The 144179-nt window shown below is 35.6% G+C and overlaps 6 protein-coding genes and 1 long non-coding RNA gene across 15 annotated transcripts in view; 3 read left to right on the top strand and 4 right to left on the bottom strand.

Annotated features, from left to right (window-relative positions):
- LOC131630985 (uncharacterized) overlaps positions 1-10686 on the bottom strand; it is a 15463-nt gene extending 4777 nt beyond the window's left edge. For both annotated transcript variants that reach the window (XM_058901749.1, XM_058901757.1), the window contains exons 1-3: positions 10348-10686; positions 9966-10152; positions 9463-9535 (exon numbers count right to left, since the gene is read on the bottom strand). In XM_058901749.1, coding sequence (XP_058757732.1) covers positions 9463-9535; positions 9966-10152; positions 10348-10614 — 527 coding nt within the window. In that variant the 5' untranslated portion in view covers positions 10615-10686. The remainder of the gene's footprint in view (positions 1-9462; positions 9536-9965; positions 10153-10347) is intronic.
- Positions 10687-41200: 30514 nt separating this feature from the next.
- LOC131661314 (uncharacterized) lies at positions 41201-42759 on the top strand. The gene is made up of 7 exons (XM_058930851.1): positions 41201-41326; positions 41434-41581; positions 41650-41807; positions 41901-42021; positions 42131-42358; positions 42450-42506; positions 42586-42759. Exons 1-7 carry the CDS (start codon positions 41319-41321, stop codon positions 42757-42759), a joined length of 894 nt encoding a protein of 297 aa, XP_058786834.1. The 5' UTR covers positions 41201-41318.
- A 1636-nt stretch (positions 42760-44395) lies between these two features.
- Positions 44396-50120, top strand: LOC131661242 (uncharacterized). Its single transcript, XM_058930740.1, has 10 exons — positions 44396-45068; positions 45160-45246; positions 45339-45780; positions 45864-46837; positions 46950-47765; positions 47897-48118; positions 48258-48476; positions 48576-48989; positions 49200-49433; positions 49543-50120. Exons 1-10 carry the CDS (start codon positions 44396-44398, stop codon positions 50118-50120), a joined length of 4659 nt encoding a protein of 1552 aa, XP_058786723.1.
- Positions 50121-71111: 20991 nt separating this feature from the next.
- LOC131661166 (probable N-acetyltransferase HLS1) lies at positions 71112-72824 on the top strand. Its single transcript, XM_058930635.1, has 3 exons — positions 71112-71288; positions 71416-71546; positions 71860-72824. Exons 1-3 carry the CDS (start codon positions 71112-71114, stop codon positions 72755-72757), a joined length of 1206 nt encoding a protein of 401 aa, XP_058786618.1. The 3' UTR covers positions 72758-72824.
- Positions 72825-88483: 15659 nt separating this feature from the next.
- LOC131630978 (protein high chlorophyll fluorescent 107) lies at positions 88484-92068 on the bottom strand. Its single transcript, XM_058901741.1, has 8 exons — positions 91400-92068; positions 91141-91284; positions 90587-90892; positions 90415-90474; positions 90051-90296; positions 89561-89671; positions 89283-89459; positions 88484-89208 (listed from the first exon to the last, which is right to left on the bottom strand). The coding sequence occupies exons 1-8, from the start codon at positions 91934-91936 to the stop codon at positions 88825-88827; spliced, it is 1965 nt and encodes a 654-aa protein (XP_058757724.1). The 5' UTR covers positions 91937-92068; the 3' UTR covers positions 88484-88824.
- Positions 92069-92221: 153 nt separating this feature from the next.
- Positions 92222-100621, bottom strand: LOC131630968 (FIP1[III]-like protein). 3 transcript variants are annotated; one of them, XM_058901714.1, is made up of 8 exons: positions 100014-100620; positions 99714-99841; positions 99317-99443; positions 98295-98366; positions 98056-98157; positions 97781-97971; positions 95365-97093; positions 92268-93262 (listed from the first exon to the last, which is right to left on the bottom strand). In XM_058901714.1, exons 1-8 carry the CDS (start codon positions 100401-100403, stop codon positions 92678-92680), a joined length of 3324 nt encoding a protein of 1107 aa, XP_058757697.1. In that variant the 5' UTR covers positions 100404-100620; the 3' UTR covers positions 92268-92677. The 3 variants fall into 3 exon arrangements, 2 of the variants coding, with proteins under 2 accessions (XP_058757705.1, XP_058757697.1); XR_009292568.1 differs by having other exon boundaries at positions 93149-93262; positions 94833-97093; positions 100014-100621; XM_058901722.1 differs by lacking the exon at positions 98295-98366 and having other exon boundaries at positions 92222-93262; positions 100014-100621.
- Positions 100622-108220: 7599 nt separating this feature from the next.
- Positions 108221-112487, bottom strand: LOC131630947 (uncharacterized). Of its 6 annotated transcripts, none has more exons than XR_009292565.1 (5): positions 112083-112487; positions 111635-111733; positions 111438-111556; positions 111178-111306; positions 108221-109137 (listed from the first exon to the last, which is right to left on the bottom strand). It is a non-coding gene; the product is annotated as an uncharacterized LOC131630947 (long non-coding RNA). The 6 variants fall into 6 exon arrangements; XR_009292563.1 differs by lacking the exon at positions 108221-109137 and adding an exon at positions 109146-110629; XR_009292562.1 differs by lacking the exon at positions 108221-109137 and adding an exon at positions 109147-110589.
- Between the last annotated feature and the right edge of the window lie 31692 nt (positions 112488-144179).

Here is a 144179-nt window from a genome sequence, read left to right as displayed (position 1 = left end):
ATTTTAATTCAATGTACAAAATATAATATAATATAATAATAATAAAATTATTCATATTTATTTAAATAGGCCGGTCTCATAGACTTTTTATATAGCCTGTGGCCTAACCTTTTTAGCTAAATAGGCTTATAAAAAAGCTTAGGCATTTTCTATTTAAATAAAAAGCTTGGCCTGAGCTAGGCCTATATAGGCTGGGCCATAGGCCACTGTTAGTCGGCCTGGCATTTCTTCGTAGGACCAAAAAAAGATTTCGACGTGGTCATGTAACATTTGAATTAGCCTCCCCTTATACTCTCTTCCAGGTTTGCGCCTATCTTGACTTCTTTTCTATCTTCTTCAGTACCAAGATTCACAACCTCGACCAATTCTTTGTGCGGCAGTATGGCCTTTTCTTCTTGTTGTACTAGTCTGGCAAGTTCTTCAGGCAATTCTCACAATCTTCCTCACCTTTGTCCTCAGCTTGGTAGATAAGATTTTCGAAGTCATAATGAGCAATAGCAGAATTGTTATCAACGGGATCCAGAGTGGATGTGGATCTGCAATTTGTTACGTGGGTGTATGTAAGAACACATAACTATTTGAAAGCGGAAAAAAAGTAAAAGAAAGACAAAGAGGGCATAATTTGAATGCAAAACGCCCAACTATTTATTGAATGAAACATGCGATGAAATGACAACCCTAACAAACGAACCGTTGTGCCCCGGGAAAAACACAAGGTTTTAAAATCTTATTGTTCAAAATTACATAACCAAAACTGAATTGAAATAAAACAAAAGAAAGCAATTACTCCCGACTAAAGGAGATTGGTATAAAGTCTCTAACCATCCAGTTGTTGAGTCCATCGCCGATAGAAAGGAAAATACAATTGTCAATGTCGCAGTCGCTATCAGCATCTTCTACAGCATTGATTCCTTTACTAATGAAGTGGTACATTGGTCCTCCAGCACGGGCATTACGAGCAGTTTTCAGAGTCCCTGAAGTGAAACCCAAACCAAATTTGTTAGATTTGTAAGGAATGTCAGGAAGCTGACCCCAAATAGTACACCCACCTTCTTCAACAGTAGCTTGGGCATCCTTCAGAGAAGACATTTTTAACGGAACCCTGGGAACTTCAGGAGAGATAGCAGCAGGAGTGATAGTTTTAGCAGTGGCAATTGTCGAGGGAACCTTCTCAAAAGTCTGACACGGAGTTTCAATGAATTCGCCGTCCATCTCAACATATCTGAAGGAATTCAGATGACTAACCATATATTCTTCTTCACCATGAATTGTAATAATTTTCTCATTCACAGGATACTTCAGCATTTGGTGCAGAGTGGAAGTGACAGCACCTGCCCCATGAATCCATGGACGTCCCAGTAGGTAAAGAATAAGCCGGACGAATATCAATCACATAGAAAGTGGATTCAAAGACTTGCGAGCCCACCTTAATCGGGATATCAACCTCTCAATGTATCATCCTTTTAGAACCACCAAAAGCTCTTACCACAATGTTACTGGGTTTCAGAACGAACCCTTCACCGTCAAGTCTGTCTAGAGCCACTTTAGGTAAAACATTCAAAGATGAAACAGTATCAACAAACACATGAGCCAAAGTAGTGCCCTGGCACTCAATAGAGACTCAATAGAGATGTTCAAGGCCGTGTTATGATTTCTCCCCGCGGGAGTTAAGACAGTATCAGAAAAGCCTAACCCATTGTATGAGATCAGACTAAAAACATAATTTTTAAACTGATCAGCAAAAGTTTCTTGTGGCACATGAGCAGCTTTCAGAAATTTTATCATAACATTAGCATGCACTTCAAAAGATAGCAACAGAGTCACCATAGCATAGAGAAAGTTTGCCCCAATTGCTCAATGACATTGTAATCACTCTTTCGGATAATCTTCAGCATCTCCTCCATCTATTGTTTAGAGGCTTCCGGAGCAGCTTTTTTTGGTGCATCGATCCGGGCAAGATCAGTCATTTTTTCTTTGCCTTGGTTTAGTAGCAGTGGTACCACTTGCAGTAGGGACAGTCTTCTGAGAGATTTCAGGGGAGAAAACCCTTCTACTGCAATTATCTTACTAGTCCCAACAATATTGCCGATATTAGGGTTAGCAGTTTCATCATTCAACTATACTTGCTTGACACACCAAGAATGTAGACATCAGCACCATAATTCCAGGGGCTTTGTAAGAGGAATACGGAACTGGACCAGGCGTAGTGATGATCATAGGAGTCACTCTAGGCTCGGCAGTAATCTTTACCAGACCTTTGGAAGTAATCTTCAAGGGAGCTTTGGTGCCAGTAACCATGGATACATCTTCAGGTCTTTGGCCAAACTTTCACACAAATCCTCTACGGAAGGAATCTTCTCAAACAGGTATGGTTATCTATTAGACATTGGATGCCTTCTTTCAAATTCAAACAACCATTAGACTGGGATGAGCAGTAGTAACAATTTTCAATGCAACCCCGGAAATAAACTGGCTCGCAACTGATTCTTCTTAACGATCATCAGAGGAGTAGTCAGCTCATTCACCGAAGAAATATAAAGAGTATCACCAATAGCATTAACACCCCTATCATGATTGGGCATAGATGCAGTAATCACGTTGGGAGTCTTAGGAGGACCAAATTTAATTTCTTTAGCATCAATCATATCTTGGACCTTATTCTTCAGTGTCCAACAATTGTTTGTGTCATGCCCAGGACTGTTGGAATGATAGGCAAATTGTGCATTTGGATTGAACTTAGAAGAGGAGGTGTTGATGTTCTGAGGAGGATCCCTTACAGTAATCAATTCAGCTTTTAACAGACGCTACAATACCTGAGTCAGTGGCATGTCGATCTTTGTGAACTGCCTTCTTGGCGCATCCTGTCTACGTTGATTATTCTGTTGTTGAGCATGTGCAGGATTAGATATCATCACAGCCCCCACAGTCTGACGGCCCTCAGTTTTACTATGACTTTTCTGACCATACACAACATTGGTTTCTCTTTTCCCGTTGAACGGCTTCTTCACAACACTTAAAGAGGCAGCCACTTGGATTTTTCCACTTTTAACTCCAGCTTCCACACGCGCTCCGTTCAATATTAACTCAGTGAATCCAGCTGAAGAGCTTTCAATCAGATGATTAAAGAATGGCCTTGTCAAAGTGTCCATAAACATGTCAACCAGTTCACTGTCAGATAAAGGAGGTTGGACTCTTCCAGCTAAGTCTCTCCACTTTTGTGCATACTCTTTGAACCCTTCATTAGAACCCAAGGACATACTTTGGAGTTGCATGCGAGTTGATGCGAGGTCAGCATTGTATTGGTACTGCTTGTAAAAGGCAGCAGCCAGATCTTCCCAAGTGTGGATGTTGGTTCCCTCCAGCTGATAGAATCATTCTAACTGTGTCCCTAACAAGCTTTCTTAGAAGAAATGCACCCACAACTTTTTGTCAGCAATATTGGGTTGGATCTTCCGAACATAAGATCTCAAATGCAATTTTGGACAAGAAATGCCTTGCAAACACAGGAACCTTGAACTTAGGGGGAATGACAACCCCTGGGACCAAGCCCATGTCTTCAAAATCTAGCCCATGTACCCTTTGGTGTTCCATGGCTGTACCATGGCACTCAAACGATCTTCGAGTAGTCTATTCTTCTCATCAGCAGGTGGGTACTGTTCATCCGCTTAGTCTTCCTCTTCTTCATCAGATGCTTGAACACCGTCGTCATCAACATTGTTTTATTGTCATTGTTGACGCTTCCTTCTGGGATTTCCAGATCCGTAACTGACCTGACCGGACCTTTGAATCTTCTCCCCATGTTGAGAATATCAGCTGACTTCTGGACTTTTTCTTGTCCGTCTTAGCAATGAGTTCCTTAAGCTCCTCTTGCCCCTTGGTCAGAGGAGATTTTGTTAGGATATAGTTTGCATTTCAGCACTCCTATATTTTGATGTAACTAATGAATTATGGACTTATGGTCTCACAAATTGATTATTTATGTCAGTTTCCTTTTTTATATATGTGTTAAAATCCCCTTAGTTCTTTGAAAACATTGCATTTTCACTCGCATACCATTCATAACATTACATAACAGGTATTTCAGAGATCGGTTTTCTCATTATCTCGCTGTTTATTTCAGCAGAGGAATCGCTTTCGAACAAACTGTCAAAGATCTCCAGGCTCAGAACGTTCAGTTTCAGCAGATGTTCATCAATCTAGCCAAGGGGCAAGAGAAGCTTAACGAACTCATTGCTAAGAAGGACAAGAAAAAGTCCAAGAAGTCAGCTGGTATTCTCAACATGGGGAGAAGATTCAGAGGTCCGGTTAGGTCAGTTAAGGATCTGGAAATCCCAGAAGGAAGCGTCAACAATGACAATGAAAATAACGCTGATGAGGACAATGTTCAGGCATCTGATGGAGAAGAGGAAGGCTACGCGGATGAACAGTACCCACCTGCTGATGAGAAGTATAGACTACTCGAAGATCGTTTGAGTGTTATGGAACACCAAAGGGTACTTAGGCTAGATTTTGAAGACATGGGCTTGGTCTCAGGGGTTGTCATTCCCCCCAAGTTCAAGGTTCATGTGTTTGCAAAGTACGACGCCATTTCTTGTCCCAAACTGCATTTGAGATCCTATGTTTGAAAGATCAAACCCTTAACAGTTGACAAAAAGTTGTGGGTGCATTTCTTCCAAGAAAGCTTGTCATGGACACAGTTGGAACCGTTCTATCAGCTGGAGGGAACCAACATCCACACTTGAGAAGATCTGGCTGCTGCCTTCTACAAGCAGTACCAATACAATGCTGACCTCGCATCAACTCGCATGCAACTCCAAAGTATGTCCTTGGGTTCCAATGAAGGGTTCAAAGAGTATGCACAAAAGTGGAGAGACTTAGCTGGAAGAGTTCAACCTCCTTTATCTGACAATGAACTGGTTGAAATGTTTATGGACACTTTGACAAGGCCATTCTTTAATCATCTGATTGAAAGCTCTTTAGCTGGATTCACTGAGTTAATATTGAACGGAGCGCGTGTGGAAGCTGGAGTTAAAAGTGGAAAAATCCAAGTGGCTGCCTCTTTAAGTGTTGTGAAGAAGCCGTTCAACGGGAAAAGAGAAACCAATGTTGTGTATGGTCAGAAAAGTCATAGTAAAACTGAGGGCCGTCAGACTGTGGGGGCTGTGATGATATCTAATCCTGCACATGCTCAACAACAGAATAATCAACGTAGACAGGATGCGCCAAGAAGGCAGTTCACAAAGATCGACATGCCACTGACTCAGGTATTGTAGCGTCTGTTAAAAGCTGAATTGATTACTGTAAGGGATCCTCCTCAGAACATCAACAACTCCTCTTCTAAGTTCAATCCAAATGCACAATTTGCCTATCATTCCAACAGTCCTGGGCATGACACAAACAATTGCTGGACACTGAAGAATAAGGTCCAAGATATGATTGATGCTAAAGAAATTAAATTTGGTCCTCCTAAGACTCCCAACGTGATTACTGCATCTATGCCCAATCATGATAGGGGTGTTAATGCTATTGGTGATACTCTTTATATTTCTTCGGTGAATGAGCTGACTACTCCTCTGATGATCGTTAAGAAGAATCAGTTGCGAGCCAGTTTATTTCCGGGGTTGCATTGAAAATTGTTACTACTGCTCATCCCAGTCTAATGGTTGTTTGAATTTGAAAGAAGGCATCCAATGTCTAATAGATAACCATACCTGTTTGAGAAGATTCCTTCCGTAGAGGATTTGTGTGAAAGTTTGGCCAAAGACCTGAAGATGTATCCATGGTTACTGGCACCAAAGCTCCCTTGAAGATTACTTCCAAAGGTCTGGTAAAGATTACTGCCGAGCCTAGAGTGACTCCTATGATCATCACTACGCCTGGTCCAGTTCCGTATTCCTCTTACAAAGCCCCTGGAATTATGGTGCTGATGTCTACATTCTTGGTGTGTCAAGCAAGTATAGTTGAATGATGAAACTGCTAACCCTAATATCGGCAATATTGTTGGGACTAGTAAGATAATTGCAGTAGAAGGGTTTTCTCCCCTGAAATCTCTCAGAAGACTGTCCCTACTGCAAGTGGTACCACTGCTACTAAACCAAGGCAAAGAAAAAATGACTGATCTTGCCCGGATCGATGCACCAAAAAAAGCTGATCCGGAAGCCTCTAAACAAGAGATGAAGGAGATGCTGAAGATTATCCGAAAGAGTGATTACAATGTCATTGAGCAATTGGGGCAAACTTCCTCTAAGCCATGGTGACTATGTTGCTATCTTTTGAAGTGCATGCTAATGTTATGATAAAATTTCTGAAAGCTGCTCATGTGCCACAAGAAACTTTTGCTGATCAGTTTAAAAATTATGTTTTTAGTCTGATCTCATACAATGGGTTAGGCTTTTCTGATACTGTCTTAACTTCCGCGGGGAGAAATCATAACACGGCCTTGAACATCTCTATTGAGTCTCTATTGAGTGCCAGGGCACTACTTTGGCTCATGTGTTGGTTGATACTGTTTCATCTTTGAATGTTTTACCTAAAGTGGCTCTAGACAGACTTGACGGTGAAGGGTTCGTTCTGAAACCCAGTAACATTGTGGTAAGAGCTTTTGGTGGTTCTAAAAAGCTCGACAGTATGTGCCAAGAAGACAGTTCACAAAGATCGACATGCCACTGACTCAGGTATTGCAGCATCTGTTAAAAGCTGAATTGATTACTGTAAGGGATCCTCCTCAGAACATCAACACCTCCTCTCCTAAGTACAATCCAAATGCACGATTTGCCTATCATTCCAACAGTCCTGGACATGACACAAAAAATTGTTGGGCACGGAAGAATAAGGTCCAAGATATGTTCGATACTAAAGAAATTGAATTTGATCCTCCCAGACTCTCAACGTGATTACTGCACCTATACCTAATCATGACAGGGGTGTTAATGTTATTGGTGATACTCTCTATATTTCTTCGGTGAATGAGCTGACTACTCCTCTGATGATTGTTAAGAAGAATCTGCTGCGAGCCGATTTATTTTCGGGTTGCATTGAAAATTGTTACTACTGCTCGTCATAGTCTAATGGTTGTGTGAATTTGAAAGAAGGCATCCAACGTCTGATAGACAACCATACTATCCTGTTTGAGAAGATTCCTTTTATAGAGGGTTTGTGTGAAAGTCTGGCCTAAGACTTGAAGATTGAAGATGTATCCAAGGTTACTGGCACCAAAGCTTCCTTGAAGATTACTTCCAAAGGTTCTGTAAAGATTAATGCCGAGCCTAGAGTGGCTCCTCTGATCATCACTACGCCTGGTCCAGTTCTGTATTCCTCTGACAAAGCTATCCCCTGGATTTATGGTGCTGATGTCTACATTCGTGGTGTTAAGCAAGTATCGTTTAATGATGAAACTGCTAAGCCTAATATCGACAATATTGTTGGGACTGATAAGATTACTCGCAGTGGAAGGGTTTTCTCCCCTGAAATCTCTCTGAAAACTATCCTTACTGCAAGAGGTACCCCCGCTACTGAATCAACTGCTGAGGTCCGGGGCAAAGAAAAAATGACTGATCCTGCCCGGACTGAAGCACAAAAAAAGCTGTTGCGAAAGCCTCCAAATAAGAGTGATTACAACATCGTTGAGCAATTGGGGCAGACTTCCTCTAAGATATCCATGCTGACTCTGTTGCTATCTTCTGAAGTGCATGCTAATGCTCTGATAAAATTTCTGAAAGCTACTCATGAGCCACAAGAAACTTCGGCTGATCAGTTTGAAAATTGTGTTGCTAGTCTGATCTCCGGTAATGGGTTAGGCTTTTCTAATGCCGACTTAACTCCCGCAGGGAGAAATCATAACAGGGCCCTTGAACGTCTCTATTGAGTGTCTATTGATTGTCGGGGCACTACTTTGACTCATGTGTTGGTTGATACTGATTCGTCTTTGAATGTTCTACCTAAAGTGGCTCTAGACAGACTCGACGGTGAGAGTTCGTGCTGAAACCAAGTAACATTGTGGTAAGAGCTTTTGATGGTTCTAAAAGGATGGTACATGGAGAGGTTGATATCCCGATTAAGGTGGGCTCGCAAGTCTTTGAATCCACTTTCTATGTGATGGATATTCGTCCGACTTATTCTTGCCTACTGGGACGTCCATGGATTCATGGAGGAGGTGCTGCCACTTCCTGTCACTTCCACTCTGCACCAAATGCTGAAGTATCCTGTGAATGGGAAAATTATTACAATTCATGATGAAGAAGAATACATGGTTAGTAATCTGAATTCCTTCAGATATGTTGAGATGGACGGCAAATTCATTGAAACTCCGTGTCAGACTTTTGAGAAGGTTCCCTCGACAATTTCCACTGTTAAAACTAACACTCCTGCTGCTATCTCTCCAAAAGTTCCCAGGGTTACATTAAAAATGTCTTCTCTAAAGGATGACCAGACTACTGTTGAAGAAGGTGGGTGTACTATTTGGGGTCAGCTTCCTGACATTCCTTACAAATCTAACAAATTTGGTTTGGGTTTCACTTCAGCGACTCTGAAAACTGCTCGTCATGCCCGTGCTGGAGGACCAATAAGGGAGTCAATGCTATGGAAGATGCTGATAGATGGACTCAACAACTGGATGGCTAGAGACTTTATACCAATCTCCTTTATGGTTATGTAATTTTGAACAATAAGACTTTAAAACCTTGTGTTTTACCCGGGGCACAACGGTTCGTTTGTTAAGGTTGTCATTTCATCGCATGTTTCATTCAATAAATAGTTGTACATTTGGTATTCAAATTTTGCTCTCATTATCTTTCTTTTACTTTTTTCCGCTTTCAAATAGCTATGTGTTCGTACACACACCCACGTAATAAATTGCAGATCCACGTCCACTCTGGATCCCGTTGATAACAATTATGTTAATGTTCGTTATGACTTCGAAAATCTGATCTACCAAGCCGAAGACTAAGATGAGAAAGATTGTGAAGTGTCTGGAGAACTTGCCAGACTAGTACAACAAGAAGAAAAGGCCATACAGCCGCACCGAGTACTGTTTTTGAGTTAGGTATCATATTCTGATCACAAAATAGCATGCCACGGAATGGCCAAGGCTTGCTAGGTAGGGCTAGGTTCAAAATGTGTGGGGATTGTGGGATTGAGTCCAATTTTCATGGAATCGCAGTTTTGTGGGTGAATATTTGGAATAGGTAATGGTGCATTACGTGGGTTGATAGGTGAGGGTGAGTTGGAAGAGGAGATAGAAGGTGAGGGTACATATATTTGTCCATTAGAATGTCTCCTAAGTAATAAAGAATGCACTCAACAAAATGAAGTACTTAATTGTAAGTATTTATAGGTTTCCATTTTTTCACCAGCAATAGAAACAAGCCATGTGCAGTTGGAAGAACAAAATATTTTACTCTTTTAATTATCAAACTACAAATTGAATTTCACTTTGAGAGATTGAACAATGCATACAGCACTTACCTACGGTGAAGGTAGAGATCTATGATATTAGAGCTCCAATAATCCCCTAATGTAAGCATGTGGATGTTTGTGCCTAAAGTAAAAAAGAAGCAGTTTACAATCATTAGTGCTGACCGCTACAGAAGCATAGTAAAAAGATTATACGCAATAAAGGATAGAGGAGAAAAGGTTAGATCAAGCAAAGCTTTGCTTAAAAATCGATTGTCTGTGAAAAAAGTTCAAGGTTCAAGTCTAGTCTATCATAGGCTTTTCTTAGGTATAACTAAGAACATACACACAGGTGATAATGTCAAATAAACATTCAACTGATTTACTTTTTCTGCTTATTTTGCTACACCTGAGTAAACATCAATACTCAAAAGGGTCACGTTTCTCATATGCGAAAAACGCCACCACAGTTTGATTAGAATAAACCAATTGCAATGTAGGACATTCATATTATTTTTCACATTAGATCCATAAAATAAACAACAATCAGAAATGATAAAATGATTCTAACGTACCTGGAAGTACATAAGCATCGATAATAACAGCTTCCAAAACACTGTTCAAAGCAATGAATTTTTTCTCGTAAATGGAGTCAATCGTAACAGTATTTGGAAGCTTCGTCCTTCTATTATTTTTCTTAAGACTGTTAATCAATTCCAGTCTCTTCTTCGGCACAGCAACCCTGCGTTGCTCACTCCATGCCTTCACAAACAAAATCAACAATAAAAAACCTAATTAAACTCAAAACAGCATCACAGTAACAGCAAAATTAACCCTAACTCTAAAATTGATTAATCAAACCCTAATTTATGCATTTCATAGTTCATGCGTACAGTGAACAACATCATAATCATCTATAGAAGCAACTTCAGAAATTGATGAACGGCATTTATCTACCTGAGAGAGTTCAGAGAGCAAAATCGCGGGAGTGACACCGCTTGAATAAGCAATACAAGTTTTGAGAATGTGAGATACGATCCAGCTCCAGCCATATCCAGATGAATCGATATCGTCTCGATTTGAATCGTCTTCGAGCGATAATAGCTCCGATCTTGCTAGATCGACGAAATTGAGAAAAGGATCTTCCTCCTCCTTCGATTTATCGTCTCGGGGTTGATCTACGTCCATTTGGGAATCTTCAACTATCTCTGTATTGGCTTCCATTACCGATTCGCTGAGTTTCAGACGGAGAAGGAAACGCGAATTTGGGAGAGGGTGTTTGGCGGTTTTTTGCAATCGAATGAAAATGTTGGAAATAGGTATTTAACTTTTTGGCGGGAAATAATGGGTTGGGCTAACAATAACATGGACATTTGTGACCCAAATATCCGAGAAATTAACCTATCATCCCCACAGTTCTATGTCACCCCCAAACTGTATGAAAAACTAAAATATTTAAATTAAAAATTTCACCATACTAAAATATTTAAATTAAAAATTTCAGCATTTCACAAAATTTACAGGAGATTATCAAAAAATTTAAATTTCATGGGCAATACTAGAAATTTCACGAAATAGTAAGAATTTCTGACATAAATTCACTAAAAATTTAGGAATTTCCGATATTTCTTATCAAAAATTTTAAAATTCAAAGTACTTTTTAATGCAACTGTACCAGAAATTTTGAAATCTCCAGTAGTTTTTTTTTTTTTGAAAACATATCGGAAATTTTAGAATTCCTGGTAGTTCTCTTTCTTTTTTTTGAAAAATACCAAAAATTTTGAAATTTCCGCTAGTTTGTTTTTAACTAATTTTTTTGCCTTATTTATTTGTTTCAGCAAGGACAAGGAGTACAGACGATTCCGTTGTGGGCAAGTTTATTGATAGAGGGATGAAACAGAAGCTTCCCAACTATGGGCAAGAAGACATCCTCCAACTGTTTCTTAACCGAAACGGATGGCTGAGCATATGCAATTCCGTGCAACTCGACGTATGACTGCTAGAGTTGCTACTACGGAGGAGGTACATGTAAATGTGCATGTGGTTGAGCATGTACCTATGGAGGAGTCAATTGTGCTTGTACCCAATGTTGTAGGAGGCAGTTAAGGAGGTACCAACTGTGGATTAACCATCAGTTCCGATGTGGAGGAGCAAGTACTCGTTGTGGAGGCGCCTGCGGCGGTTGATGAGGTGTCTCCTGCTGATACAGACACCACGACACGTGAGTCTACATAGCCATCAATTCACACTGATGGAGCCTTTCCTAGAGGACCTACTAACAGGTTTATGCTCACTGGATATACTGACCATGTCGCATTTTATATATGGTAGGCCGAGGTATATGTGTTATATTTTTTATTGCAAATTATTCATTATGGCTCGATTGACTATCTGGAAGTTTATTGATTATTTTTAATTTTGTTTCTAATAGGAGCGTCTGACGCTGAAGGTCGCATCCCATGGTTCGAAGTTAAAAAACTTCTCGAAGGGGGAGATTCCTGAGCAGGTCAGGCATATTATTACTGACTAGTCTGTTAGAGTTCGCCGAGTGCTCATTTACCATGCAAGACGCATCCCTCCTGTCATCTTTTGTTTAGTGGTGGCACCGTGAGATATCATCCTTTCATCTTCCATTTGGGAAGATGACTATCACATGGGATTATGTCTATTTGTTGTTTCATATTCCCATCGCCGGTACATTATTCACTGGTCCTCATATTAACCAAGGGACGGCGCTGGCACAGGATGTAGAGGATTTAGAGGTTGATGCGGGTATGGTTTTTCAGCAATTTGTCTTTAACAGAGGCTTACACCTTTGAATGTCTTGGATGAGGGAGAGGTACGATGAGCTTGTGGCGGCATAGAGGTATGAGGCTGCCGCTAGGGCGTACAAGTTACATCTAATGACATGTACTCTCTTTACGGACAAGTCAGGTGTTTATAAAGATGTTTGCTACCTTTGGCTGTTTAGTAACTTATACACTTAAATCTGGGCTTGGGGGTGGCGGCGTTGGCCATGCTATACACGACACGTTGAGTTGCTTCCCAGCCTGAGACCAGACAACTAGCTGGTTATTTGAACCTATTGCATGTATACTAACATTTCTTTATTGATTTTTACTTTGCTATTTAAGTTTATTAATTATTGGTTGGATGTCATATTAATCATTTTTTATTTGTTCAGTGCTGGATATTAGAGTATTTCCCCCCGCAACTATGATGGGAGACTACAATGTGTCCTAGCGAGTGCTCTACTTGCGATGAGATAGAAGGGAAGGCAAGTGGTTTGTGGTGGTTTTATGTAGTACAAAAGGAGGCTTAATGTTTTGATAGTAGACGATGTTGTCTGGACACCGTACTCTGCGCACCGTCCTTATCGCCCATTTGACGATGAATCATTGTATTAAGGGCATATGAGATGGGAGAACCATGTGGCTAGACACCTGCCTGAGAGGTGTATGTGATAGTTTGGTTTTGTCCAGGGCATCCCTCGTCCAATACATGAGGCTCCAACTAGTGGGATTGACAGAGGATTTTAGAGCAACATTATCAGCTTTGCCCGTGAGATTATAGCTAGCGTAGTTTCGGTACAGTATCCTTCAAGTGCGAGGATGGTTACTTGAAGTGGTATCACATTATATCACACCCTCACCTCATACCACCGACTACAGGGTCTTCTGATGTTCCGGGGACTTCTGGTGCTAGGGTTTCTGATGCTGAGGTATGGGCCAACGATGTGTCGCCACCACCACCTCCATCTCTCGCAGGGGACCAAGATAACCGCCTCTAGTTGATTTTTGTTCTTGCATATAACCTCACGAGTTTGGTAAACCCGAATGGTGAGGTTTTTATAGGATTATCTAGGATAGTCGACATAGTCTGTGGGAGCCTATGTATGTGTATTATATTTTGCCTATGTATATGTATATTTTGTAACACATACTTCTTATCACCGTACTTATTTATTGCATAATATTTTCGGAATTACATGATTCAAATATGAATAAAGCATAAAACAGTACAACAAACATAAATTAAAAAACACTAAACATAAACACCTAGATACTGCTAGATGATTTTGGATATTTCAACATTTTCATTATGTCATCGGTGGATCTTGTTATATGCGCATCCAACTTGATCAGACCTTTAGTTATCCTACAATGAAATGATTTCCACATGGCTTTGACATCTGCGTCAGTCTCCAACTCAATCAAGTTGTATTTCACCCTTTCATTACTATCAATCCAATCTTCGTGAAACTCAATCTTCCTCACCCTTCTGTTATCAGTATCAGGCACCAATCAATAACTATCAATAAGGAACTGAATAATGAAGATAGACACAAGATCGAGAATAATTATCCTAAAAAAGATCTTCAGGCTAATTATAAGAAAAATTCAATTACCTCGGCTCACAACAAGATCAAAGTAACTTAACAAAACACCAAAACTGGCCATCGCAATAACGATGAAGGTGATGAAGTCCAAACTGCGCAAAAAAAAATGATAACAAAAGCTATCAGGGATATGATGCCCAGCAGAATAAGCAATAATTGTCAAAATAAGAAAATGATGAACCTGTATGGAAAGGAGCATGAAATAGAAAATAACATCCACTTCATAGACCTGCAAACACACAAGCAAAACAACAAATTTCAAACAAGTTATTCAAGAAATGGATTCTAGATGGTCTATGGGAATTAACATCGATAGTCCCAGCCATCATTAAGTGTCACTAACAACACCATAGATTTTAATTACAATCAAACAAAAGGAGGATATAGGAAAACATAAAAATAAAAAACCCTGATAGTATTAGCTTACCTCAATATAATAATGGTCAGTATCTTCATACTAAGCTTATGAAGAATCAACAATGGGAACCCTTTGAACCAGGCTGAATTAAGGGCAATGTGGATGCATGTTTAGACATGCGAGACAAATGGGGTTTAGGAGTTGTCTTCCAAAATTACAAAGGAGAGATCATGGAAGCTTGCACCTGGATTATGGATGGTGGCGATGATCCAAAAGCAGCAAAAGTAATGGCTCTGAGTAAAGCGATAAATGTAGCTTGAGATTGTTGTTTTAGAGAAGTGATTTTCAAAACGGACAATATAGGGATTACAAACATGTTTAAGGAAGTGGAAGACCAAATAACGGTTACGGGTTGTATCATTGGTAACTCAAAGAAGAATATATTAAAGCTCGGGAAGGCAAGGGTTTGTTTTACACTAAGAATGTCAAATGTAGCAGTGCGCATTCTAGCAAAACAAGCAAAAACTTTTAGGGCATTTATTTTTCCACCTCTATACCTTCTCACAAACCCTTGATGAATACTCAAAAATATCCATATAGTTCAGAGATGTATCTCTGGATGCACCCATTTTCCACAAAATTGAACGCGAATGAGTGAGTCACCCCTATTATACATAATTTTATTCTGGAGTTGCATCTTCGAAAGTGTATTTGGTATATTTCACATATGCATCTTTGAATACATCTCATAGTATCCTAAATACATATGTTTAAATAGCTAAAAATGCACTTAGGAGTATTTTCTGAGATGCATCTCCGGACTAATATCTGGCATAAATGGGATGACTGTTTGATTTACGAAGAATGAGGTGATTTAAGGTGCGTCTGAAGATACTTCTCTAAAAACACCTGAGAACAATTTCGACTTTTCAAAGGTGTGAGCCACATCCTAAGGGTGGGAAAATAAATTTCTAAATTTTTAACAACCGGGTTTGGATAGAGGAAACTTCAATATGTATTCTAGCCTAGTCTAATTTGGACATGAGGCCCATCTAGGGGTGGCCAACGGGCATGCCCGTCCCGTTTAGGCCCGCCCCGCAAAAGCCCGCAAAAATGGGGCGGAGCGAACATAGTTAAGGATGCAAACCTAAAATCTTGACCCATCTCGCGCTAAAAGTGAGGGCGGGCCCATGGGCACCACTCTTTTTAGGCCTAAAAATACAAAAAATCATGTAAATGCATGTGCCTGCAAAAGCCCACATGAAAAAGGGATCGAGTGGTCACATTAAAGGGTGAAAACCTAAATCCTTGACCCGTCACGCACTAAAGTGCAGACAAAACGGATATGCCCAACGGATCGGACTCATTTTGCTACCGGCAAACCCATCTAATCCATCATGTTCTTTTTAAAAAAAATAAGTTGCATAAAAAATTATCAATGCTTATAAGTCAATTTTAAAAAGATTTTTTTTAAGTCATGGCAACTTGCTATTTACTTTTACTCATAGATAAACTAGTTTTTGATTGAAACACAACACTTGTGAGTAAATTCTTACAATTATGTAACAATGTTATATAAAAAATTTACACTCTTACATAAGTAAAATTATAAAAATCATGGCTTAATTTATGAACTTTTTGAAAAATTATGCCCTGAATATTTTTATTAAAAATGGCATTTGCTAAAATTGTATTTTAATATAAGAGTGACAATGTTCTTATAAGTAAAACTTAAAATATGGATCGCAACACTAAAACCATCTAAAATTCAGTCAAAATCATATCCTATACCATACATTCCACAATTGAAATCAAAATTTTGAAATAACTTCTAAAGTTTTTCCAAATGCCAAACACTCTTGAAACATTCACATTGAGTCAAAGACTCACACATAAAAGTGAGAGAGACACCACATATTTACCAAAAATTTTAAGGCATTGAATATATGAGTCCTCTCACTTATAAAAATATTCACCTTTCACTCTTTCAATAAATTTGAGACTTACAATTCACATTTGTTTCTTAACACAAACCTCATATATAGTAAATAAGAGAATCATTAGGTGATATCTAAGGAGAACATAATACTCTACTGATGACAAGCGTTGATCTATCTAATCAATAAAAATAATATGGAGAAAATTCTAAGCATACAAACAATAAAAAATTATTTTCTATCTTGTGGTCATCATATCAAATTTTACATTTATGCCGTGAACATTTTTACTAAAAAGAACATTTGACAAAATATGTTGTGTTTTAAGAGAGACAATATTCTTATTAGTAAAACTTATAAAATCAAAAACTGAAATCGCAACACCAAAACCCTCCAAAATTCGGTGGAAGTGATAGTCCATTCCATATATTCTCCAATTGAAATCCAAATTTTGAGAATAACTTCTAATTTTTTTAAAATGCCAAACACTAATTACAATATTTATCTAAGCAAAATAAAGTTACAATAAATTAATATATACATCTTATTCAATATTACTCCTTTTTGAAGTTCATATTGTGTCAATTAGTATAAAGGAGTACATTGTGTCATATACAAAATATTGTACTCATTTGTTTTTACTTTTACTAGTATGAAACAATCAAATAATCATTTGACCTTTCTTTCTTTTACCAATCTCTATTCACTTTGACACCCCTCTACTGGTTTTTAGTACTTAAAACGAAAAGGAAAAATAATAATTACAGGCTAGATGCCACAACTACAGAAAAAAAAATATTTTTAGTTATGCATGCAGAGCCACATATAGTAGACATACTAGACACAAGAAACAGAATATATTTGCAGTGTTTGTCTTTAAAGCAGCCTGTGATTGGAGCAGCATGCAGTTTGAAATAGACAACTCATGAATTGGAACGGTGAATTATTCAGTTGGCAATGATACAGTATAGTCGTTTAGTTCATACTTCATATGGTGATCTCTGCAACGAACTGACGCTAAAAGGACACAGAATAATCATATGTTCATTGACTAACTCAAGATCGACTAGTTGTGATTTAACTATATTCATTACTTCTTCGTTACCACCTTCTCATCACATGCCAACTACGTCGTTACTTTGTTCAATAATCGTTGCCAACTTACGGTTCTCCTAAGGGTCACGTTTAATGTAACTCAACCACATATTCAATTCAACTACTGCCAGCTCAATACTCTTTTAGCATATATTAATTTCACATCGTCAAGTTTAAGGTTAAACCTATTTGTTAAGAGTTTCACATCGGAGGATATATGGCCTGAATATGTGTTTATAAGTAGGGGTAATTCTCATCCTACAAGCCGGTTTGTAGGGTTGAATATTAATTAGGTTCAACCACATTTTTTAACATGGTATCAGAGCTTCGTTTAAGATCCGGTGGACCACCTATTATGGTTTCCGCTATCGGGTCACCCACCGTTTATTTCCACGCTCCAGTTGTCTAGTCTTGGACGTGAGGGTGTGCGTTAAGAGCCCCACATCAAACAATATATGACCTGAACATGTGCTTATAAGTGGGGACAATTCTCATCTTACAAGCCGATTTTGTAGGGTTGAGTTAGGGCAAACCACATTTCTTAACACCATTGTTGAAAAATCCAAACGGATAAAGGATGTATAAATCCTGTAATTCTTGGATTTATACATCTTTTTAAAACCTCCAAATTATTTGCGAAGCAACGACTATATAGAGTCTAAAGATTCGGGAAGGATATGATCTTCAATAACATAATCACCAATCTAGAGGATTATTTTGATGTGCTCGTTACTAGGTTCTTATGACCACTTGATAATTTTTCTTACATACGGTAAATATACTACCAGTCTTTATGTGATTACTGCTACACTTTTGTTTCATTCCCAAAAGAGACAAAGTATAGAGGAAGGAACTCAAAACAACTATTTGTATGTGAAAGGGGGTCAAGATTGTTGGCGTAACAAGGGTGATGGAGGTTCTAGAAAAGAAGATGTATAAATCCAAGAATCGTAACAAGGGTGATGGGCACTGTAAAAGAGACTGTCCAAACAGAAAACATGGATCATCTAGCTATGCAATTATGGTTCAAACCGTTTATCATAGCATTGAAGCAAAAATGCAAAAATACGTGGATTTTTTTACTCTGGTTGTTCTTACCACATGACACTGCATCGAGAATGGTTCACTACATTCAAGTCAAGTAATTTTAGATTTGTTTATCTTGGTGATGATAAAGCAAGTAGTGTCATTAGAATGGTACACATTATAATTTCTATGTAATATGGTGACATGATAATATTGAACGATGTCAAATATATTCCAAAATTGAGGAAAAAATTGATTTCTCCAATTACTCTACCGACAAATGGTTTCTCGCACAAGTCTGATGGTGATAGCGACAATATGAACCTTCGCAAGAATGCATTGATTATGATAAAAGCGAGGAGGATTTCATGTAACATCTATAAACTATTGGGAAACATTGATGTGCATGATGTTGCAGCAGTTAAGTCTGATAATGATGCAACAAAATTATGACATATGAGTCTGCGTCATTTTAGTGAGCGTGGGATACTGGAACTTCATAACAGAAATCTATTGAAGGGCGTTTGTAGTTGCAAGATGGATTTGAGCAAGTATTGGGTACTTGGAAAATAATGTATTATTCGGTTCAAGACTAGAAAGCACAAAACTGAAAGAATTTCAGAATATGTGCATTCATATGTGTGAGGGCCTACCGAAGAGGGTTCCATGGGTGGTTCCACGTATTTTGTGACTTTCACAAATGATTTTTCTCACAAGGTTTGAGTGTATTTCATGAAGCAAAAATAAGAATTCTTTACCAAATTCAAGTCGTGGAAGGAAGAGGTAGATAATTAAACAGGTAGAAAAACCAAGTATTTGCGGGCAAATAATGGGACAGAGTACACTGATTCGAATTTCAAGAGGTTATGTGAAGAGCATGGTATTCAGTAACATTTCTCAGTTTGTAAGACACCACAACAAAATGGTATTGCCAGAGATAATGAATAGGTTTCTAACTAAAATGGTAAGATGTCTCTTGTTAAATGTCAGACTATTAAAAGGTTTCTAAGTATAAGTAGTCAGCATGACATGCTATCTTATGAACATGTCACCATATGCTTCATTGGAGGGGAATGTTGTAGAGGATCTATGGACACATAATCTTATTGAACTTGACGATTTAAGGATTTTTAGGTGCCTAACTTATGTGCATATATCTAGTGAAAATTGATCCAAACTTGATCCAAAGTTGAACAAATGTGTCTTCCTCGATTACGTAAAAGGTGTGAAGGTGTTTAAGTTATGGGATCCAATTAAAAAGAAAATGGTAATAAGGAGAAATGTTGTTTTTTAATGTGTCGGCATATATGTTGCAATATATGTGCCAGCATCTAAAGGAGAAATTTCCAACAAACAGATAATTTGGGTGGATGTTGATTTGCCACTAGTGAATAATATGCAGGTAGTGCCCAAGCCACTAGATGAACCAAACTCTGATACTGAAATCGACTACAGGCCTACAATTTTAGGTGGAGTACAAGATTATATTCTTCTATGTGACAGAGAGCAATATTCAATGCAACCACCAGAAAGATACGGGTATGAAGTCTTTTCAACCTATGTATTTCTTACTAACTCTAGCGACTTTTTCACCTTTCGAGAGGCTATAGTTAGACAAGATAAAGGAGATGCTCTATGTATTAGACTATATAGATGTGCATATTCACATTCTTTAGCGCGTTGGAAGAAATCAACCATTGGAAGCCAACATCATCCGGAACGATAAATTAGCCCTTTAGACATAAGACTAGGCATTTCACAACTTCAAGTAAGGTTTGGGTTCATGCATTTTTATCCCCCGATGATTTGTTTAATTACCAATTGTTAGGAATCCCCCATTACTGGAATATGGTCATAACTTGTGACCATATTTTCCGGTATCCTAAACCATATAATCATCACCTTATATTCGAATTGGTTGTTCCAAAACTTATGAACCATATGGTATTTAAACCTAAAAAAGATTCCTTTCAATGTAATGATAATCACACCAACTACACTTCCCTTTTGGGGTTATAGGTCCTATGAACATTAAGAACTAAGGTTGACTAGAGCAACAAAGTTTGGTTGGGCTATTCGATCTTGAACTTTTACATATATATGTGTTTCTAGAGTCTCTATTCTAAGTGACACATATTTTAATCCGAAGAGATTAATCTTAATGACCCATTTCATTATTTGACCATGCAATATAGCTCTATTGAATAAATACTTGACTATGTCAATCTTACACACGAATAAAACATATTTAGGTAATAAATAATATTCAAGTTTGGTAAAATTATAAAATAAAGATAAAAATAACTTCTCGATACATGTATATCTCAAATAAACGACTCACCTTTATTCCATCTTTGATATCTCATGTAAGAAAGAAGTAATCTCAAATATATTCAAGCTTCAACATCATTTAAGATTTTTCTATAGTAGTATACCTTCATCTATTCCATCATTGGTATCTCATGCTAGAAAGAAACTAATTGACTCACCTTTAAAAATAATGTAAAATTTGAGTGATTAACATGACACTGGTGGTACGAGTACAAAAGGGTTTGCTAAACCATCTTTGATATAATCATAGGCCTCTTATAAATCTTTCAATATGAGCAGTGGTGCGAAAGCTTTCTAGTCAAATTTAATATGATCCTCCCCAGGAAATTGATTTTTCTAAAAAAAAACTATGAAATTCCTTCTTAATGTGAGGACTTAGCCTTCCACATGGATTTGAATCTGTTCTTGTCCATTTCAATCCCTCAAATATGTACCAAGAAACCTATAAAATTATTAGCATATACTCCAAATGCACATTTGTTTGGATTCATATTTAACCAACTCCCCCTCATCCTCTCAAAGGCTTGCTTTAATTCCAAAAAAGAGAATTGGAATATATTGGAGTTGACCACCACACCGTTATTATAAAACTCCACACTCCATCCAATTGTATAATGGAAGATGGTATTCATGACCCTTTGACAACTGAAATCATTCTTATCGATTTCTTCATCGGCTACAAATATTTGGTTATAGCTAGAACATCCATCCACAAATTTTAGAATTACATGACTAGTAACCATATTGACTAGCATGTTAGCTATTTTCATTCTATACTTTTCTTTTGGAGTGGTCAATTTCAAGTTTCTATAGTCGATAGAAACTATAATGTGATCATACTTATTCAATACAATAACTATGTTAAATAAACATTTAGTGTATTTAGGTATTGAAATCAAATATTCTTTAATAACCCTATCTACTTCTCCTTAGTGGATTACTAACATGTGTGAATGCACTTGCCTTTTAGATGTTTTGCATGATGTCAAAACTAGGATTGATTTAGATTTTCTATACATTGAACGGTATCTATGAGTATATGTGTGCACCCTTGCATTAGAAATAATCAGGAATCTTATAAAGCATCTAGAACAAATTTGGAATGGTTGCCATTTGGTACAATGCATGAAAAATCACATTTTCACCAAAATCACTTGTATGTGTTGACACATACGTGTTTGGTGTCGACACATGTACTGTTGTTTTAAAGAAACAACTCTATGTTTTCCTGTGTCGACTCATCCCTCTTCATGTATCAACACATGCTCCATAAACCAGTCTATATGTCGACACATATGTGTTTCGTGTCAGCTAATGTGCTATTGTTTTTAAGCAAAAACTCTCATGTTTCTTTGTGTCGACCCAAACACCTTATATAGGTCGACCTGTGCAATTTCATGAGTCGACTCATGACATGCTACAAGTCGACACATGCATCAATGTCTATCATTATGTGTAGATACACAACTTGCATGTGTCAACACATACTGAAGTCAATTCCAAAAACTAGTTTTATGTTGAATTCTAAGTCTTTTCTTTTGTATACAAGTCTCACGCCTATATATATATATATATATATATATATATATATATATATATCATACATGCATCCTTTTCAAATAAATGAAATTATAAACACATCTAAGATTGATCATCATATTTAACCTCACATCTATGCATACACACAAACAATATACACATAATCATTCATTGTTTGGGTGCCATGTAGACTTGGTCGATAACGTTTAATTTAGGTTGGTTATAACCTAAGGTTGGGTTGAGAATCATAGGGGATTTCATTGGAAAAACTGTAAGAGTTTTTACTCCAAGATCAAAGTGTGGATTTGGAGGTTTTCAACAAAATTTAAGCAATTAGATTCGATCTAGTGAAGAGATTTGAAGAATGGGTGGTTCTTGCAAAGGAGTAGCGTGATACATTGAATCAATTGGTAATATTGGGTGACAACAACTTGCAATTTGGATTCGATCGAGTGAAAACATTGAAGAGTGGTGGTTTCTTGCAAAGTAGAAGTGTGAGATGGTGAATCAATTGGTATTTGTTGGGTGCTTGATCAAACTTATATCAAGGGAACAGAAGTGCAAGGATCAACATCAACCATAGGGTTTGTAGGGTTGGATTGCTTCACATCTCTTGTAAATAATTTTTTGCATAGCAAGATTGATATCTCAATTCCAAATTAGAATTATAGGCAGAGGAAACGACATTGAGGACGATCGGTGAAGTGCCTAACCAATTCCTCGTGTCCTTTCTTTATATCTCTTTATCTCTTGAATTTAAATTTTCATTATCAAATTGTTAAACATATTGATTAGGCAATTAATTTGCAGTAAATTTTAGGTAATTGTTTTTGATCATTTTTGAGTTGTTGAGAGCCTTGAAATTACTTTGATTGTAAGAGGATTTGAACATCAATAAACTTGAAATAAATTTCTGAAAAAACCAATTGCACACCAAGTGTTTGATAATTTGACACTCTATCATTTTGTATTCTTAATTGGTTGGAAATTGATTGGATTGTGTCTACTTGAACTGTTAATTGGAGAATTCAATTATTAACATTTATTGTCTCATTGTCATACCATACACGGTTGCGCATACCCGAGTTCCAATAACTTGTTTTGTTTAGACGACTTTCGATCTAAACGTGAAACTTCAGCTAGCCAAAGTTTAAGCGCTTTTCAAATACCTTAAAAGTTTTAATTTTTAATCAGGGGACATATTCACACCCCTCTAGATAAGTTCTCATCGTCTAACAAATGGCAGCAAGAGCTCTGGTTAATTCCTTGCTTCAAACACTTATTAGATATTAACAACCAACCCTAAAGGGGCGTATAATAGAACTCCTATTTTTACTGGTGAAAACTATGGTTATCGGAAAGCTTGTATGTCCATTCATATAAATTCATATGATAAAGGTGCATGGGACGCTATTGTGAACGGTCCAACTTAAGTTACTGTGACCAGTAATAATGGTGCTATCATACCTAAACCAGAAGCACAATGGGATGACAATGATTATAAGAAGCGGGTTTACGATTGGAAAGCACACAATATTCTCATATTCGCTCTCGGTGTTGATGAATATTATCATGTTTCCCATTATGAAACCTCTAAAGCTATGTGGGACGCATTACAAGTTTCCCATGAGAGAACTAATGAGGTCAAACAAACTAGAATTAACACATTGAATCAAGAGTTTAAGGTCTGTCGCATGAAGCATGGTGAAACCATTTCCGATATGAAAAAGAGGTTCACTCATCTCATTAACCGTTTAAATTCACTTGGTAATTTGATTTCCAATGAAATTGCTACTTTGGAGAGTAGAATAGAAAACACAAAACCAATTGTTTGTCCCTAACAGTCATGGTGGGAATGGTAGACAACAAGTATAAGTAGGATTGTCCTTACGCCATCCTATTAGAGTAGTGGTCATAATGTACTATATACATTTATACTCATCATCTCACGCAAGCCAAACTTGATCTTCCATGTCTTCAGAGGCTTCTGATGTATGTTGATTGAAGCATGTTATAAAAGGATTTGAACCTGAGTCTTCTTAATATAATCTTTAGAGTCTTCAGAACTTGTTCAGAAGAACCTAGTCTTCAGAGTCTTTAACACTTGGTCTTCAAAAGTGATGTCTTTAAATCTTCAGAACTTGGGACAACAGAAGCAAAACTTCAGAAGAACTTCAAAGTTTCCTTGAAAAGTCACGATCAAAAGCTCTTCTACTAACGTTCCTTAGAATCGTTGCACAAGTAGCATTCCAGAATCTTGACTTATTTTGTAACACAACAAAGGTATTCTTCCAGAGTGTTGAGTTCAGAACCTGATGACGTCACACGCCTTCTTTCCAGAGTCAGAATATGTTTTGAAAAATCTACACACTAGACATAAACCATTAGGTAACAGTTATTCTTTAAGATAACTGTAGCAACCTGCCCTAAAAATTAAGCTTTTAGAGTCGCCACCTATTCTGAAGGGCGAATAGGAAACCCTACGCAGTATAAAGATCTGAGTAAGTTATTATAATCAGGTCGAGGGAAGGTGTTAGGCACCCTCAACCCTTTCCTATGGCTTTGAATCTAAGGTAAAGTTTATGGCTAAAAGATTAAGGTTAATAGCTAAAGAAGTGAAAAGGGAAAAATTGAGATTTTAAGTGAATTGAGATTTTAGGGAGGTGGACTCGCCTTGGTTATCCAAGTGCCTACGTATCTCCTTAGGGAGAATCAGAGTCAACGTAGTTCGGGCACAGAATTGTACGCCTTAGAATTAGATTATGGAGGTTGTTTGAATGGTTTGAAGGCTTTTTGAATGGCCTTATCGCAGTTGTTGAAATACGAAGTTCAAAGGTATTTTGAATTACCTTGTCGTAGTTGTGAACATCGCAGTGTTTGAAGGGATGTAAATCCGTGGTATCGTGGTTTAGTGTATTTTGAATGTTTTGGGCGTACAACCCTGGTTTGATATGGCACCGTTAGATGCGATGACTAATAGATTTGGTCAGTATAGCTAACGGATTATGGGGCATTGCTGGTTACTCAGATCGATAGGTTGATCGTCGCGGGCAGCAAATTAAAATGTATTTTAATTTTATGTATTTTTTATCTCTCGTCTAATGCGACCAATAGATTTAGTCGGTTCGAGGAGAGAATTAATTAAAAATTAATTAAATTAATATTATTCTTTTATCTCTCGTCTAATGCGACTAATAGCTTTATTCGGGTCGAGGAGAGAATTATTCAAGAATTAATTAAATTAATATTTCTGCCCAATGGCAGTGGGACTGGGCAAATCCTAATGCAGGATAACTTTTCTAGGGTTTGCGTGATATTTTAATAATTAATTAAAATTGACTAAATCGAATAATCGAAAGAATCGGGAAAATAAATCCTCAAATCTATATAGCCCTAATCCTATTTTAATTATATTCTAATCCTAATTAAATAAATAAATTAAACATAATTTATATTTAACTAAACAATAAAAATAGAAAAAAAGAAATATATAAAAAACCTGGTTTGAATCCTGTGTTTATTAGCCTTGAAGGTGCATGATAAACCTCCAGCCTTGCATGCGTTAGATATGGATTATTGGAGATCCTGTGCTGATAATTGAGGGTGCGCCATATTCCTTCCTTGGCTGGAGAGCGTATGATCAAGTGGTAAACAATTGTTGAAAAAGAATGTCGTAGGAGGGACTAGAACCCCTGCCCTCATAGACAATGGCGCTCACTCTTACCATGTGTGCTGCTTGCTTTTGTTGTTAACAACATACCCCAGTTACTTAATATATGAAAAAAACAAAGTGAAAATTAGGAATTCAAACCAGAACACACGCCCTCCCCTGATTCGTTTCCTTCATTTTTCCACTTCCAGTCAACAGCGGGCCCCACCATCTGTCTGCACATCCAATCAAAAGGAGAGAGAGAGAGAGTCTTCATTGTTGACCCCCCAATTGCAGTCCAGCGCGCGCGAATCAAAGGTTTCACATTTTGAATAGGCCAGTAGCCAGTTGCCACACGTGGATCACCGGCCGGACCCAGTCAGCGACGCCGGAGATGAATCTGGTTGCCTTCTCCGATTTGCCAAAATCCAACCTGCAAAAAACCACGCGAATAAAAGACATAGGAAGACCTTACCCCCCTAATTCGAGGGCTGCGGATCGATTGGTGGCCTCCGTTGACTCTGAAAATGCTTGTTTCGACGGGTTCGAAGGTGACAGGTCGTTGCACCCCTTCCATGGCATAGCACGATGTAGGTCGTAAAACTCACATGTAACACGCTACGTCTTCCCTTAACAACGTCCTGAACATGAACCAACACACCAAACAGGTAAACAATGCATATATAATAATAAACGAATTCAGGATTTTTACCCCAACCGGCAAAGTCTGATCCCCCCGTTATGAGATGCTCCACGATGATGTAAAGGGATGGATTGGTTCCTGGAACACTCAGGAGTCTGAATTGAGACTTGGAACGAATTGAGAGCCGCTGTCCAGGGATTTTCTCTATGCCCTAGTTCTTTGAGTTTTTTTTGTAAATCTTGAACCCTAACCTTTGCATCCTTTTCGTCCCCCCCTCTCTTGTGATGTGTTCAACATATATATGTGATAGGATTAGGGTTAAAATCTTAAGAAATAATCAATCCATTAGTTGCATAAAAATTGAAAGAAGATTTTCCATCAAATCTTTCTAATTTTAAACCCCATTCTATTTTATGCATATTTCCATTTAATCTTGATCATTGGATTGATTTTGGATTGGTTGAATATTTGGAACATGAATCATACAAATTTATCTCATAAAAATGTGATTTTATTTTGATTAAAGTTGATTTTAAATGAATAAAATCAAATAGAAATCATAAATAAAATTCATATGATTAATGGGCCTTTCTTGAGCTTGGGATCACGTGGAGGATTGAAATTTATTGGCCCATTAGTCAAAATAATCAAGCTTGCTCACTTTGCATCTCATGCATTTCCTCAAAATCGCCTAACTTGTACAACCTGTATCTTGCTCAATTTTTGACGTATGAAGGTATTCTTGGACTTTTTGGAAAGGTTAAGGAGTCCTCTAAATGACCTCTTTGGTTTCATCTCAACTGAAGCTTCCATGCTCAAGTTATGAGCTTTGACTTTTCGGAGGACCTATAATCTCTTATACCATATCTCCCAAATGATGCATTTCTGGCCTTGGCTTGTGAGAGACAAAGTTGTAGAGAATCAAATTTCCTTCAAAATAGGCTTTGGTTGGGAAACTTTTGATGCTCCATGTGAAAGTTATGACCAGTCAAAGTTGAGTTGACTTTCTCCTATAAAAACCCTAATTTGAACCTTTGCATGTGTTCATTTCTGAGTTTTTATTGATGGATCATGATCAACCTTTGATAAAATGATGGATATAACCTCACGTACTTGATGTTGACCAAAAATCTTGAAGTTTGACTGTATTTTGACTATGGTTGACTTTTAGGTCAGCATAGTCGATTATTGATCCTCTGAGCCATTGAATGCGCAATCCTTGGAATTGGAGCTTGACTTTTGACCTGGATATGCTTTTATACACATGTGACACCTTGAGATCCATTTGATGCCTCAAAGATTCCAAGTCCTTTGTTAAACTGCAAACCCTAATCTTGAGATCCTCGATTAGGAGGTTGTTGCTTGAGAGGAACCCTTGAGCCTTGAGCCCTTGAAGATGAAATGATATGGGCAAATTCTGGGGTATGACAATAACATGTAAAGTTATCATCAAAACTCAAGACCAGATGCAATACCAATCTTGTTCTTACATGTTTATAAGTATCGGGAAACCCGCTAGTTGGATGACGGTTTGAGGTTTTGGCGAAGGTGTAAGAGATATGAGTTTTACGTTGTGCAAATGTATGTGCATGTATGTGGAGGTATGGAAATGCATGGGTATGCAAAAAGTTTTTATTTATTTATTTTTTCTTCAAGGTATGCTAAAAGTTTTCTTATGAAGATGCAATGTATGTGTCACATGCGAGTTTGGGATAGTGACAGGCATAAGAAAACACATAAGAGTTTAAGAATAGTGAAAGATATAAGAACACCTTATTTAGGAAGGATCCATATGACATGTCAGTTATAAATCTTTAATACCCAATCCCCTCGCGTGTAGGCCCTAGGATTGTTTTTAAAAAGGGTCCTAAAGTTATGGATTATACCCAAAGTCTCACCGCAACGAGGGGCGAGCCCTACCATGACGAACCTTTTGGATGAATATCGTCTAGGTGGGACCCTCGTACCAAACCTCGAGATGTACATCTCACTGATCAATACAATACAGTTACCATTCCTTAATAGGTAAAGCGAATTCTAGACAAAGGTTCACAGAGTATCGAATCATATCCAGATTATCAATACAATAAGGAGCTAGCCCTACCATATTAAGAAGAGTCTGGATATATCTATTCTGAGTGGTGTCTTCATACCAACCATCAAGATGTACATCCCACTGATCAATATTAACAAGTACCATTTTTTCTCAAGCTCTAGTGTAGAGCTTCACACAAACAACATTCCCCAATCTACGAATGAATATATATGATAAGATAAATGATGAAATAAAAAATAAAGAAATAATAAATAAAGTGAAAGCGGGAAATAAAGGATCAAACAAAATAAACAAAATGAACCCTAAGTTAACTAAGCTGGTTCTAACCCTAATGTCCCCAGTATAGTCGTCAACTATCGCTACACAAAAATTAACTGAGCGTCTAAGCGCTCGAAACATACACAGAGTCGCCGTCAAATTTTATTTATTTCTAAAGAAAGTGGTAATAACGACAAAACTCTAAGAAAGGAGGGTAAGATGGTCATCGCAATCAAGTACGGGTTTTTGGGCTGGTTATACGAGGGGAAGGTATTAGCACCCATACACATACATTATACTCAACGGTAACCATTTAGTTAACTAAATTGGAATATGTGCCTAAATGTTTGTTTCATCTTAATGCTTGTCTTTTTAATATTTACAAAAGGGACAAAAGAGGAGAAAAATTAATTTTTAATTATTGTGATCGCCAAGATTTTTAAACGTTGTGCCTACGTATTTTCTGGTGCAATAGGAAATTCAAAGCCTCGTAGTTCGTGGTAGAAAATGAGTGTTTATTAGGTTGTTTGAAATTGATGAAACTGTTTCAACGTATAGGGGCAGATAAAGATTGATTTGAAAAGGTTTCGACACATCAAAACAAAAATAGATTATTCGAAAAGGTTTAGAAAACGGGGACAGAAAAAGATTATTTGGGTGTGTTGAGATTAATTTTAAGTGTTTTAAATTTGAATCATCGAATAATATGGCGTACTCCGACCAATTGGTTACTAGAGCTAAGTGTGGATGTTCATCCACCCCGTCCAATTATTTTTAAAAAAATTGATTAATTTGATTGAGAAAAATATTTTTGACTATGTACAAAATTATATATTTGTTGATGTTGAGAAATATATCGACCTAAAAAGAGTTGAGGTTTATTTACAACGATGTGAAAATGTTACATTAATTAGAAAACCTAACAAATATGTACACGTTTGATGTTGATCTTTTTGTTAATTCCTAATTAATTAAATTACATATTTTTTTTTTGTATTTTTGAATAATGATTAAAATAAACTAACTAAACAAATATTTTTTTTTGGAGAATAGATATTTTTTTTTTTGGAATCAAAGCATTACTTTATATTACCAAAACAGTGATTACAATCTGATCCGAAGATCCAGGAATCAACAAATACCACTAGTTAACTATACACACTAACATGTAGGGGTGGCAAACGGGCATGCCCGCCCCATTTAGGCCCGACCCGCAAAAGCCCGCGAAAAAACGGGGCGGGGCGGGACAGACTTTTTTAAGAGTGCGGGTCTAAAACCTTGCCCCGCCCCGCAAAAAAGTGAGGGCGGGGCGGGGGAAGCCCGCGGGCATTAGGCTTTTTAGGCCTAAAAATAGTAAAATTCTATGAAAAACAAATGCCCGCAAAAGCCCACAAAAAACGGGGCGGGGCGGGCACATTAAAGAGAGCGGGCCTAAAACCTTGCCCCACCCGCGAAAAAGTGCGGGTAAAACGGGCTTTCCCCGCGGGCCGGGCCTGTTTTGCCACCCCTACTAACATGTATATTTAACTTCCTTATGTCACTACACCTAGTTTTAACAATAGAAATAATGTTATCAACAATATTTGAATCAATACTACAACCATTAAAAATGCCATTGTTTCTATGATGCAAAATATCGTATATAGTCTTAGCAAGCGCCATTTTCACCATCTTCCACTGCAACGCTTTCCTCTTGGTAACTTGAATCAACCATTCAATTTAATGCTCCCATCGCAAAGGTACATGGTGCAACTTCAACCACCTAATAATATCAGTCCAAATTTTCTTCGTGTGGTTGCATTCAAAGAATAAATGTTGTATGTCCTCCTCCTTGTTACAGAAGCAACACACCACATCAGTTATGATCCCAAAACGAGACAGTATTGCTTTCGTTGGTAACCTATCCATCAACACCATCCACATAGTGGAACAACCTTTAGGCCAAGCGAAATTGTCCAACAAGATACGTTTCCAGCTCTTGTGGTTATAGTCACCACATAGAGCTTTGTACATATCTCCCGTGTTATATTTTCTTGTCAAAATAGCTTTGTTCCAGTAGGCCATAATTACCAAAGTCTCCTTATGCTTGATAATCTTCCGCAAGATCCACGAACTTGAAGAGGTACAATGCCAATTCAGAACACCTTGCCCTTTGAAATAAAAAGTATCCAGCCAGCGTATCCATAACCGGTCCGCTTTCGTATGAATATTCCATAAAAGTTTCCCAAGGGCAGCCTTATTCCACTATTGTAAATTCACAATATTCAGACTCCCCGCATCTTTTGGTTTATAAACATTCTCCCACGCGATCGGAGCTCTTCTAGTGCAGTCTGTACCGCTCCATAAAAAGATGCAACAAATAGCCTCAACACGCTTCAGCACCTTATTAGGGACAGGTATCACCTGCAACCAATAAGCAGTAATAGCAAACAGAACACTCCTAATTAATTAGCATCTACCGACATAGCTAAGGAGGCGGGCAGACCAATGTCGAACACGAGCAATGACTTTTTCAATAAGTGGCTGATAGTGAGTAATAATGATCTTCCTGCTTGCTAACGGGACTCCAAGATACTTGAAAGGGAATTCACCAATCTGATATCCAGTCTCTTCCATAATCTCTTGCTGCACGACATGATGCACATCACCAAAATAAAGCTTTCATTTGGCAGGGTGGGCTCTAAGGCCAGTGGCTAAGGAAACTTCTCTAAACGTTCTCATCATTGTGATAACCGACAAAGCATCTCCTCTAGTGAACATAATCAAGTCATCTGCAAAACAAATATTAGTTAGACAAAGTTTTTTACATCGGGGGTGAAATTTTAAGTCCAGGTCATGCTGCAGGGCGGGCAAAATTTTGTGTAAGTATTCCATCACCAAAACAAAAAGCAGTGGAGAGAGTGGATCTCCCTGCCTGAGGCATCGTTTTGCTTTAAGCAAATTTGTAACATGGCCATTGATTCAGTATCTATAATACAGTGAACTGACTTTATCGAAATGTCACGGTAAGCAAGAGTCGCCACCGACTTTTATTTTATCCAAATTAACAGAAAGGCTAAAAGAACAGGAAAAAACCTTTTTAAAGAAAACCGAGTTCGGGGATAATTTATGCAAAGGGAAGGTGTAAGGCACCTTTTGCATCCATGGTTATCCATGGGCTCTTAATTGCTTTGCTCTTTGAAACCAAAAATTTAGAAATGTAGAAGAAGAATAAACAAGGACTTTAGCTCGTAAAATGAGCGTAGCCTTATTGAAGGTTTATGAAAAAGTGTAAGAAAAAGATTTTTAAACCAGAGCAAAGCAATTAGGGGCAAATTACCTGGTTAGATGAAAAATGTTCTTTTAGCCTTTCAGGGCTATCCATACCATAAGAGGGTAAGGAAGTCCTTTTCATTTGGAGGTTGAAAGGTCGTCGAATTATCGTTCGCCATAAGACTGTCCCATGCCATAGAGGGGCAGGTAGTCTAAGGGAAGGATCAGAATAGCCTTTCGTTTAGGCAACCAAAGGATACCTCAGCACTTCGTAGGCAACTTCGAGGGACGAGATCATATTTAGCGAATCGAAGGCAACATCATTAGGGACCTATGATCTTGAGAATGAACTGAGGGCAACATTGCTGAGGTATCCTCATATTCGAGGGACTTGGCTATTCTGCATTTAAAACACAAGGCAATAGGCAACAGGCAACAAGAAGGGTACCATAAAAGGTGCGTGGGTGCAACAATCACGTGATCAGATTCAATTATATTATCTTGTAATTAGGTGATTCTAATTCAGTTCAGGGTTATCACTCCCTAGGATTACTAACCACACAATAATAATATGACAGGTTTAAGTGCCTTCAAGGCCACACAATACAACCTCGAAGCAGATACATAATACCATGGGGATGGGGAAAAAGGAATAATAGAAACAACAATAGGTCTGACGCAAGTAATAATTAAAGATAGAAAAATAAATTAGGTTAGGTTTTAGGGTTACCGACTAGTCGAGCTTTGACGGTTGGCTAACCCTGAAAATTGGGGAAAAGAAAAATAAATACAAAGGGGTGAGTGTATGGCTAGTTCATAAAAATAAAACCATAATTTTTAAATCAGAAAAGCAAAAATAAATATTTAAATTCAAGGCAAAAAATAAATATTTAAATTAAGGCAAAACATAAATAAATAAGAATGGAGTCAGGGACTTAGCTTTGATCTGATATGGTTCGTAGTCGGAGGAAACCCTGATGCTAACCCTGAAAATTAGGCACAAAAGAAGAGGAATGTTAGTGCATCATAGTTCCACAAAATTACAAACCTTAATCCTGAACCTAAAAGGGTTATTTAAGAAAACTTATTGTGACCCAAAAGGTTTATATGGCTTAAAAAATGCGTTAGGGGATAACACCTACCCGAGGGTTCTAGGGTTTATAAATGAATCGAGGTTAACAAACCTCAAAATTAATTAATAATTTTCAATTAATTAATTAATTAAAAGTGTATAGAAAAATAACAATTTTTATTGTTTAAAAACTATTATTTTTAATATTGTAAAAAAAAACGAATCTTCGATTAAATAAATAGTTATATGAAATTATTATAATAATAAAAAAGAAATGTTTAAATAAAATAAATTAAATAAAATAAATTAAATAAAATAAGAAAAGGAAATAAATAAAAGGTTTATGTAATTAATAAAAAAAGCAAAGAAACTTAGCTCTGTGATTAGGTGTGGTGTTCTTGTGAAGGTCTTTGGTGCACTAGCATATCCACCTGCGTTGGATCCTGGGAGAGAGAGATCTAATGGTGATGATTGGAGGGAGTATGATGGTCTGGTGCTGGGCGTGAACACTGGATCCGTGATTGAGAAGTAATAATTTAAGTAAAAAGAAACACCCTATGCAGGGATCGAACCAGGGATCACACAGTTACAAATCTCAATGGCTTGCCATCTGTACCAAATTCGCTTGCTGTTATTGGATCAAACAAAAACCAATAAATAAGTAAATAAACACTGAATGGAAAAGTCAAAAAATATTCAGAGTGGGACCCCCTTTGTTGTACGCGCGGCCAATCAAAGAAGAGAGAGGATTTCTGTTTGTTGACTGGCCATCTGGGCGATGCCACGCGTGGATGAAAGAGTCTTCAACACTGTTCCATCTTCTTCTTCGTTTGGCTTTAAAATTGGCTACAGGTTGCTTCGTTTTTGCTGCGGATTGGCTACGATTATTTCGTAGCAACAACCTGTAAATTGGCAACCTGCAAAAAAGACGATCTGAACGAAAAACAAAGTGCCTAGATTACATAAATGGCCTATGGCGGATTCAACGGTGGCTTTGGTTCATCCTGAAACGGACTGTATACGGAGATTCGAACTTGAAGAGCTCGGTGCCCTAGCAACGGTGTCTTATCATTCCTGCATTAAACCTCGATTATAAAGCGTCAAATTGACTCTAAGCAATGTAGTAAACATATAGGCATGCATAGGGACAATTTAAATGGCGTGGAGAGAAAGCATAAGATCAAAGAAACATTACCAATGGTGTAACCGTGGGGGGTTCGTTCTAACGTGTCAGTAGCCTCATGGACCTTGGGGAATCGTCCCTTGCACTTCCAGGAAGAAGATTCAACGTTGAAAATCGGCTGCCACTTACTTTGAAGGGAAATTATTCAAGCCCTAGTTTTAAGAAGAATCTTGCAACGTGAACCCTAATGCCCTTTCTCCAAAAAAATCCCCTTTTCGTTCTGGACGTGCTCATGTATATATAAGGGCTAGCATTAGGTCAGAAATTTTTGGAGAGAATCAAAAAAATTGGATCAAGAATATTTGATTTGAAAGAGTAAATATTTGATTGAGAACTTGCTATTTTTGTCCCATGAAGTCCACGTGATTGAGAGCTTTGGCTTGGAGATTTGATTTTGGTTAAAAAGAATAAACCTAAACCATATCTTTTGGTATTTTATTGTAATATATTTTGATTTATATTGAATAAAAAATAAATAATAAATGAAATAAAAGATCATGGCCATGCACCAACGAAATTTGGCCTTCTAAAGGATGTTATTTGGGTCTTTGCATGATTAAAAATAAATCCCTTTAATTTGTTTCATCATGTTTGAAACCCAAAACTTAAGCCCGTTGATCCAAAAAGTCCACTTTGTCCACATTAGCTTTTGCGCATTTCACCAAGATTGACCAACTTTAGCAGACCATAACTCCCTCAACATTTATCGTATGGAGATGATATAGGACTTTTTGGAAAGCCCAAGATGTCCTCTACAATCCACTTTGGAACATATTTTTCATTTGAGGATTTTATCTTGATGATATTGCTCCTGACAAAAAAACAGCTTTTTGGAAGCTTCTAGAAGGACCTGTAATGTTTTGGCTTATATCTCTTATGTGGAAGCATTTCTTGACCTTGGGCCCAACATCAAAGTTGTAGGGAATTGAATTTCCTTGAGAAAGAGATTTGGTTGGGGAATTTCTGATAAAGTATAAGAGAGATATGATCAGTCAAAGTTGGGTTGACTTTTAGTTAAAAACCCTAAATTAGTAACTTGGGATTTTGATGATTTCTGAGCTCTCCTTGATGAATCATGATCAAACCTTGATCAAATGATGAATGTGACTTAGAAATAAGGATGTTGACCAAAAAATCAGGAGTTTTGACTGTGGTTTGACCATAGTTGACTTTTAGGTCAAATTGGTCGACTGTTGACCATTTGAACTGTAGACTGAGCAATCTTATGAATCAGAGCTTGAAACTTGGCATGAGGGTCCTTTGAGGTATATGAGAAACCAAAGGTTCTATTTAAGGTCTTAGAACTTGATTTTACTTTGAAAAGATCAAAACCCTAGTTTGAGGGAATTGTTGTTTAGGAGAGTGCGCATCCAGTCAAGTATTGAGACTTTGATATTCAAGTGAGTTTAAGTATGAAAATATGGTGGGAAAATTTTGGGGTATGACAGTATCCATAGGAGACCGTGCTAACACATTCCATTATCCAACCAATGAACTTGACAGGAAAGTTCAGCTCCTTCATTATAGTTTCCCATGCAATCCACTCGACCGTATCATACGCCTTTTGGATATCCATTTGGATAACACAACGAGGAGATATATGCTTACGGTTGTATTCACGCAGAAGCTCATACGCCATTAAGATATTATCATGGATAGCTCTACCAGGAATAAAAGCTGATTGGCTAGGATCAATAACCTATGAGATTACTTTACTCAACCGGATTGTGAGAATCTTAGATAGGATTTTGTAGACAGTAGTGCAACAAGTGATTGGCCGTAAATCTTTAATACTGTTAGCAGTATGAGTCTTAGGAATTAAGGTTACCACTGCACAATCGATAGCATCATAAATCTTATGATGATCAAAGAAATCTTGGACTGCTAAGATCAAATCATGTTTCACAATGTCCCAGGCACACTTAATTTTTTTTGCAGTGAACCCATCAAGGCCTGGAGATTTAGTATCACCAATACTAGTTAAAGCCTTCCAAACTTCATCTTTTGTAAAAGGATGAGTCAGAGTTTTTTTGCTGAGAATAGATAACTTTATTATTCCACAAAACAATTAGGTACAAAATCGATTTGCTTGGATCCAGGCAACAAGATACACAAAGCTACTAAGATTAAAAAACAACCATAGAATGCAAATTACATAACATTAAGGTTTTCTATGTTGATATGATGCTTAAGGCTTTTTTTTATGCTACACTTTATGGCCACAATGTACTTTATCTGCTTCACTAAGTCCTCACCCATTTGCTTCTTATTGAAAATGTGCTCGTTTCTTGCTTTCCGAATCAGGTAGACAGTTTTTGCAACAACATTTTTCAGGAGTAATCTCTTCCATCCCTTTTTGCTAATTTCCCTCATAATCCAATCCTTTTCAATGCTCCATTTTTTACTTTCCTTTTGTATCCAATCAAACTCAAGATTTCTTCCCAAATCAATTTAGTGTTTCTGCACTCAAAGTATAAGTGATCTATCATTTCTTCATCTTGACAGAAACTGCAAACTTTATCAGCCAATACTCCAAATTATCTATCTTTGGTGAGAATTCTCCCTGTGAAAACAAGCCACAAGTGGAACTTAGCTCGAGGTCTGGCACTATTATGGAAAAAAGTTTTCTTTCATGCAACCTAATCGGTGTGTCCTTTGATTTTGTACCTCCCCTGTGGTATGAAATTTTTCATTCATCATGTTTTTTCCTAATTCTGGTCAGCTACAATCATGTCTATACTTTTTATCATCTGCTTTAGAATCCATGAGCAGTCTGTTGGTATATTCCACTGCACAATATCTCTCCCTTTTATGTAATAGGAATCCATCCATTTCACCTATAACTTATCTTTCTTGGCTTGTAAATTCCACAAGAGTTTAAGCATATAAGCCTGGCTCCGCTCCTTTAAAGAGACAATATCGAGGCCTCCGACATTTCTTGGGTCACATACTTTATCCAAAGCAATTGGAGCCTTTCTACTTCCATCTATTTTCCATTCCACAAGAACATTCTACAGATAGCCTCTACTTGTTGAATAATCTTTTTTGACAAAGGGAAAACCTGTATCCAGTAAGCAGTCACTGAAAAGATCACATTCTTCATAAGTTGACTTCTACCTACAAAACTTAATAATTTAGCAGTCTAATGATTGACTCTAGCCACAATCTTATCTATCAGAGGTTGACATTAGTTTATGCTCAATTTTCTGCTTGAAAGAGGGACTCCAAGATATTTGAATGGTAATGAACCTCCAAAGTATACTTTGCACTTCTTGGGATTAGCATGCATCCCTGTAGAATCAGAAAAAAATTTAAACACCTTCATCATCTGCTTCATAGATTGTTCGTCTCCTCTAGAAAACAACATCAGATCATCTACAAAGCATATTTTGGTGATTTTCAACCTGGCACATTTAGGGTGGAACTTATACTCAAGATTATTGTACAACTTAGCCACGCACTTGTGCAAGTATTCCATAATCAAAACAAACAGCAAAGGGATATGAGATCCCCCTGTCTGAGACCCATCTTTTCTTTCAGAATCCTACTAGTTTGTCCATTTACCGAGTATCTGTATGATACAGTGCTAATACAAAGCATTACTCAAGAAATAAATTTTCTAGGGAAATTCCTTTCCTGCATAATCCGCTCTAAGGCTTTCCAATCCACAGTATCGTATGCTTTGTGAACATCCATTTTCACTGTACATCTAGGAGATAAGTGCTTCCTGTTATACCCCTTAATCAACTCATGTGCAGTGAGAATATTATCCTGAATGTTCCTGCCAAGTACAAAGGCAGACTAACTATCATCAACAATTTCTCCAATTACTTTGCCCAGCTTTTTAGTAAGAATCTTGGAGATAAATTTGAAAAGAGTTGAGCAGCAGGCTATTGGTCTGAGGTCTTTTATTGTCTTGGCCTCCTTTGTTTTAGGGATTAATGTGACCAAGGAACAATTTATATCTGCAAACATTCTTTTCTGGATGAAGAAATCTTGAATAGCCTGCACCACATCTGTCTTAGTAACCCGCCAGCTTCTTTTAAAAACTTTGGCACTGTATCCATCTTCACCCGGGGCCTTGTGATCATCAATACTAAATGAATGTTAAAATAAGCTAAATATATTAAATTAATTAAATGGATTAAATAAAATAAAAAAATAAATTAAATAAACTAAATCAAATAAATTCAATAAAAGGAATTAACTAAGGATGTGCTTGGAATAGATGAAATAAGGGAGAGAAAAGTTAAGAAAAAAATTTGAATTTTGTGTGTTTGGTTTAAGAGAGAGGTCGAAGAGAGTGATAAAGTTGTGAGCCCGATGCCAAATTTCAATCTCTTCACAATAGAGAAGAAAGTGGGAGGAGAAGGATTTTCTCACGAAAATGACGTTGCGCCTTTTTTTTTACCCTCCCCCTCTAATTTAAAGCTTGCATGCCTATCCACTAAACCACTTTTATTTCTTGTCTAATACATGCAATGCATTTGTAAATGATAAATATAAGCAACAAATATTTATTACATTAGTAGCAAATATCCTTTTATATAGTAATGTTAAGTTTTGTTTAAAATGTTAATAATTGTCTTTTAAATTTTGTTTAAAATGATATACAATAATTTGTTTTGTTCTAAATATATAATAATATACAATGATTTATATAATTTATATATTAAATAGTTTGAAACATTTTAATTATTATTTAACTATATTATTTTATTAATAAAAATTATAATATTTAATATTTAATACACTAATTCAATAGTTAAAATATTATAAAATAATTATTTAATATATGATTATTGAAATTTTTAATAGTTGAGATATTAAATAATTAAAATATTTAATAAATAGTTGAAATAATTATTAACCTATTTAAGAAATATTTGAAATATTTAATAAATAAAGTATTTAACGTTAATATTTATTAACTATTAAAATATTATTATGTATATACTTAATTATGTCTAAAATGTTAAATATTTGAATTATTTATTTTAATTTATTAAATTGAAGACTAGTAAATATTAAATCTTTTGAAACATTACATAGTGAAAATAATATAGGGACTAAAAAAAATATAGGGACTAAATTCAAAAATTCTCTAACTTACAAAAATCAATGAACTATTTAAACTTATTTTTATTTGAGAATAATATTTATACACTGTCAGTGTAAAGTTATTTTACACATTCAACCAATAAAAAATCAACAAAATGCCATGTCATTAAAAAAATTTAAAATAAAAGTGGGGTGTAATTGGATGCATGATCGTGATTGATTGACATTGTAAAACTATTTATACTGTTAGTGCATGACTTCTTTTCTCTTTTTATTTATGTTTTGACATATTTTATATTGATCTATTTTATTACTATCATATTTGTTTTACTAAATATGCATTATAACTATAAGTGTGGCTTTTTTATAAAATATTTATGGAACTGATAAAATTATTTATTTCATAACAATTATAAAAATTTAAAATTATTTAAAAGCCATTTACAAAATTCATTGTATCCCCTAATAAAAATATATTTATAACTGTGGCTTTCTAGCTATGAATTACTAAATAATATAAAAAATGTAAAATAGAAATAATATTTATTAAATTTAGATTTAGCATTTAAAAATTAATTAATCAATACTATACTAAGAAAACTAAAGCCTCAGTTAATTACATTCTAATCCCATAATTATCCATGGATTAATCTCATTTTAAGGATAAAAGTGTCATTACAAATATATTTAGTCTGTCATTAATTTATTAAGTATTTTCATTAATTATTTTGGATGCTTTTACGTTATTTATGCAGCAGACATAATCATCATACAAGCTGCTACCATTTGGTCCAATATCCTATGCCTTCCATGCGCCAACTTTTAACCTTTCCAACTTCTGAATTCAATTTTTAACAACTTCCAATGAATCCTTCCAAATATTGGCCATTCGGATTCTTATACTTGCTATATATCAATGTCATCCGTATAGACCCTCCCAAACATATTTCTTTCTCCAACTCAAACCCTAAAAAAAATCGATTTTCTTTCTTTTCATCTTCAATGTCTCGCAGAACCGATTTCATACGTGATGTTGATGATTATAAAGAAACATGGCGCCTTGCTGTTCGTATCAACGATCTCTGGACTATCGTAAATAGTAAAGGTGTCGAGCATCTTGAGATGGTTTTGATTGATTCAAAGGTTGAATCGTTTTTTTGTGGGTCTTTGTATAGCAAGGGTTTCTTATTGATCTTCTGTATATTTTTTTTTCGCTATCAGCTTATCTAATATTGTTCTGTTTGTTGTTTTTTTATTTAGGGAGATCGTATTCAAGCCTTGGTTCGTGGTGACCATACTTCGAAGTGGAAGCAACTGCTGAAAGAGGATATGACCTGCGTCATTAATAATGGGAATGTTTATGAAAATGATTTCCAGTGGAAGCTGTGCGATCATCCCAAAAAATTTGTTTTCTTAAGCGGTACAACTGTTAAACCAGTTGACCTTAACAATATACCATCTGAGAAATATTTCTTTAAAGATTTCGCCGACATACTCGCGGGGGGATGTAACATGGACAGACTTCAAGGTATGTCAAAGATATTGTGTTTGAATATATATTTTGAGTTGCTTAATACTTATTAAATATCTGTAATAATTTATTGTTACAATCTTTTCATATTCAGATATCATAGGTGTGGTTGATGAGATTGAAAACTGCCAATCCAAGACAGGAGGAAAAAAGATTGTCATTTCTTTTAAACTCAAAGATTTGAGGTATATTTCGATAATACTGTCATACAGTATTCTTATTTTGTCTGCTGATTACACATTTTGATGGCTATTTATAATTTGTAGTGGGAACATTGTAACTTGCACGTTGTGGTACACTTACGGAACCAGGTTTTTAAATTACTATAATGACGATTCAAAATGTGGAGCAATAGTCATTGTTCTAACTCATGCAATCATTAAGGATTCTCAGGGTAAAATAGAGTGATCTGTTTATAATCAGAAATCATGAATGGATTTTTAATAAACTTATTAACTTTTTCTTTTTTGCAGTCTCTAATGGCCGGAGTGGCTCAAAACTGTTTATCAATGACGATATTGCTGTTATCAATGAATTCATGTCAAAGTATATCACAAATATTGTATTTTGTGTTTTTTATATTAATTGTTCTGTTAAATAAGAATTTTACAACGTTTGATTCATTGATTCATGGTAATTGTGTTATTTTGTAGGCTGTCTGAATCTCAGAGGAATGAAAGACCATTGCAATCCACTCAGACGATGTCTTCTTGGTCTGGGTCAACCCAATACACAACTATTGATAAGTTTGTTTATAATGCCAAATGTATGTCGCTAGCTGAAGTGGCAAAGTTAAAACAGGTATAAGTCTGAGACCTTTTTTACATAATTATGGTACATGGATTAGTGAATAAAATTTTTGTTTGCAGGAATCTGTGTGTGTAACTGTGGCTACTACTTTGAAATTTGCTGTTTCCAAATATGGATGGTTCTACTATGGATGCACCGGCTGCACTTTGAAGGCTTCCAATCCAGATAATCCGTTTAAATGTGGATGTGGTGAAAATGTTGTGAAACCTGTACCAAGGTGCTTTAAATACGATGTTTAGGTTTTTCAGATATTTTTTCATTTTTATTTACTAACTGCTTATTAAATAAATTTTATTACCTCAAATGTTAGGTACAAGGTTGAGATTCATGTAATTGATGGAGAATCCAAGTTCCGCTTTGTATTTTGGGATACTGATTGCTTTAATATCATTGGAAAAACAGCCGACGATATGCGCAAATCCATGATAGAGGTTTTTAGTTCTGAATAAGATTTTACCTTACGTGATTATAATACATGTTTTAATATTTTAATTCCGCATCTAAATCTGGCATAATCTATTTTCTATGATATGTTTACAGAATGGTGAAGATGATCCTATGGTATATCCAGACGAACTTGACGTACTTTTGAAAAAGAGATTTGCTTTTAGAGTTAAAGTGCAGCCAAACTTCAATCAAGGATCCGTTCAGAAACTTTTAACAGATGCATCTTCTGTTGATCAGATTTTAGAAAACTACATCAAACAGCAAGATGAGCAAAGTAAAGACATTGTAGTCAATGAACCAAAAACACCAACAGATACCTTGGTAGACACTGCTATATTTTATTTAAGTTTTTCCATAACTGTTCGGCTATTATCAAATTTAATTCCTAATTTCTCCATTGCTGTTTCTTCAGAATTTCAACATTGCTGGAAAGGATCCAAGAAAGGAAGATACCATTGATTTCTCAGCTGTAAGTACATATCAAACTCCTCAATCATTTAGCTAAACATTGCATTTTTAGAGTTTAATACATTTTTATTATCCTGTAGCATTCACTTTCGGCATGTGGAGAGAATGAACCCGAAATTAACAGTACGGTCACCCCAACAAAGGCGAAGTCAACAAATGCACCAGACGGTGAAAATGAATGTGAGTTTGTCGGAGCTACACAGTACTCGGGTACCAAACCCCTAAAAAAAGTGAAGATAGAAGGAACCAACTGATATGTTGGTGATTAAAAAAGCACTAACTTTAAGCAGAATCTTCATTTTCAATTTCATGTTTTAAATTTTTGCTTAATATTTGGATAATCATATTTGGTTGTAGAAGTATGTTCCTTTTCAAACTTGGTATTCCATAAGACCATCCCATTTTGGATAATATACGCTTATCAAGGTTTTACAATATTGCTTCTATTATTTACAAATACCGTGATTATTTTCAAATGTTGATACGTCATATATCGCCTGAAAAAAATATTCAAATCACGTTGGACAATATGCTTTATTAACACATGCACGTATGAAAACTGATAGGAGATTTTGAGTGTCTTTTTAATATAATTTAATTCTGTTACAAGATTATTGTCATATTCTTTTGATCTTATTATCAAACACTTTTTTGCAGCAAATTAATATAATATGAGAAGCTACCTTTATACCTGACTTTTCGTATTAATTTATATGTAAAATAACCCTAAAAGCGCAATCAAATGATAATTATTAATATGTAGTTTATGTTTTGTGCTATACGCAACTTTGGAGTGTCTTTTACAATATGCTTTATTAACACATGCATGTAAGAATATTGATAGGAGATTTTGAGTGTCTTCTTAATATATTTTAATTCTGTTACAACAATATACTCATGAAGGTAGTTTATAAACTCAAATAATAATTTTTCCATGAATGTTTTTGGGTTTAGAATAATAATTACCATATATAAGAATACATTAACAAGTCGCTTTTATAAATATACAGTAACATGTCGCATATATAAAAACACACTATCAAATATGATTGTCGAAACAAATATTTTTTTTAGGATATTTATTAATATGTAGTTTATGTTTTGTGCTATACGCAACTTTGGAGTGTCTTTTACAATATGCTTTATTAACACATGCATGTAAGAATATTGATAGGAGATTTTGAGTGTCTTCTTAATATATTTTAATTCTGTTACAACAATATACTCATGAATTTATTTTATAAACTCAAATAATAATTTTTCCATGAATGTTTTTGGGTTTAGAATAATAATTACCATATATAAGAATACATTAACAAGTCGCTTTTATAAATATACAGTAACATGTCGCATATATAAAAACACACTATCAAATATGATTATCGAAACAAATATTTTATTGAGGAGCTACCTTTTAACGTGACTTTTAATATTAATTTATATGTAAATTTCCCTAAAAGCGCAAAAATGTAGTATATGTTTTGTGCTATGCGCAACTTTTGGTATACCCATGTAACTAAAATGTCAAATAATATATATACTTAAGAGAATAAGGTATTATACATCTTAATAAAATAATGTGTTCACCTACTTCATAACTATTCGTATTCCTTTGTTTTATAATGTAGCAAAAATAAATTAAATAGCTGTCAGTGATGTCATATAGGGTTATATAGGATTGATTTTAATAATTGCAAGCTAAAACTATTGTGTTACGTATTAATAATGACATTTCGTTTTTCCATGCTAGCTATTCATTGATGGCGTGCATATTTTGTTAAAGCATGCTCTTCCCCTTAATGATTTCGTTAACATAAAATGAATCTTGAGTAACAACATGCCATCTAAATATTACACTTAGAATACTGCAGATGCTCATAAACATATTAAATGGAGTTTGGTAATCGATCTGTGGATTTTAATATGGATGATGAGAGTTGTATATTTTTACGTCAGATCAACAAAATGAAAGCTGCTAAGGCAAGGTTTAATAGAATGAATGTCCTCAGGCAGAAGAAGGCAAAGCGGTTGAAGAGAGCAAACAAAGAGAACGAGTGTTTCTTCTCTCCATCTTCCGTCCAACAATCTTCGTCGTTCCGAACACCTTTATCAACAATAACTATGAATACCATCAACATTTCCTCATCATATTCACCTAACCACTTTCAACCATCTTCTTCAAGTCCCCAACCTTCAAACAGATTGGGTCTGAATCTAACAAACAAAGATAATGACTTTTTCTTCTCTCCAATTTCCGTCAAACAATCTTCCTCCTTCCGAACACCGTTATCAACCATAACAATGAATACCATCAACGTTACTGAGTCATCTTCACCTAACACATGTCAACCATCTTCTTCAAGAACTCAACCTTCAACTGTTGGGATTTTAAAATCTCGGAGACCCATCACATATCGTACGAACGGGTTGGGTTTGAATTTGACAAAAAAATTTAACAGCACCGTCAGTGGTTCAAATGATCATCCTGAGGTTTCTGCAACTCCTGTCCCGGCCACGGACAATAGCAATTTATTTTCGGATTCTGATGACAATAGTACAGAAAGTATATGAATATTAAGTACTTCTATCATTCATAACCCCTTATCAGATTGTAATTAACAAATAACATGCAATTTTTTTTATTTATGCTTCAGGTTTTGAAACGGACTCCGATATTGAATACCCGGATGAATGTAATAACATCTCTACAGACATGCATTCTGCATCGACTTCTTCAAATGGTAATGCATTCCCCTGTGCATGTTAAACTCATTATTATAGGAGGTAATACTACAATAAAAATATTATACTCAAATACTTTTTATTTTTATAGGATACTACGATGTAGGAGACGCTGATTCTGTATGTCAACAATGCGGTGCGCAAATGTGGTATCTTGAAAGAAATGAAAAACATCGGAATAGATCTATTCCAAAATTTTCAATGTGTTGTCGAAATGGCAAGATTCAACTTCCATTTCTCAAGATGCCACCTAAATATCTGCAACATCTCCTATTTGACAGTGATACGGTTCAGTCTCGCAATTTCCAGCAAAACATTCGAATGTATAACATGGTGTTTGCATTCACATCTCCTGGTACTAAGATGGATAACCGTTTTAACAATGGAGGTGGTCCTCCTACTTTCCGTATTCAAGGGCAGGCCTGTCATAGAATTGGTAGTATGTTACCCATGCCGGGACAGACTCCAAAATTTGCCCAGCTATATATTTACGACACTGAACATGAAATACAACACAGGATTAATGGGATGAGGTATTTATTTGCCAATTATTTTTTGTCACGTCCATATTTGTTTGTTGAGATGTTTTCATATTTTTTTTAATTTTATTATGTAGAACAAAAACTGGCGTTGACATTGATATTGTTACAAAATTATCTCAAATGTTGTACGAACACAACGTACATGCTCAGTCTTTCCAAATGGCAAGAGATATTTTGTCTCAACGAAGCGTAACAGATTTGAAATTGAGACTTATTTCAGACAGAAAAACTGATGGACGTATTTATAATCAGCCAACTGTTTCCGAAGTTGCCGCATTGATAGTTGGTGATGTCGATACAGCTGAAAAAAGAGATATCATAATGCACAAACAGTCGGGCGATCTTCAAAGAATTGATGAGTATCATAGTTCTTATCTTGGATATCAATATCCATTGCTTTTTCCATATGGCGAGGATGGATATAGGCCAAATGTGAAACATCGGGATCACGGTCACGTGGTACGTTCCACCACACCAAACAGTCGTGTTGAATTGGAATACGATGATGTTTCATGGGAAGAAGCTACAAAGAGAAACAGGCTAACGATAAGAGAATGGATGGCATTCCGAATACAATCAAGACAGAACGAGGCACCGACACTGTTAAGAGCTCGAAGGCTATTCCAACAATTTTTAGTTGATGGTTATACAATGTTGGAATCGGAGAGACTTAGATGGCTTCGTAAAAATCAATCCAAATTAAGGGTTGGAAAATATCACAATTTGAATGAGTTAAATTCAAACAGTGTGACACAAGGCTCAAGCACCGGAAAAAGAGTTGTTTTACCGTCTTCATATGTTGGCAGTCGTAGATATATGGATCAACTGTATTTTGACGGAATGGCAATTTGCAGCTATGTTGGTTTTCCTGACCTATTTATTACATTTACATGTAATCCAAACTGGCCGGAGATACAACGTTACGTAAGACAATCAAACTTGAAGCCGGCCGATCGTCCAGACATTATTTGTCGAGTATTTAAGATGAAGTTTGATGAGTTATTGTCCGATCTAACCAAGAAATCTGTCATGGGCAAGGTCCTTGCCTGTAAGTACATTTGTTTTCCTTCATTCTTCCAAACTTAGAATTTTCATTTTAAAATGGTTCACATATTTATATGCTGCAATTTAATTGGAAATATATGACATTTCATTAACAGATATGTATACCATTGAATTTCAAAAGAGGGGTTTGCCACATGCTCACATAATAATTTTTCTTCATCCGACCAGCAAGTATCCAAATGCAGAGGATATTGATAAAATAATTTCAGCCGAAATACCTGACGAGAATTCTGATCACGAGCTCTATAACTTGGTAAAGTCACATATGATACACGGTCCATGCGGAAGACTTAACCTAAATGCTCCGTGTACAAGGGATGGTAAATGTTCCAAGTATTTTCCAAAGGAGTTCCGTCCTCAAACAATAGTCGATCAAGATGGCTTCCCTGTTTATCGAAGAAGAGACAATGGTCACACTGTGTTAAAGAATGGAATTCGGTTTGATAACCGTCACGTTGTACCATACAATTCAGGATTATTAAAGAAGTTTCGAGGTCACATAAATATGGAGTGGTGCAATCAAAGTTCTTCGATAAAGTATCTGTTTAAATACATCAACAAAGGTTACGACAGAATCACTGCTGCCGTTATTAGGAATGATGAGGTGAGCCAAAATGCCCAAAAAAATGTTGACGAGATTAAACAATATCTTGATTGCAGATATGTTTCTCCTTGCGAAGCATGTTGGAGAATATTCTCTTTTCCCATACATGGAAGAAAACCCGCGGTTGAGAGGTTATTTTTTCACTGCGAAGGAGAGAATTCTGTGTTTTACAGAGACATGGATCGCTTAGATACCGTGTTGGAAAAGCCAAGTGTCACAGAATCAATGTTTACTGCTTGGTTTGAGGCAAACAAAAAATATCCTGAAGCCAAGGAGTTAACATACAGCAAGTTTAATTTGTTGGAAAGTTTGTTTATGTAAAAAAAACAAGGGAATGGAAACCGCGGAAAAAGGGTTATACAATTGGTAGATTGGTATGGGTTCCTCCAAGCTCGGGTGAGTTGTACTATCTCAGAATGATGTTAACGCATGTAAAAGGTCCACATAGTTACGAAGACATAAAAATAGTTAACAACAAGAGATGTAATTCTTTCCGCGATGCTTGCTTTGCTATGGGATTTATTGGCGACGATAGGGAGTACATCGCTGCCATTGAAGAGGCAAGTCATTGGGGATCTGGGCATTATTTGAGGTTACTTTTTGTTCATATGCTACTATCAAGCAGCTTGAATAGACCAACACATGTTTGGAAAAAACATGGCAATTATTATCGGACGGCATATTATATGAACAACGTAGAATCGCAAACAATAGAGGTTAGTATTCATCAATACTATATAAAAAGAATATACAGCGCATGCCACCCATAACGCTATTGAATTTTTTTTTTTTTTTGCAGAGATGATTTTGTCAAATGAAGAATTGGTCAATTTGACATTGGTAGAAGTTGAAAAATTACTTCAAAAGAACAGGAAGAGTTTATCCGATTTTGTGGGAATGCCACAGCCAAATGGATATGTTGTTCAGCAATTAGGCAACAGGTTGATTTATGATGAACGTAACTACGACATCATAGAACAACGTCAAGAATACAATACATTATATCAACATCTCACAGGTATTTGTGCATTTCATAAATTTCAGTTTTATCTGTTACAAATTTACGTATCTTATTTGTTGAAAACCGTAATATATAATTTATTACGATTATAATTAGATGAACAAAGAACTGTTTTTAAAACTATTATCGGCGCTGTCAATAACGAAAGAGGAGGTGTCTTTTTTCTGTACGGCTATGGCGGCACGGGAAAGACGTACATTTGGAGGACATTGGCGTCTTGCATTCGTTCGAGAAAACAGATTTGCTTGACTGTTGCTTCATCTGGTATAGCTTCTCTCTTGCTACCAGGAGGTAGAACAGCACATTCAATGTTCAAAATTCCAATCCCAACATTGGAGGAATCCATATGTGACATCCCAAAGAATACTGAACGAGCCGAGTTGCTTCGGTCAGCCAAGTTAATTATCTGGGACGAAGCTCCAATGGCTAACAAGTACTGTTTTGAAGCACTGGATAAAACCCTTAAGGACCTTATGTCAGACACAAAGCCTTCCAAGTCTATATTTGGTGGTAAAGTTGTTGTTTTTTGCGGGGATTTTCGTCAGATCCTTCCTGTTATTCCAAGGGGCAGCCGTTCTGACATCATTCACGCGAGCATCAACTCTTCATACATATGGGATCACTGCAAAGTTCTCAGACTAACAAAAAACATGCGTTTGTTGCAATCCACCACACCTTCAAGTTCAACAGAATTATAAGAGTTTTCAAAATGGACTTTAGATGTTGGAGATGGAAAACTGGCTGAACCGAATGATGGATATGCAGATATTGACATACCAAAGGACATGTTGATATCCAATTTTGATGAACCGATAAAGGCAATTATAGATTCGACCTATCCTGACTTTCTGCAGAATTACAAAGATCCCCAATACCTTCAATGTAGAGCAATATTGGCTGGAACTTTAGAGACAGTTGATGTCGTAAATCGTTATGCGCTAGATATGATTCCAGGTAATTATAATATACGCTGTTGGAAAATTTTTATCAATTAAATCTTTGTACTGCTAAATTATATTTTTACATTCTGATACAATCTTTTGCCTTGATTGTAATTATGTAGGAGATGAAAAGATTTATTTGAGCTCCGACTCAGTTGATCAAATGGACGCTGATGCTTCCGATTCTTTTGATGCTTTGACAACGGAATTTTTGAACACCCTGACGGCATCCGGTCTTCCACAACACAGCATTAGACTTAAAGTTGGCACCCCTATAATGCTCCTGAGAAACATCGATCAATCTGAAGGGTTGTGCAACGGTACAAGACTCATTGTTACAAAATTGGCCGACCATGTTATAGAGGCAAGGATTATCTCCGGTAAAAATATAGGAAGTTCATTTTATCTTCCAAGAATGGATATCTCTCCAACACAATCACCCTGGCCTTTTAAATTAACAAGAAGGCAATTTCCAATCATTGTGTCCTACGCAATGACGATTAACAAGTCGCAAGGTCAGTCGTTAGACTATGTTGGGTTGTATCTGCCAAGGAATGTCTTCAGCCACGGTCAGTTGTACGTTGCAATATCAAGAGTGAAAAGCAAAAACGGTCTCAAGATACTAATCCACAACAAAGACAATGAAGCGGCAGACACTACCACCAACGTGGTATTCAAAGAAGTATTTGAAAATGTCTAATTATAATCCATTTAATTAGTATCATTTTGTAATCCAGTGTTTGTTCAAATTGTCACGTGGATGATTGTTGTAGTGTTGGTATTAAATTACAAATACTGAACCTGATAAATGCATAGTCTGAATTTTTTGGGTAGATTCAAAAGCCCAACACACGGTTCCTTTCATATTGTAAAAAAAGTTGCCATCTATTTTAAAGTTACCATATTCCAAAAAGGGTTAAGAATTAATATAATCTCTAAATCCAAAAGAGAAGCCTACATATATCACACACACACCATTTGAAATTATAAAACAGACCTAACAACTTAAAGTTAACAACTTTCTAATTCTTTTAAAATTAATACAATAGTTATATATATATTATATATCCAGCACCCATTCATATAAAAATACTACTATAATTACCAATTAAAAAAAAAGTACTGATACCATCCTGCATGGTTATCCATAATTTGTTTACAGCAAAACAAAATTAAACTTCCTTAAAAAGCCAAAATAGTTCACAGAATTATAAAACAACACATAATATATCAGCAACACATTCTTTAGTAATTCCCACGGACAACGCAGACCAGAATTTCTTCGACAGGTGGGTACCTAATGGTGAAATGCAAAACATCACCTTTCTTGAAAGTCCTGCTCTTCCCAAACTCATACCACCCCCTGCAAAGAAACATTTCATTCTTATCTTCTCTCTTCTTGAGCACACAATTGTATGCCTTGCGTCTGTCCGTGTCATACAGCCCAATTGTGTCCTTGCCTTTCAATTCACACGCAGTTATGACCTCAGCAGGAATTTGCTACAATTCAGTATAAATTACAGACATTAGCAAATGGAATACTTTCGGTCACTTATTGTCTTATTAAGAACTTACAAGAACTTGCTTGCCCATTGATGGTGGGTTTTTAACCTCCATAATCCAACTTTTTTCATTTTGAATTACAACCGAATCATCATTATGCCTGTATTTCAAATAAACAGTTAAAACTATTATATAATTAACCAAATCTAATACTAAAACGGAATATACATTTACAAATACGACACTTCTACATATTTTTAAACATATAACATAAATTAATTTAACTTACCCTTCCGTATCTGATGATATTGAAACGTGGTCATCTTCAACCTCTTCCATAACCTCTTTTCCCTTCCTGTATGAATCCCTTTCTTTTGCAATGTTACTTGGTCCTTCTTGGTTGTTTTTGCTCTTAGACGGCTTATTAAATTCTTTGCCATACCCCTCTTCACTGCATCCAGAAGAAACACAATAAACCATTCTTTCTAACATTTTAACTACAAACACAGCCTTATTATCATTATTTATCACGCGCTTATTATCATCTTTAAATTACATGTATTAAATCCTTTCCTGCTATCAGGATACTACTAACACGCAAATAATAAATATCTAAATACCAAATAGCAAGTCTATTGTATCTAAACATTTAAACTATAATCACACTACTTTTATCATTCTTTATTACTTACTGATTATCACATTGCATCTTAGAGACATCCAACATTCATCCAGAAACGAATCGAAACATTAACGGACATAATTTTTAAAACAATAGACAGGCCAAGCAATTAATATCTATGTAACATATATAGTGTATACATTTTACCTTTCAGAATCTGAAGACAATACAATCACATTTTGTTGGGCTTCTCTTCTCGACATTCTTTTCCTTTTCCCAGCACCAACAACTACATGTTCTTCAGTTCTTGCTTCAGTGTTTGCAGAATGCTTTCTGTACACCCCAGATTTGCTTGATTGCCATGCTGCCTTCCATTCTACTGAAGTGCGACTGTTCGCAAGACCAGCCATTATTGCCTTAAAATCATTTTTGCGTCTCCAAAGGCATCCCTTCCATTTTTTCCGGTTATTCCTCTCCCAAACTTTCCTCCATTCCACTACAACATGAATCAGTTCCAACACCCTGCGAATCCCAGCCTCCCTCCTCAGTCTTTCCCAATTGTTCTCCATTCCAAGTTGCTCGATAGTCCTAAAAATTGCAACAACAAAAATTATAGCGGAAAAAAACAACAACAATGAACATGCAACTTACATTTCTTCAGATTTAACAAAATCTACATATTTAATAGACAATCCAAGCATTCAAGCTAAATGATATTTACATCTCTTCAGAAAAAACAACATCTACATATTTATTATACGATTTATACATTCAGTATACATGCAACTCACCGATCGGGAATGTCATATGGCGGAGAGTACGTCATTGCCAAGCGAAAGTTTCTTTGCTGTGTCGACCAACTGTTCCTCACCAGTACGAAACCCTAACGTCTTTTGGAGAAGTAATGTTTCTTCACTTAGGATCCCAACTTCTCTATCTATACTTCTTGAACCAAACGACGATAATTTAATATAATAGTTAAGGAAACAAATGTATCTGAAAGGTTACTTTAATTCAAATGTAATACAATTGGTTAATATAGGAAGTCCGAGCGCACGTTTCCAATCAAATCTAAATGCTTATTTTTGGATACTCAACAGTTTTTTGGTTATAATAGACCAAGTCATGACCATTTTTCAACAACTTCCTATATATGATAATTGGCACACACTTAAATGTTGGGCCGTGCAACATGTCCACACATATTGTAATCAATATATAATAGATGCACTAACTATTTATAAAGGACAGCATTGTAACAAAATTATAGTTTTCATATTTACATTAAAAAAACCACATTAAAGATAGATGTCACTATATTTATCCATAACATACAAAAAACACATATAATGTGCAGACAAACAAATACTATATTCGTATTTTATGAAAAATATATTTCAAACTAATATTCTATCAACAAAATATGAAATTTATATTTCTCAATAATATTATAACAAAACCCATCATGTTGGCCCTTAACATGTTGGAAATTTTAATTGGGACGCGACATAAATTTTTTAAATTTTAATTTCTTTTGATATATTTTTTAACGTTTAAGATTACTTAATATGACTTACATATTTAAGGAAAAAAATTGTTATGTCTTGATTTTCAACAATTAAGGCCTACAAATTTTTTATTTTATTCAGCTATTAAACTTTTTTAAAAGGTAAATTATTACCGATTTCTTTTACAGTTCCCTTTTATCAGTCCCATAATTTAATACAATCAGGATATTTATCAACAACCATTATCGAAAACAATGTACATTATAGAAAGAAGTTTGCTTCATAAACTTAGTACACCGATTTTAAAATATTTTATTAAATTCATTGGATGTTTTATCATTTTATTACACAAATAAAACTGCCTCCAAATGATTAAATTATAGATTATATCCTTTTTCTATTTGTCAGTGTTAAACAACACATATCAAGTTTCTGTTTGTAATGGTAGAATGGTTGAAATAAAATCCAACATTATTACACAAAGATTAAACTCATGTTATACAGGTTTTTACAATTACAAAAACATTTGATTGTATCATTCGGAATTATAAAAAACAGCACTTTACAAAGTCCCCATCCTAACGCCTTTCCACGATTAAATGCACATAAGGAGAAAACCGCAACATGCTCCAGACTAAAGTATCGCCATTGCAAAGTTTGATACTCTTAGCTAATTCATACCAGCCCTGAGCCATGTACCTTTCATAAGTGCTTGGGACTCCTTTCCTCCTCGCCTTATGAAGCCTGCAGTTGAACACATTTCGAGTCGCCGCGTCTACAACTTTAATTTCATCCTGATATACTCGGAGGCATTTCTTAGCTATGTCCTTTGGAAAATGCTGCATAAATACACATATATTTTAGCTTACATTTCATATTGTTCCTATATTAAATGAATACGAATCACATTAGATTGTGTTATCTTACCATCACATTTTTTGCACTTTTTTTGCCGTTTGTAATACGAGTTTTCCAAGTGAATTTCTTTGCGCCATTCGACAACTCCTCTCTAATATCAGTAGACGCCTTCCCTTTCCCTTTCTTTGATTGATTTCCCTTTCTCAATATATGCGGATTGACTTTTCCCCGTGATGAAACTGCCCGAACTGACTTTTTTTCCTTTTCTTTAATTCCTACACTTCGTTCACCACACAAATTTTTCTTTGAAACCATCCCTGGATCCCCATTAACACTGTCAATCGTTTTATCCTCAATCGTTTCTTCCATTGGCTCCTCCTTTACATCCAGAATCACAACATTTTCATGAGTTGAAGGTTGAGGAACTGCAGTGGCGGATGTCGTAGCCATTTGATCAAACCGATGTACTTTCCCATGTTCTTTTGCTCTTTGCGCTTTCTTCGAAGCTTTTTTTGCCTTATCTGCATTGTACCCCGTTTCAGCAACCAACCCATCTATCAACCTCCATGCCCCTTCGTCGCTAACAACCAAAAACAATCATAACAATAGTTAAATATTTGTCTTATAAATTTAACGAAATTATTAAGCCATTTGAATTACTCAATAAAAATTATCTTGATACGAACAATTTCAAGATTACTGATGATTCACAGGAAATGATGTTGAACAATCACCAAATATTCAGAATATGAACAAACAAATATGTAAAACGATCCTTAATAGAAACACAGACTTAATACAAAAAAAAATGCATACCCAACAGTAGTAAAAACCCAAGAATCACTAATCGAACCTGATGTAATCTGTTTTTGCAAATTCAGTTTGAAATACACATAAACCCTAACGACTCTTGGTACGTATTTATTTAACATACACCCATGGTTTTAAATTGCGGTTGCGACTGCGGATGCGGTTGCGGTTGCGGATGTTGCGATTGCGGTCATTGCGCTTGTTGCGATGCGCATTGCGGCCGTTGCGGCGTGAATTTTTAAAAGGAAGTGATTGAAATATTATATTGAAAAACACTTAATGTTATGTTTTTTCATTATATAAGAAGTAAATTGAGTTTTAGACTTCTAATATATTGATTTTTGATGAAAATACTTAAAAAAACATGATTAAAATTGTTCGATGGGGTTCCTAATGCATCCGGAAGCGAGACTTTAAAATCACACCACAATTGCGGTCCGATGCGGTTGCGGAGGCAACCGCATCCGCAATATTGCGGGTGCAATTGCGGTTGCGGACCGCAATTTAAAACCATGCATACACCTACATACTTAGAGAATATTCAAAAAAACTTCACAGAAAAAACACGACACAACCGACAATGTTTCGTCACCCCCACATCTATAATAGCCATAAGAGGGCATATATCCTAGTTAATCTTTAAAAAGTTGATTTCAGAAAAATTTTCAATTGCAGATAAATTTTCGCCTTTACCAAACACATGCATCTCAACCCATTTAGAAACAATAATGCTTCAACACTGAAACTTGAAATAATAACAATCATATTTACATTCTTAAAGTAACGATAAAAAGCAGTACCTGATTTCTACGCCGTCTTCGTCTGATATACATCCATGGACAGTTTTCCTTCCTCCGGTCATCTTCTCTACCATGCAGGAAATCTGGAATTACCGTACTGTTCAGAAAGCTCGCGCGTTTGGTTTGTCGAGGGTGCTTTTGTTTTCAATAAAAAATGAATTTATAACCTGTCTCTCTGCTTCCTCATAATGTTGGCAATTTACAGCTATTAATTTCCAATGGGCCAAGATAATTGTTGGGTTGCCCTGACCAAGAAAATTCCCAATAGCCCAAGAAATGTAGAAGCGATTGACTAATATGTTTATTTAACAAACACAATTAATAATTAACATATTCTTTTTTAAAATAACCCACTCATCATATTAAAACTAATAATTTTTTTTTATATAACAGAATTACCAATATATTAATTTGTTATTATTATTTACATCTTATTTACCACAATTAAATACACATTAAAATAATTTTAACATACAAAATATGTGGAATATATTTTTTAAGCAATGCATCATAATATATTCCCATTTCATATCATGTATATTTAATTTATTATATCAAATCCACACAATTTCAAAACATTTATTTGGGCATCAGAATTCAACTGTTTAAAGTTTTTCAAATAGACAATGATTGTCACATGTATATTTTATTGCAAATCTACTATTAACAATTGTATTGAACTAATAATATTTTGAAAAAAAATTACATAGACTTAACAAAATCAAAGCCCAACATAAACAAATTTATATAATAATTTAAATATTGTACATCCCCAGGACTTTAGTCATATATATTCCCCTACTAACTTCACATATCTTCCATAAATAAGTAAAATATAAAGCATACCAAATCAATAACAAATTGTATCTGTAAAACAATGACTGATACAGAACTAGAAAATAAGAGCAATTGCATAACAGATTATCATAACATTAAATTTGCATAAGTTCTTATCAATCCATAGCAAATTAATAACCAAACAAAAATTCTGAACATTAAATAAAACAAGTTCTTAAAATTACATTCAAATTAAGAATGCAAAATTACTAAAACAAGGTAAATGATTAAACCAAAAAATATTGTTCTTCAAAAAGTCCTCATCAATGCATCCACACTAACCATTAAGACATCAACAAATCACCATCGTCTAAACCTGCATTTTACATACATAACAGTGTTAAAAAAATTCCAGAAACATACGGATTACAATGCAAAGCATTCAATATCAATGTTATACAACATTATATGTCAACAAATACAATCCTAACCATTGTTTTCAGTTTCTTCACCAACTCTGTCCAGATCTTCCATTCACTGTCATCCATAATACAAGCATTTTATGATTCTAAAACCCAAAAAATATAATCTAACATATTTTCAAACTTTTCGTAAAACTTTGAACAATAAAGTTATACCTTTCATTTTCAAAGCGTATCCAACCAACACACACTCCATCTGATATCTCTACCATTCTGGGTTTCATATCCAATCCCACACTGCCCATAACATCAGCTACAAACTGAACATCTTCAACAACAGCAAACCTAATTCCAGATCTGATTCTTTCATGACGAAGCATCCAATTGATTGCAACCATCTCATTCTGCCACACCCCTCCGATGTTCCTCACCTTGCTATCACTCTCCCACATGCATGCAACATTGTCCCGTACATAAACAGCCAAATCAGTGCACGCCTTCGTAACCCGCTCTTTCTTCATCTTCGCCCTCATGCGCAGTAGTTTAGATCTTTCTCTAATCTTCCTTTTAATGGCGAATCGCTGTAAACGATCTTCAACCATAATAAATTTTAAATTTCTGGATGATAAAGAACAAGGTTAAATCAAAATCAAACTCTTAAAAAATATGAAAGAAATATTTTGGATTTAGAAGAAAAGAATCCACAACCTGCATGCTTTCTTAACCTGGGAGAAGGTACCCATTTTCGTTCAACAGATGCAGTGGATTTCGCTTCTGAGATTAAAACCTAATTTCAAGTTCCTCTCATCCACTTATATACTGAAACGTTCCAACCTCTTTAGTCTTCTTTTCCCAAAGTACATCTTCACATACATTATCATTACTTAGTAGGGAAACGTGCAAAAAACGTGGGAAACTGGTATACTGGCTTTTTAGATGACCACATTAAAATTATATTAAATTCTTCAAATGAATAATTAATATCGTTTTATCAATATACACATCACTCTGTTAATTTTGAAAAAATTTAATACATTGAATTATTTAAATTGGGTCTTCACTTTATTTTTTTCAAAATTGAATTCGATTTATTTTTAATTACATTAACTGAATTTTTTTTTCACAATTCCTTTACTACTTAATTTAATATTAATTATCTTCATTCATTGCTTTTTTTGTCTTCTATATTTTTCGCCAAAAAAAATTAATATATTCCCTTTTTTGATATATTTTTGACAAGCTAAAATTTATTATGCTAAAATAAATTGATTTCTAAACAAATATATATTTTTTTTTATACATCATTATTTAAATATCAGAATGAATTTTCATACACAATATAATAATTAATGAATTTATATGTGGTACATTTTAAAACAATTTACATAATAATATTATTATTGGTTAGATATATTATTACGCGACCCATGCGAACCCAGGGGTAATGGATACTTATGGTATATTTTAAACAATAACGTACGAGTGCAGACACAATGGTATCTAACTACCTAATTATATGAATTTCATATTAAATGAAACTAATTTTTATACGCATTTATTTTATTATTATATATATTGAATTTGCGTGACCCGTGCGAACGCACGGGTCCTTTACTAGTAAAATTTGAAAAAACAAATATTTAATCCACAAAATTAATAAATTAATTTAATTTAACCAAGATTATTTATGTCTTTTCATAAAATAAGACATTTCTATTTCTTCTATTTCACTCTTCTTTCTTTTATATCAAACAATACATTAAATCTACTTTATTTCTCATTTATTTCTCTCTTTTCATACTCATTCTCTCTTTTCAACTTCTTTTCTCAACCAATCACATCTTAAGTGAACTAGAGGGGGTTGCAAGAGACACACGGGGTTAAGAGTTAGCTCCACAAGGTCCAAGTCCAACAGTATGAGACCTCATTAATTTAACCATAATCAAAATAAAACCTAATTAAATTATATAATAATAATAATAATAATAATAATAATAATAATAATAATAATAATAATAATAATAATATATAAAATAAAAAGAGGACAAACAAAAAAATAGAACAAGTCAATACGTTGGGGAGGAGGAATAATGAAAATATGGAGAGTTTGGATGAAGTTGAAGAAGGTGTGGGGTTTGTTTATGGAGGAATGAATTTGGAGTTGAAGACTTATATGGTGGTAATAAAGTGATATTAAAGTGGTGGTTATAAGTTGGAGATTGGATTTAAATTTGAAGGTTTGAGTTGTTGTTTTGTGAAATTTGTTTATGGTTTTGTGGAAGGTTTATGTTTGGTGTGTAGAGAGTTTAATGAGATTATTGAATTTCTGGAAAAAAAAGAAGATATGGTGATATATGGTTTGATATTGGGATGGTTTGGTGGTTAATGTATGAAGAAAGTGAGATTGAGGTAAAGAAACATGGAAGGGAGATGGTTAGGGGTGTAGGTTTTTGTGGTCTAAGTTTTGTTTGATCTTTGTGCATATTTTGTTATTTTTGGAGATGATTCAGGGTTTAGAAAAAAATAACACAATAGTATAAAAAAATAAGAATAGTAAGTGGTGAGATTAATAATAACGAAAAAGATGATACACTAATAATAATAATAATAATAATAATAATAATAATAATAATAATAATAATAATAATAATAATAATAATAATAATAATAATAATAATAATAATAATAATAATAATAATAATAATAATAATAATAATACTAATAATTAAATAATAGAGTGATAGAAATAAAAAAAGTGGAGATGATATAATATAATAATAATATTAATAATAATAAAAATAATAAAAGATAATAAGTAATTAAAAATAATATAAAGAAATAATGATGAGAGAATAATAATATTAAGGGTGCGTTTGATTTATAAAAGAATATGTACTGGACAGAACTATATTGTACATATGATTAAGGGTGCGTTTGGTTTAAGGATTCAAAAGAAATTCTCAAGAGTAAGTTACTCGAGAAAAAAAATAAGGAATTTTGATTTCAGGGTATTGTAAAGAAAATATATTTGTTATGTTATTTGATATTTCAAGATAAATTAGTGGTTGTATTTTTTAATTAAAAAATCTTGTGAAATTCCATGAGAATGAACATTTCCACCTTTATATATGAGAATAAAATCATTGGAATTATAGAAGTTATTGAAAAATATTTTATTCCTTAGAAACTTTACATATGCCAAGGAATAAATTTTCTTCAAACTCTTTACAAATACGTGTATAACAGTTTTCTAAAAATTATTTATAGGAACTTACTTCTTAAACTTGAAACAACCACTCGCTAAGTTATAAGACAACTATTTGTAATATATCGTGTTTGATTACTGCTACACAGAACAAATAATTTTGTATTGTCCGTTGTTTGATATATTAATTAATGCACTAGACAAAATCATTCAAAATTTACTAAAATGTCATTTGTAATATTTAACTTTTGATACCACACTATGTAAAATCACAAAAACATATTAAAACAAAATCATTAAAAATTATATCATAAATTCATGTCGTTTGATACAATTAAAAGCAAATCATAAAAAATACATAAAATTAACACCCGAAAAATAAACTAAATAAATATACGAATCAAGTCTAATATTGATTGAATTAAAAAAAACTTAAATAAAACATAAATTATAAATGAAACTTGTCAAATAATATGGCAAAATAACATCACCAAATTTTCTAACTTTTTTCACATTCTCATAATCTTTCTCACAAAAGACATTCTTTGAGAACCTTCAAACTCCCAAAAGAACTTTTTGTATTGCTGGTGCCTGGTTATGAGAAAATTTAATCACCAAGTCAATTTCCTATTCATCAATTAATCCTAATTTCTTAACCTCTTCAACCAAGTCAGCTTTTGAAGGATCTGGAACTTTAGCTACAATTTTAGCAAAATAATTAAGTAGTAACAACTTCCATTTTACTATTAAAACTCTCCAAAATTTAGTGGCTAATTGATCACGTTGAGGTCGTTTAAGAGATGATCCAAGAATAACATTTTCATCTGAAGTTGGTGGATTGTCATGTTTAAGGTTGTCAGAATCGAATTTCCACCTTGACTCGTTTTACCTAGGTATAATCGAAACGTAAAATCGAATCGTAAAATCATAGAGTTTAGCTCATATTAAAATTATATTAAATTTATATATACGACATATTTATATATATATATATATATATATATATATATATATATATATATATATATATATATATATATACTTATAGAATATTCTAAATGCATTAATTATTTAAAATTTTAACTTAATAATAAATCAAAAATATACTATATCATCATAATAATGTGTAATATTTACAAAATTGTATCAAATTATATAAATTGTCCACTAAATCATAAAAAGTAACATCCAAAATATTATAAAAAAATAATAGTTTCATAAGTTTTTCAAGTTCAAAAAAACAAATCTTTTCATCTTCATCTTTAACTTAATCAAAAGTTCAATCCTTCTACAACATCTGCTTCATTAGAGCATTCATATTCGACTTGATTAAATTCATCTCCAAATGTTAAAGATTCTTTAATATTATAACCAAGATATGAATGTGAATAAAATTAAAAATCCATAGAGAAAATTTTATGAGCCAAAATATAAAATGTGATTTATAAATTTTGACCAAAAAAAAGTAAAATCAGGTCAAAGAGTAAAATCCAACGATTTTACATGTTTTTACACGATTTTACATGATTTTACACGATTTCACCGATTTCAGAATAATTTAATTCACTTAAAATCGTTCCAGAATACGATTTTACATAAGAAGGTTTTTACCTGCGATTTAACACGAAATGCTGACCTAGAAACGTGAAATGTAGAGAGTTTAGGTTTTAAATCGAGATTTTAACAACCTTAACTCATCATTATCACCAACTTGATTCTCATTTGTTTCATTTTTATCACCATCATCAGCCCTACGACCATTTACACGATCTTTGCCAAAAATACCTTGCAATCTCTCAAACTCTTTATTGACATGATTGTCAACTTTGAGATGTTTTTATAAGGAAAAAATAAATTTTTAAATGAGTATAATTATTTATAACAAAACAACACAATGGACAAACTATATATTAGATACCTCCAAATATTGAGATGAGACTTGTCTGCTATCGCATCTAAACGTTTTTTACTGATGAGAATCACTTCTACTAGTAATAGATTCTAAAGCATTCATATGTGATTCATACCTAGCTAAAGCTTTTTCATTCAAATATATCCTCTCATAATTATCACTTAAAATAAAATTCAAGAAAAAAAAATCAGCAACATACATGACCAAAATTTGGATGTACATCCTCCAATTAAGAAGATAATGAAAATTTTGTTCATCGTATATTTCAAATACATATAAAAAACAATTAAAAAAATAACACCATAAAAAATTAATTGAATTAAAAAAATTATTTCAAATTGTTCTACAAAAAATTAATTTTTAATTCTTAAATTAACTCACACATGAGAATTTATAAATTTAAGATAAACAAAGCAAATGCTATTGTTAGTGAAGAATAAGTATTATGTGATGAATGACTAATGTTTATTATTATTATTAATATTATTATTATTATTATTATCATTATTATTATTATATAAACATGAAGACAAAATATGACAAAAATATGCATGAAAATCAATACAGTAAAGCTATCAAACTCAAAACCACACAACCATTTTCTTTTTATGTATATCATATTCATAATAATACATAGTAGAAAAAGAAAGAAAAGTAATACCTTAACTAAGGAATTGAAAAAGTGGTGACGTGAAAAAAAACTTTTGTCGATTATGTCTTATAGATTTGTGAGAGGCGATAGGTTTTGAGAGGCACTAGGTTTTGAGTAAGGATTCACTTCATTTCTTATACTCCATTTCTTTTTCATTATTATATAGTTTTGTGTGTATATTACACGTATTTCTAAAACATGTGACACATATTTATTATTTATTTAATTTTATTTAATTTTATCCTTACTCGTTTTGAGGTCGTATATCATCCACCGAGTATATGAAAGAAGAAAGGATAGACTAATACTTTTCATTTATTTATGCGCGAGATAAATTTTTGTTTTGTGGTTAAGCGAGTTAAAAAAATTAGATAGTTATCCGATCCCTCATTATTTTATTTGTGTTATCCTTTATTTATTTTTTAAATCAAATGCTGGACAAATATATTTTTGTCTTGTCCAGTCTCTCATTTTTAGCAAATCAAACGCATCTTAAATAATAAAAATGGGTGGAAAAATAAAAAAATGGAATTAATACTAGGTGAGAAAGAAAAAGAGGTTTTGTATTTGACCTAAAAACTTTGACTTTGGAGAAAGGTTATGTATATCTCATGACATTTTGGTGTGTAAATTGGTGTGAGGGTTTTGTGGTTTTGACTCAAAACACATGGTTGACTAAGACTTAGAAGAAAAAAAAGGGATTTTCAATAGTAAAATTTGGGTGTGTGTGTGTGTGTGAGAGAGAGAGAGAGAGAGAGAGGTTTTTTTGATGGAAATTGTTGGTAGTAGTTTGGTAGTGTAAAGTTGTCTAGAAATTGGTGTGATTGTCTCTATTTATAATGCAATAAAATTAGGTTAAAAGATAAAAGGAAAAAGATTGATCAAATAATTCTTGAATGACAGAATCATACATCAGATATTATCTGATTTTTCTTGATCAATAAGATGATAAATTTTGACTAATCAGAAGCCATTGTGACAAAACACGATCAATCAAAAGTAAGTATACCAAAATTCGACCAATCAAAAAACGAGTGCACACGAAAACGACCTTTCCCTAGAGACAAGGGACAAATGATGCACAATTGTTGGGACATATGTTCCCACATGTGTCCTTCTTCACATAAAATAGCTTGAACATACCTTGTTGTTTTGCATAATGCAGCCAATCCAAAAGGAACAACTATCATTCCTACCTAAGATAGAGTTTTCAGGATTTGTACTCAGCGGCGCAGATTTGGAAGACACTTATATATGCCCATGACCTCGGGTAAAGCTAGGAAGGAGAAACTTTCAAATGCTTAAGGATGGTCACTTAAAACTCAAAAAAAGGAAGCCGAAGTCCTATTCTTGTAAACAGGCACTCATATAACGGGATTATGCAGTCATCAAAAAACTACATAACGGGATTATGCACTCCTATAATACCAGAAAAACCAACCACTCTTAGGGATCTCCGACTACAATGCCAACATCGCTAAGGGCGTCCTCAGTGCCCAGAGCCGAGGGAGTGCCTTCTACTTTTGCTTCCACCTAGTCATACATCGGCGCATCCAACTATTTTTTAAGATTTACATGTTGTAACACCTCAGTGTTGCCAGAGTCTCGACCTTCAGTCCGCGGACAGACTTGAATGAAACCTTTAGTGCATTCCCTCTTTTGCAAATTGGCCTGTATATCTTCTTTAGATAAGAAACAGGGGCATAAGTACCTCAGTGCAACTTTTTCTTCCACCAACATTTGATCTGGGGGCGTCTAACGACCCAGAAAAAGAAGTTTCTTCCTTCGAGGAATTCCTAGTTAGCCTTTCTGAGTCAGAATTGTCAGATATGTATATAATTTATGATCCTATGTAATCACTACTAAGAGAAAGGTGTGGAGAATCATGGGATGACCTAGATAAAGTTCTCACTTCAGAATCGCTCACTAAATCAACTGCATTATTGCTCATCCTAACTAGAAAATAAGAAATGTTAAAGTTAAAGCTTTAGTTAGAAGGGTACATGGTTATGGGAGATTGGTGAAACAGGAGAAAAGGAAAAAGGCACAAACTTTAAAGGAAGCACTGAATTGCTCCTATTGAATCTCTCAAGAAAGAAGAGACAAAGACATTTTTTTCGAAAATTAAATGTAAGCTTGAAGGCTAAAAAGTTGCGAAAACTTCCAAATGCTCAACTCACTATATTTATAAGCAATGACATCTGAAGATTAAGATCATATATGGAAACAAATCACAAGATCCACAACTAAATTTCCACTAGGGATGTGCATGGGTTAATAACCAAACCAAATTAAACCATTTATATAGTTTGGATCTTAAAACCATTTCTTTAAAACCGGTTTATTTTTTTAAAACCGGTTTACATGTGGATCGGTTCAGTTTTAAACCGGTTTTTCATAAAAAAATCAGTTTTAAAAAAACTAGTTTAAAACCGGTTTTTTTCAAAACCTTTTGTTTTAAAGAACCAGTTTTAAAAAAACGGTTTCTCTCGAAACCAATTTTTTAAAAATAACCAGTTTAAAAAAAGTCTAGTAAAAAAATTCAATTTTAAAATCAGTTTAATTATTTTATTATTTTTAATAAAAATGTTAAATGAAAAATTATTTTTCAACATCACAAAGAAATATAGGATAATTAAATAAGTATGTTTGAATTTTACTCCTTATATCTCTAATTGTAAATATTATCTAATTATAAAAATTATTAAAAAAATTCATAAAACTACTTAACATGTACACTGTGTGCAACTGATAAGAGCACCACTAAATTTTGCCAAATATCCATTAACTGCCGGAGCAACTTGGAATAGATCTTCCAATACATTTCATGATTCAACAAACATATGTATAAGAAAATTACTGTAGCACTGCAGTTCATTTTGATTTAGAAAAGTTAATCATTAAACATAGAAATGTGAATCTAAGTATAAAAATTTTAGGCAGTAAAATTAAAATTATATTTTAAACTCATAACTCATTAATATGTTATTAGAGAAATTTAACATTCATATGAACTATGGAAAAAAACAAACATAAATTTAATACATAATGAAATGTGGGTATCTAATAACTAAACCATATTATTACCGGTTTATATTTGGATAACAAAATGGATACCCGCTTTTATATTTTAGTATTTGAATTGGGTTTTAAAAAGTGGAATAGTTTGGATACCAATTTGGTTAAGGATAACCGGTTTTTATGCACACCCCTAATTTCCACTAATGGATACATGCCAAACTTGAGTGCACGCAAGTACTCTCTATAAAATTCTTCATTCCTAACTAGTCACGTCAATACACGTGCCAAGAAAGGGTGACAAAGCGTTTCAATGATGGAACCGAATTAAATGCGCCTATTCCCTATTACTTTTTCAAAATTGAGCCCAAGCGTTCCAGTTCTAGCCTATATCGGACCAGGACATGGAGGTCGGTCAATGATACTTAAGGCTTCCTCGGGCCTCTTCAATGCCCGATAAAGCCTTGATGGCAATTGTTTTAGACCGACCGAATTCCTAAATGACTAAGGCCTAATCCATCTCAAATCCACTCTACTCGACTCAAAGTATAAAACACTCCACATGCAAAGAGCAAGGTATAATTTCTGATCTCCACTTTCATTATATTCACATTGAATCTTAAATTGACTTAAGCGTTAGAATGCTAACCAAATAGTTCCACCTCGCACCACCGTAAAGGAGATTGGAGCCACAGTACAAGATCATCGATTCTCCAACTGTCTTCATTTGTTATTCCTTCGTAGAGGTAAAACATCTATTTCTAGTTCCTAAGCAGAATATTATTATTATTATTATTATTATTATTATTATTATTATTATTATTATTATTATTATTAGGTTTAAATGCACTTTTAGTCTCCCTATATTGACATTTTTAACTTTTTAGTCCCTAAACTAAAAAAAGCCAATTATTAGGTCCCCATTTTTAAATAACATGAATTTTTGAAGGTCCCTTATCACTTAACAATATTTTTAATGATATGGCAGTCTCATTAGTTTGACCAAGTTTAAAATTTTTTTGCCACATCATTAATTTTCATTTTTAATCAAAACAAAGTAAATAAAAAATAATTAAAATTGTATATTAAAATTAAAATTAAAAACAAACCTATATGTTCTAATATTCCTTCATCTTCTTCCCCCAATTTACAGCCAAACCCAGAAACCCAAAAATACTACATTCATCACCTGCAAGTTACGACCATTGATGTAATTAGTTTGATTTGAAACTTGAGTATTGGATATGAGTACAATCTTGACGATGAGCACCAAACTCAAATAGAAAGAATAAGAATTCTGGGATGTCTCTTTGGTGTGGGGCCAAAGGGTTAGTTTCAATATTGTATCAATACAACTAGTTCATGTCTTTTTTTTGGAAATAATTATGAACTCTGCCATTATCATATTTGATAGTATGTAGAAAATTGCATTTCTGGTTCCTGAGCACCGCATTAAATACTCAAATACAGTAGAGTTTGTCATGGCCAAATCATTAGTGTGTCAGTTTTTAACATTATTTCGAACCTGAGTTGTGGTTAACTTGTTTAATTTTGGTGAGGAATGTTAGCTTGGTAGCGTGCTTTTCCAAAAGATCTAAACTGAAGTTTCACTCATGTGCAGCAAGAAGCACTGGTGCTCAATGCTTCCAGGCGTTTTAGATATACGTTGGACTTGAAAGGGGAAGAAGAAAAACAGCAAAAGAAGAACAATTAGAGCCCACTGGTGCTTAATGATTCCAGGCGTTTTAACCACCTTTTACTATTCTAGTCAGCAATTAATTGAGAATGTTATGAAGATATTCTAGTCAGCAATTTATTATTACTATTATTGTTATTATCATTGTTATTATTATTATTAGCATTTTTATTGTTGTTATTATTATTATTACTATTATTATTATTAGCATTATTATTATTATTGTTATTATTATTACTATTATTATTAGCATTATTATTATTATTGTTATTTTTATTACTATTTATTATTATTATTATTATTATTATTATTATTATTATTATCTGCTTCTGATGACTACCGACAGAAGAATGTCAATCATGACATCTACATCCTTACTAAATTAAGATTTATTATAAATGTAAATATATATATATATATATGTTAAAGTTTCTATATTGTAATGTACATGCATTCTCTTAAAACTTATCTTTTTCCATTCTCCTAAACTAGAATTAATAGTGTTGGATATACTAGTCTTACTTTATGATATGAATTTTACAGGGGCTTACTTTTTAAGTGACAAAGCTCCTATTTTGTGGTGCAATGTAGCATGTTGGCATTGCCAACCAACCTCACCATTAAACATCATGTTATTTTTTATCTTTCAAACCAATCTTGAATAAGACTATAATATCATCTTAAAAGAGAATTTCTTCACCCACCTCCTAACCTTCTTGCTCACCCCTGGTGAATTTACAACACTACCCCTTGTTTCGGAAGTTCATTTCTGAAAAGGTACTTTTTTTTTGAAAAAAAGGTGTTTTCGGAAATGAACTTCCGAAAACGTGTTTTTTTTAATATAAAATATTGATTTCGGAGATGCATCTCCGAAATAAAGTTACATTTTCAGAAAATGTGGTGTTTCGGAAGTTCATCTCCGAACTCACCCCCCTTGGAGGAATTCGGAAATGCACTTCCGAAAAAAGGTCTGGACAGAAGAAAAATAACAAACAAGAACGATTCGCTTTATTTAATCGGATGAAGACGATGGAGGAGACGCTGCAACAGGTTAGAAAGTCATGATCCTCTAGAAATCCATACCACATTGCAACTTACCAACATAATAAACAACAACAAAAAACTTATGAGCAAACTATACTTACATCATAGTGGTGTAGATCCTTATCAGCCACTCGCAACTGAAAATGATTAGCACGAACTTGAATTTTCCTTCCCAATTTTTCTTCCCAATTTTCCTTCTGAGACGACGGAGCCGACTCTAGAGTAGCCTTCTGTTTAACTTCGGCAGTCAGGCTCTCGATGGAGATCAGAGCCGAACTCAAGGAAGCAACCGGCGCTGCGACAGATGGAACAAACGGCGCTGAAACAGATGGACGAACAACCGGAGCTGCAACAACAGACGGAGGAGAGGTAACCGGGGCCGGAGCATATGACGGAGGAGGTGGATGTCCGGAGGAAGAAGGATTGGAGGTACGTCCACCGCGAGAGCCACGGCCACCACCACCACGGCCTGATCCTGCAGCATTGATGGATGATTGTTGAGAATGTGCAGGAGATGGTTGACTCCGGCGATTTTCGGGATGATTTCCTCCACCGCGGCGAGACATTGTGATGAAAGCAGTAACAAGAGATAGAAAACGTTAAAGCAAAGAAGAAGACTTAGGATCGAAAATGATTTGGGATATTTTGAAAGAAAAATGGGTGAGAAGCTTTTAAATAGGAAAGTGTTTTAGAAGTTAACCGTCTGAGAGTGGTGGGGAGAAGGAAAAGGGAACTTCGAAATTTCAAAAGGTTTTTTATTCTTTTAAATAGGGCGTGGCTGTGGAGCTTCCCAATTTTTGTTACGTAGGCTTTTAAGTAGGAAAGTGTTACCGCATTTCTTAGAAGGTAACTGTCTTAGAAGGCTTACGTAGGCACATGTGTCCACATTTCTTACCTGGTCAGGGGACGTCATTACAAAAAAATCAAACAAAGGGGTGCGCTGGGAAAGTCAAAGTTCTATGTTTATAATCCAGAAGATGGATAGTGTTCGCGGCGATGAAATCCAAGAATCTACATATTGAAATTAGAACAATCCAAAAACTAAGATGATAAATCCAATACAAAAACACTGTGCGATACAATCCGAAATCAGAACAAAACAAAACAAAACACGTCAAACAAAACAAAAACACGTTATTCTGCCCGACGAGCGTTACAAAATACACATCAAACAAAATAAAAACACGTTATTCTTCCCGACGAGCGAACTCCTCCGAATGAAGATAATTATATCAATCCTCATCCCACTCAGTATCAGAACCATCAGCGTTGATCACGCCTGAAGACTGAGTCTGCACGTCCGAGCCATGGACCCCCAGGGGACGAGAAGCAGACCCAGTCAAAACCTTCTTCTTCTCCTTCACCTCTTTCACCTCCTTCTTTGAAGAACCCTTTCTTCCCTTAGCGCCACCCATTCCTGCGTAAAAATGAAGAAAGAAAGGTCCATGAGACCTCCTTTTATAAAAGAAGAAAGGGACACAAACTTCAAAGAAACAGGCACAATAAACAAATGCGTTAAAAATAAAGTACTTGCAAATTAAAACGGACACTCCCTACCCTCTCTAGAAGACGCAGTCCTGCGTGCTGGTTGATTGTCTGACATGTTCCTGTAAACAATTGAAATCGATTAATATGCGAGACAAAATAAAAAACAAAAAAATTTGAACTTCTGATACATTTCGGAAGTTCATTTCCGAAAACTGGGATGGAGGTGTTTTCGGAAATGAACTTCCGAAACACCCCTGCGATGGAGTTTTCTGCAACTTCCATGGCAGAGCCCTAAACCAAACTTCAAACCAAATCAAAATGCTTCTAAACAACCTAAATACTACTAACAACCTAACCATATATCATTTATGCAATTAAAACCCTAAATAACATGCATTTGAATAATAGATCTAAAAATTTCAAAACTTACAAAGTGTTAGGATTGAGGGCTTTTGAATGTTGTTTAGCAGTGTGATTGGAGCCTTGATGCAGCTTTGGAATTCTGTTTGCACAAATTTTCGCCTTTGCCACTTTTTGTTTTGATTTAGGGTAAATGATTGGGGGAGGGGGAGTGTTTTGATAAATCTGCAGAAATCGCAGTATTTCGGAAGTGAACTTCCGAAGTAATGTTTTCGGAAATGAACTTCCGAAATAAGTCAATTTTTTCAAAAAAATACACTTTCGGAAATGAACTTCCGAAGCAGGGGTATTTTGGAATTTTCGCTGGGGATGACCCCCCATAGGGAAGTGGCTAAAGAAATTTTCTCTTAAAATTGTGATCGAGCCTATAAATTCCGACACCGACACTAAATTCTTTTTAGTGTCAATTCTTTGACTTTTAGTGTTTAATAAAGACCGACATTAACAACTGATTTTCTAGTAGTATTTAACTCATTGTTGCAAAATCGATTTAGGTAAAAATTACCTCTCCTTATAGATACGTATATTTATGTCACAAAATATATGTAAGATTCTTAACCATAATCAATCATCAACATCTGTCTCTCTGCGTGTAAAACTCTATAGTGGCAAAGGTAGTAATAGTATATGTACTTGACTATCTCTTGTGTTTTTTGTTTTTCTGTTATTTAAAAAAAATTGTCCCAATGAAAGCGATTGTAACAAACATTGTCAGCCTTTTACTAGTAGAAACTAGCATTGTTATCCTACTTTCAACAAACACATCAAGTTATGTGTTGTGAAATACTACAAAATGAATTGTTTTCCACCATATATAAGGACACAATATGAGTTATTCAAGAAGGTCCAATCTCAGGAGAATTATTTCTATTCCCACTTGCCATTTCCCACCTTAACCTTATATATCCATTATAGTACATAATCACTAGCTAGCTAGCTTCATTTTAGGGAGAAGAATGGCTGAAAACAAGGTTGTTATAAGAGAGTTTGATGAAGATAGAGATGTTAAAGTTGTTGGAAAGCTTGAAAGAAACTGTGAGATTGGAACTACTAAAAAGGGTTTCTCCATTTTCACCAACATGATCACTGACCCTTTATCTAGGATTAGGTTTTATCCCATTCGTGTTATGTTGGTGTGTAATAACTATAGTATTTTTCATTTTTCTCTCATTTTCAATAATAGTAATTCAAATCCACATTCACATTATCAAATGCATTCTACTTCTAGTTATATTTGATGATTCATAATGGTGTGTGCAGGTTGCTGAGCTGGTTGAATGCAGGGAGCTTGTTGGAGTTGTTAGAGGATGCATTAAAAGTGTGCAAACTTCTTCTGGATCACTCTTCAAGATGGGTTGCATACTAGGCCTTAGAGTCTCTCCGACACACAGGTAATAATCACGGTTTTAAATTGCAGTTGCACTCACACAGAGACACAGTTAAATCATAGTTAAATATAGTCTCATATAATATTTGTCACAGTTAAACTGTAGTTAAATAAGACATATAATTGCTTTTGTTATAGTTGAACCGAAGCTTAAACCTGCACACACCTCAAAAAACTTAAGACGACTCTGCATGAAATACAAATTATAGTTGCAAAGAGATTATGTCGTGCAGACCGCCATTTAAAACCATATGCCCTATTTCTTTAAGCTAAAAAGAATGTGATAATCATGTTGAATTGAAACTGAATGATTGCAGGAGAAAGGGGGTTGGACTAAAACTTGTAACCTCAATTGAAGAATGGATGCTAAGAAATGGTGCTGATTATGCATTCCTAGCCACAGAAAAGAACAACACTGCCTCAAAAAACCTATTCACCAACAAATGCAACTATGTCAATCTCAGTTCACTCATCATATTTCTCCACCCAACTACTTTCCCTATAACAAACCACATTTCCAAGAACATCAAAATAGACAAAATAAATATAGACCAAGCAATTTCCATATACACAAGACTCTTGAAAACCAAAGATTTGTATCCATTAGATATGGACATTATTCTCAAAGAGAAACTAAGTTTAGGAACTTGGGTTACTTATTACAAAGATCAAGACTTCAAACTCAACAGCACCGACGATATTGTTACCGATAAAATCGCAACAAACTCATCATGGATCATTTTTAGTTTATGGAACACTTGTGAACCTGATGATAACAACAATAATAACAAGGTTCAAGATGCTAAAACAAAACTATCTCAACCACTTAGGTTTCTTCATGCTACATTAAATCATGCAAAGGACAAAATATGTCCATGTCTGAAAATGCTGAGGAATGAGTCATTAATGTGTAATAGTTTTGGGTTTCTTTTTCTCTATGGACTTCATGGAGAAGGAGAGAATCTAGAAGGGCTAATGGAATCAGTATGGAGGTTCACATCAAGATTAGGAGAAAAGCTAAAGGAATGTAGAGTTGTGATAACTGAATTAGGGTTTGGTGATCCACTTGTAAACCATGTTCCTCAAATTGATTCTATGACTTGTGTTGATGATATGTGGTACACAAAAAGACTTGGAAATCAAAGTGATGATGAAGTGGTGGAGATGATGAAGAAGCAACTGGGGAATGTGTTTGTTGATCCTAGAGATTTTTAGCTAGGTTTAATAAAGTGGTGATGAGAATTAATGTGTTTTTTTCCTTGATGGTGAGAATTTTTGTAATAAGTATAAGTAGTACTTGTTCATGTCTTTTCAAATTTTGGAATCATTGAGGAATCATCATGATGATGATAATAAATTTATATTTATAATATATTTTCTTGCTCAAGCTGAACTTAGTTACTAGTATAAGACAAGATAATGTATGAGGATCCAGCTGGTTATGGAAAGCTAGTGAATATATATATATATATATATATATATATATATATATATATATATATATATATATATATATATATATATATATATATATATATATATATATATATATATATATATATATATATTCTCTTAACTGCAGGAATGAATGACAGTATTTCACAGTGGTGTCATAAGCATTATGGCATGGCATCATGCACGCCGACAGAAATTCCTAGTTACTACCATTATTATTTTTTTCACTTTGAATATTATAGTGCATTATATATTTATTATAAGTAGATAAAACTATAAATTGTTGGAAAACGGAAGTTTAGGGTAAGATCTTTTTGGAGAAATATTGATAAGGAGAGAATATTTAGAGAAAGAGCATTGTTATTCCTACACTAAAAGTTCTACACCGTATACCTACACCATCAAAAATACAACATGCATAGGTGATGAGAGTCCTTTGGTCTTTGAAAGTTACCGATGTAGGAGTGACAAAACGAATTCGGCCTGCGGGAAAAGTCCGTTTTGTCCGTATTTTTTTGCGGGGCGGGACAATGTTTTATGTTCGCTCTCTTTAATGTGTCCGCTCCATTCTGTCCTGTTTTTTTGTGGGCTTTTGCGGTCATGAGCTTTTTCATACAATTTTACTATTTTTAAGCTTAAAAAGTTCAATGCTCGCGGGCCTTTCCCGCTCCGCCCTCACTTTTTTGAAGGGCGGGATAAAGTTTTAGACCCACACTCTCAAATATTGATAAGAATAGAATATTTAGAGAAACGAAGAATTAATATTAATTTATTAAAACTAGGGGTGGCAAAACGGGTTCGGCCTGCGGGGAAAGTTTGGTTTGCCCGCACTTTTTTGCGAGGCGGGGCAATATTTTAGGCCCGCTCTCTTTAATGTGTCCACCCCACCCCGTCATGTTTTTTTGCGGGTTTTTGCGGTCATGAGCTTTTTCATACAATTTTACTATTTTTAAGCTTAAAAAGTACAATGGTCGCGGGCCTTCCCCGACCCGCCCTCACTTTTTTGAAGGGCGGGATAAAGTTTAAGACCCGCACTCTCAAATATTGATAAGGAGAGAATATTTAGAGAAAAGAAGAATTAGTATTAATCTATTAAAACTAGGGGGTGGCAAAACGAGTTCGGTCCGCAGGGAAAATCCGTTTTGCCGCACTTTTTCACGGGGTAGGACAATGTTTTAGGCCCACTCTCTTTAATGTGCTCGCGCCACCCCGCCCCATTTTTTGTGAGCTTTTGCGGTCATGAGTTTTTTCATACAATTTTACTATTTTTAGACCTAAAAAGTTCAATGCCCGCGGGCCTTCCCCTTCCCGCCCTCACTTTTTTGAAGATTAAGGTAAGAATTTAGACCAGCAATCTCAAATATGTCCGTCCTGCCTTTTTTTGTGAGCTTTTGCGGGGCGGGTCTAAACAGGGCGGGCAAGCCCATTTGCCACCCTTAATTAAAACTTTGGAGAAACTTGTCATGTTTATAATAGGAGTTTTATACGTGGTAGAAAATATAAGTGTTAGTAAGATTTAAAACCATAAGTGATGAATAAAAAGGAAATGTCTTTCGAGATTATAGAAACTATAAATTAGTTTAGAGGCAGAGTTAGTGGTTATAATGCGACAATGAGTGTGGGTTCGGTAGGTAGTCCATTTTGTCGGAGATCAGGTCAGATTTTCTCGAATTAGATGTATTGAGCTTCGTTGTTCTTTGGTTCGTGGATATATTCATTAATGGATGGATCCATTCATTAATGGGTGGAGTTTTTGGTTTGTTGTGGATTGATTGGTTTCAACAATTATAAATATGTACCTCCATCATTCTTGTTTTCACAATCTTCCAAATTTTAGAGCTGAAGACAGGGAGAAGGGTTTGAAAATCCTAGTGGTAATCTTAGAGAGACAATGGTAAATCCTAAGACTGTATTTTTAAAATTTGAGAAATCGTTGGAGTTATCTAAGAGGGGTTGAGAAACACCTCTAAACACCTTGAATTTGTGTGATTTATATATGGAGAATTGAAATGATTGAAAATACTTGAGTAAAAAATAGTATTTGTTCTTAGGAACTTGAGTGACTATTTTTTTGGTAACTCATTTGTAATATTTTGTAACAACTCTTGAAATTATAGTGAATTGCAAAGTCGCTATCTACCCTAGAGTAGATCGTTTGATCGAATGAGATAAATAAGCTATTATGTACCTTATCTTTTATCTTCTTCTGCCAAGTTAAGTTGACATCTTATTGTACAAAGAGTTATTTTTCCTAAAGGTCGTTTATCTTGGTTGTCATTGTTCCTTGTCCCTACACATTAAATTTCTTGGTGTGATTAAACCTTTCAATTTCACAAAAAGTGGCACCCACTATGGAGAAAAGAGATTTTGTTTATAAGTGAGTATCATGGATTCTAAATGGAAAATCGAAAGATTTTTTGGAGACATCCATTTTGGATAGTGGAAAGTGAATATGCAAGCAATCTTAATTCATGAAAGATGTATTGAAGCATTGAATGGTGAGACTCGATGCCTGTATGCCTAACGAAAGCAGAGAAGACCGAGATGGTGGATTAGACTAAAAGTGTCATTATCTTGATTCTCAGGGATAAAGTTTTAATGGAATTCGCTAGGGAGAAGACTACGTCTTCAATGTAGACAAAACTTGAATCATTGTATATGACAAAGTCCTTGTCTCACAGGCTATGTCTAAAACAACAACTATACTCATTTCAAATGATAGAGAACAAATCCCTAGTGGAGAAGTTGAGATAATTTCTTAAGATCATTGATGATCTAGAGAATATTGAGGTGAAGATTGACGATGAGGACAAGAATCTACTCTCATTGAACTCATTACCTAGATCCTTTTAGAACTTTAGGGACGTTCGCTTTATTGTAAGGAATGTAACATTACTTTGAATGAAGTCTAGGAAGCTATGAGATCCAAAGAATTTTAAAAGGTGAAATATTTGAATATTGATGATAATGGTGAAGGCTTGTGTGTCATAAGAGGAAAGACTGAGCGTAAAGGGATGCCTGAATCAAAAAGGTTTGACAAGTCAGAGTTAAAATGCTTTATTTGTCAAAAAATCGGTTACTTCATGACGAATTATCTCGGGATGGGGGGAATGGTGATTTTGTTCAGATTGCAATTGCCTTATATGAGGATAGTCATGTCAATGTTGGTACACTAGTGATGTTGAGTTTGGAGATTGAAGTGAGATATGTCAGGGACTATGATTGTTCTTATCACATGTGTCCAAGAAAATAATACATTTAGATTTTGAAGTAGGTGGAATGTGTAGTAGTTGACAATAAGGCTTACAATGTTCATGATATTGGTACGGTCAGTCATAAAATATTCGATGATCGTAACTTTCTTTTTCTGCTCCAAATGTCTATTAAAATACGCTATCCATATGCATGTTTGATGATATAGGGTATTGAACTAGAGTTGAACATGGGGAGTTGAATATTTTATATGGTAAAGTTATAATAGTAAAAGGGTCTAAAATATATGGCTTATATAAATATAGAAGCTCCTAATGTTGTTGCTCATTCATTCTCGACAAGTGAATACATTCATGAAAAGAACAAGCTATATATTGGATTTGAGGTCAAGGCATGTTGGATGCTTAAAGGTTGGTTCGAAGCACTATAATGAGTTTTGCATAAGACAAAAGGATAAAAATGCATTTCACCGTTGAGTGGTCATGTAGTTTATGGGGTAAGGCTGGTGCTAAAACAACTTACTTGATTGGAAGATATTCATTTACATGAATAGACTTCCAAACATATATGGAGTTTTAAAGTAGGAAGATTGTAACCTAATGTGTTTTCAAGGTCATCAAAACTTTATTTAGTGGTCAAATCAAGACAATTCAACTTGATGGTGAAGGTGTATATTATGTCTTCAATGGTTATGCAATAGTTAGGAAGGGTTATGAGTTGTTGGAAGTGGAGCATGGAGGACTGAAGTTCATTAATCGCAGATGTATTACTTTTAGAGAGTCATGTCGATGGAAGAATAGTAAAGGCCTAGGGATGAAGATTTTCGAAAATATGGATAAAAAAAGAGTCAATTTGAAGTAGAAGTTCCTATTATGGATACTAGTAGTAGTGATGGAATTGTTACAGAGGCCTTTTATTATCATTTAACTCGTGATAAGGTAAGGAGGAAGATTGTACTATCTTAGAAGGATAGTTATGCAAGCCTTTAGTGTTGCTTTAAATATGACCGAAGGTTGCAAAATATAGAAACAAAGACCTTTATTGAGGCACTCGAAAGCTTGTGGAGTCAAAGTTGGTTGAAAAACCATACTTGTGGGCTTGTTGGAATACTAAACCAAGAAAAGATAGTGGAAAATAAGTGGATGCGAGAGCCAAGATCAAGCTTCAATCAAGGGTTGAACTTGATACAAATTGTTTGATAGTTTTGAAATGACACAAAACAACAAAGTGGTGGATGTATAAACTGTCATCATCGTGATTTCAAGTCAAGGTGAAGATTGTTGAAGAATGCCTTAAAACCTTAAGTGATGAAGAGAAATGAAACATTTTTTGAGATTATAGAAACCATAAATCAGCCTAAAGGCCAAGCCAGTGGCGACGTTATGACAGTGGGTCTGGGTTCGGCGGGAGGTTTGATCCGTCGTAGCTCGGGTCCGGTTTCTTTTGGTTTACCTGTATTGTCTTTCAATTTTTTTGTCAGTGAATATGTTTGTTAATGGGTGGATTTGTTCTTTAATGGGTTAGGTTTTGGGCTTGTTATGGATCCATTGGGTTTCTGTATTAATAAACATGTATCTCTATCATTCTTGTCTTCACAGCCTTAAGAACTTTAGAGTTGAAGATAGAGAGACAAGAGTTTGAGAATCCTAGTGGTAATCTTATAGAGACAAGGGTAAATTTCAAAGAATATGTTCTTGGAATTGGGAAATTCTTGGAGATATCTAAGGAGAATGAGAAACACTTCTAAACACATTGTGTTTGTGTGATTCATATATATAGAGATTTGAAGAGATTAGGAAACATATGGGGAGAAAATAGTGTTTTTTTTCTTGGGAACTTGGATGAATATTTTCTCGTAACTTATTTGTAATCTTTTGTAACAACTCTTGGAAGTATAGCGAATTAGAGAGCTACTTTCTCTCCTAGAGTAGATCGTTTGATCGAAATGAGTAAACAAATTAATGTGTTTTTTGTCTTTTATATTCTTCTGCCAAGTTAAATTGTTGCCTTATTGCATGAAGACTTATTTTTTGTGAAGGCTATTTATTTTATTTGTCATTGTTTTTTGTCTCTACACATTAATTTTTTTTTTTGTGATAGAACCTTTTAATTTCATAACAATAAGAAAAAACAGTTTAAGTTATGTTAATCAATTAATAGTTTTAAAAATTATTAGTATTTAATTAAATTACAAACTAATTTTAAAAATACTTTCAAAGACTATAGAGTATGCATTAACTATTAAAATTATTGGTCTTGCTTCATTTCACTCGTAACGTGTGTAGTATACACAAAAATCCATGAATCATTTGGCTGGCCAAGTTGTGTAAATGATCCCTATAATTATGTTGTAATGATTCTTAAATAAATAAATTTTAAATGTATACTAAATGCACAATAAATATATTTACATATTTTATATCTATAGTCAAAACGAGGTTTGACGACTCTTGAAACTATTTCGAAAAACCATAAAAAGTTGCAACGAAAGCCCTTTAGTGAAGATTTCAACAATTTGATAAAACTAAGGAACATGTAACACTTGCACTTGACCATAATTTTTTCGTACAAAATGTATATCCATCTCAATGTGTTTAGTGCATTGATGTTTAATTGATACATCACACTCATATCTTCACAATAAACTATAAACTAGTGTGGAAATTGCGACAAGACAATGAAGCTCCAAAATAAGTTCCTCAGTCAACATGATTTAATAACTACATTAGCAGCTCCACTGTACTCGGCTTCAGTACTAGATTGAGACAAAGTAGATTGTCTTTTCACGTACCATTAGATCAAATTATTCCCAAGATATACACAATATTCGAATGTAGTATGTACAGTCAACATTGATATATGTAGTGAGTTTATTAATAAAGGAGTGATAATGATGTAGACTGAAAGTATAAGTACCTTTAATGTGTCAAATGATTCATTTCAAAGAAGTCATGTGTTGGATCCTTGCATCATGCATAAATAGACACACTTGTTGAACAACATAAGTGATATTTGGTTTTGTAAATGTCAAGTATTGTAAAGCTCCGACAATACTGTGATATTTAGTTGGGTCGTGATAATGATTACTAGAAGAATCGCTGAGTTTTTCTTTTGTGTTGACTACTGAAGAAGATGGTTTATAAGAAGGCATATATGTTTGCTCAATGATTTCTTCGATATGCTTATTTTGCGAAAGAAAAATATCTCATGAATGTCATGTAACTAATATACCCATAAAATTACTTAATGAATCCAAAGCCTTCATAGCAAATTTAGAGCTTAGTTTAGACATGATTGATTGACACATAGTATATGAATACGCCGCAAGAATAATTTCATCCATATAGAAAAAAATATAATGACGCCTTATTTCCAATTATGACCGGTTAATGAAATAATGGTATTAATAGGAAAATGAGGCATGGAAGTGTGATCCAAGGTATGGTGATGTTTAGAAAGTCTATGTTGTGATCGGGTGGCCATTTGAGAAAAATATGGTGGGTTGAATAAAATATGTGGTTGGATAATATGAGTTTGAAAGGGAATTATATTGTAGGTTGGTGAAGTATTATGAAAGGGGGGGAGTGTGTCTAAGGGTGTAGTATTATGTGAGGGGGTAGGTGTAACACCCCACATAATACTATCTAGAATCGTATCACGTAAAACATTAAAAATTTGGTATTGAAACAACATTATCTAAATGACATCAAAAGATGTACTACATAAAGGTACATAATGCATAAGAGATAATATATGAGATGTTGAAAATAAACTAAATAGAAAACACAACAGAAAACATCCATCAGACGTTAAAGCCTTCAATCTCCAAGTATTCTAGCAAATCCTCCATCTTCTACAACATGTATGAAAAACAACAACATGATTAGGGTGAGATTACTAAGTCTTAGTGGAATTCCCTATCTTATGGGTCCTCTCGGCTCTATAGGGTTCTACTACTATTCTCATACTACTAATACGACTCTTATGTATTATATACACAATGAGAATCACGAAGCTCTACTAGCTTCTCAACATACATGAATGTCATACTCAAGGTGGCACTTGTCATGTAACTCAAGGGGTTTAACCCAAAACCGATCATAAAGATCTATTCGTTAGATATGGTCAATGGTATAACCCGACCTCATATGCACGGAAACACTAACCACCATATATGGCCAACGAAAATATCCAGCCTCCATCATGTATAATACAATATCTATCAGATATGGTCAACGGTACTCCTAACCTCCATTATATGGTGATGGTCGATCAATCAGATATGGTCAACGGTAGTCCTAGACCTCCACTGAATGGATTGCATAATCCACCAGATATGGCCAACGACACTCCCTAACCTCCACTGAATGGAAAACTCTATCCATCAGATATGGCCAAAGGTAGTCCTAGCCTCCACTGAATGGTTTACACAATCCACCAGATATGGCCAACGACAGACCTAGCCTCCACTGCATGGATAATCACGAATTCCTTTCCACAAGATATGGTCAATAGGAAACCTGACCTCCACTGGGTGGAACTCACTGTCTACTATATATGGTCGGTGGAATGCCAAACCTCTATTACATGTAATACACTTTAGGGAGTTACATATCTTGACAAGTCTAAGGTCTTGACATTCACCTAACCATTCTGCTTGATCTGCTCTAGAATTAATAAATGTCAATTATAACACCCTAACCCCGAATACATACTTGAAATAGAAACATACAAAGATAATCAAAATTCAGAATAGGGTGTCCTATCTCAACTCAAAAGAACAACTTCCTCAATTTAAAACATAGCAACGAAAATTCAAAAATCTAGTTCCAACTCCAAAATCTTGAATTAAACAACTATAATCTCAAAATAAGCAATTAATTCAAAACAACTTCAGAAAACATGAAACAATTATAACTTCCCAAAACTAAGTGTTACAGATCAGAGCATTGACAAAAAACTAAATATCAGAAAACACAAATAAATGAAGAGGCCTCAACGTCATCCTCTAGCTCACACAACATCTACTCCTCTACCTGATTGTTTGTACTTCAAACGAGTATAGAACACCATCAATAAAATAAACATGGGGTGAGAGTAATTTCACAATGTTATCGGTGAATAAAGCACTACGGATAATTTCAATAAAATTTATATCATTTACACAAATTAATTCACACTCATAAACAATTTCAAAAAGGAACATGAAATATTATGCATTCCTCCTCCAAAAATGCATGTGGTACCAAGTTTTGGATTTCAGAGTTATTTTACTGATTTAATGATGCCTTTGGTTCATCTTTGAATTGTATCCCTCTCTGGACGTGTAACAGTCATTGGTTCTTATCTTAACTGTGACTTCCGAAGTCCTACCTAATTGTGATATACATGAATGCAATAATCCACACAATAATATTTACAACTCATAACAACAAACACAATTATGTCTCAAACTTAAATAGGTTCCTCTCTGAACCCATCATTTTGCCAATATAAGGACAACAATATAATTCCTTTCTGAATTACTCACTCAAATATTTTATACAAGTACAATTCAATAATTTTATAAATATTTATAAACACTTATCAATAGAGCAAAAATATATTATTGCTCGCAAACATATCAACACAGCTCAAAAACATGTCATAATTACTCAATTTTAACTCTGATAACTCATATAGTCATACTCAAATAATAAAATAACTCAAAATGGCTCTAAAGAGTCAAATCTCCCAACTTTAACTCTAAGGCTCGTCAGATATGATTGTAAACAACTCGAAAATCAACTTTGATAACTTTAAACATGTCAGAGTTACTCAAACAAATAAAAATATGACTCTTAATAACTAAAAACAACTCTGACAAACTTATAACAATTCTATCAACTCTATAGACAATTATACCAACTCAACTCAATAGTGACAACACAACTCAAAAGGTGCCAAAAACAACTCTAAAGGTTCAAACTTTAATTTAATTATTTTAATTGTTTATTTGTAATAGGTAAAAACCCTTAAATGATGATTGACAAGAGTTACTCAAACTCTCACCCTAAACTCTAAAATATGCCAATTAACTAATATTTTCAACTCTAACTCAAAATTAATATTTTCTTCTCAACTTTATTGACAATTGTGGCTAGGGGTGATCGTATCCGAACCAATCCAAAAGCAAAACCGCAAATCGAACCAATCCAAACCGAAACCGCAAAAAACCGCATTTGGTTTGGATGATTTTGGATGATTTTTGGACTAAACCGCACGGTTCGGTTTGGTTTGCGGTTTTTATTTCACAAAACCGAACCAAACCGAACTGAACCGCATATTTAACTTAAGTTTTGAATTTTAATAATTAGTTTATTATCTTTCCAAATCCAATTGCACACAACCACACCTCACGTTTTGAATTTTAATAATTAATTTATTAACTTAAGTTTTGACATAATCCACATAGTTTTTGTATTTTATTGAGCTACATATATATGTAATTCTCTACTATCTAATATATATATTTCATTTATATAATATAATATATGATTTTGTAATATAATTGCTCTTGTAATATAATTTCTTTTGTATGGTATAATATCATATATTATATTGACATTGAATTACTTTATTTTTTCCTTTTATTTTAGTACATTTTTATTTTATAGTGTAAACCGCGGTCCACCGAACCGATCTAACCGCATTAGTTTGGTTTGGTTTGGTTTGAATGACTTTTTAAAAATCAACCGAACCAAACCGAACCGCATGCATTTTTATCTCGCGGTTAGGATGACTTTTATGCTCAAAACCGAACCAAACCGCACCGCGAACACCCCTAATTGTGGCATGATTAAAATAAATCTAATTCTGTCAATTACTCAATTTATTCAAAAATCCTTCAATTATAACTCACAGCTCAACAAATAACTCAATTAACTCTAAGCTCATCAATTGGTAGTGAAAAGTCAGCGCAGTAAAAATTATTCGAAAACTCGTCAAATCAAGCTGCGAACTGCCGAACCGCCGCTTGCGCCCAAACAACCACCATCAGACCGTGGCTCCTCCGTCGCCGCCGTAACCTCCCGGCTCTACCTCCTCTTCGCGGCCTGAATTCAGGCAGCCTCTGTCGTCGCCGATCGCCGACGCAGCCCCCTGATTTTCTAGCGGCTTCCAATGCCCGCAGTCGCGCGGAACCCGATTTCCGATTGTTGCGCAGCCTGCCGCCACTGATCGTTGGTGAGACATTGTTCCTCGTCGACAACTGCATTGCCACCGCCACGCGACACTTTCCGGAGTCGCCGCCGATCGCCGTCCCCCTGATTCCCAATTTTTTTGATTTTTAGACTTTTTGCATTTTTGTGAATTTTACTAACTTTTATGTTATTTTTTATTTTTCGGGAAAAAATACAATTTGGATTTTTCAGAGTTTTTAAGATCTAACAAAGTTTTTGCCCAAACAATCTCATCAGTCACAAAAACACAGTTACACAGCAATAGACAATCTTACCATAAAACAAATATTTGAAATTTGTCCAAAGAGAACAACCACATATTATTATGTATCCACATATTCAACAGGGAATCAAACAAAACAACTCAACAATATTCAAGAATTGAAAACAAAAAGGGTTAAGGTAAATCCTTTTGCCACAAACAAAATCACAGATAACAAAAGAAGGGGAAGAAGAAGATAGGAGGGTAAGGACCTCTCACCATCTGACACCCTAACCACTCATATGTGAAAAGTCCCCTACCTCGAAATTGAAGATCATTGAACTTTCTTTTCTTGGTTTTGAGACCTACCTCTCTCCCTTCTTATGATCATTCTCCTTCTTAGGTTTTTCTGGCAATTGCTCTTTCCCACAAATTCACGTTCTCCCCAAAATATTCATCTAACTTATCTATTTATATTACTCTAATTCACTTATTTTATTGTAAAAATAAAATCTCAACTCTTGCGAAATCCTCCTTACTACACTATTTTATATATATTTCAAAATTTCTCCTCAAATCATAATATCTCTATTTTTCTAATATTTCTATTAATTTAATAAGAGGTTAAAGGTGATGCACTGACAGTGTAATCATCCAATAGAAACAAATCGTTTTGCCATATCATATAAGTTTTTTTAAAATTACAGTCTGACTTGTCCTGATTCATGATCGTGATTGGTTGACAGTGTAAAACTTTTTTACACCGTCAATGCATCACCCATTTTCTTATTTAATAAAGTTCTAAATATTTCTACACAACTCTATTATTTTAATTAAGTAAAATTTCACTAAATACTCAATTTTGTTCTCACCCTTCAATTCTCCTTACACTCTTACTTTTTATATTTTTTAAAATTCTATTATTCAATTAAATTGATAAAACTCTGAAATAATTATTTATTTAAATTAAATAATACTTCAATTAAAGAAATATCTAATTACTCTAATAAACTCAATTAAATAATAATTATACTATTTTACTACTTCTGACCGCTCTCTCAGCTCTTTACTTAAAACAACCCTATCTCTCTAATTATAAATATCTCTAATTAAAATATCTCTAACTAAATAAAATAAAATAAACTAATATAAATTCAATTAAAATTAAATAACGAAATTCTGGTGTTACAATCGATACTTGCTGAAATCAAAGTGTCATCTCACTTCCTATGAGTTTTCCCTGTCGAATTCTAACTCAATCATATGGTATCACTACTTACCAAGTAACCGCCCAGAGTATCACAACTTATCAGATCTTAACTTGATACAATGTGAAATGTCTTTATATATAGATGTAAATTTGAAATGAGTTACTTGATTGTAAAATAAAAAATAATTATATAAACTCAATTGTATTAAATAATCATACAAAAAATAACTCTTGGATAGAAGAAAGAAAAAAAAAAAAATTTGATATTTTGAAGTAAGGATTTTGTTTTTAAAATCAAGACAAATTGTTTATTAAAATAAGGCTTAAATAGTCTTTTTAATTCTTGTAAGTTAAAATTTTGTTACAAAAATGCCTAGTTGGCTAACGTTACAAAAACTAGGCGTTAACAGGAGATGAAAATAAAAAAATAAAAAACGTTACATACCAATCTTGAAAAGACTTAAATAGTATATTGTTGAAATTGAACACATAACATACTTTAACAGGAGATGAAAATAAAAAAATAAAAAAAATATTATTTGATTACTTAAATATTATTTTTAATTTATAATAAAAAAATTAAAAAGTTATAATAGAAGTCATTTGTTCTTTGTTCATAAAATTCTTGAAATTAATAAAGGGATTAGTAAAATATATAATGGAAATAAATGAAAGGATGAGATGGTTTCGAGAACGTAGATAATTGTAAGAAGTGTCTCCATGAAAGCAAAATCCACATAAAAGCTACTATTTCCTTAAGATATTCATACCAAACTAGTAAGTAGGGTGAAATTTAAAGAATCTAAACTATAAATTTCAAGATTCAAATGGTAATAAGCAACTCATGCTGACACAAATGACTTATTTATTTCTTAACTTGGTAATTTGAATAGTTTGCCTTGAGTGAAGTGATTTGTTAAAAAAAAAAATTGAAAAAAAGTGCTACTCTCAAAATTTCAAGTTCCATTCATATTATCTACAAATTAGTTATAAAAAATATTAGGAGCCGTAAAAGCGGTTTTTATAATATTTTGGGAGTGTTTTACACTTATTTGAAGGGGGGGTTTGGACCTTTGGTTAAACTTTTTTTTTTTTACTTTATTGTGTTTCTATGGAATTTGGATTTTTCTTCCAGCATTCTTTTGGGTCTGATGCATGGATATCTAAGGAGCACGGTTTATAGTCTAATCGACAGACTCTGATATTATGTTAAATATGTTAAGATCTCAATTCAAAAGCTAGTTTAAAGGTTGAGATTGTCCTCACATATTTATATAATCAGCGGTCCAAAAACTTAAACAATGTGAGACTTCAAACAAATTCCAACAACACAAATATCAACTTTTAACACTCATCCTCGCCCCCTTAGCATAGGTCTGAATCAAATGTCCACTTTATAGTTCTTAACTCCACCATGATACCATAAGATCCAAGGTCATAAGGTGCATACTTTTAATAGTTAATCATATTATATTATAATAAAATATGATAAAAATCCTATTCAATAAACCTTTTTTTATACAACATAACCCATTTTTATTATGTTTGTTAATAAAACCTCAATCTATCAATTTGATCCAGTGCTATAGTTGTAAAATTTTGTTCAATCTCTATCTATTATGTGTTTGACTCTTATGTTTTTACATTTCTTAAAACATTATTTAACAGAGTTTAAAGAAAATGCACTAATAATGTAAAAAAAAAAATTACACTGTCATTTAATATAAATATATTGTTTTGTCATGTCATATAAATAATTTAAAAATTATACTGTCAATGCATCCCTCATTTTTTGGATTTAAAAAACTAAAAGAAATAAAATAAATAAATAATCTAAATAAGAAAAACAAAGAAGTGAAAAAGAGGTGATGCTACATTAACAATGTCATGAACTCAATCCATAATATGGATGCAATATCATAATCTGTAGTGTTAGGCATTAGTAAATTTCAGAGGGTCTTTGATTCAGTTGAAGTGCCTGCAAAACCAAATAAAGAGAATCCTGATTAATATTGATACTATATATAATGCATTACTTAGGCGGAGAAAAATAACAAACTAAAAAGATAATGTATAATAATACTTTTTGTGTACAACTAGTAAAACAAATAACAAACTACAATGAACATGCTTATAGGAAGTTTGTTTTCGTGCTTAAAAACAACTAGTAAAACTAATGATCATGCTGATAGAATGTTTGTTTTCATGCTTAATAAACTGCAATGGAGGTCGTCATCGCATTCAATCTCACCGTCTCCCAATATTTTGATGCGGTTCTGATCCCTGTCTCAACAAACAGCAAATTCATGTCTCAACAAACAACAGATCTTGTTACTGCCTGCAGAGCAATTCTTACATGGACACGACCCTAAATCCATATATTTAAGAACAACCAATAAGAAGAGAGAGAATTTAAATTTATTTAAAATTTAATTTCGTTTTTAATTGCGAACATGGAGGGTGGTTGTGATAATGGAGGAGAGAGATAGTTTTAGTTTTATTATTTAATTAATAAAAAAATGTGATTGGTTGTGTGTAAATCCAGGTGATATGGCTGTGTCCATCTAAGTATTTTCCCTGCATGCAGCGAAAATTAAATTGAAATTTTACCTTTCTTAAAAAAAAAAATTCTTTGCACTATTTGATATTTTTAATTTTTATAAAAAATTGACTTCAGAACATTAATCAGAAAAACAGTTGCGAGTTAAACTTTTAAGCATATAATGTTTGTTGAATTGTTTACTTGCAATGGGTGATGTGTCCAAATCTACTAGATTATGCAAAATTACTTATTAGATCATGGAAGTCAGTGGTAATAGTTTAGAAAAATTAAAGGGATTAAATATAATTACATGCGTCGGTGTCACACAACGGACATGACTTCAGTCCAACATGTCATAGTTAGTGGTAAATGGTAATAGTTTAGAAAAATGAAAGGGATTGAATATAATTACATGTGTTGATGTCACACGACGGGCATGGCTTCAGTCCAACATGTCAGTACTGCATGGCTTACTAGGGGAACAAACAAAGTTGTATGTGTATACTTAAGGTAGTTTTATTAAAAAAAAATGTTTTTCTTCACTAGTTGTAGTTGTAACTGTAATGAGTTTTCTTGATGATTGCTTTTCGGATAGGAGTTATAAAGATTACCTTTCTTCTGTCCTGTATAAGGTGTATAGTATAATATAACATGTGATTTCTAATAATGTTTGATATCTTGTGCATGTGTGAATTCAAATGGCATGATATTCCTAATACAGTGCATTTACTTTTGGTTTTGTAATATTTGTTCTTTATTAAGGTCTAATTAATGACGAGTCATAATGTAAGCCACTATCCTAGAGGGTATTAATGTTGAAAGTGGACAAGAAGGAAGCAGGAAAGAGACTATAGAAAGGTCAGTAGTTTTTGAATCTTTAGTCTTGACTGGTTAATGATAGTTTTTGCTTGCTTTGAAGTGTTGTTTGTTCATGCTTATGTCACACTTGTCAACACTGGAATCATCTCTTGAGGTTCACACTTTTGTCAACACAGATAGAAAGGCCTTTTACCCTGATATCTCCGCCGTTGACCTTTCTTTTGCCAAAGGTGTGTTGCTTTGTGAAATATTCAGTGAAACTGTCACTATAGTAAACCAATTCGATAAGAATAATAGACGGCCTACTGTTTTTGAACTTCATGGCCAGAATTCAATTGCATATATTTCCATGTTTATTTTAAAGACAACCTCTCCCAGAATATGTTCTGTCCTCCTTGAATACAATGCAACTATTGTCTATAGTATAATTTGTTTACATTACATTACAAAATATTTCTTGTCTTCAACACATGACAAAACATTTTATGTGTATGTGATAACTACCTTTCGTTTTGGTCCAAGGTTGCAAAACAGCTTAAACAAACAGAACAAGTCCCAATAACCTAACTGAACTATTCAAGAGACACTGATATGTACTACACAAGGCTCAACCTTGAACTATTACCGGTATTTTGAACTTACACTTTTATCTGGTCTCCATATCCTTCTTGGAGACAAAATTTTGTTCGGAGACTGAACTTTCGGTGTTTCCAATTGAACTTCAAGTTTTGACACATCTAAGGATAACCTTTCCATAATGAAACGATCTAAATCAAATTCACCTTCATCGTCCTCCTCACTATCATCACCCTCCTCACTATCATCATCCTCACTAGAATAATCAACCATGTTTTTCTTTGTTCCGGTAATATTTTTCATGGAATCTGGTGACACTCTGAATGAATCTGGGTTCATCTTCAAGAGCTTCCTCAAACTGTCAATGGCAGGGTCTAAAATATCTAAGAATCCCATAACCCACGAAGCATCATCTACAACTTCCGTGCGCTGTTCCAAGCAACAAATAACATTTCAAATATTGACAAATAACATAAGATAAACACAGTGATCTTTACCGTTACCTGCTGGAAATAAAGGTTACGAATCTCTTCGGCGCGCACAGGATTTCCTTGATCTTCCTCCAGTGATGCCCAAGTCATCCATGTCACATAACTATGAGAATTTATAGTCAACGAGGTTCTAAATAATCTACGAGCAGATGAAAGATTGCCAACCCTCTGCTCCAGAACACCCCATGCCTAGTTATCAAAAAAAGGTTGTTTTGAGAAGTGAATATCAAGCTAAGTCAAAGGATCAAATAGTTGTCACAACATTTATTTATCATATGAAATCATGTCACCTGGAGGCACCTGGCCGCACTTTCACTGTTTTGATCAATTGATAAAGCTTTTCTGTATAATTCTCTAGCTGTGTTCAAGTTTCCTTCCTTCCATTCCATCCAACCCCAAGCCTGTATATCCACAAACAACCATAGAATTAGGCTTTGTTTGGATAAATAGCTCAATTAAGCGTTTATGCATAAGCTATCATGGAGAGTATAGGCTGAAAACAGCTTATAGACAAGTTATAAGTTATTTTCATAAGCTTTCTCAAACTGTCACTAGTGTTTATGTTAGTAGATAAGTTCAAATAAACCAATCCAAATGAACCCCTAAGTCATTTTGCAACATTGTTCTTCCTTCAAGTTGGAACAACATGACTAGTGTAAAGTAATTGCAGAAAAACAATATTCAGTGTACAGTTCACTTCACAACAAACCATATAAAATGGATAGAATTTTGAATAATGATATCTATGATAGGTAAGATCCAACTGAATAAGCCACTTACAAACCAAACAGGTTGATGCTTCGGATCTAATTCAGATGCTCTCCTGAACAAAACACGAGCACGATTTGCACTTGAGTGTTTGTATTCTATCAATGCAAGAGACTGAAGGAGAACAGCATCCCTCGGATTTAGAGCATGGCCTATCTTTAGAAGTTTTTTTCCCTTATCAATCTTTCCCAAGTTAGCTTCAAAAAGGCCCCATACATGCCAAGCAAACCTATTTTTAGGACTTGCCTGCACTGCATTCTATTAAATAAAAGAAGAAAAAAACAAGTCACAAATTGATGAAATATCATCTGCAAAGTTCTATGGCGCAAAGAAATCAGAAATGAAATACGATCGAAAGGATAATATTGGGTATAACCTCAAACAATCTCCTTGCAGTACGATAATTTTCTTGTTCCACCTCCATTTGTGCCCAAGCCTATTCAGAAAAAGTAAACATAAAATAATATGCATCACATAACATTATTAATATGAACAATAACATATAAGTTTTGTTCTGAAATAATGTCGCTCGGATGACGGTGACTTACGAGCCAACTAGCACAGCTATTAGGATTACACTTGGTTGCCTGATTGAATAAATATCGAGCCTGCTGATGTCGATTTGCCTTAGCTTCAAGCAATGCAAGTGTTTGGTATATGTACTCATTCTGTCCACAATATTGAAGACCTTTCGAAAGCAGATTCCTTGCCTTCGTTATATTTCCCTGCTTTAACTCTAGCACTGCCCAACCATGCCAAGCAGCAACATGCTTCTTATCAGCAACCGTTGCAGCATCGAAAAGCTCTCTTGCTCTTCTGACATTTCCCATTTTCGTTTCAAGAACAGCCCAACACTGTTCAAAAAGAACATTCAATTTATAACTTCATAGGCACTTATTTTAATAAGCACTTGTGCTATAAGCAATAAGTTGTTTATCCAAACAAACCCTAAATCAGCTAGCTTATCCATTATCAACTAGCGTGTCTACTAGCTGCTATTACCGATCCTAAATCCTAACTAACATGCAAGTGATGCAACTAACTTCAACAATCTCCTACTATATCTAGCACATGACATGCAAAAACAAAAATGAACACTAACCTGCCAAATGAAGGCATTTTCACCCTGAGTAGCTTGGCAACCCTTCTCATAAATCTCTCTAGCTTGACCCATTTTAGATTGCTTGCTCAAAATTTTCCCAAGTGCCACATAAGGTCTACCATCTTCAGGCCAATAGGATATACACTTTCATAAATAAAACCACAAAAAAAACAAATCCCTATTATCAGAAAACACTTCACACAACCAAATATAGCAACATTTTCAGAAAACCTCAAAATCAAATCATCAAACACCTCACCTTCATAAGAATTGACTCTGCTTCTTCATAACGAAAGTTTCTAGCCAAAACCTTTGCATTATATAACGCCAAGTCCAAATTCACAGTCAAAAGCTTCTCTTTCGAGTCTGATTCGACCCTACCAGGTTCAAATATCGGCATCTTCTTCGCAAATTTCGCGAGACCAGCATCCATAGAAGAAGCTTTAGGTTCATCTTTCTCTATTTTATTCTCCTTTTCCTCCTCCACCTCATCGGAGTTATCGCCGGAAAACTCCTTCACCGGTCTGCGAACCACAAGGGCTTCATCAATGTTTGAGTCTTTGGGTGGAACATAATTGAGGGAACTCTGTTGGGATGCAGGGGCATTTTTGTCCAACACTGACATTGAGTCCTTGAGAGTGCAACATGGTGAGATAAGATGAGAAGATGAAGAATGGAAGGGTAAAATGGGTACTTTGAGGTTGAACTTGAAGATATAGTTAGGGTTTTTGGACTGAGTGAAGAGTGTGAAACTTGGAGAAGAAGAAGAAGATGGAGGAGAAGGGATTGAGTTCATTTCTGGTTAACGGATTAAACTGTTTCCTACTGCAAACCATTGCGGAAGAAGAAGATAGCATGTACAATTACCATGATAACCCTCTGCTCTTTCCTACTAAACACTTTGTTAAATTTAACCGAGTAATTTCTTTGATTGTTAAGTGTGTGTGCAAGGGTAATCTGGTAATTGTGCAAGCTATATGTAGCAGTAATGAGATTATCCACGTAGCTACATGGCTTGTGTGGCTAAGGCCATCATCCAAAAAGCAGATTGCGGTGACACGTGTAAGTTCATGACTGGCCAGTGTAATCCAGTTATTGATTTAAAAAACTATAGCAAAAAATACTATATAAACAGGTGAACAAACAAAAATATGCTTTTTCTGTGTAAAATTTGTGATTTTAGAAATATTTAAGAACAAAGTCAAATGTTAATAACAATAAAAAAAAATTATAACTGATTAATATTATAAATAAAATTTACACTAACAATATATAATATAATGTCATTGAATTGAATATATGTGAAGTAAAATTTATACCAATAGCCAAATGTATGCACCACAATTTAAAAACTTCCACACCAAAGTCAGTGAGTAATCTTCAGTTACAAATGAAATAGCAAAGCCCAAGAATCAGGTAAAATATAGACCCGAAATCTCAGCCATTACTGGAGAAATATAGTAAAACAACAAGACAATCCTCTCCAGATATTCAATAATGTAAACATCAATTAAAACCTATTCCTCCAACATAAAAACTAACCACCGTTCCAGCGCCTCTTTCGAATTGGCCTATGTTGCTTTATTTCGCCTATATTAACTGTCGACTCAGTGTTCAGCTTCAAACTCTGTTCAGCCTCTAAACTCTTTTCAGCTTCTTTTTTCAAACTGATGGGCTGCTCAGCTTCTTTTTTCAAACTGATGGGCTGCTTAAAGCGCTCCCTACGTTTCTCCATTTTGGCCAATGTAACAAGAATCTTCTCGCTGTCAGTATTACTCGTATGCAGTTCAGAAGTGTGTCCATTTTGTGAGATTTTGTTCTTCGTACTGTCAGCAACTGCTGCACCCTCGGGAACACCTTTTCTGGATACAGAAACCTCCACATGTGGCTCTTCTATTACTATTTCACCTTCTTCTATATCCAAACCTTTTTTCTGTCCTTTATCTGAAAGGTTCTGAAGTTGTTTCTTATTTCCATTGTCATACTGAGGATTTGAGTTGTCAAGTTTGATAGCCTTCTGACGAGAATCATCAAAACCCACCAAAGCTTTCCGCTTCTCAGCATTCCCTTGATCCAAATTTTCATGTCTATTGTTGCACGTCACTCTGGAATTTTTTGCAGACTGCAGAATCAGTCACAAACACCTCATAAATTTATTATCAAAACACGGAACTATCTAACAAATGAAAATCACTGTTGTTGAACTAGTATAATGCATCAAATAAATGAGTGAAAGTGCAATAAAGAGAAATGATAAATGTGAGCTACTGAGTTAGAGGCCTAATATAAATATAGATACTAATGGAATGCTCGACAGCAGTAGAGGGAAATCATTAAAGTAACAGTATGCAAGGTGAAATTATTTCCAAAAAAATATCTACAAATTATGTTGAACTAAAAAATAGAATCGTAACAGCGCTGATCACAGGGATAAAGGTCAAACATAAACAATGTGACTTATGCTGGCTTGTATACTCAACATAAGATGAAAATATACTTTGATCAACAGTGTCATTCATTTTTGAAGTTAAATGCTGTTAAATCAATCTAATTATGAGAAGTGTAAGAACTAAATGTACAAATGCCACTTAAACAGTTATCTCAGACCAATTTAATCCAATCATATAAATGGGAATAAATATATTGATTTAAGTATATAATGATCAAAATATTAACAATAATACATCTCCAAATTACTAATTATGTTCCAGGAATCCATTTTTAGCAATAACCTGGGTAGAATTTACAAAATAGTCACGATGTATAGCCACCCAGAACCTAGTCAACAATCTTGAAAATTGCATAGACAGACAGACACCATTATAAGAGGAGAGTGACTAAGATACAGCCAACAAAACTTATTTAGAAACATTAACAATGTCCAACAATTAGACTAAACATGTTTTAAGTCCATTTTCTATACACACAATATAATATTTCTACTCTAACACCTGTGCCGACTTTTGAAGGTCATAAAACATCACAGCCCTAGCAGACCCACGCATTAAAACATTAACTTATTTACACAATATAAGATAAAGAAGAAGAGCAAGCAGTGTACCCACCCAGCTCTAGGGGTAAATTTTTTATAGAATATTATTAGAGAAATAAAACCAGTAACAAATATTCTTTTGACAACTACTCATGTTTGATGTCATACATGCACATGTCCAAGACTATTCTTAAATGTCTTGGGACTTTCCAGATATGATTACATAGTGGACTCTGGTTGAAGGTATCAACTGATTAAGAAGTTCGGAAAATAAATGAACGATGTGCAAGCAAAATAAAATATGCAGTGGAAAAGCTGTAACCAACTGAATTATAAGTAAAAAAAACATACCACAAGCCACATAACTATATAAACACAAAAGATCAAAGGATGTAACTAGCCCCTGAGCAACCACGCTAATCATCTATGTTGGTGATAACAATCATAATCACCACAACCTATTCCATATATGTCACATTCCCAGCACAACCCATATATGAATGTTTTGGCAGGTCCATTATCCAAGGGGAAAGGAAGAAAATGGGAATAACATTAGAGTTCCATTAAAAAAAAAATCATGAAAGTATAGAGTATGCCCAAGAAAAGGGCATGTTGGTGGCAGAAAGATCCTGCCACAGACCCATTATAGATTTTTAAAGGCGGCCTAACTTTGCATAAGCAAGAGGCTGATTCCACAAACCTGTAATCTCTTGGTCACGTGACAGCAATACCAACAGTTGCATCACGGCTCTGTTTCAATGACTTCCCAAAATAAAATTAAACTAAGTAGAAGGAAAATATAAAATCAGCAATAACAAAAGAAAAAAATAGTACCATGAAAGTAATGCCAAACAATATGACATGCAGATAAACGGATGTGACACAAAAGTACCACCTTCAAGCCATGAAATACCACATTTTATTTTGGGAAGGAAGTCTGAGACTTATGCTATAATGACTTCTTGAGCTTGCTTTTAGTTTTTGACTTGAAATTCTTTTCAATTTAGATTCATAGAATGCTGAACTTAAGGTCATCACTACAATCTTAACTATTTTAAAAGAAAAAAAAATAAAGAATGTAAAGATAGAAAAAATATATATAGCTGCATGAGGGCAGTGGTACAATAGATATTGAATGAGAAAAAAATTGGAGCCCAACAAATGTTGAGTTGCTCATATGGATGAAAAAGTACAGCAATACAGATTCTTAACAATAATTTCCCCAATTTTACCTTTCCTTCCCTATTAACCATGTCAACCGATTTCCTGCATCTCATCACTGTCTGGTGACAGTGATCTCTACTCATAACCTTAGAGCTTCTTTTTAAAAAGCTGTCTCGATCTCTCTTTGATAATAGTATCCGATGCTGCTGCAATTTTATATCATGTCTATGCATCCTAGCATGCAAAGTTACATTTCTTGCATGTCTTTCGTGCCTTGGAGTTTCCTCATAGAATCTTGCACCCTCGTCAGGGTACAATCCATATCCATCATGAGGCCAATCAATATTATCATTGTTGCTCCAGTGTGGAACCTCAGATGGGAGAGGGTAAAACTCACATTCGTCTACGGGAGATGTTGTGCAATCTTCTTCAATAGCATCAGTATAATCATAGTGCCAGTCATTTCTACTGTTGGTAGCATGGTTATGTCTCTCATGTCCCCTAAAACTATCACTCTCTCTATGCATACAATATCTATCTGAACCAGTATAAGGTTGTCTCTGATACTTCAAATATGAATTCTGATTACATGCATAATCAGCGAACTCATCTTCTGGTTCCCCAGAACACAGGGTATCCACAACTACGGGGGACCTGTAATGATGTCTATCCCTTCCTGTATATTTTTCTAGTACTCTATCACTTCGAAGAAACTGTTCTTCATGTGTATTATCAAAAAATTCCCTTTCTCTCTTGGCAAAAGAAGAGGGCATTCTACAACTTTTGTTTAAAGTCTCAAACTCATCTTCATCAAAATATTGATCATAATCACAGTTTCTGTTGTTAAACAGAGGCCTGTAATGCTTTATTTGCCTTTGAGCTTCCCTATCTTCAGCAGGAAAGTTGGAGTGCCTTGGATGAAACTGCCTTGACTCCCTGTATGAGAGGAGACTTGGGTGATCATCAACATACTGTTTTCTACTAGCATCATGCCAACCACTGTCTTCATTATATTTTAATAGAGTTCTTCGTTCTAAAACACACTCCCTCTTATCCCCACTTCTTCTGATATATTGATTTCCATTCTCCCTGAATCTGTCTTCACTTTCCCTATCTGAATATTCACTGTATACTGTATGATCCAGGTCATCAACATTTTTGTCAGCACCATAATAGCAAGTTTGTTTTGTTTCCCAATTATATGAAACATCGTTTCTTTCATGACTTCCAAAATATTGGAGCCGTTCATGCGATCTGTAATTAACAAATTGATGACCCCATGGAGACAGATTCCTTCGGCTGGATCTCGGGGTGTGAGATATATTATTATCATTTTCTATGTGCTTTGTCAGCTTGGAACTGGGCATATGCCTACTACCACTTTGATGCCTCTGATCCTGTTGTACTGTACCTCTATTTCTTGAGTAATAAGATATATTTACTGGTTTTCTGTTGACACTGATGTTCTTTGAGGTTTTATCATAAAGTGACAAAGACTCCTTTAAGTTGGCATCAGAACTCACCAAATGACTTCTTAAAGGGCTATGATTTCGATCATTATAAACATGTAGACTATCTTGAGTTCCCTCAGAATCATTGTCAGAATAGGAAGTCAGACTAAGTTCTTGATCACCAAATGATAATTCTGGTTCACTCCAGCATGGATCTGCACTACATGTGTCAATGCCAACTCTCTCCTCTAATTTTATTTCTTCCTCTGGCAATTTACCATCTTTGGAATCTCGGTCCTCTTCATCTGAATGCTGAACTTTAACCACATCAGGAATCAGCACTTTTCTGTGATTGTGAAAAATCAAAATCCACATCAGTTACAATATGTGTTCACTTCGCTTACAAACAAACAACTTCAAGAAGCACAGTATATTTTATCAAGGAATTTACATTTCAAATTCAATAGAGGGAAAAAATCTTAGAAGCCATTTAGAAATTACAATGAAGGAATGGTTAGTAACAAGAAGTGTTTGTGACTATATAAAAGATATATTAATTGTCATAGAAAGAAAGGTACTAATCAGTATGAGTAAATTACTACCGTTATGCAATACCCCGGAATAGCCATGAATCTGTTGTGTCTCAATAAGAAAGGCTGTGTCTCTTTCTATCTTTCTATTCCATTATTTAAAAATTCTTCTTTAATCCTAACGGTGTTAAAGGGGGTTAAGGAAACCTAATTATGGGCTTTTGAGATAGTGGAAGATTATCTTTGACACCGTTTGAGTGGTCTGGAGCTGAGGAAATTGAAGGTTGAGGGTGAAGATCATTTCGGTAAAGGGGTTTTTGTCTCTTAATCCTTATGTATCTCTTTATGATTTTAGTTTTAATTGTTATTTTGGTGCTATAGGTCATGCTTCTAACATGGGAGAAAGAATCTCACAAAAGCTACATCCTACAGTGGAATTGTCATAATCACATCACATATACCATATAAAAGGAAAAACGGAGATCATGAGAGAAACAACAGACCTTTCTTGACCAGATGACTCTTCTGATTTTTTAGCATTTTCTAGTTGCTCATCAGATAGAACATCACTTTCATTGGAAGAATTGCTTTTGTATCTATTATTTCCTGAAAGTAGTTCCCCCACTTCAGATAAATCGTGTATGTTGCTTTTGACAGAACCAGAATTGTTGCCAGGGGATCCATGCACCTTGATCTGCTCCAAGGCACACATGATTACTACATTGATATGTGACAACTACATCACAAGAATAATGGTAACCTGAGAGTGAGTGCAAACCTGTATAACAACATCAGAATCTATATCACGTGGACGCCTCGTATGTATGGACGGTTGGCGCTCAACCAGACTGTCCTCAACCTGTATTGCCCTCCCCTTTGGCTGAACAAACAGTCAATAACAAAGTCTCAGTTTCATGTTTGCAATTGCATTCAACAGTTAAAAAGAAAGCATGAAAGAAAAATAAAATATCAAAAGTGAAATGATTAAAATGTAGCAATTACTTAATATCGGCATACCATTTCACATTTTGAGGAATGAGATAGTAAGCTCTCTGATACAGGTTGATCAAATCGCTCCTGTGTGGATGCCTGAAATACCAATTTCAGTAAGCAAGGTCAAACAAGAGCACCCAGCACAGTAAAACCTAGGTTGTCAATAGCGCGCTATAGTGGTGTAGCGTAGCGGTAGAGGACCTCGCCGCAATGCTTTTGGTCTGCTGACCGCTATCTGAAATAGCGGAAATAGCGGCCGCAATTTGTGGAGGCGTAGCGGTGCAATAGCGGTTATGTAGCGCTTTACAGACCGCTATCGTGCAAATGAGGTCAATACTGTACTTTTGAATTTTTTAAGGTCAAATTTGTTGTTTTCCCTTTTACTTCACTAATATAAAAGCTAAAAGTGAGGCATTAGGTCATTTACATTCTCTCTCTTCACTCAAATCAGCAGCCGTTCTCCTTCTCCCCTGTATGTTGTTGTCATTATGTATGTTGTTGGAATCTATTTTTAGTATTTATGTATGTTGTTGGAACCTATTTTAGTATTTATATTTTCATATTAAGTATTTACCTTGATTTTTAAAAGCTCGCAATAGCGGTCATCCCGCTATCCGTCATGTCGCTATAGCATTTGGGAGGCACGGCGCCACGCGCCGCTATCTGAGATTAACAATCTAGAGTAAAATAGCTTAACTGTTTTTTACACGTTTTTACAAACATGATTCAGTTTAGTAGATTTATTAACAGGGAGACCATTTTACATTGATGTTTGCAACAGTTAACGCTTTGAAAATTTGAGAGCATAAAATTCTTAGTAAATAAGTAAACAAGAACTTCCTAATTGAAACCACACAACAATAATAACAAATTTAATACAAACAGATTATAATAAGCAATGCGGAAGGGAGTGGAGTGGAGCTACAAGCCTATTAGTACTGAAAACACAAGTTATGCTTGAAGCTGATTATAAAACCCAAGACACAAGCATCATATCACATTAAACTACAAGTTGTGCTATTTGGGGCACAATATTGAAAACTCACCATAGACAGACAGTACTGCTTCCAGGTGTTCTCATCAAAACCAAAATTGAAGTAATCTGTTATGTCAGCTCCAGGAATCCTCCACGGCTTCTCCTCAAGTTTATCAATGTTTACACCATATATTTTCCTGTAGGGAAGGCGAAGAAATCAGCAAAGAAGATGATATAATTGAATTCTAGAAAGAATAAAATACACCAAAAATACTATTGCTAATGGATTAAAGTTCGGGATCATAGAGATGCACCATAAGATAACTAAGCAACTTCATTTTCAGTTTATTAAATAAGTTGAAGCTATATGTAATTTCCCATTAGGGATTATGTAAGACATTGGAAAATGAAATATAACAAGTTGAAAAATGCATCAACAACAACAACAACAAAATCTAGACACTAACCAATGCCAAGGAAGAAAAGATCCATCAAAGTAACCGGAGCTTGACGCCCGATTCTGCATATTATCCCCCCTTCCTTGAGCGAAAGACGAACAATTGTTTGCAAACACGGACCCTTGAGTCTTCATAAGCTACATAATGAATCATAATAAACAACTTAACTTAAAAAAGCTAACAATTAAATAAATGTTTCAATTGCATAAATACTGCCTCATTGTAATCACAAGTGTTCGTGTCAGTGTCGGATATGGACACCGACAGCATTGTCAATTCTAATATCAAATATTGAAACTGAGTACCAACCTTAGAACGAAAAAATTGTGAACCGTATCCCCCTTTACCATAATGTGCATCAGAACTAACAAACTCCGAGCCAGCTTTCGACTGCTCGGAGCACTCCCGACCACCGTTTTTATCCAAACCTCCACCATGAACATCGCCATCACAACCAACTGCAAAACCACGACAATCGTCGTCGTTCAAAACTATATCCAAACCATCGTCGCTGTCAGTTCCAGCATAATCATCATTTGCAACGGCGGCGGAATCGGAGGCAACGGCGGCGGTATCGGAGGCAACGGTGTTGTCGTTTGAATCGGCGCAGTCATTGTTTTGTTGTGGTGGTGAAATGGGGGGAAGTTGGAGGTCGGCGTAAAGTTCTCCGAAATCGTCGTCAGCGAAATCGTGTTCCATTTATTGGTTATGTGAAAAGTGCAGAGTGTAGACGTCAGTGAGTGAGTGAGGTCATGAGATTGACGTGACTGTCAAAGAGCGGAGACGGGGGAGAATATTGGCGGCTCTTTATCATTTCTATGCGGTGTGGTGTCTATGGTTTCATACTTTCATTCAGTGACAACCAAAAACCCTTGCAATCTTAAACCCTGCCAAAAACTCATTAGAAGTTTTTTGTGAAAAATATTAATTTAAAGTTACATAATCAACCATTTTAAATTGGGAGTTTTGGGAATAATTTGTAGGGCTGTTCATGGTTCGGTTCTATCAGAAAATTGAACCGAATCAAACTGAACCATTATATTAATGTATCCGAACCGTACCGAACCGTTTCAATTTTTTAGAACCGAACTGAACCAAAAGTTTTGGTTTGGCATAACGGTTCGGAATTCCAAACCGTACCAAACCATTAGAAGACAATTTTTCCAAACCGAACCATTTACTAAAGAACCGAACCGTTATACTTAGTTTAAATTTTTTTAATAAAAAATCTATTTAAATTTATTTTTAGCATTTTCTTATAGACTTTTTTAATATACTATTATATATAATTTTTAACTTAATTTTTTTTTATCTATATTCATAATCAAAATCCAAATTTATTTAAAATTGCAAAAGTCAAAACTCGTTAAAAAATCATAAATTAGTCAATTTTAACAATATTTAGGACTGTTTGGATAAACAACTTATTTATGGCTTATAGCACAAGTGCTTATAAAAATAAGTACTTATGAATAAGCTTGTATAAGTCATTTTTATAGCAAAAAAATAAAAATAAGTTGTTCTCGTAAGCTAACTTGAAGTTATAAAAATAAGCTAAAAAAAGCTTATAAAAAATGTCATAATTTGTTTTGATAAAGTCTCCCAAACAGTGTCACAAAATTTATATCAGTAGATAAGCTCGAAAAAATCAAATCCTAGTATCTAAATACAACTTTTCTTAAACCAAAATTCAATCGAACCATTTCTTAAACCAAAATTCATTCGAACTAGTTCTTAAACCAAAATTCATTCGAACCATTTCTTAAACCAAAATTCATTCGAACTAGTTCTTAAACCAAAGCAACTAAAATTAAACTAGGGTCTTCTGAAACTCTTTTAACTTGCAAAGTCTTCATCATCATCAAGATTAACCAATGTCGGCGATGTTATCTCTACAAAACAAAATCAAAATTACAACAAGAAGTTAGATATCACATAACCATAACCATGTTAGATAAACTAAAATGTAAGCCAAAATTACAATGACAAACAAGAAAGATATCAACATAACCATAACCAACATGTCTTCCAAAATTAGCACTTAAATAATTAGCACTTAAATGTATCTGAATTTAAGAATAAATTACAAGTATTCAATTGATTATTTATTTTCAATTATCTATTCAATTGCCTCATACCACATGGACACTTTCAATATCTATTGTCTTTAATATTCTCTATATTATGACATGGCTACTATTTTATCCTTTACAATCATTAGGGAACATAAATTTTGAAATCTAAAATAGAAAAATACACAAAAATTTGAAACCAAGCTAATGCTATACTTCACCTAAATACTGCTTTTCCTAAAATATAAACTATTCCAAATAAGAGCTTGTAATAAGAATAAATAGGAAAAGGGGCCAGACAGAAGGGGCCAGACAGAAGGGGCTGTCTTGGAGTTATTAGGTGGTTAGTGGGAGAGACCAAGCTCTTGAACATTTGGGAAGGGGGAGAAGCTCCTAATAAATATATTCTGAGTTATTAAATCTGTTTGTATCAGTAAATATAAGAAAGTGTCTCAAATCTATTTTGTATTGAATGGGTACCTATAAATTACTTAATAATTTCAATACCTCATAATTATTAGATTGCAGACTCTAAAATGAAGATGGGATTAACCTATTACTAAATGATTTTAATTTTTTTTCAATATAAGAGAAAAAAATTATGACATGAGAGAAAGATATAGTTCAACAGAAAAGAATAAGATGTTCTACTGAAGTAAATCACAACAAAAAACTCAGAATATACAAGAAAAAGTACAGTCAGTCCGCAAAGTTCTCCGATCACTGTATCCTGATTTGATATAGGCAGAATGCATATGCAGTACCTTAAGTTCTGAGGTGCTATAATAAAATTTGTTTGACATAGGTAGATAACAATCAGAACCTAAGAAAAACATGTTTATATGTGGCTAATGTAAGAAAACCAAAAACAATTGACTCAAATAGAACACAATCATAAGATAGAGAATCTTGAATGTACAAGGAATTAATTAAGTGAAAGACAAAATATTTGAAAACTTCTATGACATAAAGGGAAAAATGATACAAAGTTCATGTATTTCAATCCATCAAATCCTATTATTTTGTATGTAGAATCTAGTACTACATACTCTAGTTGCCACCAATCAATCAATTATTAATTAAGTGATGCATCAGATATGCCATATATTAGGACTTGATCATTCTTCTGATGAGGAGTCAATTATGTATCCAACAATGTTTCCAACACAACAAAGGAAGGTGCAGATGACAGATAGCAAAGCCATCCAACAACTCTATTCCAATGTTCCTAAAGACAATATTACAAGTAATGGTTACGTTATCACATCACTACTCAGTTTTGGCTCTTGACAGGTACTCACCAAAATCTAAGACAATGGTCTATCTAATATGTGACTTCAGGATATATTACATGAAGCTTAAGACTCACACAAATTTAGTCTACAGATATACAGGATGCTGTCAAAATATCTATTGATTCTTCAAAACCGAAAAAATATACATAACCAAAATTTATTCCACTTAGCAAAATCAGCAACATAGATCAAATTTAACCGTAATACTCTATACAATTCACTAACGAGATTCATGACAGAATTATTTCAACAAAACTGCAAAAACTCTGCATCAATCCATGAGAAAACAATATAACTCAAATCATTCATCATAATGGAACAAACCAAGGCAACATTCACAGCTCCAAACAAATAAACCAAGTTTGGATGTTGAAAAACACCTTCAAAATCATAGTACCCAAACACAAATATGATACAAAATATACACTCTTAACCCAATAAAAGAGAATCCAAGCATAAAAGAAAGAAACCCTTTTATTACCTTCAAGTTTGGGTTATGAACCTTTGAAGGATGAAAATCAACGCAGTACAGAGGAGATGGCTGAAAGCTGAACTGGAGCAGAACGACGGCGCGGTGAGGAGCTTGTGATTTGGTAATGAAGATGCAAATGCGACTGAGAGAGGAAAACACAACTTCAACGATTTGGGAATTTAGGGTTCTTCTTCTTTGGAGCTTCAACAATTTGGGAATTTAGGGTTCTACGTGGCTTCAACAATTTGGGAATTTAGGGTTCTACGTGGCTTCAACAATTTGAGTTCAGTTTTTGGTATTTTGGTTTTCAAAGATGGTTTCAGTGTTTTGGACTTTTGGTTTCAACTATAGTTCAATATTGATGTTTTAAAATTAATGGTTCAGTTTTGGTTTATGTTTGGTTAGTTTTAATTTTGTTGTTAATAAAATAGCGGTTCGGTTCACTAACCAAATATAATGGTTTGGTTATTTTAACTTCAGTTCGGTCCAGTTTAGCAGTTCGGTTCAGTTCGTGAATTTTTTGAACAGTCCTACTAATTTGAATTGGGACTATTAACGAAGAGGATTCTATATGCCACTCCATGTTATATATGGCACCTCTAAAATAAGTGAAAAGTCAAATATTATTCAAATTTTTTACCATTTTATAAATTTGCAGTTGGAAATCAAAAATTTTAAAATTTCTAAGATGATACTGGAAATTCTTTGCAAATAATAAGTGTCATACCGGAAATTTTTCAATCATGCCGAAAAATTTTTGGGAAAAAATTAGGCCATATAAAAATTTCAAAATTTCTGGAAGAATTTTCCAAAAATTCTAGTAGATTTTATCGGTAATTTTTAAATTTCCAGAAATGGATGGCTGAGCAGGTGCAGGTCAGAGACTGTTCCGCGCACCCTAACACCGACTTGCTAGAGTTTCTGCTACTATGGAGGAGCCTGCTCCTGTGGGGGTTGATCATGTTCCAGTTGCTGTGGAGGAGTCTGTTTCTATGGAGGTGGAGGAGGTTCCAGTTGCTATTGAGGAGCTTGTTCCTGTGGAGGAACCTGTTGAGGCTGAGATACTAGTTGAGGCTTAAAAGGTTCATGTTATTGTGGAGGAGATAGTTGTTGGTGATGAGGGGGTACATGTTTTCGATGAGGATGTTACTCCTACAGATACAGAGACCACAACTTGTGCTTCTATGGAGGCATATCTTCATACGGAAGGAGCCTTCCCATGAGGGCCTAGTGATCGAATGTCATGCTCTTGTTAAGGAACTAAATTTTTTTAGATTTAATTCATCATTTGTGAAAGCTTTTCCAAGAATAATCAAGTGGTTTGTTAAATGAGTGGACCTCATTTATAAATCAAGTATCCTTTCTCCTAGTTGTGTTATAAATATCTTATATTCTAGAGAGAGAGTGTGTGTGTGTGTGTGTGTGTGTGTGCGCGCGCGCGCGTTTGTGTCCGTGTGTGTTTAGTTTAGATCTTTTAACTTCATTAATATCTTCATGTGTGACTTAGATGGTATCTCGCATTTCTTTAGCGGTTTGTCAATTTGACACACCCTAAAGAATTAATCCATACCCAAGGAAGATGTTAATATATCTCAGGATTTTTTTATCATGAATAAATTTCTTGTTATCATCATCATTCCATGTATCTTTAGGTTTTGCTTGCCTTACACCATTAACAAGTATAATTAGAAATGTTGGGACCATTTTTACTGAATTCCAAACTTCTACAACTTGTAATTCAAGAAATAGAATAAGTATCGCTATCAGAATCACTAACTAGATTAACAACATTATCACTCATCTTGTCTAGAAAATAGGAAATCCTGAAAGAAAATCTTAGTTAAGGAAGGTACTTGGCCGTGAGATATTGATAGAACGGAGAAGAAGAAGAAGAAGAAGAAGAAGAAGAAGAAAAGACTTTGAACAAGGCATTGTAGATTGCTTCAATTAATACTTTTAGGGAAGCGGGAATGAAGACTTTTTCTGGGAAAGTGATTGTAAGTTTGAATGCCAAGGGTTGAAAAAACTTCCAAATGCTTAACTCCTCATACTTATAGGCAACTCCGGTGAAGAATTCTTAACAACAAGAGAAAAAAGTCATGAGATCAATGGCTAGATTTCCCTTGTGGATACACCCAAACTCGAGGCACTGTAAAATGTGCCATGCACTAGCCTGTCACGCCAGTCCACACGTTAGGAGAAGACGATGAAATGTTTTTGTTGATTGAAATGCATTTATGCACTTGTTCCCCACTATTTTTTCAATTGACTCCAAGCGATTTGGTTCCAACTTGCATCATACAACATATTGGAGGTCGGCCCAAACCACTAAAGGATTACCTGTCCCACTCAGTTCTCGATAAAGCCTTGGGGGCAAGTGTCTTCGACTGGCCAAAGACCCAAATAGCTAAGGTCCAGTTCTTATTAAATCTACTCCACTTGACCCAAGGTATAAAATTAGTTGACATGCAAAAGCAAGGTACATTGTCTAATCTTCCCTTTTGGCTACACTCATCTTGAATACTCTTCAGATGGAGAGAAGAGGAAAACTGTTAGTGTACAATATGTAACACCCCTCTAATTCCCCGCGGCAATTAACAAATTAAATCAGAGTAACATGCAACAAGGGAATCACAATTCATAATAAAATAAACATCATCCATCACTGTCATGCATTCACCAAGAAACATCTTAACATATCTCATAAATCAAAATCTCATGTTTACACAGCGGAAATAAATCATCAAATTAGCATCGCATCATCAATGCATTAATCCTCAAATAAATTAAACAAAATAGAGTTATGATAAAAAAACTCAAAACATTGCGTTCCCCAGTGTTACATCTATTAGAGCATGACACCTGACGCTAACTAATATATTGACTCATGAGCTAATCATCACCAAGTCGAAATGTCGCTATCCTCAATCTGAAAATGACAACATGTAAGGGTGAGTCTCATCACAATTAACAAATGTTATTGCATCATAAACAACAATATATCATAGTCAATCACTCACCCAATCATTTCATATTCAGACGATTCATCATCACACATTCACAAATCATCAAACCATAACATAAAATGCATTATTCATGGTATAAAAGTCATGCATATGTATGAAACTGACACAATGCATGTGGTACCAACATCATCAATGGGAATACCCACCGACCAATCTAACTGCGTCAAGATACGGCCCTGCCAACACAATTCCACACAATGGGAACTATGCCCTTCACTGAATCCCCACATCATCAGGATTCAGCCCTCAACAAATGATTATGAATGAATGCAAACATATATAAAACATACTTATATCATCATCATTCTATGAGTAACATCATCTCATACTCAAGTCATCATCATCATCATCATCATTGTTATCGAAGCATGTTTATATATACATTAACATCATTCAATTAAATCATATATCAATCAATCATACAGATTATTTCATTCAATCCATCATAGTCCAAACGACACACAAAACAGACCAACGGTTTAAAAGTTACGCGTCATCAAACTTTCAAAACTCACAAGCAGCAAAATCTGCATTTCACGCTGGCCACACGCGTATCATACGCGTACCAACAGAGCCAATTTTCCACAAAATACACACCATACGCGTATCGTACGCGTATCAGCAGAATCAAATTTCCACACAAACGCACATCGTACGCGTATCACCATTCTATACGCGTTACCAACTCTTCCTCATACGCGTACCAACAGAAGGCACATTTTGGTGCGTAACGGGGAGCGTACCATACGCGTACCACCCCCCCATACGCGTACCGTACGTGAATGGGCAGAAGTTCCCAAAACCTGCAACTTACCCATTCGTCTTCCTCGCGATTTCACCTGTTACAGCCTGCGATTTTGTATCTAAAACAGAATTCTTGCACTCTTAACAGTATAGGATTCATCTAACATCAATAGTATATGACCCTATATTCGATTTTACTCATCACAACCTAATTCTACTCAATCTATTAGGGATTCACACTCATGGATTTCAATCTAAGGATGAACACAACAGCAAAATCAGAATACGGAAACTCATCGATCTAAACAACATCCCTAATCAACATTATCATTCGTAACACAATAATAGAGATTAATTGGAGAGTCCCCCCTTACCTTAGCCAAGAGTTCTTGATTGGTCTCTCCCTCTACCATTCTTCTTTCACGTTCTTCGTGTTCCAACTTCTCTGTTCTTTCACGTTCTATCCTCTTTCCCAATTTTTTTCTTGTTTTATGAAAAAATAACTTTAATTAGAAAAAGGTTTTACTAACTCACACCTCCTTTCTTGCTAACATCATAGATTGTCCCAATGCCTTAAACCTTTTATTTTCTAATTTTATTTTCCATAAATCAACATAATTCTAATATTAATTCAATTTCCAAATTAAATTAAAATTAAAATATACGGGTGTTACACAATATATTGAGGATCATATTCTATTAATATGGTGATGACCAATTAGGGTTCCCATTATTTTGAAATGGGTCATCCTGACATCCTTTCATATTTGAATCCATATCTAATAAAATGATTAATCACAATTAATTTCTAAATAAAATCTAATTAACCTTTTAATTTTATTTGATCACTTAACTATTTAAGGCACTTAATTTAATAAAATAACTAATATAATTAAAATATATATGCCCACATAACAATTATTGAAATATTAAAATAATATATAAAAATATTTCAACAACCATATGACAAGAATGGATGTGTAGTTGAACAATTGTGAGAGAGTATTTAAAGGGGTCTTGTGACTCGTTTAGTGGAATGTTTTAATCTTAACCCTCCATTTAAATCTAATGATTAATAATTAATTCTTACATAATAGAGCTAGTTCTAGTTTGTTACAACAATATAACTAGTTTGCTTTATACTTATTAGTTACTGAACAAATTCATCAAGCTTAATTTGATACTTAATTAAAATTGCAAAATGATAAATAACACATAAAGTTTTAACAACTTCTCACCTAATAACTACTCGATGCTACTTTTGCCTAGAAATCGACATTTAGACCTGGGAAGTCGACATCTCGCAACCTAAATCACCGCATTGATATCTAACAGTCTCACTCCCAATAATTGTATAAAAAACAACTCAACAAGAAGATCACTCTTCCAAACAAAACTCGACTCTTTTGTTTCAAAGCTTCAAGAGTGAGAATGAAACTCAACTCATTACCTAAAGGCTTCTGAGTGAGAACAAAACGTCTACTAGAAGTATCAGAAGATACAAGGGTGACAAACACCTACATGAGAGACTCTCAAACCTGTAACATTATTATGGATTACAAAATTGTGAAAGTTTAAAATTACATTATGTCAGGTCTTCTCTTTAAATACACCTCTGAAGTTCATGGGCTTTGAAATTTGCATCCAGATATTTCTTAATCCATAAGTTGATTGATGCACTAATTGTGTAGATAAATATCCTTAAATCTTGGAACACAAATATCAAGTTTGCTAAATTGTCTTAGCATCCAATTTCGGCAACTTGTATAGCTGAAGATACAAAAAAATTGTTCCAGATTAAATCTTCTTGACCTGCAAAATAAACTGAGATATATCCAAAATAAACATCACAAAATCAAATTAAATTTGTCAAAATTTAAAAACAGCTAGCATGTGCTAATGCTCTGGCATAACATGTTAAAACATATGCCAGGACATCTTTCCTGAGCAACATGTTAGAACATCTTCCATAACATCTTTGTAGTAAACCATATTTTAACAAAGTTGTGTCAATCCTAAAACCGTGGTACTAACATTTACTCTAATAGATCCCCTTCAAACCCATGGCAATTTATCTATGAGATTAAACTTTTGGCCACCATTCTAAGCTTGACTCTTAGAGCTAGAAACCTAAAACGGTGAGTGAGGCTTAGTTGAGAGAACAACATATTGATATGTAGTAGGTATATGTTACACAATAAGGGTCTTACCTGTCACTTTTTTCCTTAAAAAAATATGTCTAGCTCCGTGTACTTAGTTTTGGCACGCATCATTAGATTATGGGATATAGCTACAATATACTCATATTGCTGCATCAGAAAAGGTAGTGATGGCTAATGATTTGACTACATTACAGAGTATCTTTGATACATCTCATCTCTCTTTTTACTATTATATAACTAGTAAGAGACCCGTGCTCCCGCACGGGTAATTTAATTATGATATAGTATAAATAATTAAAAAAAATATAATAATTTAGAATTTTTAAATAATAATTATGAAATAAAAAATAACAAAATATTTGTTAATGTGATAACACATGAATAAGTTTTAATGTCATAACATAAAAAGAAAAAAATATAATTGTGAGAGGGAGAAAAAAAATTAATATATAAAAATAAAGATTTTATCTTTTAAATTAAAATAATAATTTATTAAACTAAAATAAATATCGTCGATTAATGACACGTGAGATAAATATATTTTTAATCTTCACACATACTTTTATAGTGAATCTTGTTGCATTAACTTTCTTTGATAATTTTGTCTTTTATCCAAAAATTAGGAACATTAACATCATATATATTTTTATTACTACCCTATATTATTAATATTAATAATTACAAATATGTAGACACAAAAGAAGAAACAGAAAACCAATTCTCAATTTTAGTACCAATTCAAATATAATTGCAGGCCGTTTTTCACGAAAATTATAACTAATACTCATATATTATTGTAGAATAATCTATCAATTCAATTGAACAAAATGAAATGTTGTCCATACTTTAAAATAAAACTAAGCACTTACACAATTAAACATAGTGAAATATTGTCCATACTTTAAAATAAAACTAAGCACTTTACCCAATTAACCAATATCAAATAGATACATAATTAGACTCATGAAACAACACTAAAATCATCTCCTTCTTCAAATGGAACTGCCAGATTGAGATATATGAAACTCTCTTTGAATCTAGGAGCAAGGTTAATATTAACATTAGTACTGAAGTTAGATGGTGAAGTTCCAGCCAAACTCATATTCATTAGATACTGCAAGTGTCCATTAATACCAATCAAATTTTGTAAGATACTGCAAGTGTCCATTAATACCAATCAAATTTTGTTTAATTATTTTCAATGTATCAATTGCATGATAGTGAAAATAAAACATGTAAATATGAGGTTGCAGTCACTGGAAGTTTCATTGATTTTTCAAATATTTCAAACAATGAACTCAAACAAAGATCATAAAAAAATAAGAATAGTAAGAATGATTGAACAAACAACATGAAATGAAAGTCAAGACATGAAATCACAAGAAATGTTGTTGAATCACTAAAACATAATCAAACCAAGAACACAAATCATAATAACAACAACATATTAAGAAACACCAACAACACTAAGAACGTGGCAGAATCAAAACAACATATTAAGAAACACCAACAACACTAAGAACTTGGCAGAATCAAAACAGAACAAAGTCTTGGCAAAATTGTGCAGAACTTCAAGTCTTAGCAAACCATTTGTAAAATAAGAAGTAATTAGCATTACTCATTTTGCACCACTAGAATCAACTAAAACAAAATAAAAATACTTTTCTTAGTAAAAGACAAACAGATAAACTTAAACATGTACCTCATAAAATAAAGTAGGAAACATTTGACTTTTTTGAGCTCTACAAAACAGAGGATGCAACGCTTTGCTTTGAATGGAAGAGGTGCCATATCCAAATAGTGAAAATCATTTTTTATAACTTATACCAATCTGCATAGAGATGCAAAGTGAAAGACTTTAAAATTTGACTGACATAAAAAACAAAGAGACACAAAACTTAAAAACTTAACTGATAATATTAACAAAGTCAACACATTGAACATGAAGTAAACATTCATTACATTCAATAAGCCAGTGGAGATAACAACCCGTAGCTGTGGAAAATCCTCCCTCATTAAAAACTCAACAAATCACGGAACCACACCAATTTGTATAACCTCCTCAATCTGTGGGCTACATTCTGATCACACATAAAAATTGTTAACCAAATGTCCATTAACAAATAGTAGATAAAAATATATATAGAACAATATCTAACCACTTGAAAGCAACTTCGAAACTGAGTTGTTGCCTCGAACTGCAGGTTTGACCAAGTCTGGTAATTTCCAATATAGTTGTTGCTTTTATAGAATTTCCCCTGCCAAAACACATATTTGTAAATCTCAAATGATTCACAAGATCTAGATTTTAGCAATTTATACAAATCAAACTAACCACCAAATATACATCATACTCATAACTTTTTAGAAACGAAACTTATATTAATTGAAACTGAACTTTCGAAACGATATCGAAACACATAAATTAAAAACTCTGCAATAGCCATGAAAATGGAAGATGTCAAAACATAATATAATATACAAACTTATCTCTAAATCTAAATAGGATTTGAACAAAAACTCAACAGGTTATTAATCAGAAAAACTTTAGAAACTTTTATTTCAAAAAAACAACAAACAACAGAAAAATGGTCCAAGAGAATCCACCTTTCAGCAAGAAGTTTGAGTCTTCAGTTTTCTCTTAAGCTGCCTGAAAAAAAGAAACAATAACAAAAAAAATCAGAAGATTGATGTTTTGAGTGAAAAGCGTGACGTTGGGTCGGGGTTTGATGAACCAACTGGTCGACGGCGAGTAACAGTATCCGACGGCGAGGTTGTTCGAAACAAAATTATATCCAGTTCATTAGGAAGGCCATGAGACGGATAGTACGAAAATGGCTTTGATTTTTTCATCGGAGGGTGGTGGTCACCAATAATAGAGGCAGAAAGGGTGGCGGCGTTTTAGGGCTTCAGAGAAAAAGAGAGAAAAAGAGAAAGAGAACAGATAGAGAGAGAAGGAAAAAGTTTATATCAGAAGAGGAGAAAGAAAAACAAATGAAAATGGTGTTTGGGAAAAGTTGTTGGAATTGACCAATAAGAAAGATACAATTGGCATAGGTGAATATTGAATTTGTTAATTACATGATTAACCTTTTGCAAGGGAGGAAAAAAAAGTGAAAGGGCACAATAGTAAATTTGGGCAATTTCCTAGTAATGGGTAGATAGTTGAATAGTTGATGGCTTTCTAGAGGTTGCAATAGAAACTGACAAGCTTTATTAATAGAATAATTGATCTGGTCTTGTTATTGTGGCATATTGAGTATCTCCAACAACTAATCTATATGCGTTAGATCATTAAGGTAGTCAGAACCATGTTTAGCCAACTTCAAATTAGAAATCATAGGCATATGTAATCCCATATTTTTTTTTTACAAAGGAGATCTCTAATATAATCGATATGCATTACTTCCCATCATTTGAGATCTTCAAGGGCCATTTTGTGGGAAGTTGTCTTAAGTTTAGTGACAATAAGAGTTAGGTGAAGTTTATGATGAATTGTATTGTGTTTACCTCTACTTATCATGGTATAGGTGTTGTTAAGATGAATATTAACGGGTTGATGTGATGGTGTGAGTGAGGACTAACTTGAAAGAAAAAGTTGTGATATTTGGAAGGAGGATGAGGTACTTGAAGGAGTGGTTTATGAGTTTACACATATTAACACCTGAATGATGGTAATGGGTGAAGATTAAGTATATGTGTAACTGAAATTATTAATGGTAGTAGAGCTGTCAATATGGGCTACCCGGTCCATATGGGCTTCGGGCTTTTTAGGGCCGGGCCCAAAAAACCCATTTTTAAATGGACTCTAATTTTACTACCCAGGCCCGGCCCTGTCTGGACTGCGGGCTACCCGACCCTAAATGGACTTCGGCCCTAAACGGGCCCATTTCTATAAAAAATTAAAATTTTCTCCTTATTTTTGTAAGTAACCATATAATTGCATGCAAAAATACATTATATATATATATATATATATATATATATATATATATATATATATATATATATATATATATATATATATATATATATATATAAATTTTATATCCAAAATTATAATTTCTAAATAATTCATATAAGTTAATAATTAAAATGTAAAACAACACATTAACTTAATTTAAACTATCCAAAATACATCACAAATTATATAATGTAGCACAAATAATTAAATAACTTGTTCCAACAAATTTTTAAGTTATAAATATTTATGACAATTATAATTTTATAATAATTATAACAAGAAAATGTTATAAATTTTTATAATAATTATAATTAGGAAAGGATAAATTTTAATTATATTAAAAATATTTAATTTTTTCGGGCCGGTGGGCTACCCATGGCCCATACGGGCCGGCCCATATTTTTTAGGGCTTTTTAGGGCCGGGCTAAAAAAGGCCCGGATGTAAATAGGCTCGAAAAATGAGGCCCAGGCCCTAAAATTTTTCGGGCCAAATGGGCCGGCCCATGGGCTTCGGCCCATTTTGACAACTCTAAATGGTAGTATGGGCGCGGGAAGGATATTTAGTAGGTGAGCTTGACCGATGTATAGAGCGTGACTTATTCCTTGGCTATAAATGTGTGTGTTGATGCCTGTTCTGGACTGGGCCAAGGCTAGGCCCAACACCGCTTTCGGCCCAATAAACCTCAGGGGCCCATGAATAGTTCATTTCCTCCCTGCACGCCTTGCTCGGCACTAACACCCTACCCGAAACAGATGACCTCGCTCGGCGTTAACTCTCCCCCGGACGTCATCCTTGCCGAAGACCCTGCTCCGCGCAGGGCTCTTTCATATTTAACCCTCCGAATAACTCGGATCCCACGTGGCTCCTAAAAGACCGCGTCTTCCCTTGGACTTCGGAGCGGTTAACCAGGACAGAGGGCGTACACGCACCTCCGATATTTCCGCTCAGGAAACCTGGCAGTCTCCTAGTTGGGCTTGGGAATCCAACCCAATAGCGAGATCATGGCCCAGCGCTGGGGGCTATATATACCCTCTTTGACTAGAGGGTCAGGTATTCAATTCTTACTCACTCTTAGCTAAGTGCTTGCGCTCCTTTGCTCGTCAACTTACTTTGGCATTGGAGTACCTTGCAGGTACACCCCCCCTCCTCCTTCCTAGAAGATCCAGTCCGAGCAGCCTACGACGATTCTTCTGATCAGGTACGATCAGTGGCGCCGTCTGTGGAAAACTTGCTTCCCCATCTTTAAAGAACAAAGATCAAAGCTAATCATCTCCAATCGTCATGGCTGACAACAACAACATCCCTAACGCTGACCCTTTCCTCCTTCACGAGCTGATCGAGGAATCCTCCCGCGAGCTAGCTAATCATCGTCGGGGGGATCGTCGGCGACAAAGGTCCGGGCATGAAACCCAGGACACCCAGCTGTTGCAGGTCCTACAACAGGTCCAGAATGTTGACCATGTTCCTCCAGAAGGGCACGTTCAGAACGGCGAGCAGATCAGAACGACCAACGTGCCGGAACATGCCCAGAATGTGAATGAGACCGACCTCCGAGACGGGCAACATGCTTCCTCATTCACCCACACCTCCGAAAGGCGGAGAGCCCGTCATGGGGAAGAAGAGGAACCGCTCAACATTCCCGAGGATGCTGACCCCATCACCGTCCGCTTGCTCAAAGAAATACAATTGACGAACAACCTCCTCAGAATTCAGGACGACCGAATTCACGAACTGGAAAGACAGCGGCGACGTCGCCCCTCTCCACGGAGGCGCTACAGGTCACGCTCCTATTCCTCTTCGCGCTCATCGCCGAGAAGATACCATCGGCGTTCCCCGTCCTCTTCAAGGTCTCCCCCGAGAAGACATCGCCGCCGGAGGACTCGTTCCCGTTCTCCACACAGAAAGAACAGGAAGAACCAGAAACCTGAAACCGCTGAACAAAGAAGCCCCTCCCCCGAACAGGGCCGTCGGGGCCCCTCCAAAGCTGCGTTGGGTAACAACCAAGAGGATCCCCGACGAAACAGGCACTACCATTCACCAGGACCGAGCGACGAGGAGGACTTCCGCAGCCCCTTGTCCGCCAGTATCCGGAGAGTCCGCCTCCCTCGGGGGATGGAAAAACCGCCAGTATTGGACCAATACGACGGAACCACTGACCCCGACGACCATATTCGGAGCATCGAACCGGTCATGGACTATCACGTCGTCAGAGGCTCGATCAAGTGCCGCATTTTCCCGACCACCCTCAGGAAGGGAGCGATGAATTGGTACAGGAACCTCCCTTCGAACTCCATCCATTCTTGGACCGAGCTCAAAGAACTCTTCTTGAGCCACTTCACAGCCTCCCGACGACAACCGAAATCGGAAGCCAATCTCGAGGCCGTAGTACAAGGACCCAACGAACCTCTTCGAGATTACCTTGAAAGATTCAACAAGGAGGCCGTCCAAGTGCAGACAGAAGACTACATGAAGAGGTACATCTTGGAGCGAGGACTTCTCCCCGGCAGTGACTTCAAGAAGGCTATTAAGATTGAGAAGGTGCACTCGATGAATGACCTCCTCAGCAAAGCAAAGGCATTCATCGATTTTGAGGAAGGCGAGGCAGCCGCAATCAGAGCCCCGAGGGGCAGTGGTGCCGCTCGCAGCTCAAACCTCGAAGACCCGGGGTCACGCCGAGGACAAGACAAAAGAAGGGACGACCGGTCCCGAGATGTCAAAGAACGGCGAGGACCAGCAGGGCGTTTCAACGACAACACTCCTTTGAACACCTCCCGGGAGAAAATCTTGGCCGACTGCCAGAACGCCGAGTTCAAGAAATCCAACATCAGGCCCCCGAAGTCAAATCCTACAAGACCGGGGATGGACAAGTCCAAGTACTGCAAGTACCACAAAAGTCACGGGCATATGACTGACGAATGCATAAATCTCAAAGATGCCATAGAGACCCTGATCAAAGAGGGCCACCTGGCAAGATACACCAAGAAGGGAGAACCCCCCAGAAGAGGCATCCCTCGAAACTCTGACGAGGGGAACTCACCAGACAGCAGACCGCTTCAAGTCGCACTGTCCGTAACCCGACCGGAAGACTTCATCCCTTCGGTCGGCGTGACGACCGCCCTCAGCACCTGGGAACATTTCCCCACCGCAATGGTCATCTCCAACGGCGGGGACCCCGGCTCTCTCACCGTCAGTTCAGTCAAGAGAAAGTTCGACGAGCTACTCAGCGCCAATGCCGATCTCGGCCCTACTCTGCGGAAATTCCGAGGAAATTCAGAGCCAATCACTTTCTACCTCGAAGAACTGCCCGGCGGAGCTCCAAACGCCACCATTCCCCTCCTCGTCCGAGCCAGAATGGCAAACTTCGATGTTCGACGGGTCCTGGTAGATGAAGGCAGTTCAGTCGACATTATGTACTCCCACCTCTTCCAAACACTTCAGCTGGACGACTCGCACCTCACTCCCTATGTGGGTTCCGACCTCCAAGGTTTTAACGGAGCCACCACCAAACCATGGGGCTACGTCGAGCTGATTGTCACCTTCGGGGAAGGGGAAGCGTCCAGGCAAGTCAAAACCAGGTTTTTGGTAATCGACTGCAAGACATTGTACAACTGCATCATCGGGCGCCCCACACTGGCCGAGCTAACCGCCGACCCCTCCACGGTCCATCTGAAGATGAAGTTCTACACGAGGACAGGGAAAGTGGCCACCATCAACGCCGACATTGAAGCTGCGAGAAGGATCTTCGATGCATCCGTCAAAGGACTAGAGCTGATCGCTCCTCCGACCAGCTCCAACAAAAAACCAAGAGCCGAAGACAAGCATCCTCGGGAAGATCAGGTTCCAACGGCCAACGTCAGCTCAGTCGACCTCGATGCGAGGTTTACGCAAGAAGAACTGAAGACCGGGGAAGAGACACAATCAAAGGCCCCTCATCCCGTCCGGCCTGTCCCCGACGGAGACTTCGAGCTGATCCCCCCGGGGGACAACCCCAACAGAGCAGTGAAGATCGGCAAAGGCATCCCTGACCTGCCGAGGAAGCAACTCGTAGCCTGCCTTCGAGCCAATGCCGACCTGTTCGCCTGGAGCGCCGCAGAGATGCCCGGACTCGACCCTGAGGTCGCCTGTCACCACCTCTCCATCAATCCAACCGCCAAGGCCGTAGTACAACGTAGGCGTCGGCAGTCTCCCGAGAAAGCGGAGGCTGCCGAGAAAGCTGTAAAAGACCTCCTAGAGGCAAATTTTATTTCCGAGGCCAAGTATTCTGTTAGAACAAGATTTGTTCTTATCAATTATCTTAGTTTTGATGATAACAATAATATGAATTTTGCTTAAGATAATATGGTACTCTAATCCAATGCAATTTCCCTTTCAGGAAATATATATAAAGAGTACGCATAATTCAGCGCTCAGAAGTTGTATCTCAAATGGTTCAGCATGCAACATCAGAACATGGTCTGGCAAGACATCAGAAGATGGTCGAAGCAGAATCAGAACATGGGTCTATGGAAGCATCAGAAGAACATGAGATCAGAAGCACTGAAGATCAGAAGATGGTATCACGCTCAGAAGCACTTCAAGGTCAGAAGATCAGAAGATGCTATGCACCAAGCTGTTTTGACTCTGATGATATTCAAATGTCGTATTCACAAACATCAGATCAGAAGGAAGTACAGGTGGCAGACTACGCTGACTGACAAAAGGAACGTTAAAAGCTACTAAAGGCTACGTCAGTAGACACAGCGTGAACAAGGCTCGAGGTAGTTGACAAAAGCGTATAACATTAAATGCAATGCTGTACGGAACACGCAAAGCATTAAATGAATTCAACGGTCATCTTCTCAACGCCTATAAATATGAAGTTCTGATGAGAAGCAAGGTTAACGATTCTGCACCAAAACAACTTATATCAAACTTGCTGAAACGCTGTTCAAATCTAAACTCAGAATCTTCATCTTCATCAAAGCTCACTACATTGCTGTTGTAATATTTTAGTGAGATTAAGCTTAAACGTTAAGAGAAATATCACAGTTGTGATTATCGCTTTTAAGAAGCATTTGTAAACTCTTGAATAGATTACATTAAGTTGTAAGGAACTAGAGTGATCGTGTGATCAGTATACTCTAGGAAGTCTTAGCAGTTGGCTGAGCAGTTTGTAACTAGAGTGATCGTGTTGATCAGAATACTCTAGGAAGTCTTAGGAGTGAACTAAGCCTAGAGTGATCGTGTTGATCAGTAGACTCTAGAAAAGTCTTAGAGGGTATCTAAGCAGTTGTTCCTGGAGTGATCAGTGTGTGATCAGAAGACTCTGGAAGACTTAGTTGCGGACTAAGTGGAAAACCATTGTAATTCGTGCGATTAGTGGATTAAATCCTCAGGTTGAGGTAAATCATCTCTGCGGGGGTGGACTGGAGTAGCTTCGTTAACAGCGAACCAGGATAAAAATAATTGTGCATTTTATTTTTATCGTCCAAGATTTAAAGTCACACTTATTCAATCCCCCCCTTTCTAAGTGTTTTTCTATCCTTCATATTCAACTTGGCTCTCAAATGTTGTACTTGTTAAAAAATCTAATGGAAAATGGAGAATGTGTGTGGATTATACTGATGTTAACCGGGCATGTCCAAAGGACGCCTACCCTTTACCTAATATTGATAGACTGGTCGACAACTCGGCCGGCTATAAACTGTTGTCCTTCATGGACGCTTATTCTGGTTACAACCAGATTCCCATGGCGAAATGCGACAAGCAATGCACGGCTTTCATGACCGAATCGGGCAATTATTACTACAACGTAATGCCCTTCGGACTCAAAAACGCCGGAGCCACTTACCAGCGGATGATGAACAAGGTCTTCCGAGGAGAAATCGGCGACACGCTTGAGGTGTATATGGACGACATGATCGTCAAATCTCGAGAAGACTCCGACCACACGCTACATCTCGAGCGGGTCTTCGAGCAGGCTGGGTCCTGCAGGATGCGCTTCAATCCAGAGAGGTGCACCTTCGGAGTACGGGCGGGCAAATTCCTCGGCTTCTACTTAACAGAACGAGGAATAGAAGCCAACCCTGATAAATGCCGAGCATTCTCAGACCTCCCTACCCCCACCAACAAAAAATCCATCCAGGTACTAAACGGAATGCTCACGGCATTATCCCGCTTCGTCGCGAAATCCGCCCAGCATGCACTTCCATTCTTTAAGCTTCTTCGGAAGGAAGCAGCTTTCGAGTGGTCCGAGGAATGCGAACAAGCATTATCCCACCTCAAACAAGTGCTCTCCAAACCCCCGGTGCTATCCCGACCAGACAGCAACGAGGTTCTCTATCTCTACTTGGCCGTTTCTGGCGAGGCGGCCAGCGCGGCCCTGATCCGAGAAACGGAAGACGGGCAGAAGCCAGTGTACTTCACTAGCAAAGCCCTACAAGGACCCGAGGTCCGCTATCAACAGATAGAAAAAATCGCGCTGGCCCTAATAACGGCCGCCAGAAGACTGAGGTACTACTTCCTCGCCCACACTATTATCGTCCGGACAGACCAACCGATCAAACAGCTTCTCAGCCGACCAGACATGGCCGGGAGAATGCTGAGATGGTCCCTCGAACTGTCCGAGTTCGACATACAATACGAGGGCAGGAAAGCGCTAAAAGCCCAAGCACTCGCCGACTTCGTGGCCGAGATGACGACGATCTCCAACTCCCCAACACCCACCGAGAATAAGTGGACCATCTATGTTGATGGCGCCTCAAGCCACGCGGGCAGCGGAGCCGGTATCATCTTGGAGAACGACGAGGGGCTCGTCATCGAAGTATCCTTAGTCCTCTCCTTCACCATATCGAACAACCAGGCCGAGTACGAAGCCCTCCTAGCGGGCCTACGCCTTGCCGAGGACGTGGGCGCTCGGGAAGTCATGATTTATACCGACTCACAACTGGTCGCGTCGCAAGTTAGCGGCGATTACCAGGCCAAAAACGACACACTAGCCGAGTATCTATCGCTCGTCAAAGAAAAGATGAAAGGATTCGCAAAGGCAGACGTCGCGCACATCCCTCGGGAACACAACTCGAGGGCCGACCTCTTATCCAAGCTCGCAAGCACGAGAAAGAAGGGAGGGAACAAATCGGTGATACAAGAAATCTTGTCCGATCCAAGCGTAGGCAAAAACGCGCAGGCCATACAAGTGTTTGCCATCGGAGACGACCATTGCTGGATGACTCCGGTATACAATTACCTCATGAACGACGAGCTCCCCGATGATCCAAAAGAAGCTTCAGCCATTAAAAGGAGAGCCTGCTCGTACACAGTCATCGAAAATAAACTCTATCGGCGCGGCTTCTCCATTCCCCTTCTTAAATGCATCGACGACTCACAGGCAATGGAAGTACTGCAGGAGCTTCACGAGGGGATTAACGGCCAGCATCTCGGCGGCCGGTCGCTGGCGAGGAAAGCCCTCAGAGCCGGCTACTATTGGCCGACTATGCAGCAGGACGCCAAAGAGCATGTTCAGAAATGCGACAAATGTCAGCGGCATGCCGACATGCACCTAGCTCCCCCCAACGAGCTCAAATCCCTCTCCTCTCCTTGGCCTTTTTCCACCTGGGGAATGGACCTCCTCGGACCGTTCCCGGTCGGCTCGTACCAAAATAAATATCTCGTGGTCGCCGTCGATTACTTCACGAAGTGGATAGAGGCCGAGGCCCTTGCCAAGATCACATCTCAAAACGTGCTCCGTTTCTACAAACGAAACATACTCGCCCGGTTCGGGGTCCCTCAGGCCATAATCACCGACAATGGCACCCAGTTCACTGACAAAAAATTCCAAGAGTTTGTGGCCAAGCTCGGCACGAAGCAACACTTCACCTCAGTCGAGCACCCTCAGACGAACGGGCAGGCCGAGGCAGCCAACCGAGTCATCCTCCGAGGACTAAAGAGAAGGCTCGGCGAAGCCAAAAAAGCTTGGGTCGAAGAACTACATAGTGTACTTTGGGCGTATCGGACGACACCCCATTCGAGCACAGGCGAGACTCCTTTCAGATTAACCTACGGCACCGAGGCCGTAATTCCCGTAGAAATCCGAGAACCTTCTCGGCGCACCGAATCCCCCCTCGAGGAAGAACTTAACGACGAGGCCATGAGGGAAGAACTCGACATGGTAGAAGAGATCCGAGCAGGATCAGCCCTCCGAGAAGCTAAACTAAAACAGCAAATAGCTCTTCGCCATAACGCCAAAGTCATAAAGCGCGAATTTGAAATCGGCGCCCTAGTGCTCCGCAGAAACATGAAAGACTCGCGCGAGGGCAAACTAGCCCCAAACTGGGAAGGCCCGTACCGAGTTTACGACAAAACCGAGAACGGCGCCTACTACCTCGAGAATCTTCTCGGTGAAAAACTTGCTCGACCCTGGAACGCTGAAAAACTCAGACGTTATTACAGTTAAACATAAGCTAAAACGCCCGGCCTCTGGCCCAAACTCAGGTAGCAGACGGGCACGGATCCACGTCGTCGGTACGGACGTGAGTATTCCACGACAGCAACGGTCGATCCCCCTCGACAGATGGACGGACCGATCCCTCGGCGGATTCTACACCTAGACCCTCCGAGGAAGTACCTGCATGGCAGAACCCCAGCTCGCGATGGGATCGTTCACGCCGCGAACGCTTGGCCGCAACCGCGGTCTCGCGCTCGCTTAAAGCGCACACCTGCTCTGCGCACCCGACCCGTACTCAACACGCCCGGGCAATCAATCAAGGCCGATCATAGTCCACAAAACCGATAATATCACAAGTATATAAAAAACCTCCCCGGCGTACCCGAGCGTAGCCGGATGCAAACGAAAAATATCCTAAGCATGGAGGAAACACCTCGGCTTCCGAGCACTGCAGAAATGTTATCAAAAACGAGCAGGCAACGATAATACTTTAAGGATGCGAATAAACGAATATAAGCAGACAAAGCTATAAAACATTAAAGATGCCGACCAGATCGGCCGACGATATCCAAAGTTACAAACAAATGACGGGCACGCAGGCCCCCAAAGATAATCCGGGCATTACCCAACAAAAGAGAAAGTGGCGCGCAGGCCGAAGAATACAAGCACGCAGGCCCGGGATCACCCTATCTACTCGTCACTCTCAGGAGACTCGGGCACCAGCACACCGTCCACAATCTTCGAAGAAAGGCCGATGTTGTCCTCCTTCAGGCCGGGGTTCAGAAGCCTCAACTGATTGACGGCGCGCTCGAACCCAACTTCAGCCATGTCAGCCAAGCTTATCTTCAGGCCGTCCACTTTCTCCACAAACTCAGCCCTGGATTGCAGAGCAGCCATATCCGGCGACTCATCTGCCGAAGAAGCCCACTTAAGCTCAGACTCGGCAAGCTTTTTCTTCAACTCCGCTATCTCCCCGTCCCTCTGTTTCAGAGCCACGTCGATCTTCTTCTTCAGCTCCTTGCGGTCGGTCTCCATGACCTTCATCTTCTCCTCGGCAACCTTCTTGGCCGCTTATGCTTTCTTCAGAGCCTCGGCCGAACCCGAACCACCCTTGGCCAACACTTGGGCCATTCCCAGGATCCTCATCACGGCGGCACCGTCGCACGCCAGCTGCTTCTGAAGTGACGGAGAGTCCATGTCACCAATCCGACGAGCTTCGTCCGGAGCGATAGCCAGAGGGAACTTCTCAAAGTAGCCACCATCCTTATAGCAGGGAGGCAATACAAAGGCCCGCTCGGGACCCAGATGCGACGGCTCGTGGCGCACTCTCTTGGGAGACGGCTCATCTACGTTCACCCGAGGAGAACCTGCCGAAGCAGAATGATCCCCGGCACCAGCACTCCGACCCTTCTTCTTTTGATTCTTCTTCGCATCCAGAGCCATCTTCAGGATCGCCTCGTCCTTCTCCGGCATAGCATCTGCGAAAGAAAAGTAAAACAAGTTAGCAGAAACACAGGGCAGAAGAAGAAAAGCAGAGCGAAGGGACACGACCTAACAACGCCCGAGTCTCCTCGGGAGACCGACAAGCCAACAAAGCCTTAGTGTTAATGGGCCGCTGCTCCACGACCTGCACACCGTTCTCGTCCAATACGGGAGTCCCGTCCTTCGTCACCCACGGGGACATAGTGAAGCTCTCTACATACTTACACAAGACCGAATAAGACTCCGCATCTTGCTCGTCCAGGTCCCCGTCCTCCCAAACATAATGTTTAGGAGGAGAAGAGAAATGACCCTTCCACCAGAAAAACGGGAACCTTGTGCAGAATTCCCTCGCCACCTGTCCATCCTCGCCCCTTAACACCTCCCCGTCTTCATCGCGCATGACCACAAGGTCCGATACCTCCGTGTAGGCCAGTCGGCTGATCGGCTGGACGATAAAATACCGATCCTTGAAGCCTTTCACAGAGTCAGTGTACATCCCGAAGAGTTTTCGCTCGGCGTTTCTGAATGAGACCCAGCTATATCGGCCGTTTGCCGCCTGCCTTTGGACGCGGAAACACCGGCCGAACAATGCGGTCGTAGCACCAATCCCTAAATAATTACAAACAATCTCGAACGCTCGCATGAAAGCAAAGGCATTCGGATGCAGCTGGGACGACGCCAAATTTAGAAATGCCATCATCGATTTCTGAAAGTCGGAGAAGGGTAATCGGAAGCCGAGTTCCTTGAACACGTATTCATACATTGCAAAGCCATCCACGTTAAATCGAGAGCATATGCGCTCGTCTTGGGACGGGCGAACCACTTGGTAATTCGGCGCTTCACCCTCCCCCAAGGTTTCAATCTCTCTGAACGCTCCATCCAAAGACTCAGTATACCGAGAAGCGACCGTCAAGGCTTCGTCGGCTATCCAGTCGAGCGCAACCGTACACTCGTAGCTAAACAAAGGCATGGGGGAAACCCCTCCCTCGGCATCCGGACCCGGGGAATCGACATGGTCAGGTCCTGCCGGAGAGGACGCGTTTTGATCCTCGATGATCTCGACCTCGGAGCTAGTGGCCGTCGAATCGTCCGACCCACTCCTCCACGAGTCAGATTCCGAGCCAGATTCCGAACTAGCGCTCGAATCAGATCCACCTGCAGGCAGAAGGGAAAAAGTGAATTCGACAGTAATCAAATCCACCCTTCCACCGCGATACGAGCGAAAGGGTAGAGCAGGAGCAGCGGAGCCCCCGGCTAAACCCCCATCGAGGAACAACGCTCGTCAGCCGAGGACTCACAGATGACACGACAACGGGAAAGCTTATCTAAAGCAGTTTAACGCCAACGTGCTCCGGCCTGCCAACCCACGCTGACCCCCGGGCATCGCTTAGATAACCCGGAGAAGATGATGATGGCGAAGACCTCGAAAGCGAAACACAAATCCTATGAGAAATAGTAAAGCAACGACAGGCTAAACGAACTTACTTGCAGACATGATGATGATGGCCGAGGAGTATCCTTCGCTAGGCGACGACCTTGATATGATGAACAAGCTGGGAAATTATTCTCCGAGGGACCCTTGATCGAAGCCGAGCAGATAAACAGAGAAAGGAAAACTCCCAAATGAGAGAATTCGCCCCCTTTTATAGGAAAAAGGCTCGGAAGGCGAAGCGTCACCTCTCCTGACAGGCGCCGCCTCCTAGACCCTAGGCCATCATTGCCTATGCCACGTCAGCGCGTGCATCCCACGCGCGACGCTTCGCCCACCACTGGATTTTCCTCCGAACGCGTCTGCGTAACGAGGATCGATTCACCGAGCAACCACGAGGACAGGGGTCCGAGCATAGAAGCAAAGTCACAGCTTCTTAACCAGAAAACTCCGACTTGGGGGGCTCCTGTTCTGGACTGGGCCAAGGCTAGGCCCAACACCGCTTTCGGCCCAATAAACCTCAGGGGCCCATGAATAGTTCATTTCCTCCCTGCACGCCTTGCTCGGCACTAACACCCTACCCGGAACAGATGACCTCGCTCGGCGTTAACTCTCCCCCGGACGTCATCCTTGCCGAAGACCCTGCTCCGCGCAGGGCTCTTTCATATTTAACCCTCCGAATAACTCGGATCCCACGTGGCTCCTAAAAGACCGCGTCTTCCCTTGGACTTCGGAGCGGTTAACCAGGACAGAGGGCGTACACGCACCTCCGATATTTCCGCTCAGGAAACCTGGCAGTCTCCTAGTTGGGCTTGGGAATCCAACCCAATAGCGAGATCATGGCCCAGCGCTGGGGGCTATATATACCCTCTTTGACTAGAGGGTCAGGTATTCAATTCTTACTCACTCTTAGCTAAGTGCTTGCGCTCCTTTGCTCGTCAACTTACTTTGGCATTGGAGTACCTTGCAGGTACACCCCCCTCCTCCTTCCTAGAAGATCCAGTCCGAGCAGCCTACGACGATTCTTCTGATCAGGTACGATCAATGCCATTATTGGAAAGGGGACAACTTCTCTACCCATCACAAAAAGTTGGGTAATGTACCTTCCACCAATCACATTGCATCATTTAGTTTTATCTTATTTAATTAATTATTAAATAATATATTTTTTGGTTGTTTCTAAAACGTTTTAGATTGCATGTAACTTTACCCAACTTTTTGAGTTGGCTAGATAAGAATTCACCTATTGAAAATTTGAAGTGAAAACAGTGGGAAAATAGAGGATATGACATGTGAATTTGACGTGGTTGATGTTTTAGGAAACATGACAGCGTAAGGAAATCTGATTTTATTGAATAAGCCATCTTTAATGATCACTATCTAAGAATTTGTAACCTTTGTGATTTGAAGAATAACCAAGAAATAAACATTATTTAGAGTGAAAGGTAAATCTAACTGAGCAAGAACTTTAAGACTAGATTGATTAAAAAGTATGGTTGTGGCAATGTAACAAGGGAAATAGAAAAATAGCGTGGTCAAGTTTCACGAAAATCAAGAGAAAATGAAGTGTATCTGCAAAGTTTACACTTTAACACTTAAGTCAGTAAAATCAAAGAAGAAGAACTTACAAATGTGTAATAAATTATACTTTTAACACACTTAACTTTTTCTAACAATATGATACTTATATTTTTCAAATTCTTTTACTTTATAAGTATATAGCATTGTAGTGTGACAGTGATATTAAAGATATACCATTACTATATAACATTCATTCATGAGTGTATATTAAAAATATATAGCAAATTTAGTAGACAACATTACTATACTATATATCACATTCAATCATGATTGTAGTGTGATAGTTTTATTAGACTGTGTTTGCGAGTTTGGAGGGGAGAGAAGGGGAAGGCTTCTGAAAACGAAATTTTAAAAAAATATAAAAATTTTGATATTTTTTGAAAAAATGATTTTGTTTAGAATGATAAAATAGTCATTATCATTACTAAATTGTTAATTTTCAAAATAGTATAACAAAGTAAAAGATATTTGAAAAATTTATGTAAACCTTCCAAATCTCTCATTCAATACAATTTTTTAGTTCCCCCATTTTAGGGGATTTTGGTGTTATGAATAAAATCAAACCCTCCAAAATCCTTCTATCCAAAATCTTTTTATTCATTTCACCAAATTCTTCCTATTTTTCAAAGCTCTCTCCCCCCTTCCCCTCCAAACTCCCAAACAAAGCCTTAAAGATTAATAAATCGTAATAGAATTTAATGGTAGTGCACTGTCAGTGTAAAAAAGTACTACACGGTCATCCAATTAGATTATTGTAAAATGCCAAATCATATCAGTAATTTAAAATTTAAAAGATGACTTGATAAAATACATGGTTGTCATTGGTTCACAGTGTAAAAATAATTTACACTGTCAGTACGCATCCTTTTTTATTTACAAAATTTATTTTTATTAATATTTTAAATTTTAATTAAAATATTATATTTCCATTCTTTATAAATAAACTAATTTTTATTATTGCAATCATAGTTTTATTCTACTTTTCTATTTAAGTCTATATAAATTTAATTTATATCAAAATTAAACCACATAATTTAACTTCTTATATAATTCAAGAGATTAAAATTATCAATCAAAAATAATTTCAAACTTAGACTATATATATATATATATATATATATATATATATATATATATATATATATATATATATATATATATATATATATATATATATATATATATATATATATATATATATATATATATATATAATGATTTGTAAAAAATAAATTTGATACAAAATTTAATGATATATGACGTTAATTCTAAATCTATCTATATCTTATGATAATATATGATTTGTAAAACAATAAATTTGATACAAAAATTTAATGATATATGATGTTAATTCTAAATCTATCTATATATTATCCAGCGTTTTACACCGCCTTATTTAGAGAAAAACGCGTAACAGTTATATTTTAATGGCATCATCACCGTCGAATTTTCATCCATCCGCGATATCAGAGCCGTTAATATGGATCCTACTTTCTATATAAACCTCTCCACTCTCACTCTCAAATATCAAAAGTAGCCTGTTATATCTCGTTTGTTTTTCTTTTAAGTTCTACTTGTTCGGTTGATGAATTTTATTTAATGGTTTTATTAAATTTTTCACAAATTTGTTTGCTTCGTAATGGCTAGAATTCATGGGATGCTTTTCTTGTTCTCTTGATCTGCTGCTAAGAGGAAGCTTGTTAGGGTTTTGTTTATTGAAATGTGTTTCGGATTGTAGAAATTGAGAATTTTTCGAATCATTCGACTCTTCTTTTATGGATCAATTATCATGAGATACTTCTTATTTGGATAATAAGATATTCGTTTATGTGTTTTGCAGCGATTTGGGATTCTTGATGTAATTGATAATAACGGATAACGGCTTTTGAGAAATCAAATTTCCAGACTGTTTGCTCCGCCATGGCTTGATGCTAGGGTTGCTAATCGCGTTTTTAAATGGATTTGTGCTGCGTCTTGATACGATTTCTTAATGGATTTGCGTTGCATCTTGATACGTTTTCTTTGGTTGCTGATCGTGTTTTCTTAATGGATACGTTTTCTCAAATTTAATTGCCTATAGTGTTTTCTTAATGGATTTGCGTTGCGTCCCGATGCGTTTTCTTAATGGATTTGGGTTACTATGAGTCATTTGTTTAATTATAGATAGATATCATCTATGACGCACATACACATGGGTTAACATACTATTCTTCCTACGTTAGGATACAACCCTTCTTTTTTATGATATCTGTATCTTTTTGATGGTGTGTTCTGGGAGAATCTATTCTCCCAAAAGGATATTTTTTTGGAGTGGGGATGCCCAATTTTTTTCCGTTTAATACGGAGCACCAGTCTACAATTGGCCGTGGCATATATTATCACAGTTATGTTTTAATCTAGTGACCTATACTCTGAATATGAATTCTTCTCCTCTCTGTATCTTGGGAATCTAGTTTTCTTAATTCCTTAAATTCCATGTGGGTGTCACAGGGAGTATATGGACTGTGAAAGCTTTGGCGAGATTATCATGGAAATGATTTAAGCTTTTGTCTTGTTATGGATTGGAATAATTATGTTTTGATGGCATGACGTGGTAAAGTTGGTTTCTGTGTTTGTGGGAGACAATTTTGACCACTTGATTTCTTCGGGATCTTTCTTCTTGTTTGTTTGTTTGTTCATATTCTTGATTTCTTGAATACAATATGAAGTCATTTTCCTTGCGGGTTTCAGTTTTGGAATTCATTCTTATTTTATCACCTTCAATATATCAGTTTTCATTTGGCTTACCAATAACTCTACTCTGAAACAGTAGCAGCCAGCTGCTGTTTTCTTGGCTAGTTCCATTTTATTTGAACTTGTGTTCAAATAAAATTATGGAGATTGGCATGTCATATGATTCAAAATTGAATCTGTGAAAAGTTCTAAAAGCCAATTGGCATGACATATGATTCAAAATTGAATTTGTGAAAAGCTCTAAAAGCCAATTGGCATGAAATATGATTCAAAATTGAATTTGTGAAAAGCTCTTAAAGCCATCATGTGAATGCAGTGTTGTTACAAAACATGACCGACCCGAAGTCTTCTCAGGATCTGGTTAGGATGCATTCATCTAGGTTTGTTGGAATTTTTAGGATGTCATGTGATTCAGAATTGAATTTGTGAAAAGCTCTAAAAGCTAATTGGCATGACACGTGATTCAAAGTTGAATTTGTGAAAAGCTCTAAAAGCCATCATGTGAATGCACTGTTGTTACAAAACATGACGGACCCAAAGTTTCTCAGGATCAGGTTAGGATATGTTCATCTAGGTTTGTTGGAATTATTAGGATGTCTTGTGATTCAAAATTGAATTTGTGAAAAACTATAAAAGTCAATTGGCATGACATATGATTCGAAATTGAATTTTTGAAAAGCTCTAAAAGCCATCATGTGAATGTAGTGTTGTTACAAAACATGACCCACCCGAAGTCTTTTCAGGATCAGGTTAGGATGTGTTCATCTAGGTTTGTTGGAATTATTAGGATGTCATGTGATTCAAAATTGAATTCGTGAAAATTTCTAAAAACCAATTGGCATGACATATGATTCAAAATTGAATTTGTGAAAAGCTCTAAAAGCCATCATGTGAATGCAGTGTTATTACAAAACATGAACCACCCGAAGTCTTCTCTGGATCGGGTTAGGATGTGTTCATTTAGGTTTGTTGGAATTATTAGGATGTAATGTGATTCAAAATAGAATTTTTGAAAAGCTCTAAAAGTTCAGTTATTATTTATTCGTTTATGATTTCTAATTGGATGTTTTAGTTTTAATTAGTCTATTGACTTTTAATTGAAAAGTTCAGTTGCAAGGGTTCTTGACATCAGTACTACTTTTTTCTTACAAATGATTGTTCTACATTTGGGTTTTTGTATTTAGGAAGTGCCAAAGTTTACATAATTTTTGAGACATTCGTACAAATTGGTGGGCCCCTCTCTGTTATGCTGATCTGCAACTTGATTTGGAGAATTATGCTATATTCTTTCTTTCTTCTTGCTCTTTTTCTACAAACCTATTTGTCCGAGTTTAATTTTGCTATACATTTATCGTCTGTTGCTAACAGAGAAGTTTGTTATACAACAAAAGTTTTCTTAATTCTGAATCACACTCCCACAATTTTAGTTGATCTATAGTGGAGATATTTGGAGATAAGTGTATCTGCTTCTTTGTATAAATTATCTCTGGTGAAATAATAAAGAAGGTTTTCTAGGATAATTTGGACAGCTTGGTTAGGTATGTTTTGACGATCTGTTCCCTGGGGTCTGTCATTTCTGATTTATGTAGGCTCAATAGCTCCTTTGGTATTAGGTGGAAGCTCAAACTGTCATGTCATTTCTTTATGTTTGATACTAAGCACTTTTGAATTCCTTTGAATTTTATGCGAGTCTTACAGGGGAGTGCGGCCTGTGGCAACAGAGGTTAACATACTATTCTTTCAACGTAGGGATACAACCTTTTTCTTATGATTTTTTATTTTCTTTATGGTGTATTTTAGGGGTGTTGAGCTTTTGTATTTTTGCAGTAGCAGAAGCAAAATATTGAAGCATACAAGATTCTAGACCAAAGTACTCTTTCTACCCGAGCCAAGGAATTCTTGACAACTTGGTTTGGCTCACCTTTTCTGTTTGTTAGCCACTTTCTTTGTTAGAATTATTTCACTACATTCTCCTAAATGGATATTTGTTGGTGGGGAAGCCCAAATTTTTTTCATTTCACATGGAGCACTAATCCGTAATTGTTGTGGCATATAATATCAGTTATTATGTTTTTATCTGGTGATCTATTCTCTGATTATGAATTCTTCTATTTTCTGTATCTTGGGAATCTAGATTTCTTGATTCCTTAAATTCCATGTGGGTGTCAGAGGGAGTATATGGACTGCAAATGCTGAGGTAAGATTATCAAGGACATGCTTTGAGCCTTAGGATAAAACAGGCCATTTTTTCCTTAAATGTACTTGTTATGGATTGGAAGTTGTGTTTTGATGGTGTGATGTGGTAATCTTGGTTTCTGTGTTTGTAGGAGAAAATTTTGACCGCGTGATTTCTTCGGGATCTATATCTTCCTCAGTTTTGGAATTCATTCTTATTTTATCACCTATATATCATTTTTCATTTGGCTTACCAATAACTCTACTATGAAACAACAACTGGTATGTTGTTTTCTTAGCTAAAGTAGTTCCACTTTATTTAAACTTGTGTTTCATAAAACATTGGACATTGGCATGTCATATGATTCAAAATTGAATTTGTGAAAAGCTCTAAAAGCCGTCATGTGAATACAGTGTAGTTCCCATTTACAAAGTATGACCAACTTAAGTCTTCTCGGGACCAAGTAAAGATGTGTTCATCTAGGTTTGTTGATTAAATCTACATATTATCTTTGTGACACCTAATTCCTTTCTAAATTCATCATTGTAATATTTTGTATTATTGTGTTAAAGCAATTAATTTCTATGTAGCATCAAGCCTTGTTTGTTTAACATGGTGACAATGACAATTACTGATAACTTATATGTATATGTTTGTTCCACAAAAGACCTCCCTTGATTTCGTGCACAACATTGCTGAACAAAATTGTGGAGTATCTCTTCTCGCTATCTTCTCTGTTTTTCATCAATTTGTGGGCATGTTTGATTTGTTGATCTACATCCAAAGAGAGTTATTCTTGTACTCTTTTACTATTTGTTTGTTATTTATGATATACAGAGGATTAGGAATTCATTTCCTCTAATTTTTTCATCGGGAACCAGAATTCATTATTGGAACCATCATTTTCTGCAGACTGCTGTAAGATATTTTCTAAAGAGTTAGAGTCATGTACATTTCAGTCAATGTTTCTAAAGAGTTAGAGTCATGTACATCCGGTGTTCGGTAAATTATGGCTCATATTGAAGTCCAAAATCTGCAATTTGATGGCAATTTTACCAAGCATAAACATGTTGTTGGTTGTGTCCTATATTTTCCGGCAGTTTCTAGATTTTAATCTGAAGATCTCAATTTTTATATAAATACCTTATTTCTTAATCTTTTATTATTTAAATTACTCTGCAATTTTATTGCATTTGTTATTTCAAGTTCTTTTGTAAGTGTTTAGTTTTTCTTGGTTATGTGATTTCTGCATGGTTTTGCTCAAAGTGATTCATTGTGAGAATTTGGACAATGGTTGGGTGCATGGTAAGTTATAATTATATATCAAATGGTTCTACTATTACTATTCTTATATGGTAAGTTATAATTAAAAATCTATTTGATGTTCAACTAGTTGAAATATCCAGAACCTTTCCCGATTTTTAATTCCTAAAATAATAACCAAGAATGAAATCATATTAATTAAATTTCTAAAATGAATCCTTATATGTTAATTTTGATTTAAAGACATGCGGTGAATTATGAATCTATTTTCCTTCAGTGTAATTTCTTAAAATATAAACGTTTTTCATAGTAGCCTCGAGTTTTAATCTGGGGATCTATGGTAAATTCTTTTTATATTCCAAGATGGGCATTTAGGTTTTTATTTTAAGACTTGCCTCAATCTTTAGGTTTATAATCTAGTAAGAGCGTGCTAAGTACTGACGGATAAGTGAACTCTCATTTTTGGACAAGGTCCTGGTTGTCTACAACTACCATTGATCTACAACTATCGGTTGTCTACAACTACCATTGATCTACAACTATCGGTTGTCTACACTTTATGCCGGACAAATAAAAGATAGTTATAACTGTCGCCACTATATAGTCAAATATTCTTTTACTCATATTTATAAAGTTTCATTTCATTCATATACTAACTTGAGCGTTGGAGTGCTAACTTTTTGCAGGTATCCCTCTGATCACCATACAGGAAGTCTTACTGCAACAGATGTCTTCAACTTTATATTGTTTCAATACAGAAGTTATAATAGCATGTTCTTCTAGATATTCTTTTGCATCATTTATTTTAATATCATATGATCATGTCCGTACAAGCCTTTTGCATGCTGGAGTTCTGATGTTAGTTGTCTTTAATATCATATGATGCTAATTGTGTTTTTAAATGGATTTGTGTTGCGTCTTGATATGTTTTCTTAATGGATTTGTGTTGCATCTTGATACGTTTTCTGAAGTTGCTAATTTTGTTTTCTTAATAGATACATTTTCTCATATTGCCGATAGTTTTCTTAATGGATTTGAGTTGCGTCTTGATGCGTTTTTTTTAGATTGCTGATCATGTTTTCTCAATGGTTATGATCTATGACGCACATACACATGAAATTGACTTAACACAAGTTTTCATTTGATAAGTAAGAGATATGTTTATCCATTTTGCAGAGAGGACATACACTTGAAATTGACTTAACACAGGTTTTCATTTGATAAGTAAGAGATCTGTTTATCCATTTTGTAGAGAGGCAAGGCTTACCTTCATATATAAAACCAAATGATAGGACACACAATAACAGAGAACAACTCCACCAGATAGATAAATATGATTTCTTCAATGATCCTTTTTCTGGATTTTATTGCAAGACATGTAAATTGAATTTTGAACATGTTTTTCTGCAGCTTAGTTTGTCAAATATAATAACCTTCTTCAAAGTATGCAGCCTAGCCTTTTGATTTGGTGATCTTTATTAAATTATTTTTGTTTTCAGTTCCGGGAGTATATCTTTCTTGAAGTTGTCTTTTGATCTTGTACAATCTGTTGTTGAAGTTTGTGTTTCTTCTGGTGTTGAAGTTCGTGTGTATTACTATCAGGGACTAATATCATATGAAGCACGGATAAGACACAAGGACACCTAGACACGACATTGTCTCCCCGACATGGATAATGTCAGAAACATAGTACATCGACACCACTATATATAAATGATAGTATTTAAATTTATTTTCAGACTTTGATCTCAAGACATACATTTGAATTCTGCAGCTTGGTTTGTCAAAATAATTTTCAATATAGCATGGAGCCTAAGTTTTTAAATGGTGATCTATTTTAAATTCTTAGTTTTCAGTAATTCTTTATCCCTTTTGAAAGCATACTATTATTGGGAACATATTATGCAAAAGTTTTGGTTTGTGTTTAGAAAGCGCAAAAGTTTAGATGATTTTTTAGACATTCGGACAAATTTGTGGGGGCCTCTCTCTGTTATGCTTATCTGCAACTTGGTTTGGAGAACTTGGTTTGGAGAACTATGCCATATTCTTCTTTCTTTCCTAGTTCTTTTTCTATAACCTATCTGTCATAGTTTAGTTTTTGTGTACATTTATCGTCTGTTGCTGCAGAATAAGTTTGATGTACAACAAATGTTCTTAATTCTAAATTGCACTCCCACATTTTTAGTTGGCCTATAGTGGAGAAATTGGAGATAAGTGTATCTGCTTCTTTGTACAAATTATCTCCGGTGAAAGTATAAAGAAGGATATGAAGTCCAAAATGTTCTGCTAGCCGGGGCATATATTTTCTAGGATTTAATTTGGACAACTTGGTTAGGTGCGTTTTGACGATCTGTTCCCTGGGGTTTGTTGTTATTTCTGTTTTATGATGTGGGCCCAATAGCTTCTTTGGTATTAGGTGGAAGCTCAAACTATCATGTTTCAGGTCGGGTACAAGTACTTGCAAATTGGTTGGAAGTTTGTGTCGGGGAAGGTGGGAACCATCATGTCTTCATAGGTTTTGTTGCATTCTTTAATTTGGTCATTTCTACTAAGAAAGACAATTAACATTTCAATGCGTTCGATACAATTTTGAATTCCTTTGAATTTTCTGTGAGTCATATAAGGGGAGACAGAGACAACCTATGAAAGTCTGGTCTACTGCAGCCTGTGACCTGAGGCAACAAAGGTTAACATACTATTCTTCCTACGATAGGATACAACCCTTCTTTTTTATGATATCTGTATCTTTTTGATGGTGTGTTCTGGGAGTGTTGGAGTTTTTGTATTTTTGTAGCCGAACAGAAGCATAATATTGAAGCATGCAAGATTCTAGACTAGAGTACATCTTTCTATCAGAGCCAAGGAATTCTTGACAACTTGATTTAGATAACTTTTTTTGGTGTGATTACCACATTCTTGTCATTTGTCCCCCAAATGGATATTTGTCGTAGTGGGGAAGCCCAAATTTCCGTTTCACATGGAGCACCAATTTGCAATTGTTCGTGGCATATATTATCACAGTTATGTTTTTATCTGGTGACCTATAATCTGAAATTGAATTCTTCTCCTCTCTGTATCTTGAGAACCTAGTTTTCTTGATTCCTTAAATTTCATGTGGGTGTCACAGGGGAGTATATGGACTGTGAAAGCTATGGCGAGATTATCATGGAAATGCTTTAAGCTTCCGGATAAATGTCCTTGTTATGGATTGGAATAGTTATGTTTTGATGGCGTGATGTGGTAATATTGGTTTCTGTGTTTGCAGGAGACAATTTGACCACTTGATTTCTTCAGGATCTATCTTCCTCTTGTTTGTTCGTTCACATTATTGATTTCTTAAATACAATATGGAGTCATTTTCCTTGTGGGTTTCTATTTTGGAATTCATTCTTATTTTAGCACCTTCAATATATGAGTTTTCATTTGGCTTAGCAATAACTCTACTCTGAAACAGCAGCTGGTATGTTGTTTTCTTGGCTAAAGTAGTTCCACTTTATTTGAATTTGTGTTTCATAAAACATTGGATATTGACATGTCATATGATTCAAAATTGAATTTGTGAAAAGTTCTAAAAGCCATCATGTGAATGCAGTGTAGTTTCCATTTACAAAGGATGACCAACCTTAAGTCTTCTTAGCACACCAAGTATGGATGTGTTCATCTAGGTTTGTTGATTAAATCAAAATATTATCTTTGATTGCTTAATTAACATAAGGGTAAAGATTACTCAATCTCAAATTCTCAGACTTCTTGTAGTTGGTGGCAAGTCGAAAAAGATTGAAAAAACTCATGTGGGTTATTAGACATGTGAGTTTGTGACACTTAATTCCTATCTAAATTCATCATTGTAATATTTTGTATTACTGTGTTGAAGCGATTAATCTCTTTGTAGCATCAAGCCGTGTTAGTTTAATATGGTGACAATGACAATTAATGTTAACTTATATGTATATGTTTGTTTCACAAAAGTCCTCCCTTGATTTCATGCACAACATTGCTGAACAGAATTGTGGAGCATCTCTTCTCGCTACCTTCCTGTGGGCGTGTTTGATTTGATGATCTACATCCAAGAGAGTTATTCTTGTAGTCTTTTACTGTTTGTTTGTTATTTGTGATATAGGAATAGGAATTCATTTCCTCTAATTTTTTCATCGGGAACCAGAATTCATTATTGGAACCATCAAGTTCTGCAGACTGTAAAATATTTTCTAAGAGAGTCATGTACATTTCAGTCAGTGTTTCTAAGCATGTGCAATTTTAAATCTCTTTGATATTTATCATTGGTCTTATAGGTCCTATTAGTAGGCTGTTAAAGTTGCTACTGAGATTTATCACAACCTTGCAATGGTATTTGTCATTAATTAAGCAGGTTTTTGTAGAAACCTCGTATCATTTCGTAATATGATCATCGTGGTTCAGGCTTTCGTTTTCGATGAATATCTTTCCTTTGCACATTTGGAAAAGTATTTTCATCTGGTGTTCGGTAAATTGTGGCTCATATTGAAGTCCGAAATCTGCAATTTGATGTTCCAAGCATAAATATGCTATTGATTGTATCCTATATTTTCCGCCTATTTCTAGATTTTAATATGAGGAGATTTGTATTTAAATACCTTATTTTTTAATCTGTTATCATTTAAATTACTCTGCAATTTTATTGCATTTGTTATTTCAAGTTATTTTGTTAGTTAGCGTTCAGTTTTGATTGTTTGTGATTTCTGCATGGTTTTGCTCTGTGATTCATTGTGAGATTTTTGGACAATGGTTGGGTGCATGGCAAGTTATAATTATATATAAAAAATGGTTCTACTATTTCTATTCTTACATGGTAACTATAATTAAAAATCTATTTGATGTTCAGCTAGTTGAAATATCCAGTACCTTTTCTGATTTTTAATTCCCAAAATAATAACCAAGAATGAAATCATATTAATCAAATTTCTAAAATGAATCCTTATATACTAATTTTGATTGAAAGACATGCGGTGAATTATGAATCTATTTTCCTTCAGTGTGATTTCTTATATGCTAATTTTGATTGAAAGACATGCCATGGGATTTCTTAAAATATAAACATTTGTCACAGCAGCCTCGAGTTTAATCTGGTGATCTATGGTAAATTCTTTTTATATTTCAAGATGTGCATTTAGTTTTTTTTTTAAGACTTGCTTCAATCTTTAGGTTTTTAATCTTGTAAGAGTGTGCGACGCATAAGTGAGCCCTCATTTTTGAACAAGGTACTCATTGTCTACAACTACACTGGTCGTCTACACTTTACGTCGGACAAATCAAAGATAGTTATAACCGTCGCCACTATATAGTCAGGTATTCTTTTACTCATATTCATAAAGTTCCATTTTATTCATATACTAACTTGAGCGTTGGAGTGTTAATTTTTTGTAGGTACCCTTCTGACCACCATGCAAGAAGTCTTACCGCAACACCGGAAGTCTCTTAACGCAACAGGCATCTTCAACCTTACAGTTTCAACAAGGAAGTTATAATAGCATGTTCTTCCAAATATTCTTTTGCATCAATTATTTTAATATCATATGATCATGTCCATACAAGTCTTTTGCATGCTGGAGTTCTGATGTTAGTTGTCTTTTTTTTGTTGTTGTAATTGTCAATTGAAAACATAATGGTGAAGTTTTCCCGTATTTGATCATGTATGATTGTGACGCAATGATGCCTGTTGAATGAATTTAATGTTTTCAGTGAATTATGTTGTAATATTTACTTTTTTTGTTTTGCTGTTGATTGCCATACTTGTAAAATTGAAATATGAATTTGTTTAAAGCATGCTTAAGCATGCAGTTTATTTGGAACAATAATATAAAGTGTAGTACTAAGCTTCAGGTTAAATTTAGTATGCTAATCTTAAGTTTATAGTCTTCTTTCTCTTTCGTCACTCCTTTTGGTTCGGTGGTGGTTGTTATGATCCTTCACTTGGTTGATCTAGTTTATGAACAAGTATATAGGTTAGTTACGGTTCAACCGTGACAATAATTATGAGTTTTTTTTTTTTTTAATTTAACTATGGCAAATTTATTATGAGGTCAGATTTGATCATAATTTAAATGTGAAATATTTGAGTCCCTCCTGTGTTATATAGGAGCCGGATGTTGTATGTGAAATGATGGGATAATTTTTTTGTAGAGAATAGGTTTTGTGAAGACCGAAAGTTATTGATTGACTGAGGATACACATGCTCAGATGGAACATGATTAGGACTTAGAGTTAGGACTTAGAACTGAATAAGAACCAGACTGAGGTGACTGAATGATATTGGAAACATGGGACAAGTCAGTTAAATGTTCTTCAGATAAATTTGAGCATGTGTTAGTTAAGTTGGTTGAATTTGAGTGAGTAGTACATGATTGTCATTATCTTGTGGATTAATGGATATATTGGTTAGATTAGGTGTTTGTTCAATAAGTGTTTTGGTTTCTATAATGGTAATTGAAGGAACATTATTGTAATTGAAGGAATATGTGAGATTCTCATCAAGTTTGGCTGGAAAAAGCTTGCTGAAGGAAAACTTTCGTTGAATTTGACATCCTTGGATATGAAAATTCTTCCTTCAGCATTTAGACATTTGTGACCTTTATGGGTTCGTGATACACCTAGATACACACATTGACTGCTTCTGAATTGTAGTTTGCGTTGGTTGTATAACCTGAGCAAAGGAAAACATGAGCATCCAAACACCTTCAATGACATATATTTGAGTTGCTTGTTGTACAAGGCAACCTAAGGTGAGATTAATTGGGATAAACAATAGTTGGCAATATGTTGATAAGAAAGACATGTGATCAAATTATGATCCCTGTATTCAATTGGCATTGAAGCGTGAGCATGAAGAGTGGGCCTCATTTCTATTGTTTGCATATGCTTTCTCTACAGTCACATTCTGATGTGAAGTATGTAAACATGTGATGAGCCTATGACCAATGCCTAGTTCCTTGAGATGTTTGGTGAATTGCCTGAATTATTCTCCAAAATTAGATCGAACAACTTTTATACTTGTTAAACTGTGTAGCAACATACTTCTAGAATATTTTGAAGGCATTTAGAGCATCACTTTTGTTCTTGAGAAAGATACAACCAAGTTTACTTGAAAAATGCATAAACAAAAGCTATATAATATGAATATCCATTGCTTGAAAGGCTAGGAGAAGGGCTCCATTAATCAGTATGAATAAAATCAAAAGCATTAGTGTAATTGGTATTAGACAAAGGAGCACATATTCTGTGTTATATACAAAGACAATAAGAATTGTAAAATTTTACTCTATTCTTACATTGAATTTTACATAATTGAAAAACATTCAAGATAACCTTAGAATTGGCATGTCCTAACTTAGCATGCCATAAAGAGGCTTTATTTGAAACAAGGTGTAATGCACTAGAATTATGAACAAAAGAAGACTCTTGATGTAACTTGTGTTTAAAGATTTAAGAGCAAGATTGTTAACGCAGTATAATCCACTCCCATCAAGGAATCCTTCAAGGAGAACCAACTTATATGCTTATAATTTCACATATCACTTGTCAACATGAAATTCAAAATATGCATCATTGTTCTTAGCAAATTTTGAAACGGAAATCATACTTCTAGGTATTTGGGGAACTTGGATTAAAAGGCTTAAGTATAACAATGAATTTGATATGAATTTTGAGCTAACATTGGTATGACCAATTGAACTAATATGTTATGTTCATTACCAACTACTACTTGCTTAGGGTCAGTACATGACAATTTTATTTGCAAGTTAGATTCCTTAGAAGTTATGTGATGTGATGCACCTGAGTTTGTGAACCAAATTTGAACTTCAAGGTCTTAAGGATTTTGGAATTTTTCCTGAGGCGCTAAACAGGTGTTTGTTTGAGAAGAGGTTGATATCTAAGATATCTGAGTATCTGGTGCATTGACCGAATCATTTATTGTTGGGCTTTGAGCTTTGATTGATGTAGGATCAAAAGACTCATCAAATCGATGCCAACATTATATCACTTAGCGACCATATTTGTTACAAAGATGACAAGTAAGTATGTTATCTAGAGTATAACTTTGCCTTACACAATTTATTCTACCTCTAATTTGAAATGCCTAATTTGTGCCAAAGTTATAGCCATTTTATCTGCTCCTGAGTTAACTAAAGATTGTGCTACATTAGACCTTGTACATGGTGTAGAAAATTCTTGTCTATACTTATCAAGTTGAGCCGCTTGTACATATAGTAAAGCTTCTACATCATAGATGTCAATTAACTCACATTTTCTATATATCATCATGATAAATGGATTCTATTCTTCATGCAAACCTTGCAAGATTACATTAATTTGATCTCTCTCCAAAATTGGATCACTTATAGCTAGAAGAGAATAATAAATATCTTGAATTCTTAGGACATACTTTGAGATCGAATTGCTTCCTTTCTTGCTTGTCTTGATTTTAGACCTGAGTTAATGCACACAGGATTTCATTTGCGAATTAAAGTGGTTGTGCACACTATCCCACACTTCATACGTATGTTTGCAAGAAAGAACACGTGGTAGCATTATTTTTGAGATTGTGGCCATGTGAACAATGATTGATCTTGCACAATCCAAGCTTTATTATTGTCTGAGACGATATTCGTCAACCGATCATTTTCTATTTTGAACATTGATGAAAATTTTGGATTAACTACCACCTTGTGGAGTTTATGTGAGAGAATCATTCCTTTAACTTGTTGATTCCATCGCAGAAAATTGGTTTCTTGCAGCCTGATGGATATTCTTAGTGCAAAAGTGTTGTGGATCTTGAAAGCGTCATTGTTGACGGATCATCTTGAGATGAATTTGCTATAGGATGTGTGTGTTGAGAAGAGATAAACCAAGATCTGCCATTGTTTCTTTTTTGAAGTTGTTTGCAGTTGATGCTCGATATGTGATCCACCAATATTGAAGTTTCTTTTAATCTTTGAATCTTCTCCTATGGTGAAGATGAAGATGATAATGCCGTGGAGTTAGGTCCCTTAAGCTGGTATCATATTAGATGAGTGTTCATGCATGTGTATGATGAAAGTGATGAAACTCATAGAGAGAAAGCATGATATTTCATGCATATGTTGGCTATGGATTTGGCTTTGCAACACGGGTGGAATCGTATTTGGATCAAAAGTGACTCTAGTAGTGTTATCTTAGCTTTTAAGAAGCCTTTGATTGTGCCTTATTGGTTCTGCAACTGTTGGGACAAATGTTTTAATCTTGGGTTACAAATGATTTCATCGCATATTTTTAGAGAGGGAAATGGCTGCATGGACAAGCTGGAAAATCATGGTCATTCTATTCAGAACACTGTTTGGTGGGAATCTCTTCCTAGTTTAGTTAGGGAAAATTTCCTTATTTTTGTTTTCCTTATTTTACCGGTGCGGTTTTGTTTTTGCTTCTCTTTGAGAGTTTTGGTTTGGTTCCCCCTCTTGTATAAATTTTCCTTTTTAATAATGTTTTGATTGTGTGGGTAATACGGTGGGATAATTGACTTTTTGTTTTGTTTTTTGCAAAACATGTTGCGGTTAGCAAGAGCCTCCACCGACTTTTAATTTATCCAATTGAGGAAAGGTATAAAAGAACATGAAAGACCTTTAAAATATTTTGAGTTTGGGGGGTAGGTTATACAAAGGGAAGATGTTAGCACCATTTATATACATGGTTATCCATGGGCTCTTAACTGCTTAGCTCACTTTGTTTGATTTTTTTTGTGTGTGTGTGCTTTTGAAAAATATTTGGAGTGCTAATAGTAAGGCAGACTTTGTAATAATTCTTGTATCAGTCCTCAAGGATGTATACAAAGCATTTTTTGAAAATATTTGTTTAGAGTGCCAATAGTAAGGCGATTTTCTTTATGATAACTCTTGTATCAGTCCTCAAGAGTGTTGATAAAGCGTTTGAAAGTATTATTTTGAAAGCGTGGGGTGTGAAAAGAATTTGTGAGTGTGAGCAAGCAATTAGGAGCATCTACCCACTAAGTATTGGTCTTTCCCATTCTCTTCCGTTTTCTTAGGAGATAGTATTATCCATGCCATTAGTCGGTAGGAAATCCTATCTATTGGATGTGAGAGGACAGGCATAGGGTCATCGAATAGTCATTGAAGGCAACATTTGTAAGGATATCTTAGCATTCTCGAAGGGACTATCATCATTTTGTAGGGTCATCGAGGGACAAGATCATTTTTCCGAAGGCAACTCGAAGGGTCATTGAAGGACTATGATTTTTTTGTGTCGAAGGGACGATGATGATTTATTTGTGAGCGTCATTTGCTAAGATATCCCTACGTTCGAGGGACATGACTATTGTAATCGTAGGGCAACAAGAGAGATTACTCTAGAGGTGTATGTGTGAGAAGTGTGTTGTTTTCAGTTTATTTATCTTTTGAAATTATGTTAGATATGTCCAATTTGTTAGTCTTTCCATGCACACCCTAATTACAAACAATTATATACAGTAATAGGCAAAATGAAATAAAGGTCCTAGACTATTACAAGGCTTCGGGAGCGGGGGTACAGATAATAAAATGGGGAAAAGTAAAACTTAATTAACTATTACAATCCAGGAGCAGATACAATAATTAGTAAAAGGTGCGAGGATAATAAAATACATGAAGATGTACAATGGGATAGCGAAAGAGTTTTTTTAGTAATTTTTTAGATTTTGATGATTAACCCTAAAAAACTTTAACTAAAAGGAATTGATCAGTTAAGCCTAAAGCTTAAAAAAATTTGATTTTAACTAAAAAGAGTCATTAGTTAAAGACTAAGAAAACCAAATTTGATTTTGATTAAAGAGAAGGAATTAATTTACTTTTATTTAAAAAAAGATTAATTAAATTAATTAGAAAGTAAAAAAAAATTAAGATCTAAATTAATTTTAATTAAGAAAAACCTAAGGTTTATTTGGCCAAAAGCCAAAGTTAACTAATCTAAGCTTAATTAGTTATAAGCCAAAAATTAATTACAAAATATAAATTCTAATCCTAATTTTGCTAAATAAAAAAAACAAGAATTTATATTAATAAAGGGAAAAAAAGTTAGTGGCTTAAAAAAACATTAGTGGTTAATTTTAGGAAAAAACACGGGTTAATGCAGTAAAAAACAAATGACCAAAAGAAAAATTGCATGGGACAGGACTTGAACCTACCCCTTGAGGTCAAGGGATAAAGCTCCATGACCACTTCGCCAATCCATAGGAAACATTTTCATAAATCACAGTTTCCCAAAATCACGAAGTACAAACCCTAGCCATGACAATTCACCATATCTGCACTAATTCTCAAAACAAATGATCCGGAAACATTCTATACACTCCTACAAACAATAAGATATGATCAAAACATTTTGCTCCCCACCTGCAATATTCTGATTGAGAAAACAATAGGAAAAATAGAAAAGTGATTAAGATAAAATCAAAAAATATAAAAACCTGATTATAAATCAAATAAAAGAGGATCACGAACCTATAATTTTTTTTGGATTTTTTTCAAAAAATGAAAATAGAAATTAAATCAAATAAAATAGAAAAAAAAAAGAGGAATTTGCGATTTTGAGGGTCGAAGTCTTTTAGAAATTCATTCTAAAAGAGTATTGTTCCACGATTATTTTTGAACTT

The sequence above is a fragment of the Vicia villosa genome, linkage group LG1 (genome assembly GCF_029867415.1).
Source record: "Vicia villosa cultivar HV-30 ecotype Madison, WI linkage group LG1, Vvil1.0, whole genome shotgun sequence".
NCBI classification, from domain to species: Eukaryota; Viridiplantae; Streptophyta; class Magnoliopsida; order Fabales; family Fabaceae; genus Vicia; species Vicia villosa.
This window is presented reverse-complemented; position numbering and strand designations above follow the sequence as displayed.

Bases quoted from the DNA above. Each gene is read 5' to 3' on its own strand.
- LOC131661242 (XM_058930740.1), top strand. From the start codon at position 44,396: ATGGAGTTTGGTAATCGATCTGTGGATTTTAATATGGATGATGAGAGT. The intron at 45,247-45,338 runs GTAATGCATTCC...TTATTTTTATAG, and splicing joins TGCATCGACTTCTTCAAATG to GATACTACGATGTAGGAGAC. The intron at 48,119-48,257 runs GCAATTATTATC...TTTTTTTTGCAG, and splicing joins ACATGTTTGGAAAAAACATG to AGATGATTTTGTCAAATGAA.
- LOC131661314 (XM_058930851.1), top strand. The intron at 41,582-41,649 runs GTATAAGTCTGA...TTTTGTTTGCAG, and splicing joins AAGTGGCAAAGTTAAAACAG to GAATCTGTGTGTGTAACTGT. The intron at 42,359-42,449 runs GTAGACACTGCT...CTGTTTCTTCAG, and splicing joins AAACACCAACAGATACCTTG to AATTTCAACATTGCTGGAAA.
- LOC131630978 (XM_058901741.1), bottom strand. From the start codon at position 91,936: ATGAACTCAATCCCTTCTCCTCCATCTTCTTCTTCTTCTCCAAGTTTC. The intron at 91,285-91,399 runs GTGAGGTGTTTG...TATTTATGAAAG, and splicing joins CAGAGTCAATTCTTATGAAG to TGTATATCCTATTGGCCTGA. The intron at 90,475-90,586 runs GTAAGTCACCGT...TTTTCTGAATAG, and splicing joins ATAGCTGTGCTAGTTGGCTC to GCTTGGGCACAAATGGAGGT.
- LOC131661166 (XM_058930635.1), top strand. From the start codon at position 71,112: ATGGCTGAAAACAAGGTTGTTATAAGAGAGTTTGATGAAGATAGAGAT. The intron at 71,289-71,415 runs GTGTGTAATAAC...TGGTGTGTGCAG, and splicing joins ATCCCATTCGTGTTATGTTG to GTTGCTGAGCTGGTTGAATG. The intron at 71,547-71,859 runs GTAATAATCACG...GAATGATTGCAG, and splicing joins AGAGTCTCTCCGACACACAG to GAGAAAGGGGGTTGGACTAA.
- LOC131630968 (XM_058901714.1), bottom strand. From the start codon at position 100,403: ATGGAACACGATTTCGCTGACGACGATTTCGGAGAACTTTACGCCGAC. The intron at 99,444-99,713 runs GTTAGTGTCTAG...CCTTCCCTACAG, and splicing joins TCTTTTCTTCCTTGGCATTG to GAAAATATATGGTGTAAACA. The intron at 93,263-95,364 runs GTAAAATTGGGG...CTGATTCTGCAG, and splicing joins TGGTTAATAGGGAAGGAAAG to TCTGCAAAAAATTCCAGAGT.